Source organism: Cupressus sempervirens, chromosome 3 (assembly GCF_028749045.1).
Source record: "Cupressus sempervirens isolate cs-2001-9-10 chromosome 3, ASM2874904v1, whole genome shotgun sequence".
NCBI classification, from domain to species: Eukaryota; Viridiplantae; Streptophyta; class Pinopsida; order Cupressales; family Cupressaceae; genus Cupressus; species Cupressus sempervirens.
In genome coordinates this window covers 71,526,701-71,670,879 of record NC_143120.1, presented here as the reverse complement: position 1 = coordinate 71,670,879, position 144,179 = coordinate 71,526,701, and the positions used below count along the sequence as shown (strand labels likewise).

At 34.6% G+C, this 144,179-nt stretch overlaps 2 protein-coding genes and 1 pseudogene across 2 annotated transcripts in view; all 3 read right to left on the bottom strand.

The window, feature by feature from the left end:
• Positions 1 to 45,532: 45,532 nt before the first annotated feature.
• LOC149564842 (protein NRT1/ PTR FAMILY 6.4-like) lies at positions 45,533 to 100,038 on the bottom strand. The gene is given in 8 exon segments (XM_089816235.1): positions 45,533 to 45,635; positions 45,637 to 45,937; positions 46,106 to 46,512; positions 47,258 to 47,531; positions 48,037 to 48,148; positions 98,679 to 98,761; positions 98,870 to 99,019; positions 99,621 to 100,038. Coding segments are annotated over 8 exon segments (1,848 nt in total).
• A 34,212-nt stretch (positions 100,039 to 134,250) lies between these two features.
• Positions 134,251 to 138,138, bottom strand: LOC149564841 (photosystem I reaction center subunit XI, chloroplastic pseudogene; annotated as a pseudogene).
• Positions 138,139 to 143,232: 5,094 nt separating this feature from the next.
• The window catches only part of LOC149564840 (photosystem I reaction center subunit XI, chloroplastic-like), a 1,644-nt gene continuing 697 nt past the window's right edge, over positions 143,233 to 144,179 (bottom strand). The window contains exon 2 of the mRNA XM_089818413.1: positions 143,233 to 143,896. Coding sequence (XP_089674539.1) covers positions 143,405 to 143,896 — 492 coding nt within the window. The 3' untranslated portion in view covers positions 143,233 to 143,404. The remainder of the gene's footprint in view (positions 143,897 to 144,179) is intronic.

Below are 144,179 nucleotides of genomic sequence, written 5' to 3'. Positions count from 1 at the left end.
TCTTACAAACAAGATCCCTTCGATGCATTATCCATGATACCACTACAAGTTTTGATGATACAAGATGTTAGAAATTGTTATACATGCAAAACTAGAAGTATAGTTGATATGGGAATCAAGGAGACATATGGAAAATTATGTGAGAATGGAGCATTGAAGGAAGAATCTAAAATTGTTGAGAAGAAATGGTCAACCTGTGCCATTGATTTCCCCAACATATTCAAAATAGAGTGGATAAAAATTGTTTTGAGTAGAATTCATGACATCTCTGTATGGCTATAGAACTAACCGATGAAAATCACCAAGAATATTGTATATAGAGTCACAAGGTATCCAACCCTAGATTGGCCCAAGAAAATGAGAAGTGGAGATAAGGAAATAATTGAAAGAAGCATAGGGGCTATGTGGAATAAACGAGGGATGACAATTGATACAATCATAGATCCCCTAATAGCTTTCGTAATAAGGATTATAGCACATAAGTTATATCAATCCAATAGATTAAAAAATATACCTTGAATTTTAGTTGATGTGGATTAAAAAATAGTGAAGAAGGATCATACTTATGATCTTTCTGAGTTGTAGTTGCAACAATTGATTGAGAATTTGGGAGCTATAGGGAAAACAAAAAGTGCACAATGTAAATTTGGATCTATTCTTGTATGCATTTTCTTTTATGTACAAAATACATTTCTCATGTTTGGTAAAGTTGCATGGAAAGTAAATAGATCTACTACAGTTCAAATAGGTGAATTTTTAAGCAACTAGGTGATAACTTTGAATCTTTCATGACTAGTGGAAAAACATTTTGATGATGTTTGCTTTCTAGTTGACATTGACTTCACATATGTTCAAGGAAAAATTCCCAAAGTGAGATGGTTAAGGCCATTAGGATATGAAATAAATGTTGATGAGGCCTCTGTAATAATCACATCATTATTTGCAAAAGTAGTGGACAAAGAAGCCACAAAACTATGACATGGGCAAATCAAAGATTATAATGGAATTGAAGACTGCCTCAATGACCAGGAAGAAGAATAAACTAGTTAAGAAGCTGAAAGAAAGATGTGGTGAAGGGAAAAATGAAGTGGAAGAAAAAGATGATGAAGAAGAAGAGGAAACACAAGCTGAAGCACCATTATCATTAACACAAGGTCAAGGATAAAGCCAACAAGAAGAAGAAATAGAAATTGTAGAATGTGTTGAGGAAGAAGAAGGAAATGAAGCACCTAAAACTACTAAGAATAAAAAGAGAAAAGAAAAGACATGAGTAGTAAAAAAGCCAAAGAAAGTTTCAAAACTTACTTAGCCTAAGCCTACAACACCTACCACAAGGGCTAGCACTAGAGTCACTACACAAAAGGCTAAAGAAGTAGCCAAGCCTAAGGAGAATAAAGTTGAAGCTTAGACAAGAATGAAGAGGAAATATGTTGCTCAAGTTGAATCTGATGAAGAGAAGATAGATTTAGATGAAAACAACCAATTTCAAGTGGTAAGTCATAGTCTCTCTTCATATTTAGACAATCTATGTGAGAATATTAGGAACAATACTGATTTATAAGGATTCTCTCATATTAAGTTTGACAACCTTGGGAAGATTGAAAAGAACCAAGTTGAAGAGGTAGTATATGCTATGATGGAAATGTTCAAAAAGACTCCTCTAGAACTTCCAACTCTATACCTAAAAGCTTGTATGATAGAGTTTAGAAAAAGTGGCATTATTGTTTATACACTAAGAAAAAAATTAGGGAGACAACTCTAGCCCAAGTTATGCAAGAACTTAGTAACATTGACATGGCTAAAGCCATTAAGAAGTATGCTACAATATTTGTGTCAAAATATAAGGCATTCAACATACTACAAAACAAAATTGCAGATGTTTTACAGAAGTCCAAGAAAATGTGCAAAATAACATATGGACTATCAACATCTGGGGAAGCTAAGTAGACACCTATTAAGGTAGGTGTGGATGAATAAGAGGACACTAAATAAGGAATATTTGAGGGAGGCATATATATGAGGCACCAACCAAAGAAGAGTAGCAAATAGGATAGAGTGTACAAGATACACAAGTGTCAACTGCTAGCCCTCCATAGGAGACAAGTGCAAAGATTGAAATTATCAAATTTAAGGATGTCTCTAAGACTATTTCTTAGAATGTCAATCCCCTCATACATAATGGTTTGAAAAAGATACTTGTTGAAACCATTCTCTAGGCCAAACTATGTGACAACCCTAAACTAGTGAGTGTAGATGAAATTTAGAAGATAGATACAATAACTACAAGGGAGGAAGTGCAAATACTAGACACATCTATTGTCACTCCTCAAGTCACAAGTATACAACCTTCACTACTTATAGTTGTATATCAAAGGAAGGAGACATCAAGTTCCACTGTCAATACACTTATACAAGACACTCCAGTCTCAGTGAATATGCAAGAAACTAAAAATGATAAGGATGAGGCAATTAGAGAAGACAAATTAGAGACACAAGAGAATGAAGGCACTCAAGGAAAAATAGGTCAGGTAGATACATTTGGACCTCCTGCACAAGATCAAGGTGCAACTAGAACTATAGAGAAAGGGAAGGACAAGACTGAAGAATTAGGTTTGACATCCAAGCCAGAGGAGCAACTAGAAATTCAAATAATGGTGACATTACCACAATTTGCTACTCCTTATAGTAAATTTCTTCAAAAGCTAAGCATAGATGCTACACCATTGCAATTTTTAAGGTTAAGTCCTAGCTTAGCTAAGGTAGAAAAGGTAACTACATATGGTGATGTTAGCCTAGATGAAGAGATTGTATTGCTTATATTTTATTTGACAACAATCACAATTAAGTAGATGGGTATATTACAAGAGATCCTAGAAGAAAAATCAAGAACTGCTCAGAAGGGAGTATAGGTAGAAGCAAGCTTTGATTGGTATCAAATAGATTTTCCTAGATGCATCTAGTATGCTGGCTTCGAATGAAAACAAGCCCATCATTGAACAATTAACCAATATAGTGGAAAGGGTTAATGACACAAACATGGATACAAATATAAAACTACTTGAATAGTCTGAAAGGAAGTTGCAAAATAAAGTAAATGAGAAGATATCAAGTGTTATTGTACTAACATAGGTTGAGCTAGCAACCAAGATAGAGAGTGTGAAGAAGGTAATAGAGAATATTTTCTCTTGGTACACAAAATAATGTAATCCTACACTCTTCACACAAGAAATAAGGAATTACATCCTAGGTTTGGAGAGCCATATACAATCATCTAGTGCTACTTTGCACAAGTCTCCACCTCAAAGTGAGAAACACTTCAGGTACATCTTTCAATCCCAAAGTCAGTTAGCATCTTTACAAGTAGATGAAGCCAACATCAAGATAAATTGATCAACACTAAGTCAACATTGACTCCACATATGGAGATATTTCATAAGGAACTAGGATATGTTGAAAATATTATGAGGAAAGATCCTCAACTTTCTACACTAGAAGGTTTAGTCTACCTTGTTGCCAAGCTGGCCAACCAAATCAAGTCCTTGGAGGTAGCTTGTGATAATTGGGATGCAACTCTAATCATCATACTTGGGGTCCATAAATCATTTTTGGAAAAATACACTATTAGTGTATAACCCATTGACATAAGTGTCAAAAAGGGGGAGTAAGAGCAATGGGAGAGCAAGTAGAACAAAGAGGGAGAAAAACCCAAGGGGGTAGGTGAACAAAGAAACAAAATTGAACAATATTAGCTCAAACAAAATAACCATTGAGTATGCACAAAACAATCAACTCTAAGGGAGTTATGAAATTTTGAGTTATGATTGATAAGTCATGCATTGAAATTTTTTGATATTCTAAAATTTTGTATAGAAGCCAAATAGATATCTATGTTATGCTCATAAGGATAAGATCATTAATGTATGACCAAGTGTTTTTGACACTCATATCAAAGGGGGAGATTGTTAATCTCATATTGGTTTTCATAAGTGAGTGTTTATACACTTAATTCATTTACTTAGTTCATGTTGAAAAAGTAACATATGTTGAGCACAACATATAAGATAGAGCATGCTAAGTAAACAATGAGTGTCGAGCCACTCAAGTGCTAAGTCACTCAGATTCTAAGCAGATAGTATGTGTCAAGTGATTTAGGTGTCAAGCAAGTAGTGCATGTTGAGTCATTCAAATTTTGAGTGACAACATTGAAGTTATATTTAGTTTCAAGGACTAGAGACTTCAGATGCTGAGTAACACAGTTTTGACATAGTTGTTTGTATTGGCACAAACTACTATGTAAACCATTTTAAAGCCAACTTAACGATTGATTCATGATCTTTTGTTGATAAGGAAAAATCTTAAGTGTGAATCCCTTTGTATTACATGCATCCAAATAGTAAAAGGGGAGGTTTAAGTAGAAATATGGGTGAATCACAACTATTGATTCATACCTAATCCTAAGTCACTAATGCAGGAGTATCCTAGATTGACATGTTATCCTACTCATTTGTGTTCATTCTAGAAATTGTTATCAAGTTACAGTCATTGCCAAGTTGCATAAATTGTTGAGTGCCAGTAATTTTGTACTTTAAGCCAAGTAGACGTTATCCCACATTGTGTTAATAGTTGGGTTAGCATGTTATCCCATCTCTCTCTACAGTGTGCATTGAGTTCCATAGTGTGTGTCAAGTGACTCTTCATGTGTCAAGTGCTTCTTCATGTGTCATGTGTCAACATTTTGGATGTGTTTTTTTCATTTTTGGTGCAAGCTAACTTGCAAGATTTATTTTGACCATGATGTTTATCATAAGATCTTGCCTTGGGATGTATCCAAATCATTGTTGGCTTGACCTTCCTATTTTGTAATGTTCTAGAATGTTCTATAAGCTATTTTGGCAAGTATAAATAGGGGGTCTTGTGAAGTCTTTTGGGGATTCATTTTAAGGGAATGATATTCCATCTTGGGAAGGGAATGAAGGGTAGATGTGAAGTTTGAACAGCTAGGGATGCATCTTAGAAACTAGAGGATTTCTTGGTGGACATGACAGTGCAAGTGTTGATTCTTCTTGGTGTTCTTATCTAGTTGTGTATCTAGACTAGCTAGGACTGGGTTTGTAAGTTGGATCTTGTTGAATCTTGCAGAACTAATTTCATAATTGTTGTTGTATTTGGCCCTAACCCAAAAGACCTTACAATTGAGTGTATTGCATGTAATTAGTTATATCTATGAATAAAGAGTTGTGACTTAGTATTGGATTTTGCATTATTACTTCCTGCCATTATGTTTCTAGTGTGTGGTTATTTATTGGGGGCTAAGACATCTCCTTTGGGGATTCTCCTACTCTGCACTACATTAGGTGGTATCAGAGCTTAGTTTTCCCTAAGTGTGTGGATAGATCATCGAAGCTAAGGTAGTTTGCACTAGGGTCATGGGATAGAGAAGGTTGATTTGGTGGAGCTGATTGATCTTCTAGATTTGTGGATTTGTTGCTTGGGGTTTGTGAAAACCTTGGAAGATGCCTCCAAGAATATTGGACCCTAGAGTGATTGATGATCTTAGTGATGCTATGGAAGAATGGATCTCAAAGAAGGTTAAAGAAGATTTTAGATCTAAGATGAAGGAGGTAAAAGCTAGTTTTAGATCTCAGATAGCATTGATGAATAGTGACATGATTGTTGAGATTCTGAGTGCTTTAGGTGGCATACCTAGGCATGTGGGTACTAAAGGTAGTTATGAGGAAGTTTCCAAAGACTTTGAAGTTACGGGATCAAGTGGTGATGACAAAATTGATTGTTTGGAGAGACCTATTGGAATTAGGGCTGATCAATTTGCTTGACATAGATCTCAGTTGAAGTTGAAGCATAAGATGGAGGTTTCTAATATTTTAGGTACTTTGAATCCTGAAAACCTAATTGATTAGATTGTTGAATTGGAAGACTACTTTGAGCTTGAGGATATTGAGGATCCACTTAGAGTGAGGCTAGCAAAAACTAAGTTGAAGGGACATGCTTCTCTTTAGTGGAGGGAACTAGAAAGAGATAAAGAGGAGGAAGGTGAAATGAAGATCTCTAGATGGAGATTGATGGTGACTAAGTTGAAAGTTAAGTTCATTCCTGCAGATTATGAACTTGATTTGTTTAAGAGGTTATAGAATCTAAAATAGAAGGATATGACTATGAAGGATTATATCGAGGAGTTCTACCAATTGACTATTTAGTCTCAGCATACAGAATTATCAAAGGAAAAGGTAGCTCAATACATTAATGGTTTAAGATTCAATATTCAAGATGAGATTGGTATGCTGAATATTCTTTCTATTAAGGATTCTTATCAATATTCTTTGAGAGAAAAAGAGAAGATGAAGAGGAAACATCAAGGAAATCCTCGAGAAAAGGAGAAGTATGATAGCTTAGCACAAGCTAAATCGAGTGTTGAGGGTAAACCAAAACATGTTGATTAGAAAAGGAGGATAGGCGAAGATGTGTTCAGTGGTAATTGTTTCAAATGTGGCAAAGAAGGGCATAGATATTTTCAATTTCTTGTTTGTAGGACAATTGCTATTGTGAATGAGGTTGAAGTCTAGGATAGTTAGCCTAAGAAAGGAGACAATTTTTTGGCTCAACAAGCACTAGTAGGTTAGAGAACATTGGATTCTTGTCAAAGAACTAGTTTGTTTAGGACTTGTTGTATGATTGGTGGCAAATTTTGAAAGGTGATTGTGGATGGTGGTAGTATTGATAAACTTTTTGTTGAAGAGATGGTTCAAAAACCTAGTTTGAAGAGAGTGAGACATCCTTATCCTTATTGGATTGGCTGGTTGCAAGGTTGGCATGCTTTGGAAATAAGGGAGCAATGCCTTGTTGATTTCCAGATTGGGCAATATAAGGATCAAGTATTGTGTGATATTGTGGATATGAAAATTTTTCATGTGTCACTTGGTAAACCTTGGTAGTATGATTGCTGGGCTATGCATGATTGTGTCAAGAATGTGTTTATTCTTGAGAAAGGTGGTAGGAAGCTTTCCCTGATTTCTTTGCAGAATGAAGAGCTCAGAAGGAGGAACCTAAGTATTGGTAGGCAAGTTGAGTTGGTAGATATTGAAAAGGTTGAGGATCAACACGGAAATCAAACCTATGGAACACCTATGGTGGATGTAAAGAAGAAGAAGAAAAATCAAGGGAACGAGTGTGCAAGTTGATGATTTGGAGGACATGTATGTGAAGAACTAGTTTGGGATTAATGTGTTGAATGCTAGAAGATGTTCTTCTAGCTTCTAGAACATCTTTTCAAACCTAGGGTGTCTGATGTAGGAGCACCCTGGGTTAACATGTTATCCTACTCAATTGTTTTCATTCTAGTAGTTGTAGTCGAGTTATAGTCATTACCAAGTTGTAAAAATTGTCAACTGATAGTAATTTTACAATTTAAGCTAAGTTGAGGTTATCGCACATCATGTTAACACTCAAGTTGGCATGTTATCCCATCTCTCTGTACAGTGTGAGTTGAGTTCCATAGTGTGTTCCAAGTGACTCTTCATGTGTTGAGTGGTTCTTTATGTGTTGAGTTTTCTTGTTGATGTCGAGTGTTAGCATTTTGGACATATTGTACTTTTGGTGCAAGTCAACTTGCAAGATTTATTTTGACCACAAAATTTATGATAAGATCTTGCCTTTGGATGTGTCCAAATCATTTTTGGGTCAGCCTTCCTATTTTTTAATGTTCTAGAATGTTCTGTAATCCTTTTTGGAAAGTATAAATAAGGTGTCTTGTGAAGACTTTTAAGTATTCATTTTGAGGGAATGATATTCTATCTTGGGAAGGGAATGAAGGGTAAATGTGAAGTTTAAAGAGCTAGGGCTACAACTTAGAAACTAGAGGATTTCTTGGTGGACTTGAGGGTACAAGTGTGGATTCTTCTTGGTGTTCTTATCTAGTTGTGTATTTGGACTAGTTGGGATTGGGTTTTTAATTTGGATCTCAATGAATCTTGCAAAACTAATTTTGTAATTGTTTTTGTATTTGGTCCTAACTTGAAAGTCCTTACAGCCAGGCATATTGCATGTAATTAATTATATCTATGAATAAAGAGTTGTGATTTGGTATTAGATCTTGCATTATTGCTTTTCTCTATTGTGTTTCCACTATGTGGTTATTTGTTAGGGGCTAGGACATTTCCTTTTGGGATTTTCCTACCCTACACTACATCAATCACCTAGGCCTTCTTAAGGAGAAAAAACCCTAAATGTTCTAAGCATAGAGAAGGAGAGTTTTGTATGCACAAATAGGTCATTCATGGTGACCAAGGTATTATGATTTGAGTCTCATTGTAGAATCAGTTAAGGGAGAACAAAGGAAGGGAAACAATGGAAAACAAAGAGACATCTAAGCATAAAGGATCAAGTACACATTAGTATAGAAGTGATTTGACACCAAGCAACAGAGTGTTAATCACAGGATCATTGCTAAGACATGCTAATAGGTGAATTAGTTAAATCTCTTAACAAAGTAGTCCTTACATGCTATATTGAAATCCTCTAACAAGGTGCTCACTTAATTGTGAGTTAAAGTCCTTTAATCAGGAACACTTCTAACAGGGTGTTGAAATCCTTTAATAGGGTGAGATCTAATAGTCTTTGTAAGCTTTTAACAAGGAAAACCTTTCATAGGGTAGATTATATTTCATGATCAAATATTGTAACCTTCATTGGATACACTTTATTACTGCAATAATGAAGATTTGTGGGTGACATCCCCTCCCTAGTTTTACCTTCTCATTGGAGGGTTTTTGGGTAATCATATCTTGTGCCATACATGTGTCAATGCTTACTTGTTTTCATTTTTTAGATGTATATTCATTATATGGTATTTTAGTTCACTTGTTGAATTGTGAGATGGATGTATGTTCACACCCCCTCCCTTAGAATTTACCTTTCCTATTGTAATTCTAACACACGCGCGTGCACGCGCGCGCACGCACGCACACACACACACACACACACACACACACACACACACACAAACCTTTTTTTATCCTTACTCCAAGGATCTCTAGGTGGCGAATTACAAACATAACAATATTGTACATTTAAGTGTATTATTTTTTGATAGCTCAAAATAGTTGGTATTGTTTCTTTTTATTTTAAATATGTATATATATTTTACATCAACTTTTCATATCACTCTCCAAGGTCCATCATCAACAAAATCAAATATTCATGTTGATGAAAGAAGAAAGTGTTTTTCAATTTTTCTTTATAATTTTTATTTGACCTTGTTCGTTATTGTTGGTTTAAATAAGTATTTTCTATTTACACTTTACTTAAGTTTACTTAGGTTAATGCATTTTCATATTAGTTGTCATATAGATAGCTAGGAGATTGCATATTCATATGAGTTATCATGTAGACAACACAATAGTTTGCACTCCAATTGAGAACATGTTATCTACTACATCTCTTTATGAGCTACAAGTTTACATTCTTATCCTCTCATTTTTGCACATATATTAATGCACAATGGAGGATAATCCACTCTTGGTGGACATGTGCTTAGTTGTTTCTTATTTCTTTGCCCGACTCCTAGACATATAAATTATCTTTATAAACAAGGCTCTTCTATGATGTATTCATTCAATTATCTAATATCTATTATCAATTTGATCATTATTGAGGTTCCCATTTAATCACTATTTGTCTCTCTTGTGCTATCTATTGAGCTTCTTGATCTTGGCATTGAACTATTGCCTTAGGCAAATTCTTACAGTTGTGCAAAATTTGGTTTTCCCCTTTATGACCTTCAAAAATTTGAATTTGTCATCATTTATCTCCATGAGAGTTCCATCATCTCAATGATGGATTATAGTGTGATCCAAAATTTTGATGCACAAAATATATACAAAATCAAAATGATAAGAAACAACACCAAATATTCATTGTTATCATCAAAATCTAGTATTTCAAAGTTTTACTTGTCATTATTTATACATTTTTGTAAATATTTTTTAAGTATTACATAAATTTGCACTATTAGTCCATAGAGCCCTCAAAATACACACACACACACACACTCAACAAAATTAAACATTTTCTTTATAAAAGATTACTACTAGGAAGAGTGCAATACCCCTCTAACCTTGACATCTATAAGTAGAGTTTGGAGATAGTATGAGTACACCTGAACTATGTTAGGAGCTAAGGTTACTTTTTGTACTCTTTGATTTCACAACATAAAAAATTTATACATAGATAAAAATATAAGATAATATCCAACATTCTTAACAAAAAAATGGTACCTATCTACTCAGAAATTGGTAATTAACTAGGTGCTTATGTTATAATATTTTTAGAAAAAATTATATAATTACCATACACATCCTTAATTCTTATGATATTAGATATTTCTTTGCATTAGAAACTTGATCATGTTCTATATAATGTCTTTAGGAGATTAGGTATATGGTTGATTTGTATCATGCTTTATATACTACTTTAAATTCATTAGTATGCTTTCAATACCTTGTTTATAAAGTTCTTATTATTATTTTTTCTTATGGTAACCTAGCTAACCCATAATTCCTTATAAATATGAATGTTTACTCTACCTAACACATCTTTAGGATGGGGGAGGTAGTTGTAGTCACTTCTTTAGGAGATCTACATGATGTCACACTCCTCCTTTCTAGCCTATCATTGTTTGTCTATATATATCCACACACATACATGTGAGTGTGTGTACATGTATTGTATCTTTTTGGTTGTTAATACATGTACCAAGCATCTACTCCACCTAGTTACAAATGTATGAGTGTGCCTTAAAATTCTTGAACAGGTTGTTGTTAAAATGAAATGGAACCATGATCCATTTATGCACCCTAAGCTTAAAATCCTTGACTAGAGAATCTACCACTAATTGGGGCATCTTTTGGGATTTTACCTTTAATTTGGTATTGATACATTTGATTTTACACTAATCATTTCATGTATGGCTATGATCTTTAATTGATACTTTGATACATTAATATTTTTTATGTGATTTATGTGCTCTTAACTTCATAATGTATGTATGTGTTAATTAGGAAAATTTATCTTAGTATATATCGATGCACACATATATACCCAAAAAATATACATTTACTATTATTTTCATGTGTGTCTTTAACTAAGATACATTGTGAGTCTTAGTTTAATTTTGTGGTTTTGTGATTAAATAAAGTAAAATAAAATAGATAAAATAATAATAAGGATTGAAAGAAAATAAAAGATGAATTATATAAAGAGAACACTATAATTACTCTAAAAAAATTCTTGAGGATTGGACACTTGGCCTCACCTACTAACCCACTATCCACTATCTCACCACTCATAATCTAGTTTGAGAACCTTAGTAAGAGAAATTAGTTATGAGATATAGAATAAGTGATAAGATGACACATAAGTAATAAAAGAGCATGAGAGTTGAACCCTTGTGTTTGAAATATATATGATAGGCTAACTTACTTATAGGGCAGGGGTGAATTAGTAACTAAAAAAACTTAATCCTTATTTACTAATTAATCCTTCATGTGTATTTTGATCTAATTATATGCATGAATAACTAAAAACATCAAAAAATTCATAACACTTTGATACACAATTTGGTGACTCATAAACCTTCCAAATAGAAAGTAAAATTGGGGTGGGGATGATACCCACAAGCTTTAGTACTACAATATAAGTTGGCATGTTAAGGCTTACAATGATCACTTTTGATGATCTACCCTGTTAGGAGCAATAAGGACTGCTAGATCCACCTTGCAAAAGGATTTACAAACATACAATAAAGTATGCAATTAGTAAAGAGATTTACAAAAGACTATTAAGTCTACCTTGTGAAAGCATTTAACTAATCCACCTATTAGGATAAAATAATGGGTCATCTCTGATTTGCAACTTGGTTTTCTGAATGAGATTCCTTTGAGTTTAATGATCACCTTGCTATGATAGTTAAATCTTTGCTACTCCTTATACTATTGTATCCTTGTATTTCACACTTTTGATCTTCTCTTCTTGATGTCTTACTTCATATCTATATTTTGGATGTGATACAATAAATTACATATATACCAATCCAATTTACAAATCAACAAAGGCAACTACAATACAAGTTTACACAAAATATAAAAAGTTAGCCCAAACTATAGGAACTCAGGTCCTGAAGACTAGCTTGGTGAGGTTCTGATACTCAACATCCATAATCAATGCTTGACATCATCATGCATTCAATAGATGTAGAAGCTTAGTCCATATTGATCACTTCCAAGTAGTCTTAAACTCAATCTACACTGGTGACTCAGTGAATACTATGAAACTTGACATATAAACTGAATCACTTGATTCATACTACATAGCTCGGTAAATTCTATCACTATGAGTTTGATATAAATTGAATCACTTAGTTAACACTAAGTGGCTCGATCAACACTATATTCACATCACTTTAACTGTGAACTCAGTTTGCACTAAGGAACTTGGTAAACTTTATCAAGCTCAATTTACATTGTTGATCAGCATTATGGTAAAAACTACTTGATGCAAACTACATAATGTTCCTTGGATTTGGTAGCAACTATAGAAGTCAGTAGAGACTGAAATGCTTGGTTAACTCTATTAACTATACAATACACTTAGTAGATACTTACAATCTAAATAAGTGTATGTCACTAATAACAAACATGACTATAATGTCAACACCTTGACCCTTATGTGAGATTGTAGAGTCTTGACCATTGAACCATGGAAATTATTTGAATAGGAGGTTCATGAAAACATAGAAAACCTATAAACTAGTTGTCCATTTAAATATTAAAAAAAATTAGAGTGGGGATTCCATTGCACCAAAAGGTTGATCTATCAATTCTCGATACAACCACTTAACTTGTAGTACATAGGAGGTGGTTAAACCCTTGTCATGAATCCTGAGGGGAGTGCTGAATTTTTTTCGAATAATCTCCCCCTCAACATTTCCTGTGAGTCTAAGGATTTGAACCTATGACCAAGCTCTAATACCACTTGTTAAAATGAGGTTGTTGTTCACCAAAATAATGATCTGTCAATGCCCAATCCAACCACTCAACTTATAGTACAAAGGAGGTGGTTAAGCCCTTGCCATGAATCTTGAGTGGAGTGCTGGAAAAATTTCCAAGTTTAATTAATCAATTCTTGGGGGTTTTCCAATTACAAACAACTACAACCATTTACAATGGATCTCTACTCCCTATAAATTAGGAGCCTTCCTATGAATGAAGAACAAAAAAAATACTTTGACAAAAGTTATAGAATTTTTTTGAAAAAATAAGGGAGCTTTAGCAATTTGATAATTGCTTAAAAGTGAAGGGAGAGGAGCATAGTTTGAAGTTCCAAAAGAATCCTTGAAGGAAAATCAAAGGATTTTGGAAAACCTTTAGGTCTCTTAAATCTCATAGACTCATTCCAATTAGGCAATGTTCATCTCCTTTTTAAATGAAATACAATTAGTGAATTTAAATCAAATATTATAGCAATGTTGTGGCTCCTATTTGTCTATGTGAATTATATATCTTTGATGGTATCTCCATGAATACTTGTGGATTCAATTTTTCACTTGGTATGATATGTTGTGAATGAATGAATTTTCAATGAATTAAAAATTTGGATGGATATAGGTAGGGATTCTGATCTGGGATCAACCCTAGAAATGATAAAGAACCCTTCCCTTATCCTAACACCATAAAAGCTAAGTTCTTAGCATTTTATATTTTTTTTAATGAGTTCTCTAGAATAAAAGTGTAGGTATACTTCACATATGCACATAAATACAATCTCGTGTATACACAAGCTTGTGAATCCTCAATTTGTTGGCCTTTTTGTACAAATTATCATATATACAACATAGAAGCACAACTATAGAACAAAAAAGAGAAATTATATTAAGATGTGTAGATATTCTTAATAGATGCATACATCTGCTGAAATTAACAAATGCACAGTTCTACATAACAAATTTGCACATATATTAGATGGAAGCTTTGACCACTAGAGTTAGTTTCTAGTGTTAGGGTATAACATAAAATGAACATTGTGATATTGTTATCATGGTTTAACTATGTAGTTTTAAGTCAAACTCATTGACCCATGTTTTATGAGTAGTGATACACACATGAATCCATATTTCATGAGAATAAGTGGAATACTTAGCACTCATTGGATCTAGGTGATGCTCATAGAGGTGAAGCACCAAGACTTCCTAGGAGGTCACCCATCCTAGTACTACTCCAAATTGACCACACTTAACTACATAGTTCTCTTCATGGTTAAACCCACTCTATTTGTAACCCTATTTGCAAAACCTTCACCAAAAATGGTGCCTTATGAAACATTCATTATAAATCCACTTAAGCTCATCAAGTGATAAGTAGGAGATATTTCCATAGCAATTCAAATTGTGATATTGCTATCAAGATTTAAATATGTAGTTTTGAGTCAAACTCATTAACCCATGTTTCATGAGTAGTGATTCATACATGAATCTATATCTCATGAGAATAAATGGAAAACTTAGCACTCATTAGATCTAGGTGATGCTCACAAAGGTGAAGCACCAAAGTTGTAAGCAGAGTGAGTTTAACTATGGAGGAAACTCTTTAGTTAAGTGCATTTGAGATGGACTAGTACTAGTATGGGTGACCTCTTGGGAAGCCCCAATGGTTTACCTCTATGAGCCTCACCTAGATCCAATGAGTGCTAAGATTTTAATTTATTCTCATGAGATATAGATTCGTGTGTGAATCACTACTCATGAAACATGGTTCAGTAAGTTTGACTAAAAAATACATAGTTAAATCTTGATAGCAATATCACAATTTGATTTATTGTGAAAATATCTCCTACTTATCACTTGATTATCTTAAGGGGGTTTATAATGAATGGTTGATAAGGCACAACACTTGGTGAAGGTTTTGCAAATTAGGTTGCAAGAAGAGTGGATTTAACCATGGAGGAAACCTTGTAGTTAAGCACACTCAAGCTTGACTAGTACTGGGATGGATGACCTCCCAAGAAGTCTTGTGCTTCACCTCTGTGAGCATCACCTAGATCCAATGAGTGCTAAGTCTTCTATTTATTCTCATGAGATATGGATTCATGTGTGAATCACTACTCATGAAACATGGATCAATGAGTTTGACTCAAAACTACATAGTTAAATCATGATAGGAATATCACAATTTTACTTGCTATCAAGTATCTCCTACTTATCATAAAATGAGCATATAAGTATTAGTGACTTTAAGTTAAATTTTATGTTATACATCCTAAACCTTTTGAGATAGATTTCAACCTCATAGGAGTTAAAATAAAGAGTTCAAAATTGTCCCTTTATATTTTGTGACCTTGAACCTGCATCTCAAGAATTTTATTTTTTAGAGATGTGATATTAATTTTTACAAAAATTTTGATATATGTTTATTATATTGTATTTATTAAGGGATTAGTTAGGAGTTAATGGATCGACCTAGGGGTATGTGACCCTAGAAATGTGCCCTAAACAAAAATTCCCTTCTTCTAATTATTTTGGAATTTGAATTGAATTTTTCATGAGGGGATTATAGATTTTGTAGCTTGTTAGAACAGAAATTTTCTTACATTATTGTAATTTTATGATGTTTTCATATGTGAATATGGGATGATGTATGAGTTGGGCTTTGGAGACTAGAGGGATGGGACCCTTGGTTATTTTTCCCTAAAACTCTATGTTTTTGGATTATTTTTGTTGATTAGGGTAGAGACCCGAGGTTAGTGGCTCATCATATGTGATGGGGCTCGGAAGTGGATTCTAGGGGATCCTATGCATTAGAGACCAAAGAACTATGTAGGTTGGTTTTACATGTGAGTTGGTTAATAACTGATAACATTAATTAAACTTACATGTTTTATGGGGGTTTGGGAATTCATATAAACTAAGATAATAAGAATGTATTGTTGGAGTACTTAGAGAAAATATGTTCTATGTAGTAGAACATACTTTGACTCAAGGAAATGATCCCAACACTACATGACCATACATATCTTTTTCAAGTACTCAGGAAGAAGATGTTGTATGTAGCAAGACAATCTTTGGCTCAAAGAAAGAATCCCAACACTATAGGAATGTACAATGACACTCACCTAGATGTGTTAATCCCTCATTCTTTTTTGCCTCTATTTTTCTATTTTCTTTATGATTTCACTATGGGCATTATTCTTAGTGTCGATTTATGTTTACCCTTATACTTTGATTTTGGGGTATAAGCCTTAGATTACATTAGAACTTGTGTGGATCATGGTCGTATCTCCTAGCTTGGGGGAGTGGAAAAATTATAGCTTCACATGGTTGGGAGGTAAAATATTTTTGAGGTACTATTAGAGTGTTCACGGATGGCTTAATATGGATCCTTATTAGGTAGTGATTGAAGATTATCTCTTGAAGACTAGTTTTCGCATTTCCTTGGAAAAATCTATTTAATATTGGAATGTAAAATCGTGAAGAAAGTACATGTCATATGTATGTGTATCATGAAATTAAAATCTATGTAAAAGGGTAAAGGGTATCTCTAGCAGAAATAAAAGAAAATGTGAACATATTATATTCTTTACAAAAGATGGATGAAGTTATGATGATACCATGACATTGCATATTTCCTTGTATTTAGATAAAAGTGTGATGAATAAAAGAGCCACATGCTCTTCATAATGTTATCAAATGAACAATCTCGAAGATGATTTAGTTTACATGTATGATCAATGGTTTAAATATAATTCATGTATCTTTATTTCAAGTTAAGTAGATGCATTTGATTATATGGATTAGGATGTTAGTTCCTAATTTTGAAATGGATATTAGGATGGATAATGTATAAAATCGAATATAGATGTATACCTAATAGATCTATTAACTTATGTAGTAAGGATAAAATGTTAAAAAGGAAATTATGTAAGAAATGAATAAGGAATACATATTAAGTCGATTGGATGATAAAAGCCAACTTTTGACCTTGGAAAATTAATTAATTTTTTTAAGGGTGACATTAGGGAACCTATTAAGACTCTTACACCTATGATGAAAGTAAACTTATTAAGAAAAAGTTATTCAAAAAAATATATTCCCCAAGCTTAGTAACATTTAGAATTATCCTTTAAGGTTCTTGGTGAAGTGTTACAAAGAGCACTTGTAGTTGAACAAATTCCATTAGTTGCATACACCATTTCACAAATTGAAAATCCACTAGAAAATCATGTAGGGGAAGAGATCTAGTAGCCACTATGGGCTCCAATCATAGATATATCATCATTATAGATCTCTCCTAATCATCATTTTTAAAAATCCCCCAAAAATGATAACACGTGTACTAATAGTAGGTAACACATGAACTAATTTCCAATCACACATGTACTAATAGTTGATCACTTTTTAGCTTTCTTGGTTACTCATTGGTCAATTTGTGCAAAAAGTATATTTTTTTGGTGAGTGGCTATTAGGGGAGAACATAATAGATTTTGGAAAAATGTTTTGAAATGACAATTTTTAACCCCTTTGCACTCTATGACTTCTAAAAAGAGGTTTGTAACTATGGAAATGTGTAAACCTTATCTATAAGCTTTTCAATCACCTACAAAGGCTCACCTTGAAAAAATTGATGAATTTTCAAGTATGGATTATGAGTTCTAGGTGCATGAATTTAGCCTGGGAAGCTACTAAGTCTCTTCCCTTAGGAATCAATAATAACCCATCTTTTGGGAAAGATAACTTAGCAATTATATCAATTATGTAATTTTATTGGTACCAATAGTGCACCATTATTGTGACATTTGTGCAAAACTTGCATAATTATTGGGTTATTTGTGTGAAAGTGTTGCATCAGTTGTGCAAAATTTTGGGTTGTCTATGAAAACATACGGTCACACAAAATGGGTTGGACATCAAACAACACTTTAACATGACCACTTTTTGAACCTTTGGCATTTAATAGATTCTAGAGGGAGAAAAATTGCTATATAGGAGCCAAGAACATGTTCTTAAGTAGTGAAGATACAAATGAAAACAACCAAAAAATGTGTCAAAATCCAATGTATAGTTTAAAGTATGTGTGTAGAGTTGGAGTTGGCTACACCAACTACTTGTATGTTTCTTGGTAAAAACAATAAACCCATGAATTTCAAAATAAACCACCAACATACTCACATAAATAGAATATAAAGAGTAAATTCTTGTATAAATTGTAATAATAAAATAATATTAAGCATTTTTCAAAATTTAATTGCATATATAGTATCATAGCACTATGAGTAGAAATGATAAATAAACATTTCAGTTGGAGCACCATTCTTAAATAACTATGTACCTTTGTTTAGTTTGCAATCAATTACTACAAACAAAATATATAACTTTTTATCTAACTTTTTATGATTCAACAATGATAGAAAAATAGAACACGCAAATTGATGGGGACACAACCCAAGCATAGAATGGACACAACAGGAAAAGGGAAATTGAATTAACTGTGAAAATAATCTAGTACATTTAGTATAGAGAAAATAGACTTCAAAACATGCCCTAATGGCTTACAATAGCACAAAACTAGAGATAATTTCTCCTTTTGGTACCTCCTCTCAAATTCCACTCCGAACTACCTTTTACAATGCCAAAAATGTCCTTAAATAGACCCCGAAGGGTTAAGGACTAGGAGTACATTCTAGAAAGTGCTAGTAAGCATCCACCAACCAAGTAGAAGGCTCCAAAAGCCACGTTAGAAGTTGGTGCAAATCTAGAAGAATCCAAAAATGGTAACCGAACTTTCGAGAGGCATAACTTTTGAACCATAGCTCTGATTGACGAATTGTTTACATTTTTGAAAAGCTCTCAAAGCGCTCTATAGCCCTATGGACAACTTTGCTCGTCCCCCATTTTTTGGCCCTTTTTGAGGTCATTTAATGCCCCTAACCTGACTTTGAAGCATTCTTAGGAGGTCTCCAAAAACCAAAAAACTGCGATAACTTTCAAACCGTGGGGCTTTTTGACCTGATTCTTCTTCTGGAATGCTCTAAATTGCAATTACATTCATCTAGCCAATTTACACCTCCTAGTTCACCAAAATTATGGCTTAATTACGTACTCCTATTTTTTTGACATTTACACGTATCCCAAGGTGTTCAAATACTCTATCCTAGAACAGTGATAGTGGAACTGTGAGAGTTGGGACCTTTATTTGACCCAAATGGGTATCCAGAAATGAAAACACATGAAATAGAAACTAAGTCTAAGTACATTTTTTTGGGTGACACAGGATTTCCTTTATACCTCTGGATGCTCCTGCATCACAAATTTATTTACTCAAAATTTAATTTGTGTTTTATTTTTTCAGGGATTATGCATAATATACTATTTTCTATAGATTTTAGTCAAGTTAGCATGTTTGTAGAGTTTTTTAATGTGTTAAGTACCCATCTAGCTAGAAATCTCAACAACAAAAGTGATGCATTTAACTTCATATAACAAGCTCATGAAAGACATGACAAGAGAGCTCATTATCCCTAATGAGAGAGAAAAATCACAAATCAAATTATCATAAAGGTGACAAAACATAGCTAATTGCACAAGGCACAACCCATCTTGGATAATATTCTTCTCACTTGGTAACATTGATAACAAATTTGTTGCCTTGTCAATATGAAATTAAGTCATTTAAATGTTCAAAATATTCACCTCTCAATAAAATACTATAGGTCTTGAATTTATATTTGATGTTATATTAGCTTTGCATAGTGTGTTTCCATAGTTATGGTCCATTTGCTAAATGATAAGTTTTTACTTTTTTAAATGAATTAAATGAGGAGGAAAAAATCATTCAAATACAAGAATAAGAATAGAGTGTCTAGAAGAAAGAGCACTTCAAAATATTGCCACTATCTCCGAATTGATCCAACATATGAGATATATTAGAAAGTAATTGCCCCATATCCCCTATAGTCCAAGCCTACACTCCCTAGAAAATTATCTAACTAGCACTTGCACCTATAAGAGGTTCAAGGGATAAGTTGATAGAATATTTTATGAATATTATCATGGTCTAAAATTGCATAGATCACTAAAGGGTTCAACATATTTTTCTTATGATATAAGGCATTTTTGGTCATGAAACAATAATGGCCAGGGTGATCTGAAAGTTCTTCACAAAAAAAAGGTATTTTTCAACTCCTCAAGTTATCTCTACCTATAAGATTTTTCAAAACACTTATATTTTTAACTTCCCAAGTTATCATTTTCAAAAACCGTGTATTGTTGATTTGATTAACTTTTGCATTTTAGGTGAGTTTTTGACATTTTTTTGAAGTGGTGTAAAGCCCATTATATTTTTCTTGATTAAGCTATGGATGTGATTATGTAAAATGAATTTATTAGTGATATTTTTCATTATCATAATATTAATTAACTTATGGATATGATTGTGCAAAATAGTTTTATTAGCAATATTTATAAATATATTTCATATTCATCATCAATGTGAAAAATTTCAAAGTTTAGGGTTACTTTTTTAACTTTTTCATCCTATGATGAATTACTAGGTGTGATTCCAAATCATTTATTATAATAAAAATAACAAAAGATAAACAAGTAAATGGTGTGCTAATGACTTGCATAATGTTTGTCTATGTAGCCTCAAAGGCCTTCAAATAAGCTTGTTGGCGTGTTGAGATAGGTCCACAATGGGGCAACAGCAAAAACCCTACAAGGGATGCTACGTTACCTTCCATTGAGTAGAAAGTTAGAACCACCATTGAGTTTGGTAAATCTTGTAACTATATTGTTGAATATTTTTCCAATAGAACATGTTTTTAAAGGACACAATTATTTATTCGATGAATGAAACTATATCATTTTATTAATTTTCCAATTCTCTAAAATATTTTTATTATATAATATTTATTCTTTCTTATAAAGTATTAAGAGTGAACTTTTGGTTGATAGTATTTGTTATGAACTTTTATAATAAATTTGTTTTGTATTTGTCCAAACATAGACTTGAGTAATGAAATATTTCAAATGATTTTCTAAATAAATCACCTTAAATCATTAATATATTAAATTAATTTAAATTTGTATGTAAAACCTTATTGGAGATTCATCATTAAAAAAAATGATTGAAATAAAAAATGGCAAGTAGAGCAGTTAGTAATTATGTGAATAACTTCAAGAATGCAACAAAAGATAAACACTCTTATGGAAAACACTAGATAGTTAAGAAGTTCAAAATTTTTGAGAAGAAAGCTAAACCTAGTATATGTGCATTGTCATATCTTAATCCATAATTTCATAACCCTAGCAAGGAGAGGAATAAGCCCAGGAGAATTCGTCATTCTACTTCTCCTCTCAAACCTCCTGCAAAAACCAATTATATGGTAGAAACTTTAAACCCATTTGTAGTCCTAAGTGTGAAAATATTTGGAACATCTACACATGAAGTAGGTGATCCAAAAATAGTCAGGGGATACTCCAACAAAAATCGTAGCTATCTTGGCAAACAATTCAGAGAGGATAGGAGGCAAAATTGTGTCAAATGTGGTTGGGAATGTCATAAATCAAGGAACGACAGTCCCAAACTAGGTAACTTTGTTCCATTCCCACCAAGAGGAAATTAGTAATCCTTGAATAAATTTCCAATCTGATAATTATGAATCCTTTAACTTTTTCAATTCTCTAGGATATCATAGTATTCGCCCTATCATTTTTTCCAAGGTAAGTCTAGATAATCATATTAGGTTTTTTAATCTCACTAAATATTCAAAAAACAATAAAAATGAGTTGTTTTCTTGGTGGATAGGTTTTCTTTCTAACATTACTGTGGATCCTCTACACATTTATAAGAGTCAACCTAGGAAGAATGAGAGCACAAGCCTTACTTCTTCATGTGCTTCACCCAATTCATATGTTTTTCCTCATTGTAGAAACCCTATTTACAATCTCCCCAATTCCACTAACATTCAACCCATATCAAATCCTGAACCCTATCCCTACAACTCAAAGGATAAATTCCTTATCAATAGTAATCATGACAATGAAGACTGCTAGCAAGAGTGCCAAAATGTTGGCTTATTTGCATTCTGGAATGGTCTAAAGTGTGAAATGTTCAACCTCATAAATTGGTTACAAGAATTTTGAAAAAACCAAGTAAGTATCTCTCACCACTCTGATAGATTAGTATACATATGCTATAGTGGTGAATTTGTCAAAAAATATTTCCTTTATGTTTTTTATTGTTTTTTTTAAAGGTTATGCTTTGAATTTTTTTGAATGGATACTGGATTGTAAGGAAGAGATGTTAAACTTCTTGATCCCAACTTGGATCATCCTTCAATCCCTTCCTCCAAAACTTTTACATGTAGAATTTATTAGGAAAATAGGGCTCTCTATTGGTGATTTGATTGGCATGGATGCATCTTTTAGTTACTACAACAATATGAAACTTTTGATCAATTGCAAGTCTAATAAATTGGAATCTAAACCTACTAAAGTGATAACAAACAGAGCTATATATAAACTAAACTTCCATAGATGAGAAGGTAAGATCTCAGAAATAGTTCGACTGGACAATAATAGGAAATCTTATTCAAAAATTTGCAATTAACTACGGATCTTAAGAGCACTTTCCCTATGATGAACATAAGGAATCAAAAAGAGTACCAAAGGGATTATTTACATAAGAAAGATCTACAGAAGATTCTCCAGGATACAATAAGGAAATTAGAGCCAATTCTTGAGAGGGGGATAGTCAGTACAGATAAGACAATAAGGGAAAACCCATTGACAAATATCAAAAATATCCTATATCTAATTCCTAAGGAAGTAAAGAAGAAAGCAGCAGAGACAATACAAGAAGATAAAAATAAAAGAAATTCAAAGCACAAAGGAGGAAAACAATCATTATCAAAAATTAGCAAAGAAAATATTGATGTACCAGATATGGAGGAATGTAAAGGAATCAGTCCTATTTCAAAAATAAAGACTTCTTATGTAAATCAAAGTGTCAAGGTCTTAGTAGGAATAAATGAAAAAATAATCAAGATATGGATAATATAACAAAAAAAGGATTAGTCACCAACAAAAAAAAAGTCAAAAAGAACAAGATTATAAGTATAATAAATGAAGAGGAAAAGTCATCAGAGAAAATGGAGAAACAACAAGACAAGAAGTCATTGGATAATGTGGTTAGTAGCTCAAAAGAAAAAGAAAATAACCTCCTATTTGTGGGTGAAGATCCAAAACATGGGGAAGTCAAGTATAAAGAAGAGGAAATGGGAACCTTGCAGAAATAGATAGAAGATCCTATGAAGGAAACTAGAATCACCAACAAAGAGACAATCAATAGGTTTATCAAATTTTGTCAGATGCCACCAACTAGTTCAGAATTCTTTGATCCTTTTGGCAATGATCACAAGGTAAAGAGAAGTGAACAGAGAAAAAGAAAATGATCGCTAACACAAGATTTTTAATCATTTCTAAATAGGGATATGATATGGGATGAAGACTTGGAAAGGCCAAATCTAGACAAGACTGAAGTAGACAACTTGGAATCATTGACTGAGGAATTGATCTAAGTATTTAGCTATGAGAATATAGATAAGAGTAGTGAAGCACAAAAAGAGAATCTCATACAATGAGTGTTAAAATTAGGAGACAACTATACTTGTGAAGACTTAAAAAGAGATTTGCTAAATATATAAGGTGATGATAAAAACAAGAAAGTCTTGCAAATAGTCAAAGATGCACCAATAATAGCACAAGACAAGGACTTTGAGGAGAGTGATCTTAGGAAGTTACCATCAATAGATGATAGATTTATAAAAAATCAGTTAAGCATTGCATAGAAAATATTACAAGAACTAGAATATAAAGATAAAGAAAAAAAAGAAGGTAAATAATCTGAAATCACTTTAAATGTGCAACAGAATATAGAATAGTTAGAAATCTAGATGAATCGGGAAGGAATAAACTCTCCTAAGTATGGAAAAGTGAAAACTAAAAGATGTAGGAAATCCCTTAAGGAACTCAAAGAAGTAGATGGGCAAGAAAAAGAGCAGAAAAAGATTAATTGGTTATTTAACCCAAGGAAGGGGAAGATCCTTCCCAAGGAAGCATGAAGATCACTACTTGGAATGCTAGGGGCTTAAACACAACTAGAAAGAAATGACTACTTAAAAAAAACTTAAAACTATTTGAATATGAAATGATTATACTACAAGAAACAAAGTTAAATAAGGAAGAAGGAACCAAGCTAGAAAAGAAGATAAGCAATTGGAATATTAACTTGCATGAATCTAGAGGAACATCAGGAGGTTTAGGCATCATATGGAATTGTAGGAAAGTGTCTCTAGATATTTTAAATACAAACAAATATTGGTTAAGTAGTAGAGTCAAAAGGATTAAAACTAACCTTTAGTTCATTTTAGTAAACATATATGGCCCAATCTATAACATAGATAAAATACTTTTATGGGACGAAATTAGCTTATTTATCAACAATCATAAAAATGAACTCATCCTTTTAGGTGGTGACTTTAACACTATCTTAAACATAAATTAAAAAATTGGAGGTATCTAGTAGTCTTCCCAAGCCTCTAAAGATTTTAAAAACTAGTGTGATCCTAACAGCCTTATTGACATTATGCTTAGTAATGGGAAATATACATGGAATAATAAAAGGAAGGATTTCTCTTATATAGCTGAGAAATTGGATAGGTTTTTCCTCAAAGGAGAACTAAGTGATTTTAACTATAACATCCAAACCTCTATTCTTCCTATAGTAGGATCTGACCACTATCCTATTAGGATTGAATTTTCTAAACCTTTTAAACCAATTAGAAACCTTTTCAAGTGCAAAAAAATGTGGTTTTTAGACTTAAACTTTCTAGAACATATTAAAGAATGGTGGAACCAAAGTAATTTTAAAGGATCTAGAATTTATATTTTTGTCTCAAAAATGAAAATACTTAAAGAAAACATACTTAAATGGAACAAAGAACACATCAATAATATATTCAAAGAAAAATTAGAAATTGAGGAAAGACTAAAGGAACTAAATTTATAAGTAATCAAGAAGGGTATGAATAATGATAGATTTTATCTAGAAAAAGAATTACTCACTAAACAAGAAAGCATATTAGCAAAAGAAGAAGTCTTTTGGAGAAAAAAGTCAAGAGAAAAATGGCTAGATGAAGGAGATCAGAACACAAAATTCTTCCATAACTCCACCTTCCATAATAGAGCCAAAAGTAAAATAGTTAAAATTAAAGATCCTCTGGGTACTACCAATGAAAATATAGATAAAATAGCCAAGATTTTTGTGAGTTACTTTCAAGATACATTAAACAACTATGATAGTTTGAATAGGGCAGCTCAATAAAAAATGCTCAAATCCATACCTAAAGTAGTCTCATTAGAAGATAATAATTTTTTTTTTAAAAACTATCACCTTGGAAGAAGTTAGATTGGTGTTATTCAACATGAATCCTAACAAATCTCCAAGTCTAGATGGATTCCAAACATTTTCTATCAAAAATGTTGGGACATTATTGGTGTAGATCTTTGGAAAGCTATTGAAGCTTCAAGAAATGGTGGATCATTGATATCTAAAATTAATTACACCTTTCTTACTTTGATCACTAAAAAGGAGGATCCTAAAAATTCCAAGGATTTTAGACCTATAGCTTTATGTAACACTATCTATAAAATCTTATCTAAAATTTTAGCAAATAGACTTAAATTGATTCTCCCTAAAATTATATATGAAGAACAAACTAGTTTCGTTCTAGGTAGATCAATCCTAGATAGAATACTAATTTTCCAAGAAATGCTACATTTAGCTAATAAGAATAAAGGGGCAAGCATGTTCATGAAATTAGACATCCAAAAAGCATATGACATGGTTGACTGGAGGTTCTTATGTAAAACCTTAGAAGTCTTTGATTTTTCACACCAATAGATTAACTTCATATATCAATGTATCTCTACCACAAAAGTTTTAGTCCTTATTAATGATACCCTTGAGGGTTTCTTTGAAACATCTAGAGGCATTAGACAAGGAGATCCCTTATCTCCATTACTATATATTATCATGGAAAAATCCTTTGGGAGAGCACTTACCAAAGCTCACAGTAAAAGGAAAACAAAGGGTATAACTGCAAAAATATATATATTCAACATTACCCATCAACAATATGCAGATGACACCATTCTACCAAGTGAAAGTACAATGAAATAGGCTTTAAACATTAGGTCTATCATCCAACAATAAATGGTAGCATCGGGTCAAAAATTAAATGCATCAAAATCCAAAATATATTTTATTAACACTAAACCTAAAATGGAAATGCAGATATGTGGTATCATGGAGTATAAAAGGGGTACATTTCCATGTAAATACCTATGTATTGAGTTAAAAAAAGGTAGTAAATCCAATAAGGCATGATAAAGTATTCTAGATAGACTAGAAGCTAGGATAGTTAGCTGGAAAGATAAATGGCTTACAAAATCTTGTAAAATCACCAAGATTAGATCAATGTTGTCTGTTATCCCAATGTATCTGCTTTCCTACCTTCCTCTGTCTAAACATATCAATAAGAAGCTCAAGGAAAAACTTAGAAGCTTCCTTTGGAATGATTGTGAGGACTCTAAAAAATTGGCCCTCATAAGATGGGAAAATATTTTCAAACCAAAGGAGTTTGGAGGATTAGGTATAAAAAACTTATATTGGCAAAATGAAGGGCTAAATTGACTTGGCGCTTCTTTGTTGAAAGGGATAGAAAATTGGCTAAAATTATGTATAACAAGTACCTTAATGTTGTTGATCCCTTTTCCATGTTTAGAATAAAGACCCTTCCCAAAGGATCTAAAAGTTAGAATTTTATTGTTAAAAGTCGAGCTCTCATTAGTAAATATCTCACTTGGGATATTGGAAATGGTGATGAAGCCTTATTCTGGGAAGATTCATGGGATGGGCATCCCCTAGTAGATAACTTGGAGATCCTATAATCATAAAAGAGAAATTACTCAAATTATGGGGAAGCAAGGTTAGTGATTATAAAATCAAAAAAAATTTGAATGGAATCACAAGTTGGGTAGGGAAATATGTGGATAGTATAGATTTGGAACTAGCAATAAAAAATGTATACAAAAAGATAATCCAGAGTAGAAAAATTAAGCAATTAGAAAGGAATGACAGTCTCATTTGGGAAGCATCAAAAGATGGTAAGTATAGTGTAAAAAATGGATATAAAGCTCTCATTCACTCCCAAAGATGGGAAGAAGTAGAAATCTCACTTAAACAGTATTGGGATTCATCATGTCTACCAAAGGCATTTTTTTTTATGGCTGCCACTTCAAAATAGGATCCTTACAACCAACAGAATCCACAAATTGGGTATTGAGGGCCCATCTAGATGTGTGTTATGTAGACCAAATAGTGAAGACACTTATCACATCTTATATAGTTGTCCTTATACTCAACATTGTTGGGAATGGCTTAGACACATGTTGGGCTAGAACACCCCCATGCCAAATTCCTTAGTTGATTTTCTCAAAGGTTGGCCTACAAACATCAGTAAAGGTATCTATAGTAGAATTTGGAATATTTTCTCATCTATCCTCATGTGGGAGGTTTGGAAAGAAAGGAATAGAAGAATATTCTATGACTAGGATTTGGAGCTAGATGAGATTGTCAAAAAATTAGAAGCATGTATAGTTGAGACTTTAAATTCTCACCATAGGAACTTCGAGAAAGAACAAGAATCATTCTCAACCTAGGATGATGTTAGTACCCAATATGGACATGGTTTTAAAACTTTTAATTAGTGTTTTTTAATGAATTTGAACCTTAGTTCAAAGTAGTTCAAAATGGTTTAGTGGTTTAGATGATCCATCCTGCAAGTTCAATACAAGCAAAATTCAAACTCATGGTTCAAAGCGTAGAATGGTTGACTCAAAAAAGTTCACAATTCATTATTAGTTTTTGTCTGTTCAAGTGTTGCAAGGGTTTAGTGAGTTTGATGTTTTAAAGGTTCAACAACTTGAACTTCAAGTGCAGAGTTTTGAACCACATCGAATTGAAGTTCGAAGCAGTTCAAACTAGTTCAAAATAGTTCAATTTGTACATGCAGGTTTAATGATCTGTTCTAAGAGGTTCACATGTATGATTTAGTGGCTTGGTTTCAACGATTCCTTTCCTAGGTTAGAATTCCAGTTTGTTATCCCACAAAATTGGAGGGTCCATGATAGAAAGTTCATATTAAGGTCAAGTTCAAAGGTTCAACAATTAGTTCATAGGTTTAGTGTTTCTTTGTTTCAAAAGGGTCTATCTCGAAGGTTCATTTGGTTATCAATGTTGAAGTTCAGCTTCTAGTTTCCAATTTGAGTTCAAGTTCAATGGTCTAAAGACTCAACTTCTACAGATTTAATTTGTAGATTCAAAGGATCAATAGCTCGAAGTTCAAAACTAATTTAGTTCAAAGCCACATTCATTGTTTTAGAAATGCGGGTCTTGAATATGCCATACAAAATAATGATGAAGAGCCTAGTGATTTGAAGATGGTTGGACTACATTATAAATATACCAAATTGATACAAACAAAGATGAAAAATATAAGACTCTTCCTATCAACTTTATAATTCTAATTTTCTAGCAGTCATATAAACCTTGAAACAGTGACCTATAACTTTTGACTAAGATATTATTTTCAAAATCACTTCAGTGAGAATGTGGAAAACTAGGATTGTGACAACATATCCAAAATTCAGCAAGATGCAATGGTGCAATAATTAGTTATGCCCCCTATAATCAGACCTATTTTACTATCAGAATCATTTCCAATCCGCCCAACATCATGAATATCTTGTTTAAAATCAGATCATTCAAATGCCAAGTGGCATATGTAAACCCTCTCACATAATGCAGATATATGACAGGTGTCTAAGTAAAAATTTGGAAAGGAGAAAATAAAATTATAATGTTTTATTAAACATTATAATCATCAGGATTATTAAAAATTTAGAGTTACAAACATATCTCCTACATAATCTTTCCAGGTGTCCTTAGACCTCTATTTAGAATATGAAAGATTGTGTATTATACTATAACTTTAATGATATATGTAATTAGAAATTGCTATCCAATATTCAATTGGGAACTAAGTATTACAACTATGGGAGATTGGAAATATTAAAAAGGTAAAGGAAGATCAACCACCATCCAAGAATCAGTTATTTAAATTGACAGATGTCATCAGAAAAGGAAGATTACAGAAATTGAAAGAAGATTTCTAGAATTCTATAAAAGGAGAAAGACAAAACATAAGAGGGGTTTTTTCACTCTATTTTTCTACTAGGTTGAGACTGTAGACTAAGTGTTGGAACAGTGTAACAAAAAATATTGAGACTGTGGGAGAGTCAATCTTTATTTTCCTTTCTAAAACTTTGTGTTAGTAGGGATAGGGAATTTTGATTTTAAGTATGACGAAGGAAGATCCTATTTGTTTTCAAATAATGATACTGATGCAATATGTATTGAAATCTATGTATTTTTATACATGTTAGGGAAGGGAGGTTTGAGAGAAAATTGTTTACTAAAACTTTGAGTTTGTGCAAAGTTCTCTCGACTTACTGTTATCTTGTTATAACTTTTAGTTTTCCTTAAATTCATTTGGTCTCATTATTTCCTGAACATATTTGATTTTAAGATCCCTTTTAATTTTTGATTCTTCACTTTCTCAAGATTTTTATTCATTATGTAATACAACAAGTTGACCTTGTGTTGTTTTCTATTATTTTCTTTTCAATTATTTTGGTTTTCCGCATCTACACTATATTTATGGATAGATGTTTGAAATCCTTTTGTGCTTTTTTATCAAAAGCATCCATACTTAATTCACTGAATATCTCACACAGGAAGGTGTACCCAATAAAATTTAGAGGAAGGTTATCAATCCAATTATAACTTGTCCAATTGTTTGTACTAGTTAGTCCTCTCACTTGGGCATTCAGGGTTGTATTTGCATGCACTTTCTTGGAGGACAATCTATTCACTAATAGATTTTTGGCTACTCTCTTGGGGAAAGAAATGAAGATCATTGCCTAGTATTGGTTTCCTCAGTTTTGGTGAATATCTTTGTGTGTAGGAGATTGGCAACTCTGTGTTTTGAACCTGTTGAATCTTTGATTTTGGAGTTTTAGTCTTTTTTATGGCGATGGTTGCAACTCACCCATGGCGGGCTCAGATCAGACCATTTTTCCTAGCCCAATATTTAGCCTTACCTAAAAGGTCATGGGAATACCTTCCCAAGTTTCATGGAGACAAAACACAAGATCTAGTTGATCATGTCAAAGTAGTTACTATTGCATGTGGGATCCTTGGTGTGCAGGAAGAAGATGTGTTCATCAGGCTATTTGTTCAAAGCCTCATGGGAAAAGCTACAAAATGGTTTCAAAATCTACAAGATGGATGTATCACAAATTGGGATGATCTTAAGTGGAGATTCCTTGAGAGATTTCAACCCACAGTTGATTCCTACCAATTATTGGTAAATCTTAGTCAAATTTAGATGAAAGAAGATGAATTTGTACGGGATTTTATTGATAGATTTAACCAGAGTGTTGGTAAAATTCCTCTAGTCCACCAACCTACTGAAACTAATTAGGTATGCTTATTTATTGCTGCTATGGATGCTGAAGTCAAGTTTTGGTTACAATGCCTTGGAGTGAAAAATTTGGTGGACCCACAAAGGGAAGCAATTAGGTTGGATGATGCCTTGATTCTTAGTGGTATGAAAGCTATAAAGACTCCACCAATGAAAGAATACATTTATGGACAGAAAATCTACATTGGTGAGGAAGCTACAAAGAAGAAGCATGTTCTAGAAGAAACCAAATCCACTCCCAATTTTTTTCTTTTTCAGAATATAAATGTTTTTAATGATGAATATTTTCAAGAACCTTTGTTGGCTAAAGATAATGCTTTAAAGATGACAGAGTTTTGCTACCCACATATTGAAAATAATGAGGAGTATGTTGCTCAATTAGTTAAACTAATGACCAACTCGAATGTACTAGTTGCAAGTGAAGGACTTGTTCTAGAATGTCAAGGCTTTGATTCTAAATTTGCCAATGCCCTCTCTATTATTTATTCAGATCAACATGATATGGTCTATCAGCAAGAGAAAAAATTGATGGATAGTGAAGAAGGGTATGACACTTCTCTCTCTGAATCTTTCTCATATGTACCACAACAAGAGGAATGCTTACAATCTAAAGTAGTGATGAAACAAGGAGATCTGTTGAAGAATGTGGTGGGTCAAACCATGCAATCTTTGATTTTCTCAACAAGCACTAATGATAAAAGGCCTTCACAAGTTAAAACATCCATGAGTTTTGATGAAGAAGAATTGCATACTATGGTACAACATTTCATTCCTACCATATTGTAGCAAACACAAGTGGAATCTAACCCTGTGAATTTGGAAGATCAATTAGAAGAGTGCTATGATGAGTCATGGATGTTCAAAAAAGAGAGTTGGATGATAATATGCATGTTTTTTTTCAGTTTGAAGATTGGCATTGAAAGATCGTCAACAAGAAATGGTATGGAGCCATTCTATTGGGACATGGTTTGCTGATGTGGAAAAGATCCTACTTCTCCCAACTAGTAAATGGATTTACATGAATCTTTTCTTTCTTTTGGTTCTCATGGTAGGTTCTCTTCCTACCTTTGTAAATAGTGTAAATATGTCTTTTGGCGTGCGTAGTGGTAGTTTGAATAATGTGCAAGCTTTGTGCTTGCTGGTAGTGTAGGTGTTTTGTCTTGATTGTTTTGCCCTACTCCCCTCCACCCTCTCTACAATAGCTTCTGATTTTCTTGATGACTCTATCTGCCCAATGGACAAGGCATTTGTCTTTTACCACATATTGCTAGAGTCCTCTATTTTTGCATCAAAAATAGTCCCACATTTAGAGCCCCTATTAGTACCCAATATGGACATGGTTTTAAAACTTGTAATTACTATTTTCAAACTTCTTTGAACCTTAGGTCAAAGTAGTTCAAAATGGTTTAGTGGTTCAGATGATCCATCCTGTAGGTTCAATGCAAGAAAAATTCAAACTCATGGTTCAAAGTGCAGAATGGTTGACTCAGAAAAGTTCACAACTTATTATCAATTTTTGTCAATTCATTAGTTGCAAAGGCTCAGTGAGTTTGATGTTTCAAAGGTTCAATAGCTCAAACTTCAAGTGCAGAGTTTTGAATCACTTCAAACTGAAGTTCAAAGCAATTCAAACTAGTTCAAAATAGTTCAATTTGTTCATGCAAGTTTCATGATCTATTTTGAGAGGTTGACATGTACGATTCAGTGGCTTGGTTTCAATGATTCATTTCCTAGGTTAGAATTGCAATTTGTTATCCCACAAAATTGGAGGCTCCATGATAAAAAGTTCATATTAAGGTCAAGTTCAAAGGCTCAACATTTAGTTCATAGGTTTAGTCTTTCTTTGCTCAAAGGTTCATTTGGTTATCAATGTTGAAGTTTGGCTTCTAGTTTCCAATACGAGTTCAAGTTCAATGGTCTGAAGACTCAGCTTCTACAGATTTAATTTGTAGATTTAGAGGATCAGCAACTTGAAGTTCAAAACTAATTTAGTTCAAAGCCACATTCATTGTATCAGAAGTGTAGGTCTTGAATATGACATACAAAATAATGATGAAGAGCCTAGTGATTTGAAGATGATTGGAATGCATTATAAATCTACCAAAATTGATACAAACAAAGATGAAAAATATAAGACTCTTCCTATCAACTTTATAATTCTGATTTTCTGACAGTCATATAGACCCTGAAATAGTGAACTGTAACTTTTTACTGAGACATTATTTTCAAAATTGCTTCAGTAAGAATGTGGAAAACTAGGATTGTGACAACATATCCAAAATTCAGCAAGATCAAATGGTGAAATAATTAGTTATACCCCCCATAATCAGACCTATTTTTGCTGTCAAAATCATTTCCAATCCACCAAGCATCATGAATATCTTGTTTAAAATTAGATCATTCAAATGATAGGTGGCATATGTAAACTCTCTCACATAATGTAGATTTATGACAAGTGTCTAAGTAAAAATTTGGAAAGGAGCAAATACTATTAATGTTTTATTAAACATTATAATCATTAGGATTATTAAAAATTCAAAGTTACAAACATATCTCCTGCATAATCTTTCCAGGTGTCCTTAGACCTCTATTTAGAATATGAAAGATTATGTATTATACTATAACTTTAATGACATATGTCATTAGAAATTGCTATCCAATATTCAATTGGGAACCGAGCATTACAACTATGGGAGATTGGAAATATTAAAAAGGTAAAGGAAGATCAACCACCATCCAAGAATCAGTTATTTGAATTGACAGATGTCATTGGAAAAGGAAGATTACAAAAATTGAAAGAAGATTTCCCGAATTCTATAAAAGGAGAAAGGAAAAACATAAGAGGGGTTTTTTCATTCTATTTTCCTGCTAGGCTGAGAGTATAGACTAATTGCTGCAGCAGTGTAACAATAAATGCCAAGACTATGGGAGAGTCTATCTTTATTTTCCTTTCTAAAACTTTGTGTCAGTAGGGATAGGGAATTTTGATTTTAAGTATGATGAAGGAATATCTTGTTTGTTTTCAAATAATTATACTGATGTAATATGTATTGAAATCTGTGTATTTTTATACATGTTAGGGGAGGGAGGTTTGAGAGAAAATTGTTTACTAAAACTTTGAGTTTGTGCAAATTTCTCTCCACTTACTGTTATCTTTGTATAACTTTTAGTTTTCCTTAAATGCATTTGGTCTCATTGTTTCCTGAACATATTTGATTTTAAGATCCCTTTTAAGTTTTGATTCTCTACTTTCTGAAGATTTTTATTTGTTATGTAATACAACAAGTAGACCTTGTGTTGTTTGCTATTATTTTCTTTTCAATTATTTTGGTTTTCCGCATCTACGTTGTATTTATGGATAGATGTTTGAAATCCTTTTGTGCTTTTTGGTCAAAAGAATCCATACTTAATTCACTAAATATCTCACATAGGAAGTTGTACCCGATAAAATTCAAAGGAAGGTTATCAATCTAATGATAACCTATCCAACTATTGGTGTCAGTTAGTCCTCTCACTTGGGCATTCAGGGTTGTATTTGCACACACTTTCTTGGAGGACAATATGTTCACTAACAAATAAATATATTAAAAAGAAATGGACAAACCTTATTAATCCCCTTCTTACCTATAAAAAGAAGAATAGAGAGTTGAGGGAAAATTGTAGATGGGCCCCCCACCGATGGGATGGGCCAAGCTAAACTTTAAAAGAGAATCAAGAGGCAATCTGGGTTTAGCAAGTATCGGATGTATAATTACTAATGAGTCAGGCAAATGGATTGCTAAAAGGCTAAATCTATAGATCCAACAACTAATAGTTTGGCTAAGCTAGAAGCCTTGTAAGAAGGGCTCTATCTTTGCCAAAACATAGGCTTATCCAAGATTATCATTGAAGGTGACTCTCAAATTGTACTAAATGCAATTAGGAAAAGAGAAACACCCAATTGGGTCTTAAACTCAAAGTTAGAAGAAGCTCTTAATATTTTGGATCATTTCACAGATACTTAGATTTGTCATATTTTTCGGGAAGGCAATAGGAAGGTAGATCAGATGGAAAATAAGGGTGTTGATGGTAAAAATTCTCTAGTCATCAATGATCAGTAGTCTTAATAGGAGCCACTAGCTCTCATAACATTTATCAATATTTAAACATAAGCATTCTATTAGACCCTATTAAGTAGTCATCTATTACTAGACTATGATCTAGACCAACCTTTAGAACTTCTTCGTTCCTTGGATACTATTTTAACAATATCCCCAAATCTAGTGAATCTTTTTAGTGTTCTAATATAACCAAACTTTACCCCAAACTAATATGATTATATCCAAGCATATTCATATATTATCACTTATACAATAAATATAGGGGCAGACAGAGATTAAGTATGGATATATCAAATTGACAAAATCATAAAATAGAGTATTAAAGGGTCTTTCAATTTAGATGACCTATTCTTTAAGAGTGTAGTGGTGAAAATCATTATAAGTTTTCCATTTTACTATCAATCAATTAATCATCACTAGTTCTAAACCTAAATTACACGGTCTTTTTGTTAGAATCCGAAAAGATTAATAACCCATAAAACTAGTGCAAAGAGTAAATATCTAAACTATGAATGCAAATGATACAAAATAAAAATAGCATCATAGAGTTAGTCTCCAAGAGAGTAATGCAAATGCTAGAAGCAAAATAACATTAAGAGGATGCAAAAATAAGAGATACAAATACAAGCCAGGTAGCATGCTTATATAGGCTAGGAAGAGGGAGGAGGTGGCAACACCAACCAATGAAGAGCAACCATCTATTGGACTAAAGATAGAAAAGTATCTTCCCAAGATAGCTAATGGATGCTCACATGTAGGAAGGTGACACCTCACAACCATTCACCTAATAAGACATGCTTTATTAACCTAAGCGATATTATTAAAAGTGTAGGAAAAACCTAGCAAAATAGGAAAAATAAAAAACTACACTAACACCCCCCCATAAGCAAAGCTTAGGTGGATGTAGAAATGGGTCCCGGCAAGTCAAGCCTGATGAGGTACCCATGTACATAAAATTCCCCCAAAAGAGAAAGAAAAGAGACTCCCCAAAGAAAATTAGGACTCCAAGTGAGAGGAAGAGGCCCCCCCAAAAGATGAAGCATCCTGCATCTCCAGCAAAGCTTGTAAATTTTGTCTGGTTAATCCACTTACATCGAACAAGTTTTCTTCCCTTAGGAAAAGAGACAAGATCCCAAGTGTGGTTCCTCATCAAGGAACTATACTCTTCCTGCATAGCTGTATCCCACTCAGAAATACCAGAAGCCTCATGAAAGGACTGTGGATTTGAGGCAGTAGCAATGAAGATATGTAGAGCATCTTGGAATTGTAAACGAGTCTGCTTGGTGTCTGATGGATCTCCAACCCAATCACATGCAAACTACAAGGTCTGTCTAGCCCAAAGTGGACCAGAAGATGGAGAATCTAGAGGAGAATCATCAACCTGTGAATGATGACTAGGAGAGGAAGGAGGTGAGTCCTCTAAATCACTCTCTGCATCAAAAGTGGAGGTAGAAGACTGCTCAAGTGAATCTAACCCATTAGAAGATCTATCATGTATTTCAAGTGACTCCAATGTCAAAGTAGAAGGCAACCCTGTGACCATGCTCTGTTGGTTAAGCTGATGCAAGTAGTGGAAGTTAAGATGGCCAAACCGCTCATGCCATAATCTGCTCACATCATTAGAGTGAATGAGTGAAACAGTCAAAGGAGGATCAGGAACAAAGTGAGAAAACATATAGAGTTGTGACTGATGATCTGCTCTCCCAACTGCAACTGTAGAATCATTGTGCAACTCACATATCTCCACTAAACTAGGAGTGAACTCAACCCGCTTGCCTAAACCTGTGTGATTGATCTGGTGTACCGATTGGAGATTAGTTGACAATGAGGGTACATAAGGAACATCATGGAATGTACCATCCCCCACATCAACAAACCCTCTCCCACACACCTCAACAAGAGTGTTATCACCCATCAAAATAGAAGGCATAGTACACGCCTCCAAGGATGGAAGTTCTTCATTAAATGAAGCCATTTTGTGTGAAGCACCCGAATCAAGAACCCAAGTGGATGGTGAGGAACCAACTGCAAAAAGGGCCTTGCCCTTTCCTTTCCCCTTGCTATTTTATTTTTCTTTGTTAGACCCTTCATTAGAACTTTGTTTGATAGACTCAGGAACACTAATATTATTCTTCTCAAGAATGTATGTCAAGTGATCAAGTTGTTTCTGCAAACATTTATGTTCATCATGACCAGGTCTTTTACAATAGGCACATTTGACCTTTTCTTTCTTAGGCTTATCGCCCTTGGAAGATGGTGTATCAGTAGTTGCTTTTGAAGAAACCTGCATCTGATCCTTCTTCTCCTCGCTATTCTTTTGTTTCTTGTCCTTACTATTATTGTTACTACTTTGTCCTTGTTGTTCTTTTGTGCCTTGGTTGGCAGCCAAGGCATGTGACTTAAAGGACTTAAGAATGCCCATCTGGATTAGCTTGTCTTGTTCTCGAGTGAGATTGACAGCAAAATCATCTAAAGATGACATGGTGAATTGAGTACCAAGTGCACCCTTAGTAGCATAGAAGGTAGAAACAAACATAGAATATTCTGAACCTAGCTTAGAGAGAATACTAAGAATCAGTTGTTCATCTTTCTTTTCAATTCCACATTGTTTTAACTGCACCCTTAGTGATTTCAATTTGGTGAAGAAATCTTGGATTGTGCTGAAATTGCCTGGACTCAAACTAATTAATTCATTTTCCAACATATGACCCCTCATTGAATCTTGTGTGCCAAATAGTGTTTCTAGCTTTGTCCATACTTCATTTGGTGTATCCAAAGAATCAATGTGAAATAGCAAGTCAGGAGAAACAGACAAACACAATGTTCCAAATGCCTCATCACATTTGTTAAACCACTTGGGCTTATCTTCATCTTTAGCAGGTTCAGTTTCAAGTCCCATAGTTATCCTATTTAATCCAGCTTTCCTTAAGTGAATTTTCATGCGTGATTTCCACTCAAAGTAATTGTATGGAGTTAGGATGGGCATATTTGTTTGATCCATGATGAAGAAATGCAAAGAAATGCTAAAAAGAAGAGAACCCAGCCACGACAATGCCCCCCCCTTTTTACTCAATCAAATAACACACACCCCCCCCCCCCCCCCCCCAAAGAAATATGATTTGGAACTTTATTTTAGTGCATTTACAACTACCACTAGAAAGAGATACTTAGTGGTCTTGATTTCAATGCATTACAAACCCTCATGAAGAGCATATGCTAAAAGTAAAACTTGGGCACAATAATCAAAGAAACAAATAGCATCACTGTGATCTACTCAAAAAATATGCACTTTCAAAAAAAAAATCGCCCCGATACGAGGTCGTATGAGAAAGTTATGATCCTCTGAAGTTTCCAAAACGAGAACTGTGCACAGTCACGGCTGAGAATCTGCAATTTATGAAGAATTCATGCATGAAAATCAAAAAACAACTCCACTGGTGGATAGAACACAAAAAAATAGCCAAGTTCATAACAAGAATCATCAAAATCGAAGTCCGTATGAGCAAGAACAAGGCATTTAAAAACTACATTCAAATCTACGACTGCCAACGGAGAGGGGTATGGCTGTAGCTTTGCATGCTCGATTCTGAAAAATATACAGCTTGCATGCAAAATCTAAAAGATACCCAGATGGTTTTTCGACGCTGCGAACAAAACTCAACAAGCGTTTTTCTTGCTGATGTACAGAAGATGTTTCTGTAGTGTAAATCAGACGCCTTTTACAGTAAAAAATGGCTCCAAAAATCAAAAAATGACATCAGCAACCAAAATATGACATGCAAATGCTGGATCAGCTTCTTAAGTCCATCAATGGCATGCTGGAACCTACAAAACTGATTGAAAACTTCAAATATGCAAGTTGGTTGTCAAATTTGAGATTGAAACCCCAGAGAAAAACTGTTTTTGTCAAAACTTTTCTGATTTTCAGGATCATCCAAAGATGCAAGAGAAGAGCATACTTCATTTTTCAAAAGAACTACAATAAAGTTTATCAGCCCCCCCCCCCCCGAATCTCTCAAATAAGGAAACTAAAATCTACTCTTGCACATAGAAAAGCTCTGATACCATGTTAGAATCTGAAAAGATTAATAACCCAGAAAACTACTGCAAAGAGTAAATATCTAAACTATGAATGCAAATGATACAAAATCAAAATAGCATCATAGAGTTAGTCTCCAAGAGAGTAATGCAAATGCTAGAAGCAAAATAACATTAAGAGGATGCAAAAATAAGAGATACAAATACAAGCCAGGTAGCATGCTTATATAGGCTAGGAATAGGGAGGAGGTGGCAACACCAACCAATGAGGAGCAACCATCTATTGGACTAAAGATAGAAAAGTATCTTCCCAAGATAGCTAATGGATGCTCATATGTAGGAAGGTGACACCTCACAACCATTCACCTAATAAGACATGCTTTATTAACCTAAGCGAGATTATTAAAAGTGTAGGAAAAACCTAGCAAAATAGGAAAAATAAAAAACTACACTAACAAAACCCCTTTTAACTTTTCTAGTTAGATAGCTTGCCCTGGTCTTTCTAATTATGGTGTTAAACTCTTTCCCATCATGAAAGTTACATAGTGATGTCAAGCAAGTGGCATCAGCCAATGTCAGCATGTATCTAGGCTCTTCTAGATCCTTTGCAATTAGAATCATGCCTTCTTAAACCCATTTCTTACCCTGTCACTTTCATCTCACACTTGCTTTTTCCTGCAATGGACACCAATATCTATGTTTTCCACATTTCAAAAGTGTATACTATGGATTTCTACGACAATGTGAAGCTGAAGAGATGGAATCAAGTGTTAAAACTAGTGGATGATATGATGAGAATTGCAATGAGTCATGCCTTAGGAGAAGGATTTTTCAAATACAATTTCACATGGAGAAAAAATAGTGATATTATAGGGGCATTCATTGGGTGTCTGGAAAGAGCTAGAGTAGACAAATGGGCTATGGTTAGACTCTGTCAAAATGTATTTGACCCTATTTGGTGTGTGGGTTTGGAAGAAACCATCAAGAGTTTAGATGAGAAACTCATAATTCCCCTCCCTGAAATTTATATGGCACATTCCCCTGGGAGTTTTGATCTAGCCATAGTACCAAGATGACCTTTGTTGGTTATTCGTGAACATGCAACTTTTAATCTAGTAGGGCCAAAGATGGAATCTAGCATTCAGTTTCTCCTTAAATGGAAATGGATGGTGGAGGATGATGGCAAGGCATGCCTCAAAAACTACTTGGGTTTGTTCAAATCTTACATTCACCTAGGTGTGCTGCTGGAGAATCTAGATGCACTGGATTTTTGCACCCCCAACATTGAAAAGTCTAGCAAGGAAGAGAGCACCTTCAAATTCCTACTACACTTCCAATCTAAAAACCCCAATGATATCTTTAAGATTGTTATGGTCTTCTAGAAATAGTAGTATGAGTTTTGTACTAAGTAAGGAATCCTAGTTTTTGTAACTGTAGCAGTCGGGCTGAGATTTTTTCCCTACTCTTCCCTCAGCCATGTGTATTGGTTTGCTCTTTTGTTTGGTCCTTTTTGTCTCTACCTGTGGTCTATAGGCTCTAGTTTTCATAAGTTTTCTAGATGGTTTAGATTAGGGTGAGTAAGGAATATATTTAATGTTTCTTTCTTTGGAAGAATAGTAAGGAAACGTGATATGTATATTGTCTACAAAGTGTATTAAGGTTAATTCTGGTAGTAGTTTGTTACAACATATACTAGCAACTTTCTCAAAGGCTGGTTAGCAAGCTACAATATAATGTAAAGTAGCTTGGAGATCCCTAAATCCAAATCTATGTAATTTATAATGATACCAATATATATAAAGTTTATATTAGTGATGCGTTTTATTTTTCCCTTTGCTTTCTTTGAATGGCATTATTTTGTATATGTTTTGATATTACTTAAGATGTATCTATATCTATCTAAAAATATTGGGGTTTCTCTTAGCTGCAACAACATAAATGTATGGTGAATTCAAAAGGATAAAATTCTAATCAAGACAGGTAGATGAAGTAAGTTTGGAATAATCTAAAGCTCCGTAGAAGGTCAATTAAGTTGGTATAAAGAGCAATACATAGAGGCAATTCCAATATTAAAACAACTCTCAATTTGATTAAGGCATTACTTAATAAGTAAGGGTAGGATCCTTATTGCATAGAGGGGAATCTCCAACCAATAAAGTACAACATTCTTAATTCAATATACTAGGACTAGTTTCAGTAGAATTTAGAGTAATTGAATTTGTCTCATGTTTCTGATAAAAAATGTTAGGATCTAATTCTCATTAGGAATAAATATGAAATCAAATTGAGAGAGTTCAACTACCAATTAAGGTTAATATTGCATTAATGTCCTAGATGGATATCTAAAGTAATTCAATAATATCCCACTAGGAATTCAAGATATCAACTATTTTTAACTAACAATTCTAACATTGCTTCAAGCTATATTTACTAAGTAGCAGGGTAGTAAGGAGAAAGCATCTTAGGAAAATAACTCAGAAGAGGTTTCTACCAAGAGTTTAAGGACTTGTTCAAACCATTCATCTCGGATAAAGGGCTATGACTAATTGATAGAAGACCGTCAAGATCACTTTTTTCAGAACAGGAGTTGTGTCCTTCTTGTAATGAAAATAAAACATTGGTAAATTACAACTGGGGTATGCCCCTTTTAACAAATGTAATAATAAAGGACTACACTCCTAGGCAAGACTGAAGGTTTTCTTATCCATTCTTTCCTACCAGTGCCCATTTGAATGGAGAGACTTTGTTATTTTTCATTAAGTAATAATATGATCCAAAGATAAAAAGAGAAACAAAAAAATATCACTACTGTGTAAATGAACAGCTTAAGAGTAAGCATTATGTAATCTTCAAAATTATTCTTATTAGAAAATGGAATAGATCATCAATTTTTGTATCATATATTGGCTATTGGCATTGGCTGAGCAAAGAAAAAAATAGATTCAAAATTGAATCTATTATGTTTCTCTTTTCTTCTTTGCTCAGAAATGAACAAGATAAATAGGAATTTGAATACTAATTAAACTATCCTAAACTTGTTTAAGATTATCACAATCACCAAAACAATAGAAACAAATACAATCTGTCTAAAATAGAAGAAAATTTGGAATAGATAAATTATCATCTTTACTCATTCTTTAAATAGAATATTGAAAGATATGTTTTTTTTCTAATTAGAGGTTGGTTAGCAAGCTAGGATATAATGTGAAGTAGCTTGGAGATCCCTAAATCCAAATCTATGTAATTTATAATGATACTAATATATATAGTTTATATTAGTGATCATTTTATTTTGCCCTTTTCTTTCTTTGAATGGCATTATTTTGTATATATTTTGATATTGCTTAAGATGTATCTATATTTGTCTAACAATATTGGGGTTCGTCTTAGTTGCAACAACATAAATGTATGGTGAATTCAAAAGGATAAAATTCTAATTGTGACAAGTGGATTAAGTAAGTTTGGAATAATCTAAAGCTCCCTAGAAGGTCAATTAAGTTGGTATAAAGAGCAATACATAGAGGTAATTCCAATATAAAAAAACTCTCAATTTGATTAAAGCATTACTTAATAAGGGTAGGATCCTTATTGCATAGAGGGGAACCTCCAACCAATAAAGTACAACATTCTTAATTCAATATACTAGAACTAGTTTCAGTAGAATTTAAAGTAATTGAATTTGTCTCGTGTTTCTAATAAAAATTGTTAGGATCTAATTCTCATTACGAATAGATATGAGATCAAATTGAGAGAGTTCAGCTACCAATTAAGATTAATATTGCTTTAATGTCTTAGATGGATAACCAAAGTAATTCAGTAACATCCCATTAGGAATTCAAGATATCAACTATTTTTAGCTAACAGTTCTAACATTGCTTCAAGTTGTATTTAATGAGTAGCAAGGCAGTAAGGAGAAAGCATCTCAAGCAAATAATTCAGAAGAGGTTTCTACCAACACTTTAAGGCCTTGTTTGAACCACTCATCTTAGATAAAGGGCTATGTCTAATTGATAGAAGACCATCAAGATCACTTTCTTCAGAATAGGACTCATGTCCTTCTTGTAATGAAAATGAAACATTGGTGTAATGAAAATAAAACATTGGTAAATTACAACCGGGGTATGCCCCCTTTAACAAATGTAATAATAAAGGACTACGGTCTTGGGCAAGACTGAAGGTTTTCTTATCCATTCTTTCCTACTAGTGCCCATTTGAATGGAGAGACTTTGTTATTTTTTATTAAGTATTAATATAATCAAGGCTTTGATTATTTACTGATTCAAAAATAAAAAGACTTTATTAGATATTGTTAGTAATTTCAATTAAATCAATTTCAATAAACTAGTTATTTATAAGTTAAAATATATATATATATATATATATTATTTTTCATTTTTTCAATTTGAATTTTATTTTTAGTCGCTTGAGAATATTTCTATTAATAATCATAAAAAATAAAAGATAAGTTACATGAGGTTTAATTTTTTTGTTACAAGCTTTTGATAGTCTGTGTGTATAAAATTTGAAATATTTTAATTTTTAGGAAAAACCATTTTGATTCAATTTAATCTTAAATAAACATTTTATTCTAGATTATTGATGAGGTTGATTGAAATTTAAAAAATTAATTTGGTATGATAATTTTATAAATTGTAAAAAACATCAGTTCAAATCTTATAATAATAAGTAGGTTGAAAATGGGATACTTTGTTTGGAATAAATTTTAAATAATGAAAACATTAAGTTATGTAAATATTATTTAAATTTTTATTAGAATAATAATAATTCTCTAGTTTAAATTAAATTATTGAAAATATTTGAATTGCTCATGTAAAAAATTAAATTAGATTATAAAATTTATTATAAAAAAAGATTAGAAAATGTTTAACATTTCCCTTGACGAATAGTTGTTATTCTTATATAATTTTTAATTTTATATTTAAAAGTTAAGATTTTTTAATTTTTTAAATTAATTTAATCAATTGTCATAAACCATCTTGAAATGTTCTACCCAAAATTTCAACAAATTTCCAAAAATATTTCGCTTAAGCTCACAAACATTTTGTCAATCTTAATCTTTCATATAAACAATTGATCAAATCTGAAGCCAAAAGAATATTAAGATCAAAGAAGCACGTAAAGGCAAAGAGAGAAGGAAGAATTATTTGGAGGACGCAAATGAAAATAGAATAACTCAAATGAAACTAAGAGAATAATAACTGCCACGTCATATGGTAGGTTAGACATGCTTTATATTGGACCAACGATTTTGTCAAATAAAAAAAGGTTAGCTAAACAAATCAAAAGAACCGGCAATTTCGCTAGGAAAAGACCGCGTGAGATTCAAAAAGTACCACTAGTTTGGACGTGAGACATGGTTTGAGCATGAGACACTAAATTGTATTTATGGTAGGAGGTTCCCACCAAAGGAGAAACCTATTGAGGCTTAACAAGAACAAAAATAAATCTCCCAATTTATTTATTACTCTCTATAACTTTCAAAATTGTGTTTGTATAAATAAAATTAAAGGAGATAATTTACAACTAAACTATTTTTCATGGTAAATAGATGATAGAGGAAGAGACCAAGTAAGGGTCCAATAACCATGTTAGTTTTGTCATAGATACACCCCAATTACCACTTTTAAAATAGCCCCCAAAAATGAAAACACTTGTACTAATAGTCGGCCACACTTACAGTAATAGCTCATCACGCATGTACTAACAATTGATCATATTTTAGCTATTTTTGTTGGTGATTGACCAATTTGTGCACCATTATTGAGACATTTCATAAAGACTATTGGGACATATAACCACAAGTACTAGGGTTTTTTGAGTGAGCAACTATTGTTGCATGCACGAACATTTTGAAATAACACTTTTGAACTACTTTGTGCTCCATGATCCTTATAGAGAGATCAATGAATACCCAAAAGTTGAAATCATATCTTTAAGCTCTTCACTGACTTATAAAGATGTGCCACACTTTATTTTAGATATACTGAAATTAAGAAATTTGTTTTTTATCATAAAACATAGTAGAAAATGGTTAAATCATTTACAATTGAATTCTTATTTAGAAATAGAAATAAACATCAATCTATTTGAGGCAGTAACACGACAATGAAGCATTTTCGATCATTTGAGGCAGTAACTGTCTAGATAGGCGGTGCTCCTTAATGGTTTTCATACAATTGGGTTGAATTGAGTGAGGCGGTAACTCCATTTTTACAAACTCTTTTGTCCACAGGCTTGTCCTCAACTCTCCCCACATAAAGTTCCAGGTTTTCTAGTTGATGTTGTGTCCGGACATCCATACGAGCTTATACCCCATTTTCCCATTCACTTTCGTTTTGCTTCGGTTGTGCAAAATGAGTTGAGACCAGACATATCCCAATTTGAGTTGAGAACAGAAATTCAGTTTCGAACTTCATTCTTATATAAGTATAGTCTCTGCCAATCTGTAGCTAATTCCTGGGAAATCTTGACAAGTACAATAAAGCAGTTAACTTCCAAAAGTAGTTCGACAAGATAGAAAACATACAGGTACCCTACCCTAGTGGCCCGGATGGGTAGCCTGCAGCGTGAAAATTCACTGCAATAACTTTTCTGCAGCTACAATTTCTCGAAACCTTATTTCAGATTAGCCAGAAAAAAAGACATTACAGTTTTGAATGACTCATTACATCTACATAAACTTGAAGCTCTTCAGTTTCTGGTTTCCCCAGGTTTGTGTTCAATTCCTTCATTTTGGGTTAGTTCTGAATCACTTTGAAGCCAACCCCTGTTCTTCCCATGTTTGGTGACCTTATTAACCAAGGTAACCAAGAGGCTGCTCCAGTAGAATCCCAGAGAAAGTGTGCTCATAAAGAGGTCCGTACTCATTGATTTCATGGTGACCAGGGATTCCTTGATGAAGAATTCAAGCTGACCAACATAAGCAAAAGCTTCCCCTGCACCCACCAGGAAAAACTGAGGGACTAGCCAATACACACTCATTGGAACAGCGTCAGTTCGCTTTTGGGCCAATCCATATTCTTTTGCTGTGTCCAGACGTTTCTTCTCCACTGAATAACAATGAAAACAAATATATCATATCGATGTCCACAAATAAGAAACCTACAAAATTTCTTCAATAAACTTAAAATGAATGCAAAACAGTTCAACCACAACAATCAGAGAAAACCTTGTAAGATTATAACCCATTGCTCAACAATTGTATCGGAAAAGATCACCTAGAGTAGCTGCAAACATGGCGATGATTGATAAAACCAGATCCACAGAAATCCTCTGAAGGCTGGTGATTCCATGAGCCTTTCCTGTCAAGCGCCTCAAGTAGGGAACCATGACCTTTTCACTTAGAGTTGTGAAGAGCATAGTACTTCCTACCAAGAATATTTGAAAAGAAGCTGCTGGAATCTTGAAAGATCCGATGCTTCTGTCCATGCTGTTTGCTTTCTCTACTGAGAATGTTGTCATCTGGGAGTAGACTGTCCAGAACATGATGCAAGTAGACCAAATTAGTATCAGCCTGAATACCATCTCTACTTCCTCCACCCGAGCTAATGTCGCCATCTTCCAAGGGCTGCTTTTTGAACATTCGACCGTGTCTGGATCCAATATGATGGCCTTGTCTAGGCACCTGAAAATGCCAAAAAAACTAAAGCTTTTTGTTAGTGCGATTGCTTTCTTTTAGCCAGCTATTAAGGTCCATTCCATGTTTCCTCATATATTTGCCAACACTTTTGTAATTCAACAATATCAGACTTCCACAATTTTCATTTATAAATTATGAAGTACACTTCTGAATTTAATTGTGCACATCAATGTTTCGGATCATACTGCATGATTATCGCGATGAAATAGTTGATCGTCAGAATGAAAGAGTGCAGGATTTGAAATAGCAAAAGAAATTTTGAGTAGAACCCAAGCCCCCTTATAGAACTCTGCCTAAAACAGTTTACTAATTTGAAGGATGCTCTCAAGACAGTCTAAAAATGTCTATCTTTAGAGTGACATGGCCTGTAATGAGCCAATGGCATATTCATAGTAAGAGGATATTGCTATGTGATATATTTATCCTTTTACACCTAAAACTGTCAAAGACAATAGTACATTTGGTAAGTAGGTTTGAGAGAATATGTCAATGATGGGTGCATGGGCAATTATTGCTCTCTGCAAAAAACCGTTGATTGGGTTTCCAACAAGACTATTCAAGTGGCATCTGAACATGTAGCCTTAGCACCAGAAGCTAGAATACCGGTGAGAAAGCACACTTCTTTCAAAACCAATAAAAAACACTATCTATTGAAACATGATAATTTAGGACCACAAATCTATGATGAAGATAAGGCTGTTCTATGTCTATGTCAAGTCCAGATTAATACAAATCTGATGTGGATGAAATACCAATCATTTTTGCATGAAAACTTAAAAGACTTACAAGAGTTTGAATTGTGCAAAATATTGCAATTGTATAGAAACGGCCAAGAAGGGTGTCTGCTATTAATCCTCCAAGTAAGCACAACAGATACGAGGTTCCCATGACATCAGTGACAACATTGGCAGCATCTGCATTTGAAAGACGCAACTTCCCAACCAAGTATGGAACCAGGTTTGATGATATGCCTATCACACACATTCTCTCTGAAATCTCCGCTCCTGAACAGTACATTCAAAATTAATAATGGTTAGAACTAATATTCCCCTTTCAATAATATTGATCAGTGAATTATACTAGCTAACACCATAAAAAATTCCTAAAAATCTCAATGCTTTGACATCCTCTCTTATGAATTGCTGTGGCTGAACTCATTCTGGCTTTAACTCTTACATATCTAATTAAAGATAAGAGGTTTCTACAATATGTTTCTAAAATTGATTATGTAATTATAATAAAATGAAAGAGTTGAATAAACAAAACAAAATGGCCTATCTAACCGAAACATACTTTATCCATAATGTTAAGGACCTCTATACCAGCTCACACTCAATGCTTGTACAACCATGGCATTTTAAGATCCACACCATCCATGAATCTGAATATTAGAAACTCAATTACCATCCATCTGAACTCTGAATATTTTAACATCCACATTGTTCAATACTCTGTCTACCAGATCCCAATTATTTATTATAAAATGAATTAGATCTATAAACAAATTACCTAAAATAATGAGAGCTGCAGACCATCCACCAGTCTTAGACCTCTCTGCCGGTTTTACTTTCTTGTTCAGCAATCCCCCACTGGCAAACTTATATAATTCTTGTTCTTCCTCCTGCAAGATTTATTTATCTTTTTCTAATGAATAGGTACATAAAACAAACAAACAAAGGGTACAAGTTGCAATAACATTACCATTTTAAAAATCCTGTTTCGGTTATCTGGCTACTTTGGTTTTTTTCCATCTGTTGTTCTTCAGTAACAGGATTTGGGCGCTGTCAAAAATCCAGTTTATCTTTAATAAAAAAGATTGCCATGATTTTAGTGCTGTCAAAAATCCAACTTACCTCCATAAACACATTAATATTTCCAAATACTCAAAATTTGAAACAGTATGGAAGCTTAGATTTTGCAAAATAATACAAAAAGTTCAAGAAGATACCATAGACCAAGTTTGGGTAATTGAGGAGCCTATTCACCAGGCCTAGGCAGGAAAAGTTTTCAAAACACCAAAACTATTCAAGGAAAACAAAATAATGCCAAGAGGATAAGGAGTCTACTTATAAGCAGGACAAAGTTTCCTAGTATATTCCAATTGAAGAGAAAAATTGACATATATTGTTACAGTTCCGGGACAAACAGAAAACATTTATGTACTGGACTTTAGGAAATTAATGCCTGTATCTACAAAGTACCGATGTTTCTCAACATGGTACAATTTCAAAATTTTTGAAATCTCGAGGAGTTGTTTCCGGCATTTTTTCTTATCCCGTCTAGCCTATTCACATTGAAGTCTTCACATTATTATACTGGACTAAAACGTGCATGCGGAGACCTACTACCACGTGACACTCCCCAGGCTCTATTACCCCCTCTCTTTACAAGGTATCCAACTGTACAACACATGCATTCCATGTACCTATTTGAGCTTGTGAGTTGAATTTGATTTGTCCGAAGAATGCAATTTTTTTGTTTCATTCTGTCATACGCATGTTGTTAAGGTGCCTTTGGTAACGAGGCTGTCTCCGACGCAACTTTTCTGGCTTCTTGTAATAGCTATGACAATGTAAATGAGTTGCAAGAACTTTACAAAGAATTCTATAGGAACTTTATATGTTGTTATAAGAATTATAAATGTGGGAAAATTAATGGGTTATAAGAATTATGGTACAATTTGAGTTGCTTTATTGATAGAGTACTTTTATTTTTGAGGATGTGTCATTAGTTCAAACTTCCATTGTATTTACATACATCTTTTGTGAACTCATGTACATGTTGTTTTAAATAGTACTATCTTTCAATTTACATGGTGATTACAACATTACTAATGATTTTTTTTTCAATATTAATTGTTTAAAGTACACTTTATATCATGTACACAAACTAGCTTAATAATGTTAAATAGTTTGTTCATTCTATAATGAAATGCATGCATCCTGTTATCTTTTGCTTCATTGAAAAAATATGATATCGTACATATCATCACTTTTATTATTTGGTTACCTCACATACCATAACATATATTATCTTTTTGGACAATGACAAATTTTCCCCTAAATTTTAAATAGAGTTATTTGTTTAGCGTGTAAGTAGTCCACTCCATAACACGGTCACCTATATAGATATTGGAAAGTTTATTATTTCTAATGAAAGTAAATAGTAACAATTTTCTATACACTAAAATGGCTCCAAGTTGAAATTGGAGCAATGACGGGATTTCAAGTTTGAGTGATGCAGAGGAGGACTACGTGGATGAAGATGATGATCGTAGCAGATATCAGTAGGTTTGGTAGGTGGGTAAGTGCACAAAGTTGTGGTGCCAAAAGGGGGGTATAAGTGGACACCTTTTTCCTAAAATCTATAAATTTTGAACTTCAACAAGAATTTGAAGATAGTTACGCTCAAAATTTTAAGATATGAAAAAAATAAAAGTTGTAGTCCTTTAAATCTAGTTTCTAAACTACTAATTTTTTTCAAAATGGTTTAGTTTTAGGTCCTCAAAAAAGGGGGCCAGAAAAAGTGGTACTGTTTATTCCAAAAAAACATAACGCAGTACAAAGTGTGGCCCTCGTAAAATTTTAACCTTTTTTTTGAAATTCTTTAATCACTCTGCTCAAAAGTTACTTAACACTATGTAGTTTATCCCAGATTTTTCGGGTAATTTTATAATGTGTATTTTTTTTAAATGAATTTTGTAACTAGACACATCTCAAAAACGTAAAATATCTGTGTGCTCCCCCTAGAAATAATTGAAAACTAATCTAAAATCAAAACTTTTTTTTTCAAAGTGTGTAGAATGGAGTCTAGTTTCTAAAAAACTAAGTTGTTGCAAAATTTGATGAACGAGCTAAAATCTATAGCCCAATTAGTACATGGTGGTTTTTGACAAAAAATGAACATACATTCAAAAGAAATTACAGATGAAAGGTTTGAAATAGTTCGAATTAAAAATAAATTATATGGTTAGATAGCTAACACAGAGACCTATAATGCTATGTAACTTGATCTTATCGATACCCAACCAAGAGGAATCTTGAAGGGGAGCACACAAGAAAAATCAATCATTTTTGGTATGTTTGCTGTAAAACACGTCTCAAACCTATTCATAAACTCCAAACCTTTGGGTTGGATCTCCAAGGAAAAACCAAGCCTTAGGCTTGGGTTTAAATAAGCTTTCAATAGTGTGTGTGCCCTATAGCGTGCACACGTTGTAGTGCACACGCGCTATCTAAAACATAATTTTTTAGTAGCATGTGCGTACTATAGGGCGCACGCACTATTAAGACCTAAATTGCATAAGAGAACTAGGTGGGGGGGGGGATAAGGGAATGGCCATGTGTGTGTGAGAGAGAGATAGAGAGAAAGTAGGGGATGGGAGAGGGGAGAGAGAAAGTGAGAAAGAGTAGGGGTGGCAAAGAGAGTATAGGATGAGAGAGAGAGTAGGGGTGGAAAAGAGAGAGTGCGGGATGGGGGAAAGAGATTGAAAGTAGGGAATGGGAGAGAGAGGAAGTGTGAGAGAGAGATTAAGAGTAGGAGATGGGAGAGAGAGAGAGAGTAGGCGATGGGAGACGGAGTGGGAGAGGAAGAGTGAGAGAGAGGAGGATGGGAGTGCATGTGTGTGAAAAAGAGAGAGTATGGAATGGAGAGGTGAAAGACAAAGTAGCTCGAGAGAGAGAGTAGGGGATGGAAGAGAGAGTAGGCGATGGGAGAGGGAGTGGGAGAGGGAGAGAAAGGGGGGATAGAAATGTGTGTAAGAGAGAAAGGGAGAGAGAGTATGGGATAGGAAAGACAGTGAAAATGTAAGAGAGAGTAGAGAGAGAGAGAGAGAGAGAGAGAGAGAGAGAGAGTAGGTAGTGGGAGAGGGAGAGTGAGTGAGTGAAAAAGTAGGGGATGGAAGAGGAGAGAGGGGGGATGGGTGTGTGTGTTTGTGAAAGAGAGAGAGAGTAGAGAATGAGAGAAGGGAGAGAGAGATAGAGAGTAGGCAATGGCAGAGGGATGGGAGAGGGAGGGAGAGAGTGAGAGAGAGAGAGAGAGAGAGAGAGAGAGAGAGAGAGAGAGAGAGAGAGAGAGAGATAGTAGGTGGTGGGAGAGGGAGTGAGAGGGAGAGAGAGGTGGAATGGAAGCGTGTAAGAGAGATAGAGTAGGGGACAGGAGAGAGTAGGTAGTGGGACAGGGACTGCAAGAGAGAGAGGGGGGGAATGGGAATGTGTACTTATTTATAAGAGAGATAGAGTAAGGGATGGGAGAGAGTGTGAGAGTTTGAGAGAAAGTAGGAGGTGGCAGAGAGAGCTCATACGAGATGGGGGCGAGAGAGAGAGAGAGAGAGAGAGAGAGAGAGAGAGAGAGAGAGAGAGAGAGAGAGAGAGAGAGAGAGAGAGAGAGAGAAGGGGATGGGAGAGAGTGTGAGAGAGAGTAGGGGATGGAAGAGAGAGTAAGAGTAGGGGATTGGAGAGATAAAGTAGAGAGGGAGAGAGAGTACTTGAGAGAGAGAGAGAGATAGTAGGCAGTGCAAGAGGGAGTGGGAGAGGGAGAGAGAGGGGGGATGGGAGTGTGTGACAAATCTAGAGAGTAGGGAATGGGAGAGGAGAGAGGGAGGGAGGATGGGAGTGTGCATGTAAGAGAGACAGAGTAGGGGATGGGAGAGAGTGTGAGAGAGAGTAGGTGGTTGCAAAGAGAGCTCGTACAGGATGGGAGAGAGAGAATGATTACGGGATGGGAGAGCGTGAGAGAGAGTAGGGGATGGGAGAGAGAGAGTGATAGTAAGGGATGGGAGAGAGAGAGAGAGAGAGAGTAGAGAGGAAGAAAGAGAACTTGAGAGAGAGAGAGAGAGAGAGAGAGAGAGAGAGAGACATAGTAGGTGGTAGGAGAGGGAGTGGGAGAGGGAGAGGGAGAGAGATAGGGGGGATGGGAGTGTGTGTGACAAATGTAGAGAGTAGGGGATGAGAGAGAAGAAGAGTGGGGGGATAAGAGTGTGTGTATCTCTAAAAGAGAGAGAGTAGGGGATGGGAGAAGAGTGTCAGAGTAGGGGGTGGCAGAGAGAGAGTACGATGATGGGGGAGAGAAAGTAGGCAGTGGGAGAGGGAAAGAGAGAGGGGGGATGGGAGTGTGTGTGTGTGAGAGAGAGAGAGAGAGACAGAGTAGGGGATGGGAGAGAGTGTGAGTGTGAGAGAGTAGGGGATGGGAGAGGAGAGAGAGAGCAGGGGATGGGGGAGAGAAAGTAGGCGGTGGGAGAGGGAGAGAGAGAGGGGGGATGGGAGTGTGTGTGAGAGAGAGACAGAGTAGGGGATGGAAGAGAGTGTGAGTGTGAGAGAGTAGGTGATGGGAGAGGAGAGAGAGAGAGCAGGGGATGGGGGAGAAAAAGTAGGTGGTGGGAGAGGGAGAGAGAGAGGGGGAATGGGAGTGTGTGTGTAAGAGAGACAGAGTAGGGAATGGGAGAGAGTGTGAGAGTGAGTAGGTGGTGGTAGAGAGAGCTCGTACAAGATGGGAGAGAGAGAGAGAGTAGAGAGGGAGAGAGAGAGATAGTAGGCAGTAGGATAGGGAGAGGGACAGGGAGAGAGATAGGGGGAATGGGAATGTGTGTAAGAGAGACAAAGTAGGGGATGGGAGAGGAGAGAGAGAGTGGGTAGTAGGAGAGGGAGAGGGAGAGAGATAAGGGGGATAAGAGTGTGTGTGAGAGATCTAAAGAGTCGGGGATGGGAGAGGAGAGAGGATGAGAGAGTAGGTGGTGGGAGAGGGAGAGTGAGAGAGAGTAAAGGATGGGAGAGGGGAGAGAGAGTAGGGAGGATGGGGATTAGGGAGGATGGGGAGTGATGTGATTTCACATAGTGTGTACGCACTATAGTGCGTACGTGCTTTATAGTGTGTACGCGCTATAGTGTGTACGCACTATCTCAAATCACCTAAAAATGGTAAAAAACCAACCTTGGGGCCCATTTCATCCATTTCTTGCTTTTGGTCTATTATGCACTCTGTTATTCCAACAGAAATCACGGGTTTCAACATAGCAAACACCATTTCAACACTTTTGGAAGTTAGCAAACACCAAATTCAATCATTGGATACGTGATTTGAAGACTTTTTGAATATTCCTTGTATAGAAAAGGTTAGTGCAATCCATTTTAAATATTTTTTGTCAATATATAGATACAAATTTGATTATAATTTGACATGTTATTTAATATATAATGAATTCATTGAAAATTGTATGTTTGAATGAAATGTTATCTCGGAATGGTTAGAAATTTGACAAGTCATTTGATATATATTGTGTATTCATTCAAATAATTATAATTTTTATATGTAATTGAATAATTTGTAATTTACACATTTTAAGTAATTCAGATGTTTGAATGATTTGACATGTAGAAATCATCATCATGCCAAGGAAGAAACCAAAGATTAAAACAAATGAAGATAGGGAGAGAGATTTGGCAATTAAAAGAGATAAAATGAAATTAGTGCATGAAAAAAGAAAATTACAAATCAATAATGAAGAATTGACTTTCGAAGAGAATCGAGAACCACCAATACAAAGAAACAAAGAGGAAGAATTAGAAAGACAAAGAGAACGAATGAGATTGTTATGCTCAAGAAGACAATTGAATTTTGAAGCTACACCATCCTCCAATGTTGGAGTCATATCATCCACTACACCATCTTCCAATGTTGAAGGTATATCATCCTCTCATGTAGAAGAGACACTGAGTTGTAGATCCGACGATATACACACTCCATCATGCCATGTTGAAAGCACAACATCAACACATCAAGTAGGTGATATTCCATCTTTTACATCTTATTTCCAAGGCACATCATCTTCGGTTCAAGGTACGCAATACACTCAACCTTATATTGATGTTCAAAATGTTGAGAGAATTGAAGAGATTAGAACACCTTCAAGAATTCGTTTTAGAAGACCAAAATATTTGATTGATATTGATACTAACATTTTGAAATCAATGCTTGACAAGATTACCAAGTGTACTTGTCAAAGAAAAGTTAATAGTATGTGGAGATTATTTTTTGAAGAATTAAATATTACAGGTCAATGCCAATTATTTGTTGAAATGATGAGAAATTTGAAATTTAGGCCTATCATGAAGATTCTTGGGCTAAGAACGATGGACGATTCAAATGAAAGTAATATTGTAAAGAATTTAATGAGTGCTTATGACAAAGTGGGTTCTAAATCATGCACCAAAGATAGTAATATCACAAGATGAGTACTCACATCGACAATAGTAAGTAGCCAAATGAAGAAAGCTCGACTCATGAAAAAGAAAAGCAAAACATTAAAAATTGGTAGAGGTACCCTAAGGAGAGCCATGCTAAGGAATGAGAAATTAGAAGATCCAACAAAAAATGCATTATGGACATTTAGCGGTAGACTACCGCTAAAGGATAAAAAAATTAGTGAAGCCTTGAAATCATTGATTGAAGATTTTTGAAAAAATAATACACGTGTTTCTCCTAATCAAAGAGATGTTGTAAGGAGGATTGGTAACCAAAATCACGAGCCACATGCGAAACATTTTTTGGACTCAACTCAGACACAATTTTTTGCAAAATTTATTGGTATGTATCCTCAAATTTGAATAAGTCAAAGATTTTTTGAGATGGGTAAACCTTTTTATGTGAAGATAAATCACACACGCACAACTTGTTGTTGTAGGATACATATTGAATTTTCTAACCATTTTGATGTTTTTAGGCATATATGCGTAGTTTTGCATTCTTAGTTTGTTTTGTAGGATTGTGACATAAAAGAGCCACCAAGATCTTCAAGGGAATTCATATCCAACATTTTATGTGAAATAAGGGACATCCAACAATTTTACAAGACATCATGTTTGGATGGTACATGCTTATTTTGTAGTTCTTTGCAACTTTTATCAACTTTTTAACATATGGATAGTACACATGCAATTGGAAATGAAATAGTAGATTACGAAAAATTCAAGACAGTGACATATGCTCTAAAAGATGGGAAACATGGTAAAAGATGTTATCTAGTCATTGAAAATATTCTTGTGTATGAGTTCATGACGATTTTTCGTGAAAAGATTATTTACGAGTATGCAAGGCATACCCATAGAGCTCGATGGTTGGATTTGCAATTCAAGTTGTGCAAGGATACGTTTCTATTGGATACCATTGTTTCGGTTGTAGATTTTGCAGAGAACTACACACTACAACCACAAAATGAGGTGCAAGCAAAGTATTATACATCTCAATAGGTTTCCATATTTGTTCACATAACATTCATGCATTCACCTACAAGTACAAAGGATGATAGGAAGATTTTGAGGGAGTATCATTTTTACATCAGTGATGATCGATCACATTCTACAGAGTTCATACATGGTTGCTTTCAACTATTTTATGGAGAGTTGGCTAATAGGGGCATATCATATCGTCAGCACATTATTTAGTTAGATAATTGTGCATCTTAATTCAAGAATGCATGAATGTTCTATTGGTTGAGCAGGATGCACAGGTTGTGTAGAATTCAATATGTGTGAAATTTCACAGAGGCTGGTCATGGTAAGGGAGAGCACAATGGTGCAAGCGCATGCATTAAAAGAGCCTTGGCTCGTGAAGAACTAAAGTACAAAGATGGAGCAAAATTGATAGATGCAAAATCCATCATCCAGTGGTGTAACGCTACAATGGGTCCAGGTAAGGAAGGTGAGTCTACAGTTCGTAAATTTTTTTGGTTGATAGATAATACTAACATTGCACTATATCAGGATTGTTGCACACTAACAAGATCTAGTGAGTTACACTCTTTTAGAAGCTCTGATGCAGGTTCATGGAGTATTCATACATGAAAAATGGCATGATATTGTCCATCATGTACAGAGAAAAATTGGGATGATTGTGAGTCAACTGAATGGGTGGACAAATGGGATATACGAGTGTTGGATCCAATTGACACCTATCGTCCCCCACAAGCATTGGAAATGGTAGAGATGGATTCGTCTATTGACTTTGACCACTTGTCAAATCTAGTGCAACCCGATAATATATATATATATATATATATATATTTATATATTTATATATCTTTGTAATTTCAATATGTAACTTTATAACTTTTACCCAAGTATTTTTTGAATTAATGACCACATTTTGTACATTTGTCACTGCATGCCATGTTTGTGTTGTTATTGCACCTGAAGACAATGAAGAAGGGACAAATTATTATTTGTGTCATTGTGTTGAAGCCAAACAAAAATTGGATCACTCGATTATAGATGGTGAAGGTTTAGAGTACCATGTCGATGCGGTGGTTGTAATAGGCACATGGCTTAGACGATATCCTATGAAGAATCCTAACTTGTGGGTATTTGAGGATTGGCAAAAAAAGAGGAAGATTCTTCATTATTCAAACCTTGTTGTCGCATCAAATGTCCACTTGATAAAATATGGTGGAAAACCACATAATAAGATTCTTTAGAAAGTTCACGAGTCAGACCATGAGGCAATACTTGAGACATTAAAATGTCGAGAAAATTCAGTTGGCTCATTAGATTGAATAGGGAGAGAGGGAGAGAGATAAAAAGTGATCAATTGGATCCAAATACAATGTTACAACCTCTTCCCCAAGACTATCACATGACTAAGGTGGACCGTATTGTTATGATGTCTAAGTGATGAGATTTAGTTTTTATTTGTTTAGAATCTAGATACATTATTTGAATTTATATTAGATTTTTTAATAGGACCCATTTTTTTAATCTTATCTTAGATTTTTTACTGTGCTAATTCTTCATTTGTAGGTCACCAAAGAAGAGGGCTAATAAAGTTGACGCACAAGTGATAAAGGGTGAGATGCCAAAATCATCTGCAAAATGGTATTATCAATTCACATCCTCAATATTTATTAGTGTTCTTTGTTCAAGTACCATTGTAGGCTAATCATCTTATGCCTAGAATTGCAGAGGATCACAATCATCAAAAAGTAAGAAGGAAAATAGGTCTCGATTTGATGATAATGGGGTAGTGACAGATATAGTTCTCTCTAAGGATTCCAATTTGTTGGACTTTGACTCATTATTATCATAAAGTTGGAATGTTGGCAAGGGTTAATAGTTGATTATGAATATTCGTCCCATGTGTGTTAATCTTAGTGGATTAATCTTATCTTAGATTTTTTGCTATGCTAACTCTTCATTTGCAAGTCACCAAAGAAGAGGGCTAATAAAGTTGACGCACAAGTGATAAAGGGTGAGATGCCAAAATCATCTGCAAAATGGTATTATCAATTCACATCCTCAATATTTATTAGTGTGCTTTGTTCAAGTACCATTGTATGCTAATCATCTTATGCCTGAAATTGCAGAGGATCACAATCATCAAAAAGTAAGAAGGAAAATAGGTTGTTCAAGTGACATATTCAATGAGGTTGTTTGTACAACGTAATGATTGAGTTGAAGTGATTTATGAAGTAACGGTTGTTTGTACACTATAGTTTTTAGCATAGACTTCCTAGAATAATTTCTTTACTATGCTTTGAATGACAAATAGAAATTTCAATCTGCATATAATATGATCCTCTAGTTTTGTTATAGCATGTGCATACATTATCCCTCAATATCAAACATGGAAGGCTATTATCTACTATATTTAGAATTGCTCTAGCAATTCATACACATGTTAACAATAACTTATTTCCAAACCCAATTGAATTCAACCCGAAATATGGTTAAATTATGTCAATACTAAGGTTTGTAGCATTAATTGGTCACATTCCTAATATTGACACACAACTGAATTGGGACCAACAATTCCTCACAAGTTTACACCAGTAAACATATTTTAATAGAGATGTATATTAGAAGATTCAACACAATGGTGATGCATTTGGGTCATAGCTTTCATGAAGAGTTTGACATAGTTTAAAATAGTTATAAGTACATACTTCTGGGAAGTCACATTCTAATGACTTGAAATAGATTTACAATGCTTAGAACTTCCATTTGTTTAAAGTAGAGCACAATCATATAGAACTAGATTCCAATCAATTCCTACAGATGTCATTCAATTCAGGATAGTCACCTCATAGTCATCTATCTTTTATAAAAATCATCACTACTTACATGTGATGCTCTATACATCCTATTGTGTGGTGACCATTCCAAATATAAATTGTTCACCATTTCATATGAAACTAAACTATCATTGGAACCTAGATTAATTCTTGTCATTCACAACTTATCTTGACTCTTATATTGTGCTCTAAAAATTAATAGCTTTGGTTTCACTTTTTTTGTTTTCTCCTTATAAAAATCAACATTTATCCTTTAGTCTCTAAAATTAGTTAAACATAAGGATCTGAACCAAGCTATGTGCTCTAACTTCTTGACCCTCTTCTTAATGTTCCTTTCACCTTGATCATTTAATTGACACTTAATTGAATTGTTCCATACCCTTCCTGTAAACATCCATGTTCCTCTACCTAAACAAAATCTTCCTCCAACTCTATAGCCTCCTCTTTGATAAGAAAAAAAGGTTCATTACCCTTGTCATTTCTTCGTTGTCCTATTCCTATATTATTGGTTTTTCTTCCCCTTCCTTTGTTTTCATTTCCTCTACGACCTTCTTGTCTCTCTTTCTTCCTATTGACCATATCTTATGCACTTATAGCCAATTGGAAACTATCTCTAAGCATCTTAGGAAAAATCAAGGTAATCCCATTTTGCAAGTTTTATATGAGCCCATTAATCTATACCTTGCAACATTTTCATCTTTATGCTCTAATCCACCTCTTATTCTCAACTTGTGAAATTCCTCTATGTAGGTCATCAAACCCATCTCCTTTTCTTTCAATTTATTCCTTATCCTCTATTTTTGGATTGTATTATTTGATGGAAGAGGCACATCCTTCACCATTTGGTCATGTTTGTTCCACCCTTACAAAACCTCTTTTCCATTACACTACTCCACCATATCAATGTTGTCCCTCTTAGCTATGTTTTTTTATAGCTTTACCTTATTTTACTTCACTTATATCTCCATGATTATAATAGTTCTCTTGGGAATCTATCAACCCCAAAACCTCTTCACTATCTATCTTGCCATGATAGATATGGAAATCAATTATTGTCTTTCTTCTACCACATTGAAATATCTTCAAAAAACTTATCATCCATCTCTCTTCAAGATCTAAGTCCCCTCCATTCTCTACATGAGGATTCTCAAGTGCTTAAGCATCACTTTCTTGTTCTTCATGCACATCCCTCGTAGGAATCCTTTCCAAAGCTTCCAAGATTTCCAAGATGGTTGCATTTTACTTGCTTACTTGTCTCAATTTTCTTTACCTTATTGCATCTTAGTCTCTTTGTTTCCTCAACTCTCTATCCATTATTTTAGTAGCTTATATCAGCTCTTGTATCTCCTTCTATATTTTTTTTTTTGGAGGCATCTTCTCAATATAACAATCTACAACACAAGTAACTAGTTTTGCACCCCTCAATAGATCTACTAGATTTGATACCAATGATTTGAGGAGTCAAACTAGATCCCCAAGAAGTAATAAACATTCAACAAATGACTTGTTTCAAGAATAGATTCAAACCATTAAACTAAATACCTACCCTTCTCCACAAGGGTCCCTCCAAATGTTCAAATCGGGTTACCAAATTTATTGGCTTGTCCCAAGTGTTTCTAAGGTCTTCAAATATCTCAATTAGGTTGTTACAATAGTCTAAATGCATATCTTTAATAGGTTTATTCAAAACCCCTTACTTGGACATTATCTAGGCTTGATCTTAGTATCACTATGAATCAGGTAATTCCTTATTTTCACCAATTTCTCCCAAACCCCATACAAGTAAATTATAGTTACAAATACTACTATTGGAGTATGAAAACATATAGCAATCTCATTTTTAGTTCCTTTGGACCAACTATTTGATCCAACACTATGGACTCAACAAAATAGGCTTAATTACCCTTCACTTACAAAGAAACTCTCAATATTTCTAACCCAAGGCCCTATACGGGCTATGGTAATATTCTATCATGATCTAAAACAACATATTTTCACACCCATCTACCTAGCCATGGGCATTCGATAGGCTAACTACCAAACCCTCAGTCTTATGCCCTCAAAACTAGGGCTTTCTCAAAGTGCCTTCTCCAACCACTTCCAAATTCAAAAAAGGTTTACTTCATCTTACATGACATATTATAAAGGAAAATATCACCTGCAAACCAACAATTTCCATTTTGAAGAAAGAAAGAATTTCCCCTTTATCTCTAGTCATCTTAGTTTCTTGCACCAAAATCACATCCTATTTATGCTACCAAACCACATTCCACAAAATATCCTTCTTATGAGGAGCATTCAATCCTCTAATATTCTATGATATGATATTCCTTTATAACTTTTGTTACAACTCTCCTAGATGGTGAATTGTCTCCCATTTACTATATCAACTTTACTTGCCAATTCTCTTATTTCTTTATTATTCTTCCTACCCAAACAATAATTCTTACCTTCCACATTAGGTTTGTACTTTCTCTTAGTAACAATGTTGAAAAGGGGCTAGTAGTCGAGAACTTCTTCTTCCTACTATTGACTTCTACCCATTGGATTTGAGCTTTGTTGGTGCAGGAGCACCTAGGAAATATGCCAAGTTTCCTAAATTATTTTTGGCTTGTAGTGGTCTTGGTCAGACCACATGAATAAGGGCTATTTGATAAAGCCCCAAGTGTGTGAGTTGTGTTTGTAAATAGGTTTTTTTTTGTGTTTGAGTTTCCAAGTTGCTTCTATGTTGGCAAAATTGCTTAAATTGCTTGTTAGAGCCTAGAATGGTCAAACATTGACCAAGACCCCAGGAGGATGGGAAAGATGAAAAAAATGTTAAAAGTTGTAATTACATGGAAATAGGTTCATTTAACCATGTTTGAGGTCATGGAGCTATTAAATGCACAATAGTGCAAAAGTTGCACTTTGACAACATTAACAAAAAGTGCTAAATCTTTATAAGGGCTTCAAGAATCAGTTGGAAACCTATGATATCTATTGATTCACATGGGTAAGAGGTATTTAAGACCAATCCAAGTCAGTTTGAGGGTTGGAACATGCTTTTGTACAAATTTTGGCATTGGAATGAAGAGCAAACTAAGCATTTTGATGATAGTTTTCTGATTTCATCCTTCATCCACACCTTTAATGGATTGATAGGGTTGTTGTTTTCATGTGGTTTGATAGTGTATGGAATGTAGATGCTTTGGTAAAGATTAGGAGTTTTTTTATCAGTTTCTTTACTAGTTTGAAAAATCTTTTTAAAGTTGCCAATTCGCTGGTCTGTACAAAGCAATCAGCAAAGAAACCTCTATAACTTGAATTCCAATGTGGAACCATGATGGCCTTTTGGAATCAAGTAATAGACTATATAAACAATGTAAATATGTATTTTGATCTTGTTTTGCAGAGGTTTGTTTTTTTTTTTTTTTTCCAAGAGGCCCTAGGCGAGTTTGCATACCCAGCTAGGCAATGAAATCAACAAATAAGTGTTTGAAAGGAGCATAGAATATAGCCAAGAATGCACTCTTGGAAGCTAGTTGTGAAGAACAGTGCAATGAGAACACTAGGGAGAGCCCATGGTGAAATAGAGTTTTGAGTTGATTGGTGAGGATTAGTGTAATAAGGGAATAGAGAGAAGATTCCCTTGGAATAGGGTATAGGAGAAATACCCTAAGAGGCTAGGGGAAAGCTTGGAGTGAGTTCTAGTAGTTGAGGCTAGAACCTTGTTCAAGATCATTTGTCCTCTAACTCCAAACTATTTCCAATACCAAACTGAAACTGATTTTCTAGAACAATCAAAACTAACAACACCAGAAGGCTAGATTACCATGCACCATGCACCTAGTACATACCAACTATTATAAAGACTCAAAATTGGCTATTTCAGTCTGCCAACTAGGCCTAGTTTAAGGCGATTTACAAAGAAACTCACAATCCCTTGACTTTTGGAACTCCGATGACCCCAAACAATCTTAAGAGATGACTCAAATGCAAGGATTCTTTTATTTTTTTGGTCTCATGATCAACTTTACAATGGTTTTTATAAAACCCTCCTTTCTAGCCCCTTTACCCTAGGGCTTTCTAGAAATCTTACTTTTCAACATCTCTAGAATCCCAAAATGGTTCAAACACCTTCACTTTGGTTATATTAGATGACTTCCAATGTAAAATGAAACTCTTGTTTAGAGAAAACACTAAATCCACCTTTGGAGCAATCAATTTCAACTACCCAAACTTGTCTCCCACATGTGGGAATGAGGTTTTAAACTCATTTAGACTCTCAAAACCAAATGAAACCTCCCTTTGGACCCTTTACATGACTTGATTAAGCCCATTTTGGCTTATATTGCCAATGCTGGCAATTTTACAAAATATTGCACTTTTAGTGACTTTTACATGTTTTAGAGGCTTCGATAGCCTTATTACATTATTTAATACCTTTATAGGTCTTTTTTATCCACCCCTAACCTAGGATAAATCCTGATGTAGAGGATAGGGTGATGGACCCAAGTAACAACCCAAAATGAGCAAATTTGTAACAATGTGCCAAGTGACCCTTCTAGGTCTTGATGGGCAAATCTTACAAACAGTCAACTCTAAGATGTTTTTAGGATTTAATAGATTTTTTCTACACTATCTAGCATGTTCCCATCAACACCTTTTAGTTTCCATACCCTCCAAGCCAAAATGCATAATTCACCCAAATGTTGTCAATGCAAAAATTGCAAAGTTGCATTAGCAAATTTTGCAACAATTTAGCAACTTTTAGGAAATAATCATAAAACTACTTATATTCCTATATTCCTTTGAGGTTTTACTTTTTCCAAACCTTTTCTAAGTCATAGAATTGGAATCAAGTGAAAAATGTAAAAATTGCACTTTTTGTGCAAAGTTGCATTGTTGAAAGTTGTAAAAGTTGCTCAAATTTACAAATTAGTGGAAAAAAGTTCATGGGATCGAACTATCTAATTTGTTATCTTTGGGTGGCTGAGTAAACCCTATCCTCAACCTCATCATGTCCCCTTTAGTGCTCAAACATTCTTGGGCACGCCGAACTAGAATGTCCCCAAGGGTCACTAAATCCCACAGGGTTGCGATCTTTGACAGGGTATTTCTTGGAGCTTGTGTGAGGTATGGATGCGATTCCAATTCCTACAGGACCATGTTGCAGAGACCTACAATAACCTCTCTCTCTTTTTGGAGATCACATTCCATTTTCATTTTATAATGCCATCTCGGGTGATGCTGAAACTTGTAGTGTTGGCTAGTACAAAGTTGTCAACTGCCAAATCTCTCTCACCTTTCATCGTGGGATTGAACTGTCTACTTTGTTAGCTCTGAGTGGCTGGGTAAACCCTATCCTCAACCTCATCATGTCCCCTTCAGTGCTCAAACATTCTTAGGCACGCCAAACCAAAATGTCCCCAAGGGTCACTAAATCCCATAGGGTTGTGATCTTTGACGAGGCATATCTCAGAGCTCATGTGAGGTATGGATGCAATTCTAGTTCCTATAGGACCATGTTGTAGAGACCTAAAATAACATCTCTCACTTTTTGGAGATCACATTATGTTTTCATTTTACAATGCCATCTTAGGTGATGCTGAAACTTGCAGTGTTGGCTAGTACAAAGTTGCCAACTGCCAAATCTCTCTCACCTTTCATCGTGGGATCAAACTGTCTACTCTGTTAGCTCCAAGTGGCTAGGTAAACCTTATTCTCAACCTCGTCATGTCCCCTTCAGCACTTGAACATTCTCAGTCACGCTGAACTGGAATGTCCCCAAGGGTCACTAAATTCCATAAGGTTGCGATCTTTGATGGGGTATATCTCAGAGCTCGTGTGAGGTATGGATGTGATTCTAGTTCCTACAAGACCATGTTGCAGAGACCTACAACAACCTCTCTCACTTTTTGGAGGTCACATTTTTTTTTCATTTTACAATGCCATCTCGGGTGATGCTGAAACTTGCAGTGTTGGCTAGTACAAAGTTGCCAACTGCCAAATCTCTCTCACCTTTCATCGTCGGATCAAACTGTCTACTCTGTTAGCTCCGAGTGGCTAGGTAAAACCTATCCTCAACCTCATCGTGTCCCCTTCAGTGCTCGAACATTCTCAGGCACACTGAAATGGAATGTCCCCAAGGGTCGCTAAATCCCATAGGGATGCAATCTTTGACGGGGCATATCTTGGAGCTCATGTGAAGTATGGATGTGATTCTAGTTCCTACAGGACCATGTTGTAGAGACCTACAATGACTTCTCTCACTTTTCAGAGATCGCATTCCATTTTCATTTTACAACGCCATCTTGGGTGATGCTGAAACTTGCAGTGTTGGCTAGTACAAAGTTGCCAACTGCCAAATCTCTCTCAGCTTTCATCATGGGATCGAACTATCTACTCTGTTAGCTTCGAGTAGCTGGGTAAACCTTATCCTCAACCTCTTCATGTCCCCTTTAGCGCTCGAACATTCTTGGGCATGCTGAACCAAAATGTCCCCAAGGGTCACTAGATCCCACAGGGCTACGATCTTTGACAGGGCATATCTCGGAGCTCGTGTGAGGTATGGATGTGATTCTAGTTCCTACAAGACCATGTTGCAAAGACCTAAAAATAACCTCTCTCAATTTTTAGAGATCACATTCCATTTTCATTTTACAATGCCATCTCGCGTGATGCTGAAACTTGCAGTGTTGGCTAGTACAAAGTTGCCAACTGCCAAATCTCTCTCACCTTTCATCGTGGGATCAAACTGTCTGCTCCATTTTCTCTGGTTGGCTAGGTAAAACCTATCCTCAACCTCATCATTTCCCCTTTAGCACTCAAACATTCTTGGGCACGCCAAACCAAAATGTCCCCAAGGGTCACTAAATCCCATAGGGCTGTGATCTTTGACGGGGCATATCTCAGAGCTTGTGTGAGGTATGGATGAGATTCAAGTTCCTACAGGATCATGTTGTAGAGACCTACAATAACCTCTCTCTCTTTTTGGAGATCACATTCCATTTTCATTTTACAACGCCATCTCGGGTGATTCTGAAACTTGCAGCGTTGGCTAGTACAAAGTTGCCAACTGCCAATTCTCTCTCACCTTTCATCGTGGGATCGAATTGTCTACTCCTTTAACTCTGGGTGGCCAAGTAAACCCTATCCTCAACCTATTAAACAAATATTTTTAGACCACTATTAAGTCTATCTCTCTAATGACTTGTCGAATGTCTTTTGTTGCATGCAAATGATCACCAATTGAACCATTGATAATTACAAAAAATCTTGCACCCTCTAAAAAAGACATATTCCATTTACATCATGTCTTAATGAAACCAAATTTTATCATAACTTTGTGCAAGAAATCCCTTTGATGCCTATCATAAGCTTTTTATCATAGTCAGGTTAATGACACATGAGGGAAGGGAGTTTTTTTTAATGGAATGCAATACTTCATGAAAAACTAATGCACCATCCATAGTTTCTCTTCCAAAAATAAACCCCCTTCTATTTAGAAACAATCAAAGGGGGAATATATCTTCAATTTTCTCATCCCGAGATAGAATGCCATTGAAATCCCCAAGCACAATAAATTTATCATCTTCAATGTTGGAAATAGCCCAAGAACAGGAATCCAAAAGTTCTATCTTATCATCACATGTAGAAGTATGGCCATATATATTGAGCACTGTGAATGACATACCAAAATTAGTAACAACTACTTGCCACTAGTTAGTAAAAGACTGAATATATAGTAGTGCAAGATTTATGGTTCCAAAGAATACATGAACCACCTGAAGCACGTGCAACATGAACATGAAATGAGTTCCACTTAGTCAACTTTGCAATAATAGAAGAATGTGATTATTGAGACAATTTTGTTTTTTGAAGCAAAATTACATCAGTAGCACCCGCATCAAGTTAGATTAGAGAGCAGATCTTTTGTTCTGACATTTCATGAAAGGTCCCTCATTCTTCTAAGGAGTGCCTTTTGCACTCCTTTTCCTTTTTCTATCTATCAAATTTTTATCCAGAGTAGCTTGAATACCAAGGTCAATTTTCTCCTTAATCTTTTAAGCATTAGGTTTTCTTTGTTGTCTCTTACAAGTAGACACTTGAATTGAATTAGGCATGGGAGTTTGATGTGGATAATAGCTTTGCAAAGGATCAAAATTCTTATTAGAGCCCTTATTCGCAAAATATGACTTACTAATAGGCACCTTATGCACAACCAAGTCAGAATTAGTTAAATCCTTATAGAAATTATCAACTATTATAGGACTATAATTAATAAAAGGAAACATTATTGTGGTTACATGGATTAGTAACTATCACTATTCCCTTAAATAATAATGAACACTATTGTATACGCATAGCCAAAACTAAACAAAATTGTTGTTTCAAATGTTGTTATAGGGACACTAGCTAAATAGCCTAATATTTGCACAACAAAAAGTGGGTAAAGTAAGACAAACCTTTAATTGATGAGAAAAATAAGAAATATAAGGAGGAGATGGCTTTAGTGCAACCAATTATATCACCAAGTAGAAGATCAATCACATTACAAGACAAGAAAAAGATGAAAAGGAGTAGAAGAGATCAGGTAATATTAGATGAAGCTATCATACTTTCAATCTATGATCATACAAAATTGGATTCTGATGTTATGATAAATTATGGAGAATTGTGAAGGGGAAATATGAAAAAGAGAAAGATAGGAAGTGAAGTAAAAACAAGTATTATAAGATGTAAAGGACATCTTATTACAAATTATTCTAGATGCACTAGCCAATGACAAACCTCCAATGATTGATCAATTAAGTTTACTTGTAAAATAGGCAAATGCACCTGATGTTGATGTTAATGAAAATTTGATACAATTAGAAGAGAAAAGAATAGAGAAGAATATTATGGAGAAACTAAATGAGTCCATTACTGCTCAACAAGTTGAACTTGGTGGTATTACAACCGAGCTAGAAAATATTCTTAAGGAGATAATCCACCTACTCCAATAGTTATGTGATGTTCTACATTTGACACAATATATTTTAAAGAAAGTTAAAAAATATTGATGAGGATTTAAAGAATATTATTTCTAAGTTAACAGAGGTACCTTAGTTAATCTAGGTTGATTTAAGTAAAGACATGGACAAGATGAGAAGACAAAGTTTTGAATTTCAAGCACTCTTGATACCTTACTTGGAACTCATACAAAAGAATGTTAATAAGGTTAGATAACTTATTCTTATTCCTAAAATGTCTATTATTTAACATGTGATTGAACTTTGAATGGAGATACATCCACAACACTTGGCATTGGATGGCCACTTGGTAAATATTAAGTCTATCTCTCTAATATTTGTAGACCACTATTTTGTTGGATAGAGTAATTTAAAAATATTGATTTCTTTAATGGAGTTCCTAATAAATCTCAAGGTTCTCATTTAGGTGACCAATTGCAAGGAGGTCCACGAATATTGCCTGATAAAGTCTATTGCCAATCAATATTGTATCAAAAATTCAAACTAATTAGGTATTGAATTAAACTTGATAAACAAATGATAGAGAAGGAAAACTTTAAACATGAACACGATCATAAATCATATGACGATGACATATTGCAAATGATTAACCTATGCTTAAACAATGATAAAGTTTATTGTTAATCAATATTCTATCAAAGTTTTTAATAGATTAGGTATTGAATTCAATTTCATACATGCACATATCTAATTTAATGTCATACACAAACATATCTAATTTAATGTCATACATGAACAAACATGAACAAACATATCATATCATATGTTGTATATGAACAAACATATCATATATTAACCAATAATGTCATAAGTTGAATAATGTCATACATCAAATATAGAATGTCATATACATCAAATGTGTATCGAATATGTCCACTGATGCCTATATATGTACATGTCTAGATCAACTACATCTTTTCCTTCCCATGAGGGCAAGGAAACAAGTCTCTTAGCGTCCTTTGCCATTATGTGGAGGGAGGCGATGGAGATGACACGACCCTCCTGACAAGCTCACTTGACCTCTTGTTGAGGCTCTTCTCCAACTCCAACTAATACAAAGAAAGTAGATATGAATCAATATTTATTATACGTTGAAATCAAATATATGTACACACAAAATCAATTATTTTCTTACCGCCAACAAATAGTCACTCTGTAAGTTCACCTCAAATGCTCATGGATGATCAGATGTGATGAGACCCTACAACAATTCAATAAATATAATCACTTATAAATACACATATCACCAACAAAAATATTGTACCCAAGTAAATATCACCAAAGTCATCTTATACCCACCAATTCCAACCAAAGTTTTGATTGTGGGTCCAAGATATTTAGAGCATGTGAAATTTGATCTAACAACTTATTTTTGGGTTTAGAGAGAAAATACATGTCATAAATGGTAAGATAAGGTCCAATAAATTAAAGGAATTATTTGATTGAATTTGAAATAGAGAAGAACACTTATAGATAAGGGTAACCTTGAGTTTTTAAAGAAAATGAATCAATATAGGACTTAAATAATAATTTGAAGGTCCAATGAGTGTTAGGAGAGTGTGAAATCAATGTAGGAACCCATAATGTATATTAAAATGGTGCTAAAATTAATACCAAATAAGTGTTCTTACTTTTTCAAATGATACATGTAGTCCCCACTTTATTGGAAGCATATGTCCACCTCATGCACACAATAAAGTAGAAGAAAAAAAGAGAAAGAGATAAAGATTTTGGGAAAACTATAAGGAGATTAAATATCACCAAGCTGAAGAAAAAAATCTCCCAAACCAAGAATATTAACTATTACATTCATTTGCAATGATACATAAAAGAACAACAAAATCCTAAAGCTTACTAAGATTCCAAGTCAACTAGTTGAAGATACCTCACTCAAGAAAATGTCTCAATCTCAAGCATCATGTTGAAAAAGCTATAGCAAAAGCTCAAGTGGTCACTTGAGAAAAGAAAGAGCAAAAATAAAAGAAAAGAAAATACTCAATGATTTATCCCACTAGCATAGCTATAAGAGTATGAAAAGAAGAGAGAAGGGCCATGAATCCAAAAGTCTAGTAAGTTATCTTATCCAAGTTTATTTTTTATGAGCAGAAGAGGAGGATGAGAATGAAAGAATGTAGAATTTTGTTATGCTAGTTCCATTCATCCCAAAAAAATAGTGAAGGAGAGTTGATGGTGTTGATTACAAAAACTATAGTTTCTTTGAATCCTAAGGATATGCCTAGTTCTATTATCAAGTTCAACATTTGACTTTGGCCTATGAATAATATTAGTTTAAAACACAAATTCTCCTACACTTATGACTCTACTAGACCAAGGTGAGTATATCTAATCACCAATTATATCTTTAAACTTGACTATTATTTATAGAAAACATATAACTTCCATCTTGTAGGTCCTACTCCTAGTTGCAATAAACTTGGAATACAACTAATCTTCTATTCCAATCTTTATTTTTAATTTCATTATCTCCTACTCTTAGTCCTCATACCTTTATTTGATTTTCCTACTTCTTCTCTACTTCTAACTTCAATATGTGCTCCTAGTTCTTCTTTATCTAATTCTTTCACTGCCACTTCTACCTTCACTCCTAGTTTTTGAATTAAAAGTAGCCAAAACTAGGGGGTTGACCCTTTAACAAAAAACTAACCTACTATCAGCAGATAACCATTAAACAAAACTACCCCTTACCACTTAGTAAAACAAAAACAAGGTTTCGATCCATAATTAAAAGAGTATAGTAGGCCTAACATACATACTGCTTGTGTAAAAACCATAAAAGCTATAGTAATATATAAACAAAGGTTAACATTAGAAATTTTGAGATTAACTATTATAAACAACAACTAAAACAAAGAAAATTCTTTCATACCTCCATTAGTGGTTGTGAGCTAGCCACAGTTGCAACCACTCCACTATCAACAGACTGTCACAGATGAGGAGGTGTGTCCGACATCATGAGTTGCATGTCATACAATACACGTTACATCTAACATGAAACATAAAATAAATATAATCAAATGAATTAAATTAACATGAAATAATTGTACCTATGTGAAGCTCGTATGATGTCTATGCTCTGACTCTGTGGTAAAGGTTGAGGGTCCTATGGAGAACTGATGCACATGCATAATTTTTTTGTCAATCCTTAATATGATTATGTAATAAAAATATGTATTAATTAAAATTATTAAATCGATACATACCTCAGGACTTGTGGAAGGGACAAAAAATGGGCCTGGAGGATCGCTGCTAGGCCCAACAACACTCTGACTGTGAATTTTGAACAATGTTAATAGATGCTAATTAATTAATCATTCACTATACATATGAAATATGATCAAAATAGTAAATTATAATTTTAATTTACCTGTGTGTCAATGCCAAATGTGTCGTTCAGGAATTGATCAGTGACAAGCCCATCATCTGCACCATCTCCAGCATGAGTGCCAAATGTGCATAGGGATCCGCATGAAGTGCACATGTGACCACGATGCACAGAAGGCTTCCCCTCAACTAATGGGCTCGTGGAATGGATGAGGGTCTATGTCAAAGCATTAATGGTCCCTAGAGTGCTGGCCTCTACATTTTCCTTCACAATTGAAGGAATAGTCACATGCTTGTGCTGTGGCTTAACCATAGGTGCCCTAACTACATTAGGGTCACGACGTGCTCCCAACCTCTCAAATGATGAACCCCCACCTCTACCCTAGGAGTCTAATATATCAAAATAATTGGGGATCTCCCCAAGGACAAACTCACAATATAATTTCTTCAAAAAATACATGGGGACCTCGTGATTGTTGCAAGGAGGGGCATCAAAAACCATCCACCATCTATCCCAAAAATTATTTCTAATAGCATCGTGTATGCACCAATGGATGGAGAATCATTTAGTACCCTCTCTAACAATATTTTGCTCACCAGGTTTTCTAAATAATGCACATATACTACCTTTTGGTATTTCTTTTTTTTCTAGCATCTTCATATGACAATTTATTTGCATAAAATCTTTTTTGTTCATCCCTCTTAACCCGCCAAATACCTAACTGACCACTAACTAAGGCTATCTAGGTGTTAATGGATTCGAGGGATGATGCCAATTGAGCCCTCATTGGATTGGTTTGTCTGGATTCTTTCAACCAAGCAATGAGTCTTTCGAATTCAATTTTGCCTCTCACTATTTCATTTATTATATTTTCTTGTGTGCCTAGCGGAGGTCTTGCAATTGGTTCAGGTTCTGGAATTTTTTGTTCTTCTTGAGGAGGGTTTTGGTTTTGAGATTCTTGAGGGTTTTGACGTTCTTGTGAATTTTTCGGTTGATTATGGACATTTCCTAATAAAAAATCAATTGAAATCCAAATAAATAAACAAATCTAAATAAAATTTGTAAAAACCTACAAAACAATATTAAAAACCTACAAAACAATATGAAAAACATATCAAACAATGCAAAGTTAGGTTTGTATCACTTACGACATTGTCGTGGGTGCGCTTGTGGTCTTGGATTTCGACGAGGAGGAGGCATTTTGGCAAATGGTGGTGAAAATGCTATGTTTCCAACTCATGTACGCGCTGCTCACTGTAGGAGTAGAACAAAATATTGATGAAATGATGGGTTGTGGGTCTGCAGCCCATCATATACACTTTTTTTGTTTTGGTAATAGTGCGTATGCACTATAGTGTGCACGCGCTATTTAAAATAGGAAAAAAAACTACTTGTCACCTTTTTGGCACCACAAGTCGGTGCATTGACCCAGGTGTTGGTTATGTTTTCTTCTATGGTATTCCTTTTTTTGAGGCCTTTGATTGTTTTTACAAGATTATGGGTTCCTATTTCACTTAGACTCCTATGTTGGTTCTAGGGCTATGTCATGTGTATTCTAAGAATCATTCCACATAGATGCAACTTTGTTGGACCTCTCTTTCTTGTGTAAAGATTGTGACTATGTGTATGTGTATGTTTTCATGTCAAACATAAGTTCACAAAGTTGTGGTACCAAAAGGGGGGCTATAAGATGTCCCCTTTTCTTTTAAATCAATAGTTTCTAAACTTTGAGGAGAGTTTGAAGATAGCTACACTCAAAAATTCAAGATATGACAAAAAATGGTCATAGTCCTTTGAATCTAATTTCTAAACTAGTTTTTTTGAGAAATCATTTAATCACTCTGCTCATAAGTTACCTAATACCATGTAGATTATCCCATATTTTTGGGGTAAATTTTTAGTGTTTTTTTTTTAATGAATTTTTTAAGTGGACACATCCCAAAAATGTGAAATATATGTGTGCTTCCACTAGAAATAATTGAAAACTAATAAAAAAATATTGTTTTATTTTTAAGTGTGTAGAATGGAGTCTAGTTTCTAAAAATCTAACCTTTTACAAAATCTGATGATCAAGCCAAAATCTAACCCCCCAATACTACATAGTGGTTTTTGACAAAAAAATGGGCACACAATCAAAAGAAATTATAGTTGAAAGGCTTAAACTAGTCTAAATTAAAAATAAATGACATGGTTAGATAGTTAGCACAAAGATCTATAATATCATGTAACCTGATTTTATCAATATTCAACCACGAGGAAACCTAATGGAGAGCACAAAAAAAAAGTTAAGAATTTTTTTGTATGTTGTTTGCAAGATATGTCTTAGACCTATTTGAGTCCACCAAGCCTTTATATTGGATATCCAAGGAAAATCCAAACCTTTGGCTTAGTAAATCCCAATACATTAAAAAGTGTGCTCACCCTAAAGTGTGAGCATACTATAGGATGAACACACTATAGAATAAGTTGCATACTCTTCCTTTCTTATACTTAAGTTACATTTTATGTATATGCTTCCAGGATGTTTGAGAGTGGCTTAAGCTTCATAGGAGTTGAGATAAAGATTCGAGATTTTGAGAGTTTCTAAGATATTTCAAACTTAGTTAAATTTTAGAAATAAACGTATTATCTTTAGTATTATTTCTAGTGGACTATTGTATATAACCTTAAGCTCTTGACTTATGCACAATCATTTTAGGTTTGTTTCTCATTGTATTGTTTACTAGCTCTCTCTCTCTCTCTCTCTCTCTCTCTCTCTCTCTCTCTCTCTCTCTCTCTCTCTCTCTCTCTCTCTCTCTCTCTCTGTGGGTGTGTGCACTAAGTTGGTGTACAAAAAAGTGGACCCCCCCCCCCCCCCCCCCCCCCCCCTAAAAAAAAAAAAATTTGAATAACTCGATCGGGTTATTTAAAAGTGAAATGTTGGCCAAGCTTGGTATCCAAGCTTGGCCATTATACTTAAAAAAATCCAATTGGGTTTTTTTAATTATATTATTTAATAACCCGATCAGGTTTTGCAAACTATATATTGTGACTATTGTTCACATTTGAGGGCATTTTTATACCCTTAGATGACAAAAACAATGTGGATTGCGGAGGAGAACACCAAAACCCAGTCAGGTTTAGCATTAAAAAGTAATTTTTGATTGCATTTCCATCCATGGTGCCCCACAAATAGGGTAAGTCTTCATTCTATTCATCATTTATGTTTTTATTAATCAAATTTTGTAATGTGGTTTTGTAATTTATAATTTTTGTAATTTAAGAAAAAAATTAATATAGATACATCAAAGAATCCAAGAAAACAAGGGAGAGAAGAAAGACCAGCTCCTACACAATCAAACCCTCCACCCGTCATGACACAACCACAAAACACTCCACCCATTATGACACAACCACAAAACCCTCCAGCGATAGTGACAACTACAAAACCCTCTATTCAATGTTCTCATTCAACAACCACCACCTCCTATAAACACTCTATGCATACAATTACATCATTTTACTACTACACAAGAGGACCTCATAAACCACCTCTCACAAAATAATGCTAACATTACCCAAATGGCCAATAGGTTGTGGTTATTTACACTTTCTTGCCACTCAACCCTAGCAAATACACTTGAACAAATGACCCAAAATACAAATGAGGTGTCTAGGGAGGTTATGAAATGGGGTACATGGAGGGATAGGCATTGTGAACTTTATGCTGATGGGTTATCATATCAACAAGTGAAAGATAAAGACATAAAGAAAGGTACAATATGTCCTCTTTTCACCAATCCTATATCCTAGAACTCCCTTTTACACGCAACCAAAACTTTTCCTATTCATTGGTGCACTCATGCTAGGATGAGATCATCTTTTTAAGATAGGTGGTATATGGTATTTGACCTATCACCATGTAGCAATTATGAGGTGCCTCTATATTTTTTGAGAAAGCTATATTGTGAATTCATCCTCGGCAAGAAACTAAATTATTTTGACATCCTTTAGTTCTAAGGTAGAGGGAGAGGCTCTGTGTAGGATAGACCTGGGGCTCATAGGGTGGTACCACAACATGAGAGGAGACATACAACAAAAAAAGCCATGCCTCATGTTGTGCTCCCATCAATTGTAAAACAGTCTATTGATTTATAGACTCTTCATGCGGTTGCATCATTGAACATGACTCATAGTTAGGTGGTTTCCCTTCACCTATGACACCCAAACCATTATCAGATGCACCTTTAAGGTCATCACAACATGCAACAGTTCCATCATCATTGCCTATAGCACAAGGGTCATCACAACATGTGACAACTCCATCATCATCACCTATGGCACCTGAATCATCACAACCTATGATAGCTCCATCACCATCACCTGCACCACCAGTTTCATCTCCACTTGTGTCACCTACACCACTAGTGTCATCTCATCTTGTGTCACCTACACCACCAATGTCATCCTTACTTGTGCCACCTGCATCGTCATCACGTGCATCATTGTAGTCTTTAGGGCCTAATCAACATTTTTGTTTTAGATGTCAGCACATGTATGATGGGATAGACATGGAGGCATCTGAGGATGGAGTGTCATCTCATTCATGTGTACATTGTGGGCATACTTTTTATTCATATGTAGGTGGGGATTTCACACTCACATATGGGTGATCCCACAATAATGGGTTCCACTTTTTGAACAATTTTGACATTGAAATCAATATTTTTGCAACAAATGTCACACTCAAGTGAGTATATCTCCAAAACAATAAATAATTTCAAGATGACATAAACTAGTGATTTTGAGTACTTTGTTCCTACTTTGTAACCATATTTTTTAATCTAAAGAAAAAACTTATTTTTGTCAAATTTGCTTATCTCCTCCGAAAAGTGGTATATAATAAAATTCAATATTTTAAAGAGTGACAGTCTGTTTGACACACATAACTTTTTTTTTAGAAATGATAATGAAGTAATTCTTTCAGCGTTAGATTTGTAACATCAATATCCAGAGGATGCATTTGGTTTGATTTATTTTTGTTGAATATTGTATAGTTTATGAAGTTTTGAAATGACATGAACTGTAATTCAGACATACATTTCGTTTGACGCAGATAATTTGAAGTCAATTTATCATAAAACTTCTTTTTTTTTTTAATAGAAAGGTATCTCAATAAGCTAGTTCCTACATATTTTTCAAAAAAAAATTGACCTAATTTACTAATTTTTCTGAGGAGTCAAAGTCGGTTGATGTTCAATCAGTAATGAACCTATAATGAGTTAAACTCATATTTGAAAGTCTTAATGTTTAAAATATGTATTAAAATTATAGTCGTTGGTGTATATGAGCAATGTTAGTATGCTAATAGAAACCAAATTTAAATAAAGCTTCTACAAACTAAAAAAAAATCATAAACTTCAAGATAGACTAAGATGAGCTCTCAATTGAGAATATGAGCCATTAATGGGCTCTCTTAATGAGAAGCTCTCTTGTTGAGTGGCTTTGTCTAAATAGATAGGATGTATGCTCAAGCTTATGCTTCAAAAAGGGCTTCAAATGGAGTTGGAATTTGGGTGTGAGTGTATGGTTTTGATGTAAAATGGCTTCTTAAAATGGCATTATGAATTTACTTCATGGATTGTGTTTTTTTGCAAAGGGGAAGGATCCAATTTATAGGCAAGAGGCTTGAGGGATTAAGGGCTAAGATGTAAGGATGGGGAAAAGCTCATGGAGGGCTCAAATTGGATGAGAGGAGAGCAGATGGATTGTGCTTCCTTACAGCCAATCAGGGAGTGACACATGTCACAGGGTGAGGATGGAGGAAAGGGGAAGGATGAGTCAACAAAAGAGGCTTAAGGGATAAAATCTTCATAAAGACCCTCATAATGGCTTGTAAGAGCAATGAAAGGGCTTGGAAGAGTCATTTATGGCCTAGTGGGCTTCATAAAGTTTTATGGTTGGGATATTTTGAGGGAGATGAGAGGAATTTCAATTTGGGCTTGATTAGGAAGGTTTTAAGCTTGCTTAGGATTGTGAAAATGATTAGAGGATGGATTATGATGGTTTAGGATTAGCTTAGGGATAGGCAAGTGGATGACATTTAATGAGGGTGGGTGAAGGAGGAGATATTTGTTAATTTTGGCTTTGGTTAGTAAGTCTTAACCCATGTTTAGGGAATGTGACAAGGTTAGGAGGGGATTAGGATTAGGTTTAAAGACATCTTCTAGAATAGTCTAGACTTTGGATGAGGATAAAGACTTTCTAGAATAGTCTAGAACTTCCTAGGATGAGGATGAAGACTTTCTAGAAGAGTCTAGAACTTCTTAGGATGAGGATAAATTAGATTTTTAGGAAATAAATAAAGTTTTATTTATTTCAAGGGTTTGGGTTGAGGAGATATTTATTAAAACTTTTTTAATAAACATGAGGATTAATATTTAATCTTAATTAAATATTTTGAGTTGGGATTAGGGGTAGGAAATGATGGGATTAGCCTTTAATCAAAATTAAAAAAGGATTAGAAGATTTTGGAAGAGGTTAGTGATCTTAAGGAAATTGGCCAAGTTTTGGGTAAAAAAATAATTTTTTTATTTATTTTAGATTTTTTGGTCAATTTATTAATTAAATAACTAATAAATAAAGAAATAATGTTTAAATAAGATTTAAACATTTTTGGGAGGGATTCCTTAGCTAAATATTTTTAATTAAGAAAAAGGGATTTAATGGCATAAAAATTAATTAATAAATGATGATGTCATCAGGATTTTTTTCAGAAAATAAAAATACTTTATTTTCTAAAGGATTTAGGTGTCTATAGTTGGAAAGCTTGCTCCGAGCAGCACATTTTGACATTTTTAATTTTATAGTAGGAGATCATTCTCCTGTAATTATGGAAGTCAAAAGAGCAAAAAAAAACAATGAAAAAAGGTTAAAAATTTTTTAATTTTGAATGTTTGCGTGAACATGACGTTTGCTTGAACATACCCTCCAAAATTTCGCGGTCGCTGGAAAAATTTAGGCATATGTTCGGGCAAACGCGTCTATAGTCAACATGTTTGTGTGAACAGTCTAAAAAACTCAAAAAATTTGCCATTTGTAAAGCTATTTTCCATCAACCTGACCAGTGGTGCATTGTCTATCTTTGCCATGAATTTAGTTTGCAAAATTGAAGGCATCAATTTGGTAAAAAAATTGTACATCTAAATTATTTATTTATTTCTTTCATTAGTGAAGTTGTTTAACGAATGCATTGAAGTTAAATTAAAAATTAGTAACACATTAATGATGTTAAGAAATGTATATTCTTATTGTGTTACTAATGGTCTCCTTGCAGCATGTGGCAATCGTGGGATAAAGACATGATCATAACAAACTACTAATGCTTGCTTTGCAAGATGTTGTCGAAGACCATTGTGTGTTTGTCAAAACCATGTGTGTGGATTTATTAGATTAAATAACACTTTGTTTGGTGCTTAAAATGAACTTTTTATTTTCTATCTGGTGTGTCTATAGTGTTTAAATCCCTAAGAGTTGCATTAGATGTATCCTCTCCCCTCGCCATTCGTGGATCTTGGGTGTAAGATAAATCCATGTAACTTCTATAAGAGGCCTGCCTTGGACCAAGATACTTGATATTGGGTATGCTAGGGGATGACCTCAGAGTGGTAATGGGTCAAAAGCCAGGTTGATTACGGTGAAAGTCGTGTTGGCAGTATTGCTGAGTGATAGCTCTCCTCTAGTACCCTTATGGTGCATCAAACCCTAGTTCTCGAGGCTAGGAGACCTTATGAGGAAGTTTATCACTCACTTGTTGAACAAAATGCCCTTACTAAAAACCATGTTTTAGTGGCCAAAATCCTTTCTATCCACTAGCTCAAGGGGTCACCCATGCTCGTGAAGACATCTTACATTCTCCTAGTCCTTAGTAGAGACAACCGTCCCTTGGGAAGTCATGCCCCTTAAGACGTGGATCTTGGTAGCCTCAAGAAGTGAGTGCGCTGTAAGGGGGAGCCTATGGTGCCAAGGTCCTAAGTTGTCTACTCTAGATAAGTGCAGTTGAAATTTGGTTCAAGTAGGAATTCAGTGGATACAGTCCTAAAGCCTAGGTTGTGGTATGATTGTTCACTTTTAACAATAGCTATTATTGTCTTAATGTGTCTTGATTGTGTGTAAAACATAATCAAGATAAAAGACAACATTCAAATTTACACCTTGGAAACTTGCAAAACCTTGTCAAAACATCAAACATTGTCAAAACCTTGTCAAGATTTCACCTAAGTTCAAAAAACCTTACGTATACCTCTATCATTAGCATAATCATATTCCTAAATGTCATTTTTGACTTAGAACTTAAATGTATCCCACATCGATGAAGAGCAACTTCTGCTCCACCAATACCAGAAAATAGAGAAAGTACTCTGACGCCATCAGGATATAATGCTTTCAAGACTGATAAATGATATGCAACTATATCTATTTGGAATGAATTACCCAAACAATGCAACCAATCAGTCAGACAAGAAGTTCCACAAGTGTGATCTCTATCAAATCCTAATATAAGCTCTATCTCATGAAGCTCTAGAGGGACGAGGTCACCTAGCCCTACCCATACCAAATTCCACTCTTCACACTTTTGAAGTATATATTTCTGCACACTATCTTGCAGTTGCCCTCATGAATTCTGAATCATAACTCTCAGTTAATCAATAAGGATAGTGCCACATTGTCTTGAGTCTATGGAATTCAATTTTGTCCTCTAATCCCATGAAGGCCAATACTTTTTTATTTGTGGAAGTGCTTCCTGAATAGTCATGGGGGGGAGAGGTTCTGCTTGAAATTGCTCTTCTATTGGAAGGTTATGCACATACCCTCTTGCTCTTTTGGAAGCTAAAAAGAACATTGAGTCCACCAACTCTGGTTCAACACTATTAAATTGTTCGGATATTGTCTTCCAAATATCTTTCAATGCAAAAGCATCATTCTCATAGTAGAAGAAAGGTGGCCCTTGCATGAAAGCATTGATTTCCTTTGAATGCTGGCCAATAGGTTTCCCAGGAACCCCAAACCCAATTAGTTCCTTGGGACACAAATTAGGGACTGCATCATATACTTCAAACATTGCTTGCTTGTCTTGCATAGCCTCTATGTATTTTTCATACTTCAACAATTTCATTATCTATGTTACAATTTCGAACTTACACAATTTCATTATCTATGTTACAATTCTTAAATATCAACTTCTTTTCAAACTATTGAATTTCATCTTGAATTAAATGTGTTTAAATTAATTGTACGATTATAAGTTCTTGATTTTCATTAGTTTATGAAAAAATTATATAATTTAAATTAATTGTACCATGGATGAATTTAATAATTTAAATTTATTTATCAAATTTTTTTTCAAAATAGATTGAATTTCATAAGTGATAATTTTTTTTTTTTTACTTAATTAGATTTAGGGTTAGGTTCAATTGTACTCATTGTTAAAAATGAAATTCAATTAGCTTTATAGTTATGGTTTAACAAGATTAGCATATAAAAAGTAAGAACATAATTTTAAAAAGAATTAAAAATTGATTAAATAAAGTGATTTTTTATTAAAATTATGTAGTACAAGTTTACAAGTTATTATTAAATTGGGTAAGTGCACAAAGTTGTGGTGCCAAAAGGGGGTATAAGTGGACACCTTTTTCCTGAAATTAGCAAATTCTAGACTTCAACAAGAATTTGAAGATAGTTACACTCAAAATTTTAAGATATGACAAAAACAAAAGTCATAGTCATTTGAATCTAGTTTTTAAACTATTTTTTTTTTCAAAATGGTTTAGTTTTAGGTCCTCAAAAAAGGGGGCCACAGAAAGTGGTACTGTTTATTTCAAAAAAACATAACATAGTACAAAGTGTGGCCGCCCTAAAATTTTAACTTTTTTTTTGAAATTCTTTAATCACTCCAGTCAAAAGTTACCTAACACTATGTAGTTTATCCTAGATTTTTCGGGTAATTTTATAATGTGTAATTTTTTTTAAATGAATTTTTTAATTAGACCTATCCCAAAAACGTGAAATATCTGTGTGCTCCTCCTAGAAATGATTGAAAACTGATCTAAAATCAAAGCTTCTTTTTTTCAAAGTGTGTAGAATGGAGTCTAGTTTCTAAAAAACTAAGTTGTTACAAAATTTGATGAATGAGCTAAAATCTACAGCCCAATTAGTACATGGTGGTTTTTGACAAAAAATGAACATACATTCAAAAGAAATTATAGATGAAAGACTTAAAATAGTTCAAATTAAAAATAAAGTATATGGTTAGATAGCTAACACAGAGACCTATAATGTTATGTAACCTGATCTTATCGATACCCAACCATGAGGAATCTTGAAGGGGAGCACACAAGAAAAATCAATCATTTTTTGTATGTTTGCTGGAAAACACGTCTCAGACTTGTTTATAAACTCCAAACCTTTGGTTTGGATCTCCAAGGCAAAACCAAGCCTTAGGCTTGGTTTTAATGCAAAACTTTGAATAGCGCGTGCACCCTGTAGCATGCACGTGCTATTAAAATGCTATTGAATTCGAGGTAGTGCGCACGCACTATTGAGACCTAAATTGAAAACCAAAACTAAGAGAGAGATAGGGGGGTGGGGCGAGGGAATGGCTATTTGTGTGTGTGAGAGAGATAGAGAGAAAGTAGGTGATGGGAGAGGGGAGAGAGGAAGTGAGAAAGAGTAGGGGTGGTAGAGAGAGTATAGGATGGGAGATAGAGGAAATGTGAGAGAGTAGGGGTGGAAAAGAGAGTACAAGATGCAAGAGAGAGGAAGTGTGAGAGAGAGAGTAGAGGTGGAAAAGAGAGAGTATGGGATGGGGGAGAGAGATTGAAAGTAGGGGATGGGAGAGAGAGGAAGTGTGAGAGAGAGTACAAGTTCGAAGAGAGAGATTGAGAGTAGGGGATGGGGGAGAGAGAGAGTAGGTGGTGGGAGAAGGAGTGGGAGAGGAAGAGCGAGAGAGAGGAGGATGGGAGTGCATGTGTGTGAAAGAGAGAGAGTAGGGAATGGGAGAGGGCAAAGATATAGTAGCTTGAGAGAGAGTAGGGGATGGAAGAGAGAGTAGGGGATGGAAGAGAGAGTAGGCGATGGGAGAGGGAGTGGGAGAGGGAGAGAGAGAGGGGGGATGGAAATGTGTGTAAGAGAGAAAGAGAGAGAGTGTGAAAATGTGAGAGAGGGTAGGGGGGTAGTAGAGAGAGAGTAGAGAGGGAGAGAGTGAGAGAGAGAGAGAGTGAGAGAGAGTGCGAGTAGGCAGTGGGAGAGGGAGAGCGAGTGAGAGAAAAAGTAGAGGATGGGAGAGGAGAGAGGGGGATGGGTGTGTGTGAAAGAGAGAGAGTAGGGAATGAGAGAGGGGAGAGAGAGATAGAGAGAGTAGGGGATGGGATAGAAAGAGAGTAGGCAATGGCAGAGGGAGTGGGAGAGGGAGAGAGAGGGTGGATGGAAGAGAAAGAGATTAGGCAATGGCAGAGGGAGTGGGAGAGGGAGAGAGAGGGGGGATGGAAGTGTGTGTAAGAGAGAAAGTAGGGGATGGGAGAGAGTGTGAGAGTGTGAGAGAGAGTAGGGGTGGAAAAGACAGAGAGTGAGAGTAGGGGATGGGAGAGAGAGGGAGAGAGTGAGAGTGAGAGAGAGATAGTAGGCGATGGGAGAGGGAGTGGGAGGGAGAGAGAGATGGGGAATGGAAGTGTGTAAGAGAGATAGAGTTGGGGATGGGAGAGAGTAGGCAATGGGAGAGGGAGTGAGAGAGAGAGAGAGAGAGGGGGGGGAATGGGAATGCGTATAAGAGAGATAGAGTAGGGGATGGGAGAGAGTGTGAGAGTTTGAGAGAGAGTAGGGGGTGGTAGAGAGAGCTTTTACAGGATGGGGGTGAGAGAGAGAGAGAGAGAGAGAGAGAGAGAGAGAGAGAGAGAGAGAGAGAGAGAGAGAGAGAGAGAGTGAGAGAGAGAGAGAGAGAGTAGGGGATGGGAGAGAGTGTGAGAGAGAGTAGGGGATGGAAGAGAGAGAGTGAGAGTAGGGGATGGGAGAGAGAAAGTAAAGAGGGAAAGAGAGTACTTGAGAGAGAGAGAGATAGTAGGTGGTGCAAGAGGGAGTGGGAGAGGGAGAGAGAGGGGGGATGGGAGTGTGTGTGAAAAATCTAGAGAGTAGGGGATGGGAGAGGAGAGAGAGAGGGGGGGATGGTAGTGTGTGTCTATGAAAGAGAGAGAGTAGGGGATGGGGGAGAGAAAGTAGGTAGTGGGAGAGGGAGAGAGAGAGGGGGGGAATGGGAATGTATGTAAGAGAGACAGAGTAGGGGATGGGAGAGAGTGTGAGAGTGTGAGAGAGAGTAGGTGGTGGTAGAGAGAGCTCATACGGGATGGGAGAGAGAGAGTGAGATTAGGGGATGGGAGTGTGAGAGAGAGTAGGGGATGGGAGAGAGAGAGAGAGAGTGAGAGTAAGGGATGGGATGGGAGAGAGAGAGAGAGAGAGTAGAGAGGGAGAGAGAGAACTTGAGAGAGAGAGATCTAGTAGGTGGTAGGAGAGGGAGAGGGAGAGAGATAGGGGGGATGGGAGTGTGCGTGACAGATGTAGAGGGTAGGGGATGGGAGAGAAGAGAGTGGGGGGAATAAGAGTGTATGTGTATATGAAAGAGAGAGAGTAGGGGATGGGAGAGAGTTTGAGAGTGTGAGAGAGAGTAGGGGGTGGCAAAGAGAGAGTACAAGATGGGAGAGACAGAGTGAAAGGATGGAAGAGATAGAGTGAAAGGATGGGAGAGAGTGAGAAAGAGAGTAGGGGGCGGTAGAGAGAGAGAGAGAGTACGGGATGGGAGAGACAGAGTGAAAGGATGGGAGAGAGTGTGAGAGAGAGTAGGAGATGGGAGAGAGTGTGAGAGAGAGTTAGGAATGGGAGAGAGAGAGAGTAAGAGTAGGGGATGGGAGAGAGAGAGTAGAGAGGGAGAGAGAGAAATTGAGAGAGAGAGATAGTAGGTGACCTAGGAGAGGGAGTGGGAGAGGAGGAGAGAGAGGGATGGGAGTGCGTGTGACAAATCTAGAGAGTAGGGGATGGGAGAGAAGAGAGAGGGGGGATGGGAGTGTGAGTGTGTGTGTGTGTGTGTGTGTGTGTGTCTGTGTCTATGAAAGAGAGAGAGTAGGGGATAGGAGAGAGTGTGAGAGTGTGAGAGAGAGTAGGGGGTGGCAAAGAGAGAGTGGGAGATGGGAGAGACAGAGTGAAAGGATGGGAAAGAGTGTTAGAGAGAGTAGGAGGTGGCAGAGAGAGAGTATGAGATGAGAGAGATAGAGTGAAAGAATGAGAGAGAGTGTCAAAGAGAGTAGGGGATGGGAGAGAGTGTGAGAGAGATTTGGGGATTGGAGAGAGAGAGAGAGAGTAAGAGTAGGGGATGGGAGAGAGAGTAGAGAGGGAGAGAGAGAACTTGAGAGAGAGAGATAGTAGGTGGTGGGAGAGGGAGTGGGAGAGGAGGAGAGAGAGGGATGGGAGTGCATGTGAGCGATCTAGAGAGTAAGGGATGGGAGAGGGGAGAGAGAGAGGGGGATGGGAGTGTGTATCTGCAAAAGAGAGAGTTTAGGGGATGGGAGAGGGGAGAGAGAGAGTAGCCCAAGAGAGAGAGAGAGAGAGTAGTGGATGGGAGAGAGGGGTGGATGGGAGTGTGTGTAAGAGAGAGTAGGGGATGGGAGAAAGTGTGAGAGAGAGTAGGAGGTGGCAGAGAGAGAGAGAGTGAGAGTAGGGGATGGGAGAGAGTGAGAGAGAGAGAGTAGGGGATGGGAGAGAGTGTGAGAGAGTAGGGAGAGGGAGATAGAGAGAGGGGGATAGGAGTGCATGTGACAAATCTAGAGAGTAGGGGATGGGAGAGAAGAGAGAGGGGGGATGGGAGTGTGTGTGTGTGTGTGTGTGTGTCTATGAAAGAGAGAGAGTAGGGGATGGGAGAGAGTGTGAGTGTGAGAGAGAGTAGGAGGTGGCAAAGAGAGAGTACGAGATGGGAAAGAGTGTGAGAGAGAGTAGGAGGTGGCAGAGAGAGAGAGAGAGTACAAGATGAGAGAGACAAAGTGAAAGGATGAGAGAGAGTGTGAGAGAGAGTTGGGGATGGGAGAGAGTGTGAGAGAGAGTTGGGGATTGGAGAGAGAGGGAGTAAGAGTAGGGGATGGGAGAGAGAGAGTAGAGAGGGAGAGAGAGTGAGATAGTAGGTGGTGGGAGAGGGGAGAGAGAGAGAGAGCAGCCCAAGAGAGAGAGAGTAGCGGATGGGAGAGAGGGGATGATGGGAGTGTGTGTAAGAGAGAGTAGGGGATGGGAGAGAGTAGGAGGTGGCAGAGAGAGAGAATGGGATGGTAGAGAGAGAGAGAGTGAGAGTAGGGGATGGGAGAGAGTGTGTGAGAGAGAGTAGGGGATGGGAGAGAGAGAGTAGAGAGTAGGGTATGGGAGAGGAGAGAGAGAGGGGGATGGGAGTGTGTATCTATAAAAGAGAGAGTTTAGGGGATGGGAGAGAGAGAGTAGCAGATGTGAGAGTGTGAGAGAGAGTAGGGAAATGGGGGAGAGAGAGAGAGAGTAAGAAGTGGGAGAGGGAGGATGGGAGTGTGTGTGAGAGATCTAAAGAGTAGGGGATGGGAGAGGAGAGAGGGTGAGAGAGATAGAGAGAGTAGGCGGTGGGAGAGGGAGAGCGAGAGAGAGTAAAGGATGGGAGAGGGGAGAGAGAGTGTGTGTAGGGGATGGGAGAGGGGAGAGAGTAGGAAGAGAGACAGAGTAGGGAGAGAGAGAGAGAGTAGGGAGGGTGGAGAGTGATGTGTTCTCACATAGTGCGTACGCGCTATAGTGCCTACGCGCTATATGTGAAATCACCTAAAAATGGTCAAAAAGCAACTTTGGGGCCCGTTTCATTCATTCTCTACTTTTGTTCTGTTCAGCACTCTGTTATCCCGACAGAAATCGTGGGTTTCAACACAACAAACACTCTTTCAAGGTGGCAAACACTATTTCAAGCTAACAAACACTATTTCAAGGTGGCAAACACTTTTGGAAACTAGAAAACACCAAATTCAATCATTGGATACACGATTTGAAGACTTTTTGAATATTCCTTGTATAGAAAAGGTTAGTGCAATCTATTTTAAATATTGTTTGTTGATATATAGATACAAATTTGATTATAATTTGACATGTTGTTTAATATATAGTGAATTCATTAAAATTTGTATGTTTCAATGAAATGTTATTTTGAAATGGTTAGAAATTTGACAAGTCATTTTATATATATATATATATATTGTGTATTCATTCAAATAATTATAATTTTTATATGTATTTGAATAATTTGTAATTTACACATTTTAAGTAATTCAAATGTTTCAATAATTTGACATGTAGAAATCACCATCATGCCAAGGAAGAAACCAAAAAATCAAACAAATGAAGATAGGGAGAGAGATTTGGCAATTAAAAGAGATAAAATGAAATTACTACGTGAGCAAAGAAAATTGCAAAGCAATAATGAAGAATTGACTTTTGAAGAGGATCAAGAACCACCGGTACCAAGAAACAAAGAGGAAGAATTGGAAAGACAAAGAGAACGAATGAGACTATTATGCTCAAGAAGACAATTGAATTGTGAAGCTACACCATCTTCTAATGTTGGAGTCATATCATCCGCTACACCATCTTCCAATGTTGAAGTCATATCGTCCTCTCATGTTGAAGAGACACCAATTTGTAGATCCGACGATATACACACTCCATCATGTCATGATGAAGGCACAACATCAACACATCAAGTAGGTGATATTCCATCTTTTGCATCTTATTGCCAAGGCACATCATCTTCGGTTCAAGGTACGCAATACACTCAACCTTATGTTGATGTTCAAAATGTTGAGAGAATTGAAGAGATTATAACACCTTCTAGAATTCGTTTTAGAAGACCAAAATATTTAATTGATATTGATAGTAACATTTTGAAATCAATGCCTAACAATATTAGCAAGCATACTTGTCAAAGAAAAGTTAATTGTATGTGGAGATTATTTTTTGATGAATTAAATATTACAGGTCAATGCCAATTATTTGTTGAAATGATGAGGAATTTAAAATTTAGGCCTATCATGAAGATTCTTGGGCTAAGAACGATGGATGATTCAAATGAAAAAAACATTGTAAAGAATCTAATGAATGCTTATGACAAAGTGGGTTCTAAATCATGCACCAAAAATAGTAATATCACAAGATAAGTACTTACATTGACAATAGTAAGTAGCCAAATGAAGAAAGCTCGACTCATGAGAAAGACAAGAAAAACATTAAAAATTGGTAGAGGTACTCTAAGGAGAGCCATGCTAAGGCGTGAGAGATTGGAAGATCCAACAAAAAATGAGTTATGGACATTTAGCGGTAGACTACCACGAAAGGATAAAGAAATTAGTGAAGCCTTAAAATCATTGATTGAAATTTTTTGGAAAAATAACACACGTGTTTCCGCTAATCAAAGAGATGTTGTAAGAAGGAGGATTGGTAGTCAAAATCGCGAGCCACATGCGAAACATTTTTTGGACACAACTCAGACACAATTTTTTGCAAAATTTATTGGTATGTATCCTCAAATTCGAATAAGTCAAAGATTTTTTGAGATGGGTAAACCTTTTTATGTGAAGATAAATCACACATGCACAACTTGTTGTTGTAGGATACATATTGAATTTTCTAACCATTTTGATGTTTTTAGGCATATATGCATAATTTTGCATTCTCAGTTTGTTTTGCAGGATTGTGACATAAATGAGCCACCAAGATCTTCAAGGGAATTCATATCCAACATTTTATGTGAAATAAGGGACGACCAACAATTTTACAAGACATCATGCTTGGATGGTATGTGCTTATTTTGTGGTTCTTTGCAACTTTTATCAACTTGTCAACATATGGATAGTACACATACAATTGGAAATGAAATAGTAGATTACAAAAAATTTAAGACAGTGACATATGCTCTAAAAGATGAGAAATATGGTAAAAGATGTGATTTAGTCATTGAAAAGATTCCAATGTATGAGTTCATGAAGATTTTTTGTGAAAACATTATTTATGAGTATGCAAGGCATACCCATAGAGCTCAATGGCTAGATTTGCAATTCAAGTTGTGCAAGGATACATTTCCACTGGATACCATTGTTTTGGTTGTAGATTTCGCAAAGAACTACACACTACAACCACAAAATGAGGTGCAAGCAAAGTATTATACTTCTCAACAGGTTCCCATATTTGTTCACATAACATTCATGCATTCACCTACAAGTACAGAGGATGACAGGAAGATTTTGAGGGAGTACCATTTTTACATCATCGATGATTGATCACATTCTATGGAGTTCGTACATGGTTGTTTTCAACTATTTTATGGAGATTTGGCTAACAGGGGCATCACATATCGTCAGCACATTATTTGGTCAGACAATTGTGCATCTCAATTCAAGAATGCACGGATGTTCTATTGGTTGAGCAGGATGCACAAGTTGTGTAGAATTCAATACATGTGGAATTTCACAGAGGCTGGTCATGGAAAGGGAGAGCACAATGGTGCAGGTGCATGCATCAAAAGAGCTTTAGCTCGTGAAGAACTAAAGTACAAAGATGGAGAAATATTGACAGATGCAAAATCCATCGTCCATATTTTTCTTTCATTGCATGTTCTCTTGGATGACAGGAGGGAGAGAAGAAAAATAAGTAGATTTCCGAACAACCAGCCACCCTTCTTCATATAATTTATTCATTTAAGGTAAAAGTCTCATTTCCTTTGTTTGGCTTTGGTATTTGGTTATTTAAAGTTATTATTCTAGTTGGACCTTCATTTGTTTGAATTTGGGATTGTTTAGTGTCTATTTGTTATGATTATACTGAATTATTAATTCTATGATGTTTCTATTATTTAATTATTTAAAATAAATTAAAACTTTTTGTATAAAATTATTATTTTTTATTTCTATCTATTTGTTATGATTATTTCTATTATTTAAAATAAATTAATTCTATAATATCTCTATGATGAACTATTTATATTTCTAAACTTTACATATTTTAAATTAGATATCTCTCGACTTAATTTACCAAAAAAATAAATTAAAATTTTAGGTATGCTAGTAGTACACCATGACCAACAATCAAACTATTATAACAATACAAATACATTTAAATAGTAATGTAAGAATGGTTTCGTTCACATAAAAAATAAGTCTATCTTAGATATTCTAAATACATCACAAAACTTTATCGCTTCAAAAAAATTGGAATTTCTCCCATCTACTTGAGTTCCCATCAATTGTCCATAAAACTGGGAAAGGGAATAGGTGCTATGCTCCCAATCCCAACATCCTCCTGTCCACTACTAGGAGATGTGTGTAATGTAGGATTCAGCTCCATCAACTTAGTCATTTTTTTCACTAGTTGATTAGGACTCTCACCATTTTTTGCCAACTATGGTGACAATGCTTGGGGTTACACTTATTAAGTAAGAATATTTCCTAATCTAGGGATTAGAGCATTGAACATATCAGAATGTGATTTATGCTATGGGAGAAGAGGTATGTTGGGCATACTAATTGATTCTAGGGCTAGTGCAATTACATCTCCTTCCACTAGTGTTCTAAATATAATTTCTATAGTTTTTGAAGGTGCACCTCCAATATTTGGTCTATATCTCTTTCAAACATTTAGATTATCCTCTCTTTCTTTCCTCTTCTATTCTTTTAGTGCAACCTTCTCCGCAACTCATTTTCCCCTCTCTATAGCATCTAAGATCTCATTTCTTGCAATCTTTTCCTCTCTCCCATCTTTCCTATCCCTGATCTTCTCCTTCATGTAAAGTGCATTAGCCTCAAATAAATTCTTAGTCTCTCTTGTTCCTTAGAATTTTGTATCCTTTTCTTTGGTAGCTATAGGAATCTACTGGGTAAACCACTATGTTGTTTTCTGTCTAGTGGCATGTAACGTATAAAATCAGCATCTCCATCATAGTGATTTTGGGCCTGGGTATCAAAAAATTGTTAACTATTTATTTCATCATGGTTGCCACCATTTGCAAAGCATTAGATGACGTCCTTGGGGTCAACATGTGGTGGGGATGGAATTAAAAGGGAAACATTTTCATCCCCACAAGTATTTAGTTACCCAAGTTTTGTGACAACCTCCTACAACCAATCTGGTTGTGAATCTTGCATTAGCAAGCTTAATCTAATATCAATGTTTGTTGTATGCTCAAGGTTTTATCTCCTATAATAGTCCATTGGCTGGTTCAGGTTTTCTAGTTGGGTATTTTTAGGTGCAATTGTACCTAGTCCCTTCATATTTTGTCCATAACTCCTTAACAAAGTGTTAATTGGTTCATCTAATAAGCCATTGATTTTTAGGAAGGATTCAATAGTGATTTCCTCCCCCTTGCTTTAGAACTCATCAATATTTGCATCATCTATAGTAGTTGTTTCTTCTGATCCACTACTTGTGGGTTGTGGTTTAGATCCCTATTTTCCATCCTCATCAACAATGAAGCACTTTCTTGGGCCTATATCATTCACTAAAACCTCCCTATTCAAATACCATATCCCTATCCTATGGAAACCACTCATTATATTATCGAGTGTAAGTGCCAAATTGGAGGCTTTGCTGGATAACATTCCTAACTCCTCACGACCAATATTGATTTGAGGGTTCCTAGCCAACCACACATTCCAAATATGTTTTAAGTAAGATTTTAATGGTGAGAAAAAACTAACATCCAATGATTGATGCCTATAGATGGTATACGCTACAAGTGACACACAATCTATGCCCAACTTCTTTGCTTTATCAATTATTTTCCATGTCATATGGATTCCATGATCATCAAATACTAGAAGACACCTTTTTGAGAGAAACACCCCACATGGAATTATTCTTACAAAGTGGTCTAGCCAATTCAAGAATAATTATTTCATCATCCATCCATGTACTTGGACTACCATGTAGGCCTTGAGATCATAATTGAAAATGTAGTTTTTTATATGTCTCTTAGCCTTGAACAAATGAAAATTAGAATTCTCCAACGAACAGTAATGTAAGGAGACCCACCCTGCTAGTTTAGGCCACTATACCCAAACTAACCAATGACTTCTTCTGATCCTATAGCATTTCTTCCTGACCCTATTCCCAAGAGGATATCTCCCAACTATCCCCTTCCCTAGGATCTATGCACACCAATTGACTATGTCAACTTCAATCACCCCAATATTCAAATGAAGGCATTTTCTCTCTACTAGGAAAAATTGGGCACAAACCCTAATGCAATATCTAGGGTTATTATATGGTCCTCAACTTGATATTTCCAAACTCTCCTAATCATCACAAGACTCCACTCACCAACCCAAATCATAGATGTCCTTTTCTTTCTTACTTGACCTACTAGGTCTAGAGCCCCAATTAGGCCAAAATTTTCAAACTCACTAGGTGCTCTTGCACCATTCTCCCCATGTGACAAAGAACTCATGGTGGATAAATCTAAAGGAATTTCATAGGAATACCTTTCTTTCTAAAATCACTCTCATCTATCCATGTTACTTCAGATTCCGGTTGATCCTTCCATTTGATAAGATGCTCCATATAGGTGCCATGACAAGTCTTCTTCTTGATTCTTGAATCCATAACCTTTTTAGCTTTTGGCTGAGATTATAATGGGATAGTGACTTCTTCAACCTTTGATTTTGTTTGTCCTTCTATGAATGTAGGCCCTTTATATTGAACTTAGTCCTTGAAATTAAAGATAAGGTAAATTTCCAAGTTTGGTGGGAGTTCTATTTTGTCAGCATTAGAACCATAATTTGCAAGTACCTTACAAGGTCCTATCCTATGCATTGGTAGCTTGGTTGGAACACCCTATGCAAGTACCAAAACTTTTCCTTGGCATAATATCATGGCCTCAACACCTTGGATCATCTCAAAACATATCATCTAACATGTTCCAACTCCTTGCACGCTCTCAGCAACTCATCTCTTACACTTTCTCAATTTTGCCTCTTCTAGGCTTGTTCCAACTAGCCCTTGCCAGTCACTAATTTGTTGTTTTCTCCAAAATTTTCCATAGAACTTCCTACACTATTGGGTGATTAAAATGCCTTTTTCCTCATTCTAAAATATACTCCAAAACCAACTACACTTGTTTTGTAAAATATCACTCAAAACTGGCTATTTCAGTCTGCCAACTAGGCCTAGTTTGAGGCCATTTACAAAGAAACTCACAATCCCTTGACTTTTGGAACTCCCATGACCCAAAAAAGTCTTAAGAAATGACTCAAATGCAAGGATTCTTCTATTTTTTTGGTCTCATGATCAACTTTACAATGGTTTTTACAAAACCCTCCTTTCTAGCCCCTTTACCCTAAAGCTTTCTACAACTCTTACTTTGCAACGTCTCTCAAACCCCAAAATGGTTCAAAAACCTTCAATTTGGTTATATTAGATGACTTCAAACATAAAATGCAACTCTTTTTTTGAGAAAACACTAAATCCACCTTGGGAGCAATCACATACCCCTTTTTATGCACTCAAATTTTAGGGAAAACAATGCAAATACTTCTTAAATGGTTTCAACACTCAACTTTTCAGATGGAAATGGTTATTATAGACTCAAACCAACAAGAAAAATCCCAAACTTGAGGTTTCTCAACACTCAACAATCAAATTTCAAAACTGTTACCGACACTTACTACTAGGACAATTTCTAGTTTTAACGGTCAAACTCCCAAACCATACAAAGGACCCCCCGCTGTTTTTGCATTTTTAAACACTCTTTTTGGAGACCTACAATAACCTCTCTCACTTTTTGGACATCACACTCCGTTTTCATTTTACGATGCCATCTCGGGTGATGCTAAAACTTGCAATGTCGGCTAGTACAAAGTTGCCAACTGCCAAATCTCTCTCACCTTTCCTCATGGGATTGAACTGTCTGCTTTGTTAGCTCTGCATGGCCGGGTAAACCCTATCACCAACCTTGTCCTATCCCCTTTAGTGCTCGAACGTTCTCAGGCATGCCAATCCAGAATGCCCCCAAGGGTCACTAAATGCCATAGGGCTGCGATCTTTGATGGGGCATATCTCAGAGCTCATGCGAGGTATGGATGTGATTCTAGTTCCTACAGGACCATGTTGCAAAGACCTACAATAACCTCTCTCTCACTTTTTGGAGATCACACTCCATTTTTGTTTTACAATGCCATCTTGGGTGATGTTGAAACTTGCAATGTGGGCCAGTACAAAGTTGCCAACTGCCAAATCTCTCTCACCTTTCGTTGTGGGATCGAACTGTCTACTTCGTTAGCTCCGAGTGGTCAGGTAAACCCTATCCCCAACCTCATCCTATCCCCTTCAGTGCTCAAACGTTCTCAGGTATGCCAATCTGGAATGTCCCCAAGGGTCACTAAATGCCATAGGGCTTCGATCTTTGACGGGGCATATCTCGAAGCTCGTGCAAGGTATGGATGCGATTCTAGTTCCTATAGGACCATGTTGTGGAGACCTACAATAATCTCTCTCACTTTTTGGAGATCACATTCTATTTTCATTTTACAATGCCATCTCGGGTGATGCTGAAACTTAGTATTGGCCAGTACAAAGTTGCCAAGTGCCAAATCTCTCTCATCTTTCGTCGTGGGATCAAACTGTCTGCTCCATTAGCTCCAGGTGGTCGGGTAAACCTTATCCCCAACCTTTTCTTGTCCCCTTCAATGCTTGAACATTCTCAGGCATGCCAAACCCGAATGTCCCTAAGGGTCACTAAATGCCACAGGGCTGCGATCTTTGATGGGGCATATCTCGGAGCTCGTACAAGATATGGATGAGATTCCAATTCCTACAGGACCGTGTTACAGAGACCTACAATAACCTCTCTCACTTTTTGGAGATCACATTCTATTTTTATTCTACAATTCCATCTCGGGTGATGCTGAAACTTGTAGTGTTGGCCAGTACAAAGTTGCCAACTGCCAAATCTCTCTCATCTTTCGTCGTGGGATCAAACTGTCTGCTCCATTAGCTCTAGGTGGCCGGGTAAACCCTATCCCCAACCTCACTACAAAAAAATAATATATAAAAAAGGTAGTGAATAACGTCATGTCTAGACCCAAATCAACCAATGAAAGTCAAATTAGCATAATGTGGAACAACAATATATGCATTGAGTGGGTTTTCATAAAAACTCTTCATAATAAAATTCATGTCTAGAATTAAAAGACCTTAAAGAACATTTATTCTTGTAACACAAATGGCCATTCAAAACTGAATATGATTACAATATGTGAAATAGCATTACAAGAACTTGTAATGCTCTTGTGAACATCGTGTTAATTCTTGTAAGAATCCCTAAGATGCTTGTTATACTCAAACTTTTGTTGAAATTGAATTAATTTTTATCCTGTCGATTAATTGGCTTAGGGTGATATATGCTTCTTGGATGGAATAATGAGTTCATGATTAACTCTGTTTTAAGATTCATAGCATCTTCTAGTTATTTACAAAGGAAATTTATAAATTACTTGCTAATGTCATATGGCTTGCTTGAGAAAGATGTCTGTGTTCTTATTGATGGGTACTAATGACTATCCACATTTAGTTCTTCAATATCCTATTTGACAAGCTTTCCATAGACATTTCTTTGCCATACTAAGTATTTTTGAAAACATATTTGAGTAGAAGGACTACAGTAGATACTACATGATGTTTTAACAAATAAAGTAATGGGTTAAAGACTATTATTTCCAAGGTATTATGTCATAGTATTTTAATTGTAATGATCTTAGACTAATGATATTCTTGAAGGTAACTTCAACATGCAGCAAGAAAGACAACCTACAGCCAAGGCTATATTGTGCCTACAACCAAAGCCATAAATGCTCACAGCCAAAGCCACTAGTGCACATAACCAAAGCCATGGATGCTTATAGCCAAAGTTACAAGTGTTTGTAGCCAAAGCCATGAGTACATGAAGTCAATGATCACAATTGTTTACAACTATTCACCAGAAATAGCTTCTTTGTAGTTTTTGAGAAATACTAATAAAGCAAAAAAGAACATCTACTAGTTGGTAGACATAATGGCAACTCTCTAGCAATTGAAATTAATTTCATACATGCACATATCTAATTTAATGTCATACACGAACATATCTAATTTAACATCATACATGAAAAAACATATAATATAAAATGATAACCAATAATGTCATATACATTAACAAACACATAATATATTATGATAACCAATAATGTCGTATATGAAAAAACATATCATATATTAACCAATAATGTCATACATCAAATATAGAATGTCATATGTACATCAAATGTGTATCAAATATGTCTCTCAGATGCCTATATATATACATGGGGAAGGAAACAAGTCTCTCGACATCCTCTGCCATTGTGTGGAGGGAGACAGTGGAGATGACGGGGCCCTCCTGACACGCTCACTTGACCTCTTGTTGAGGCTCTTCTCCAGGTCCAACTGATACAAAGAAAGTAGATATGAATCAATATTTATTATACGTTGAAATCAAATATATGTACTCACAAAATCAATTATTTTCTTACCGCCAACAAATAGTCACTCTGTAAGTCCACCTCAAATGCTCGTGGACGATCAGGCGTGACAAGACCCTACAACAATTCAATAAATATAATCCCTTATAAATAACATTAGAAATTTTGAGATTAACTATTATAAACAACAACTAAAATGAAGAAAATTCTTTCATACCTCCGTCAGTGGCTATGAGCTAGCCACAACTACGGCCACTCCACTATCAACAGATTGTCGCAGATGAGGAGGTGTGTTTGACATCATGAGCTGCATGTCATACAATACACTTTATATCTAACATTAAACATGGAATAAATATAATCAAATGAATTAAATTAACATGAAACAACTGTACCTATGTGAAGCTCGTATGATGTCTCTGCTCTGTGTCTGTGGTAAAGGTTGAGGGTCCTGTGGAGAACTGATGCACATGCATATTTTTTTGGTCAATCCTTAATATGATTACGTAATAAATATATGTATTAATTAAAATTATTAAATTGATACATACCTCAGGACTCGTCGAAGGGACAAAAAATGGGCCTAGAGGATCGCTGCTAGGCCCAAGAACACTTTGACCCTAAATTTTGAACAATGTCAATAAATCCTAATTAATTAATCATTCACTATACGTATGAAATGTGATCAAATTATTAATTTACTTGTGTGTCAATGCCAAATGTCTCGTTCAGGAACTGATCAGTGACAAGCCCATCATCTGCACCATCTCCGACATGAGTGCCAAATGTGCATAGGGATCTGCATGAAGTGCACATGTGACCACGATGTATAGAAGGCTCCCCCTCAACTAATGGGCTCATGGAATGGATGAGGGTATGCGTCAAAGCATTAATGGTCCCTAGAGTGCTGGCCTCTACATGTTCCTTCATAACTGAAGGAATAATCACATGCTCGCGTTGTGGATGGACCACAGCTGCCCTAACTACATTAGGGTCACGATGTGCTCCTGGCCTCTCAAATGATGACCCCCCACCTCTAACCTGGGAGTCTAACATATCAAAATAATTGGGGATCTCCCCAAGGACAAACTCACAATATAATTTCTTCAAAAAATACATGGGGACCTCGTGATTTTTGCAAGGAGGGGCATCAAAAACCATCCACCATCTATCCCAAAAATTATTTCTAATAGCATCATGTATGCACCAATGGATGGGGAATCATTTAGTACCCTCTCTAATAGTATTTTGCTCACTGAGTTTTCTAAATGCACATATACTACCTTTTGGTATTTCCTTTTTTCTAACATCTTCATATGACAATTTATTTGCATAAAATCTTTTTTGTTCATCCGTCTTAGCCTGCCAAATATCTAACTAACCACTAACTGAGGCTATCTGAGTGTTAATGGATTCGAGGGATGATGCCAATTGAGCCCTCATTGGATTGGTTTGTTTGGATTCTTTCAACCGAGCAATGATTCCTTCTAATTCAGTTTTGCCTCTCTCTATTTCATTTCTTATATTTTCTTGTGTAATTGGTTCGGGTTGTGGAATTTGTTCTTCTTCTTGAGGAGGGTTTTGGTTTTGGGGTTCTTGAGGGTTTTTATGTTCTTGTGGATTTTCTGGTTGATTATGAACATTTTCTGATAAAAAATCAATTGAAATTTAAATAAATAAACAAATCTAAATGAAATTTGTAAAAACCCTACAAGAGAATATAAAAAACTTACAAAAATATATGAAAAATATATCAAACAATGCAAAGTTAGGTTTATATCACTTATGGCGTTGTCGTGGGTGCGCTTGTGGTCTTGGATTTCGTCAACGAGGAGGCATTTTGGCAAATGGTGGTGCAAATGTTGAGTCTTCAACTCGCGTATGTGCTGCTCACTATAGGAGTAGAAGAAAATGTTGATGAAAATGATGGGCTATGGGTTTGCAGCCCATCATATATACTTTTTAAAATAGGAAAAAAAAAATTCCTTGTCACCTTTTTGGCACTACAACTCGGTGCATATGCCCAATTATGATTACAATTTTATACATTAGTCAGAGTTACATGATAAATATTATAGAATAAACATCTACAAATTCAATATATCTCTATGTAATTGAAATACAAACTGTAAATCTCAAATAAATACATGTACGTGGAAAAATATAAAAAGTCATATATATGTACATGTGATGGTATCTAACTACTGAAGTACTGAATAATCAATTAAATAGTGAAAGTACATGTATGGACCATCAAGGTACTGAAATACACATATGTGTACATGTAAGCTATCTCCAATATATAAATGCATCATATATATATATATATATCATCTACTACTAGAGGGGATGCATACGAATAGAATGACCCTCTAATTGAGTCTCTTGTGCATCCTCTCGCCAAGGCACATCAACTGAGCCCTAGAAATATATATGCATGTACATGTTAAAGTTATATCTTTAAAGCATATATATACATACACATGTACATGTACATTCAAATTAAATACAAACTTGCATATATATAGATATATATCTAGTTTTCAAAACATTTAAATAATTTTAAACAAACTATTTCAAACTTAAGTTCCTGAGCACTACCAAGTGCCTCAATAGAATCATCTGTCTCATGTACATGATGCCCTGAACCAACAGTATGTGTAACCATGTGCTCAGCAACCTGTGCCTGCATGATTTATTATGAGTTGAAGGTCAAATTAAATATTCTAGATATATATTTGAACTGAATTTTTTAATAAACGAACATATTTTTTAATTTCATATATATTTAAAATTAAAAATAAATTATATATATGTACCTGGGTCTCCGGAGGTGGAGGATGATCAGTAGACTCCATCATATCATCTACCGATGCACCTAAGCCTAAAACTTTTACACCTACTGAACCTCCGTCAACACTGTGTCCAAATGCTGGTAAATTTGAGTGAAGTGGATTGTGTAACTGGGTGGGTAATGGTGTAGAATCAGTGCTGCCATGTTTGAACAATAGGTCCATGTATGATGAAATACCTAGGTTCAAACTAGCATCAATCGCAAATAGGCCTCACAACTACTCACCAAACTCATCAAGACCCTCAGCTATGATCTGGACATCTGCAACTCGTATGCTTGAGTCCTTTGTAGAGTGTCATGAGCCTTGTGTTGAATGTTGTGGGCTATGCACAGGTGTATCATCTGGCACTAGTGTGGTGACTTGTATTTGTGGAACCATGTCAGGGCTTTGATGCTGTCTAACAACATCCGTCACTGCGTGTAGTGAAATCCCCTATGTATCAGAAATATATCTGACAATATGCAACATATTTGCAAAAAAATATAATGCCACATCCATATGTCTCTACTATCCTAAAATACCATGAATATCACATGGCAGTGGTAGCCCAACAACTCTATATACATCATCAAAGGAGGCGCCTAAAGTGCTACTAGATGCTTGTGAAGATGGTCGACGAGAATGCCAACTATGAAGATAATGATCAATAGAATCTGATGTGATACTAGCCGCTGCAAATACAATGTGCCCAATAGTGTCAATTGCTCCCCTTTGGGAAGCAATGATGACTCTATCTGCAATAGGAGCATGCACAAGTCATAGGAGGCATCCTCTATCCAACAAACTGTCTAATATCTACAAGTGGTAGATGATGTGCACTGCGGTACTAGTCACGGTCTACGATCCGACCATGCCCTTGTCTAAAATAATCAAGAATATCCAAGTAGTTGATGTTGAGCCCTATACAGAACTCAGCGTACAACTGCTATGCAAAATAAAGGGGTATTTGGTCATTATTAGGATAACAACCATATGTTGCTAAAAATCATGGATAGATCATGCTAGCAATAATAGGGTCTCTGCATCATGTGACTCTGTAACCTCTCACCCTACCCTATGTACCCTCATACTCTGGAAAGAGCTCTCTCTTGATGACATCTTTGGGGGCTGCCCTCTTGACATCATCAAAAGATGCATCTCCTAGAACCTCAGCCCTAAGCTCGCTATATATGGAAGCTAATATGGTAGGAGTAAATGAATGGTGAGCTCGAAACCTAGCTGTCAAATCCTGTAAACTCCTACATATCGTAGTACATATGTCTCTATAAAGACCATCATTAGAGGTTGATATAGAGTGCTGTAATCTAGCAATCTCATACTCTGAAAATGTAAATAGAGCATCAATATCGATGCGTTGAGGTGGTACAGCAAGACCTCTAGTAGGAGTTGTAGGTGTAGCCTGACCTAGAATAGGAGCCACATTAGGAGCCATGGTAGGACCTCCACCACCTAGAGCTACACCAAGAGCTAAAACATGAGCTGTAAGATGAGCCCTACATTGAGGTACACCACAAGCTACAACATGAACCCCACCATGAGCAACACAAGGAGTTGCATGAGGAGCCACAATAGGTGCCGTAGCAGGAGCTACATCACGTGCCGCACCAACCTCTACTGTAGCAGGAGCCGCAGCAAGAACTACATCAGGTGCCACACCAGGAGCTACATCAAATTGATCTTGTGAAGCCATAGATCTGTAGAAATGTATGAAGCTAACTGAACTGCCTATTGTTGATGCAGGAGCATCCAGAGGTATAAGGGCAATCTTGTGTCACCCAAAAAAATGTACTTAGACTTAGTTTCTATTTTATGTCTTTGCATTTTTGGATACCCATTTGGCTCAAATAAAGGTTCCAACTCTCATAGTTCAACTATCAGTGCATTTAAAAATCTCGAAAAAAATAGGAGCATGCAATTTGACCATCATTTTGGTGACCTAGAAGGTGTGACTTGGCCAGATGAATGTAATCAAGATTTAGAGCATTCCAGAAAAAGAATCAGGTCAAAAGGCCCCATGGTTTGAAAGTTATTGCAGTTTTTCGGGTTTTGGAGACCCCCTAAGAATGCTTCAGAGTCAGGTTTGGGGCATTAAATGACCTCAAAAAGGGTCAAAAAATGGGGGATGAGCAAAGCTGGTCCATAGGGCTATAGAGCGCTTCGAGAGCTTTCTGAAAATGTAAACGATTCGTCAATCGGAGTTACGGTTCAAAAGTTATGCCTCCCGGAAGTTCAGCTACCGTTTCTGGATTCTTCTAGAATTGCACCGACTTCTAACGCAGCTTTCGGAACCTTCTATTTTTTCGGTGGATGCCTACTAGCACTTTCTAGAATTTACTCCTAGTCCTTAACCCTCCGGGGTCTATTTAAGGAGATTTCTGGCATTGTAAAGGCAGTTCGGATTGGAGCTTGAGAGGAGGTGCTAAAAGGAGAAATATTCTCCAGATTTATGCTATTGTAAGCCCGCAGGGCATGTTTTGAGTTTATTTTCTCTGCACTGTTTGTACCAGCTTATTTTCTCAGTTAATATATTCCCCCTTCTATTGTGTCTATTCTGGTTGTTGGGTTGTGTCCCCATCAAGTGGTATCAGAGCGGGTTTTCCTGAGTGTGTAGACAGAGCGCCGACTGTGAGGCAGTTTGCACCAGGACTGTGTGGTTGTGGGTTTGAGTTAGAAGATGCCTCCATGAAGAGAGCGTGGTGGAAGGGCCAGAGCTGTTGATCCTGAGGAGGTTAGAGCCCTCTAGAGACAGGTACAAGCATTGCAAGAGGAGCTTCGTAGAGGAGCAAATATTGCCGCAGATGACAATAGTGAGGATGACAATGAAGAGGAAGTAATGGAAGTTGATGGGGAAGTTCTAAATCCTGTAGAGGAAAGGCTTTTTAGGGCCATTTCTAGGTTTGGGAAAAGACCTACAATTGAAGTGGGTATATTTTCGGGAAATTTGAAACCAGATGAGTTGATCGATTGGATCAATGAACTGGACGAATACTTTGAGTATGAGGATATAAGGGACCCAGATAGGGTTAAGTTTGCAAAGGCAAAACTAAAAGGCCATGCCAAAATCTGGTGGCAAGAGATTCAATTGGAAAGACTTAGAAGAGGAAAGGAGAAGATCACAAGATGGGATCACATGGTGGACAAATTGAAGAAGCAGTTCATTCCTGTGGACTACGAGCTTGATCTGTTTAAGAAGATGCATGGGTTAAAGCAAGCAGGAAGATCAGTCCAAGAATATACAGAGGAGTTTTACCGACTCCTGATTAGAGTGGGGCATGCAGAAGCAAATAAGGAGAAGGTTGCTCGTTATATCAGTGGGTTACGACCTAGCATCCACGAGGAATTAAGTCTGGTAAGAATGACCAGCGTTGAAGAAGCATACCAGTTTGCCCTACGAGTTGAAGAGAAGCTGAGTAAAAGGTTTGAAGGAAGACAAAGAGGGCGAGGTCAAGGAGGAAGGGGAAGCGGTAGATCATCTGGAGGCTGCAATGAAACTCAAAAGAAAAATGAAGATGAGGGTACTAGCAGGAACCAGAGGAATGAGGGTTTCAACCGCTCCCGTGATCAAGATTTTGGAAATCAAAGAGGAAGAGGTAGAGGACGTGGGCAAGGAAGAGGAGGCTTCCGTGGTACCTGTTTCCATTTCAATGAAGAAGGTCATCGTGCCTTTGAATGCCCTCAATGACAAGGAAGGAAAGATAGGAGAGCTGAGGGCCAAGCTAGGGTTGCTCATGTGGATGAGGATGCACAATCATCACATTCAGAGGATGCAAAAAGAGGAGAGACCTTGGTAAATGAAAGAGTCCTACTAAGTGGTGAAAATGAACCAGGACAACGGAGGAGTTTGTTCCGTACCAGATGCAAGTGTGAGGATAAATGTTGTGATGTGATCATTGATGGTGGTAGCACTGATAACTTGGTATCTGAAGAGATGGTCTCTAAGCTGAAGCTCAAGAGGGAGAAACATCCCCAGCCCTATCGGATTTCTTGGGTAAAAGATGATCATAAGGTCCTGGTAAATGAACAATGTTTAGTAAAATTCAAAATTGGGAGTTACCATGATGAAGTTCTTTGTGATGTTATTTCGATGGATGTTTGCCATCTATTGTTGGGTAGACCATGGCAGTTTGATAGACATGCAATACATGATGGACATGCAAACACATACTCTCTGATAAAGGATGGAGTTCACCACAAATTGAAGCCCATGAAAAAGGAAGGTGAAAAGGTATGTAGCAGTGCTAGGATTTGTCTTGTTGATGGAAGGAAATTTTTAGATGGCATGAAACATCAGCGCATGTGCTATGCTTTGATTCCTAGAAAAGATAAAGAAGGCAGTAGTGAAATACCATTTGAAGTTTCAGATTTACTAGGAGAATTTGGAGATATTATCTCTGATAATGTTCCAGATGGATTGCCACCAGTAAGGCAAATCAGTCATCAAATAGATCTGATTCCAGGAGCTAGTTTGCCTAACAAGGCTGCTCACAGGATGACTCCTACTGAAATAGAGGAGCTAAATAGACAGGTTTAGGAGCTGTTGAGGAAGGGCTTGATTCGAGAGAGCCTGAGTCCATGTGCAGTACCTGCAGTACTTGCACCAAAGAAGGATGGAGAGTGGAGGATGTGTACAGATTCTCGAGCTATAAATAGGATAACCATCAAGTACCGGTTTCCTTTACCAAGGATGGATGATCTTATGGACTGCTTGAGTGGAGCTCAGTACTTCACAAAGATAGATCTAAAGAGTGGCTATCATCAGATACGGATTTGAGAAGGAGATGAGTGGAAAACAGCCTTCAAGACCAAGGAGGGTCTTTATGAGTGGTTAGTCATGCCCTTTGGATTGACGAACACCCCAAGCACCTTCATGCGGCTCATGAATGAGGTACTTAAGAAGTTCTTGGGAAAATTTGTTATTGTCTATTTGGATGATATTTTAATTTTCAGCAAGACTTTGGAAGAACATTTATTGCATATTCGTAGTGTCTTTGAAAGGCTAAGGGAAGAGAAATTGTTAATTAATCTAAAGAAGTGTGTCTTTGCAAAAAGGGAGTTAGTCTATTTGGGATTTGTTATATCACCTGAAGGTCTCAAAATGGATCCAGAAAAGGTAAAAGCCATCTTGGAATGGCCTACTCCAAGGTCTGCTACTGAGGTAAGATCATTTCATGGTCTGGTTAGTTTTTACAAAAAATTTATTAAGAATTTCAGTGGCATATGTGCACCTCTAACTGATACAATAAGAGGGGATAGAAAAGAGTTCAAATGGGCTGCAGCAACCGCGAGAAGTTTTGAATTGCTAAAGAAGAAGGTGACTGAACAGCCTGTGTTAGCACTTCCATATTTTAGAAAAGTATTCCAGGTGGATTGTGATGCTAGTGGTAGCACTATTGGGGCTTTATTAAGCCAAGAAGGTAAGCCTATTGCATATTTTAGTGAAAAATTGAATGATGCAAAGAAGAAGTATTCTGTTTATGATCAAGAGTTCTATGCAATAGTTCAGGCCTTAAAGAAATGGAGGCATTATTTATTGCCAAAGGAATTTTTTTTGTATACTGATCATCAGGCATTACAGTACCTAAATAGCCAAGGTAAATTGAATCAGAGGCATATGAAGTGGGTAGAATTCTTGCAGAGTTATACATTTGTGTTAAAGCATAGGAGTGGAAAATCTAACAAGGTTGCAGATGCATTAAGTAGGAGACAATTGTTGCTTACAACAATGCAGGTTGAAGTAGTTGGGTTTGATGAACTCAAGAATTTGTACCCTGAGGATCCTGATTTTGCTGAAGCATGGAAAGCTTGTAAAGAACCTGTTGTTGTAGATAGAACCAAGTGGTTAGACTATTTGATTCAGGATGGCATGTTGTTCAAAGGTAGTCAATTGTGCATTCCAAGGAGTTCCATGAGGGAAAATTTGATTAAGGAGAAACATAGTGGAGGGATGGCAGGACATTTTGGTCGGGATAAGACCATTGCCATTCTTAGAGAACATTATTTTTGGCCTCAAATTACACAGGATGTGAAGAAGTTTGTACAGAGTTGCCAGGTTTGTCAAGTGGCCAAGGGGTTTAGTCAAAATACTGGCCTATATCAGCCATTGCCTGTTCCATCAAGGCCATGGGAGGACATAAGTATGGATTTTGCTCTTGGATTGCCAAGGACCCAAAGGGGTAATGACTCAGTATTCATGGTGGTTGATAGGTTCTCCAAAATGGCACATTTCATTCCATGCCACAAAACTCATGATGTTGTCCATATTGCAGACTTGTTTTTCAAAGAGGTGGTAAGACTACATGGTCTTCCAAGAAGTATAGTTTCTGACCGAGATACTAAATTTGTGGGGTATTTCTGGAGGACATTGTGGAAGAAGTTGAGAACAGACTTGAAATTCAGTTCCACGCATCACCCACAGACTGATGGCCAAACAGAAGTGGTAAATAGAAGTCTGGGCAATTTGCTGAGATGTTTAGTTGGAGATAAGCCCAAGGGATGGGATTTGATTCTACCACAGGCAGAGTTTGCTTATAATAACTCTGTAAATAGGAGTACTGGAAAATCACCATTTCAAATTGTATATGGAAATAGCCCAAGGACTGCACCAGAATTGAGGAAGATAGAACAAGGGGAGAGAACAAGTGCTGAAGCTGAGGATTTTGCTGAACACATCAAGCGTCTACATGAGGAGGTCCAAGCACACATTATCAAGATGAATCAAGAGTATAAAGCTAGGGTTGATCAAAGGAGAAGACATAAGGAATTCCAAGTAGGGGATCTTGTCATGGTGCACTTACAAAAAGAAAGATTTCCAGTTGGTACTTACAACAAGCTGAAAATGAAGAAATTTGGTCCCTGCAAAATTTTGAAGAAACATAACTCAGGAAATGCATATGAGGTTGAGCTGCCAGATGGTATTCACATTTCTCCCATTTTCAACATTGCAGATTTGACAGAGTATCATGATGATGGTACTGATGAGGAGCTGGTTTTAGAGCCATGTCCAATTCCTGCTTCTAAGAAGGAGGAGATAGAAGACATTCTAGATCATCGTGTGGGTAGGAGTACCAGAAACAGGCAGTATGAAGAGTATTTGGTCAAATGGAAAGGACGACCGATCGAAGACTCAACTTGGATTTCAGTAGCTGAGGTTTCCCATTTGGGATTTCCTCTACCATCCATAAGGTGACAGGGTCACTTTTCAATCTACCCTGGGTGTCTGATGCAAGAGCATCCAGAGGTATAAGGGCAATCTTGTGTCACCCAAAAAAATGTACTTAGACTTAGTTTCTATTTTATGTCTTTGCATTTTTGGATACCCATTTGGCTCAAATAAAGGTTCCAACTCTCATAGTTCAACTATCAGTGCATTTAAAAATCTCGAAAAAAATAGGAGCATGCAATTTGACCATCATTTTGGTGACCTAGAAGGTGTGACTTGGCCAGATGAATGTAATCGAGATTTAGAGCATTCCAGAAAAAGAATCAGGTCAAAAGGCCCCACGGTTTGAAAGTTATTGCAGTTTTTCGGGTTTTGGAGACCCCCTAAGAATGCTTCAGAGTCAGGTTTGGGGCATTAAATGACCTCAAAAAGGGTCAAAAAATGGGGGACGAGCAAAGCTGGTCCATAGGGCTATAGAGCGCTTTGAGAGCTTTCTGAAAATGTAAACAGTTCGTCAATCGGAGTTACGGTTCAAAAGTTATGCCTCCCGAAAGTTCGGCTACCGTTTCTGGATTCTTCTAGAATTGCACCGACTTCTAACGCAGCTTCCGGAACCTTCTATTTTGTCGGTGGATGCCTACTAGCACTTTCTAGAATGTACTCCTAGTCCTTAACCCTCCGGGGTCTATTTAAGGAGATTTCTGGCATTGTAAAGGCAGTTCGGATTGGAGCTTGAGAGGAGGTGCTAAAAGGAGAAATATTCTCCAGATTTATGCTATTGTAAGCCCGCAGGGCATGTTTTGAGTTTATTTTCTCTGCACTGTTTGTACCAGCTTATTTTCTCAGTTAATATATTCCCCTTTCTATTGTGTCTATTCTGGTTGTTGGGTTGTGTCCCCATCAATTGTACACACAATTTTTTATTTTTAAAATTAAAAATTATACACATGTATGTAATTGAACATACATCACACATCATGGACCTAAATAATCTGTAACACATGGACTTAGATTAATTTTCATATAGGTAAGAATATAACATACATGTATGTACATATATAAGAATATATAACTTAGAACACATGTATGACCTAACTTAGAATACATGTTACAATGTTTAATTAATAAAAGTTAATTATATTCTTTAACATAACTTATTATAATATATACAAACATAAAGAATGTACATCATGTATATTTGAACATGTAAAGAACTTATATATCTTAGGAGAGTCAAGATATTTAATATCTCTTTTTGTTCATGATCAATCTGGCCTACTTGAGAAATTTCAAGTTCATTTGGGAATATGCAAAATGAAATGGGTTCTCCTTTTTCACTCCTTGGAAAAAATTTCATGTAATAGGAGTTATCAACGTTCAAGGATATTCTCGTGGTGATCATGTCTTCAGAGAATAAGGAGTCACAAACAAGGAAGAGCTATTGTCCATTGCATTGTTATTTAAGTTTGATCGCATTAGCCTTCAGGAGGATTTAGGGTTTTGAAGTTTCTTTTGTGTTTTTTAAATTGGGTGTAAATGATTTTTTATTGAAGTCATCGATTCAAGTTATGATTTGGGGAGGTCAGTTGATATCTAGGAGTTCAGTCCAATAATAGGAGTTTGATCACATTAGCCTTTTTGAAGTTTTACATTTTGGAAGATATTTGTTAAATTTTTCAAATGGAATTTGAATGATTTTGATTGGGGTTATTGAGTCAAGTGTGCATTTGAAATCGTACCATTGCCACAATTTAAAGACGTATCCTGCTTGGGAAAAGGTTTCTCAAAATCATAAATATTTTTAAGGTAGCGATGTTGTAATAATAATAATATGGTTATGATTGTATTAATTGGTTCAAATCAATTAATTGAAATGTTGGCCAAATTAAATTAACCTCCTCTATTCCTTAACATTTTTATTTGATTTTATTTTGGCAAATTTGATTAAATTATATTTTAAGAGTATAACCTTATAAAATGAACTTAATGGTTGCTTAATATTTTACATTTAAACTAATTTTTATTTTATGAAAAACTAAACAATTTATAAATTATAATGTGTCATGTAATTTTTTTAAAAAAAAGCAAATTTATATAAAATGTTAGATTTAAATATTTTGAAGCTAATATTATATATTTATTATTTGTGAAAATTATATATTATTAATTATTAAATTTAATATAGCAAAAGATAATATACTATATAATGAAAATTTAAAAATTAAATTAAAAAAATTAATTTGATATAAAACAAGAATAATGAAATTAATTTTGTTAGCATTATTTATTTTGTATTATAGATATGTCTAAAAGATATATGATCTACTTTTTAATGAAATTGTGAAACTAATAAAATAGCACATAGACTATTTAGTTATATTGTTTAATTCTAAATTTAGTTCATTCAAAATTTCTATTATTATATTTAATTTAAATAATGTAATATTTTGTTTATTTATTAATATTATGTGATCCTGGGTATTATAATTAGAACAAAAGTTTTTATCAAGATTATTATCAAGCTAAGATTACAATTATTTTTTAGACTATAGGATTAGAATTATAGTTACTATTATGATTAGGGCTAAGATTTATATCATAGTTCATATTCTTGTTGGGATTTGGATTTGGGTTTAAAATTATGATTATGGTTCTCTTGAAAGTTTATATTGTGGTTGTAATTATGATGAAGGTTAGGGATTTCATTTAGATTCATAATTAGGGTTAGTGGTAGGATAATGATTTAGGTTTATGTCACAATTATGGTTAAGATTAGGTTTAGAGTTTGGGCTATAATCATGTTTTGTGTTAGGTTTTAATGTTTGGGTTAGGATTAGAGTTAAGATTAGGAAAATGTTACAATTATGGTTAGTATAAGGGATTACAACATACATATTATCATGGATTAGGATTAGGGGTAAGGTTAGAATTAGAGTTAGACTTTGGAACACATTTAATTTTATGGTTAAGCATAAGGTTATGGTTAGGATAATGGTTTAGGTTTATGTAATAATCAAGATTAGGGTTGTGTTTATAATCTAGGTTATGATCTTTTCCATAATTGACCTTCAAAATTTATTTGACGTACCTATTGGACTCTAAGGTTTTGATAATGGTTAGGGTTATAGTTTGGATGTACATGTATGTTATATATTCATGTACCACGTAGATATGCAAATTAATATACATTCTTGTATATGTATAATTTATGATCTCCCCTTAAGACATGTTAGTGAATTATATTATACAATTAATTATATGTACTTAGATTAAGACATTAAAGTCTAAGTATTCTTTTAGAATTACAATTTAGCATTTAAATCTAACATTTTAAGATAGATTAGTGTACAAAGATTAGGGTTTACTATTTAGGGTCATGGTTTAACTTTTATGGTTTAAATGATTATTATTAAAAGGTTCGATGTAGAGGTTAAACATGGGTTTGTATCATTGTTAGAAGTATGGTTTAAAGAGGGTTAGGGTATGGGTTTACATCATTGTTAGTTCAACATGGCTAGAGGGTTAGGATTTGTAATAGAGATCATCTAAGATTAGGGGTTCTAATTTATGAAATTTATGGTTTTAGGGTTAGGATTTGTATTAGGGATCATCCAAGATTTGAAATTTAGGAGTTATGTTTAATCATCTAAGATTAGGGGTTATAATTTATGAAATTTATGGTTTTGTAGTTGGGATTATGACCATGTTTAGTATTTAGCGGCCTATTGTTTAACATTAAGGTTTAAGAGTTAAAATTTAAGTAATATATAAGATCTTTACATGTTCAAATATACATGATGAACATTCTTTATGTTTGTATATATTCTAATTAGGTTATGTTAGATTATAATTAAAACTTTTATTAATTAAATATTCTAACATGTATTCTTTACGTCATCCATGTTCTAAATTATATGTTCTTATGTATCTACACATGTATGTTATATTCAAACCTATATGCAAATTAATTGACATTCTTATATATGTATAATTTAGGATCTCCCCTTAAGACATGGACATTGAAAATTATATAACTAATTATATACTCTGATTATTAAGACATTAAAAATAATTACAAATTTAAACATGAATATTGAACACATACATGTATGCACGTCTATGTTAACATGAACATATTTACATGTACATTTATGAAATAAAATATACATTTTAATCTACATTCTTATACATATATAATTTAGGATCTCCCAGGTTAAGACATGTGTCATTAAATATAGTTAATTGTACACTTAGTTATAAGATAAATTAAGATCAATAGTTAACATACATATATACCCAAATTATACATATAAAAATATGAATTTATTAAAAACATGTACATACACTTACTTTTAACCATGAACAAATATACATGTACATCTATGTTCAAAATAAAAAATTATACATTCTAATCTATATTGTTACATGTACAATTTAGGATCTAGAACCTTAAGATATGTCATTTAATTAAACTTCTAAGATTAAGATATTAAGGTGAATTTGACATATATATATATATATATTTGTAATGGTTTTCTAATATTTTTCTAACATTTTTTTAAATTTTTTTTCTAAAATTTATATTATTATAAATTTTTAAATGTTTTTGTAATGTTTCTTCTAAATTTGTTTTCTAAAATTTATATTAAATTATAAATTTTCTAATGTATTTGTAATGTTTTTTCTAAATTTGTTTTCTAAATTTTTATATTAAATTCTAAATTTTTTAATGTTTTTGTAATATTTTTTTTTCTAAATTTTATACTAAATTATAAATTTTTTAATATTTGTTTAATATTTTTTCTAATGTTTTTCTAAATTTTCTAATATTTGTAAAATATTTTTTCTAAATTTTCTAAATTTTTATTAAATTATAAATTTTCTAATTTTTTTTAAATTTTCTAATATTTTTGTAATATTTTTTTTCTAAATTTGCTAATTTTTTAAATAAATTTTCTAATTTGTGTTTATTATTATTTTTTTCTAAATTTTATATTCAATTATAAATTCTCTAATATTTTTGTAATATTTTTTGTAAATTTGTTTTCTAAATTTTCTAATTTTTTGTAATGTTTTTTCAGAATTTGTTCTCTAATGTTTTTGTAATATTTTTTCTAATGTTTCTAATATTTTTCTTGAATTTTATATTATAATTTTTCTACTATTTTCCCTAATGTTTTCTAATATTTTCTATATAAGATTTTACTGTTTTCTAAATTAATATAAATAAATGATACAATTTTTAAATTAACATTTAGATATGCTTTCAAAATTGTTGAAAACATAAATAATATTCAAATATGCTTAAAAAACATTAAAAAAATGCATTGAAAACATTAAAAAATGCTTTAAAAATGTTCAAAACATTGAATTAATAATATTTCGACATACCTGAAGATGAAGAATCTAAATGAAAGTGACAGTCGATGCTGGTGGTGGTAGTAAAAATCATATGTTCGCCCGAACCCGTGAGTCAATAGTAGTCACCGTGAAAATGAAATGGAAAAAGTTTAAAACGCGATTTTAAGCATAAAAAATGCTCCTTTCATATGTTTGCGCAAACATATTATCTAGATATGTTCGCACAAACATAGCAATTTGGGTGTCAATATGTTCGCATGAACATATGTAGATAATATGTTTGCACGGTCATGCCATACCAAATGCAACAAGCCAAAATCATGATTCGGAAATTTTTTTGAAGTTTCTTGGTTCCACTAAAGTGGAACCCATTAGTGTGGGTTCACCCATATGCTTTGATGGCAATGATCTTCGATGGACAAGATACATAGGTTTGTTTGTTTGAGTTTTGACATGATATTATTTAATCACCTAAATATTATAAAAGTAAAAATAAATAAAAAATTATAGATTACTCTAGATTGATATGTAAACAATATGCAATGCAAGGTGCAACAAGCAGTACAAGAACACCACAAAGTACTCATTTTGCTAGAAGTGTGAGGCTAAGAGCAAGAACAAATGAGGTAAAGTTTTTTAAATATTCTTAAAAGTACAATAATACATTAGCTTTAAAATATTGTTTCTTAATTGGTATGACACTAATAACCCACTTATAGATCCTCTTCTATCTCCTACCATCATTGAAACCCTCCCATTCATCGAATCCATCCAATTCCCATCCACATCTCTTACTCCTAGCATTACCCAAACCCCATTTAATGAACCTCATGAGTTTTGACATGATATTATTTAATCACCTAAATATTATAAAAGTAAATTTTAAAAATAATAATTTATAAAGCACTTTAGATTGATATATTCAAATAATATGCAATGTAGGGTGTAGCAAGTGGTACGAGGACACCACATAGTACTCATTTTGCTAGAGGTGTGAGGATAGGAGCAAGAACACCTGAGGTAAAGTTTTTTAAATATTCTTAAAAGTATAACAATACATTGGCTTTGAAATATTATTTCTTAATTGGTATTCTTAAAATTACAATAATACCTTTCCATCTCCTATCATCATTGAAACCCTCCCAAATTTATCAAATCCATCCAATTCCCATCCACATATCTTTCTCCTAGCATACTCGAACTCCATCTAATGAACCTCATAGTTCATCCTCCATATACCCATCCACATCGAAGAACCTCCATATCACATAGGGTGTCTTGTAGGAGTGCGGAGATCATGAATCTCCACTTTTATTTCTTGACCAAGTGTCAAAAGTTCATTCACATCTCCCTTTTCCTTCTCAATCTCTTTGTTTTCAATTTAGGTTTTGTAGTCTTTTTGAGCCCCAATTTTTCCTATCTTTCAACTATGCTTCCAATATCATCCTTCAATTCCTTCTTTTGTCTTCTTGCCCTCCTATGATCTTATTCTTGTTATTGTGACTTCTTTCCATTTACAACATTATCTCATAGTTATAACAATACCCTTTACTATTTTATAGGGCTTGTTGGGGGCTAAAAATTTTCAAATTATTGATGTCACACTTTCTACTATTAACTTTGGCCTTGAGAGCTATGCGATATCATAGCCTGCACACCTATCAAGTTTACAATTTGAGTTGGACTCATGATGTGTTTGATTGATTCCTCTTATGTTATATTTGTTTCTTCTTTAGGGTACTCCACATAGCTTGAGGTCTGGAGGAAATGGAAGGAAATCAACAAGAACACTAAAACAAAAAAGGTATTAAATACAAGTCAAGCTTATATTTTGAAATTTATTATGAATGAATGTATATAGATGTACTCAATATTGATGAATGCATGTTGACTTGTTTCTTTTATATATGTAGAAACAATTTAGTTTTGTAGAGTTGATGAATGCACCTAAGATTGTCGATGTTAAGGCAATGGAAGAGGTAAAATTTAATATTTTCCTTCTCATAAATTTTAGGTTATAGTATGGATTTTTTCTATATACATATTAAATGTTTGTATTTACAAACAAGTACATGTTTTTTTTTTTCAATTTTATAGTAGTTATCAACAATTTGTCTTATTAACATGTGTTATTTATCTTTGAACTATTACAACACTCTTTGATGCTTCCTATAAACCCTTTCCCATTTCATTTTGATAGGAGTCTCGAGTGTCAAAGATGGGGTCAAACATAATAGAGGCTAGAGGTATGTATGTAGAGTCTTAGTTTAACCCTCTTGTGATCTCAATTTGGATTGCTTGTGTGTGTGATAGAAACCCCTAACACCTACTCTATAATTCTAACATTTTATCGCTTACCATATAGGTTGTGCCTCATACTAGAATTGATTCATCAGTGGTTGTGCCTCCTGCTAGCACAAGAGATCCATCTCAAGTTGCAGTATGTTTTTTTTTAACTCTATTTGGAATCACTAATGCCACTCTATAATGCTAACATTTTATCATTTACCATGTAGGTTGTGCCTCATACCAACATTGATTCATCAGTGGTTGTATCTCCCACTAGTATGAGAGATCTAGCTCAGGCTCCAGTACATTTTTTTTGTTTTTCACTCCAATTGGAATCCCTAATGCCTATACAATTCTAACATTGTATCGCTTACCATATATGTTGTGCCTCATACCAACATTGATTCATTAGTGGTTGTACCTCCTTCTGGCACGTGACATCTAGCTTAGGCTGTAGTACTTTTTTTTTTTTTAACTCTACTTGGAATCCCTAATACCACTCTATAATGCTAGCATTTAATCATTTACCATACAGATTGTGCCTCATACCAACATTGCTTCATCATTGGTTGTACCTCCTACTAGCACTAGAGATCTAGCTTAGGCTGTAGTACATTTTTTTAATTTTTTACTCTATTTGGAATCCCTAATACCACTCTATAACGGTAAGTCTAAGAAGTTGGGTCTCACTTTTGGGCAAAAAGTGGAAGTGTTTTTCCTATTTGTGAAATTTCTTGTCAATTGATGTCAAAATTTGACAAATTTAGAGATTTGTACTATAAAAAAACTTCACAAATAAAAATTGTAATGTTCAGAATCTACTTTTTGAATATGTAATTTATTTGTGTACCCATATGACAATTTTTTTTTGGAATGGATCTTTAAGAACCACTTTTTCAAAATACCTATTTCAAGACCATACCACACTCATGTATGGACACCATAATTTGACACAAATAAATAAATTTATGTAAATCCTTTTAAACAAAGTTACCTAACACACCAAAGATTGATGATAATTTTTTTCCTTAATTTTTTTTAAAATTAATTTTTAATTGTTCATAAAGGTAGATTTTAAAACCTCTCGTGTACAGACACCATAATTTGATCAAAATTTCACTTCTTTTGAAAAAAAAATTATTTTAACTTCAAAAGAATTGAACATAGATTGATGACATATAAATTAATTTAAGAAAAATCATAAAATAAAAAAAAGTTATTAAAGTTTTAGTGAATGTCACTATTTTACATTTGGGTACCACCTTTAATTAAAAAATAATACAAAAATATTAAATAAAATCATAATACTATAAAATTTATATTTCTCAAATCAAGACACTGAGAGCTTTAATGGATTTTTGTTTCGTAAAATTTTTTGATTGGGAAGACCCTTTAAAATTATGGTAAGGCATGAATTTGTCAGTTTAGTGCCTTAGCCAAATCTTAAGAGGTCAAGGCATAGGCTTGGTCTCACCAAGCGTATCCCGAACCAAAATCCAAGGTAGGAAAAAAAATTCTGCCTCATGTTTTAAGAAATGGGCACCCGTTATTTGAAATTCAAAAAATAGGTACCCATTTTGAAAAATTAAAAGTGACATTTAAAATCTCCCCAAAAATTTAAAAAATTGAAATTTTTAGAAATGGGTAATGCATTTTTAAAAATTAAAAATAGGTACCCAATTTTTAAAAAATAGGTACCCATTTTTTACTCTTAAAAAATGGGTACCTGTTTCTAAAAAATTCATTTTTTTTTTTCAAAAATGGGTACACATTTTTTTAAAATTAAAAATTGGTACCTTATTTTAAAAAAATAGGTGCCTATTTTTTAAATTTAGGTTTGGGTACCCAAGCCGAATATGGGTGCCTATTTTTTAAAATCGGGTACTTCTTTTTGAAGAGGTCTCATTCTGTGGAATTGACTTCTGCAGAATTGTGATCCAATTTTGTGCATTTACCATGCTAACATTTTATTATTTACCATACAGGTTGTGCCTCATACAAGCATTGATTCATCAGCGGTTGTGCCTCCCATGAGCATTGATTCATTAGTAGTTGTGTCTCCCATCGTCACTCTACCTCATCATTTTGTTAGGAGTCCCACCCATCAACAAAGGAGCTCATTACTGCTATCATTCAGTCTAATTGTAGGACAAAGGGATGAGGTAATGAACAACTCAACTATCCCTAGTTTAGAACCCAATTTCTAGTTATTTTCATATTACTTATAGATAAGATATTTGATAGTTTATTTTAGTTTTTCTTCTATAGACACCTGGCGAGCCACAAACTGCATCAAAGAGGCTCAATTTTCATGATCTTGTATAGATAGTGATTTACATATGGAGTTGTGATCATCACACAACATTGATATATATATTCAACTTTTGTATTGTATATATTTGAAATTTGTATTGTGCACATTCGACATTTATATTGTACACATTCAACATTTGTCGAGTATTCGACTTTTGTATTGTATGTATTCGAGATTTGTACTATGCACATTCGATATTTCTATTGTACACAATCAACATTTGTTGGGTATTCAACTTTTGTATTGTATCGATGAGACATAAAATCTTTTTTGTAACTATATGATTGATATGACATAATATATTGTTCATTTTGATATACATTAAACTTGGATTTCTATCCAACTTGTTCAATGTGTGCATACAAACTTGTATTTCAACTTACTTTCTTGAAATTAATCAAACACATGAACGTTCATTTTTTTATATAGAAAAATGCAACATGTTTATCAAATTCATTATAACATATAATCATATGTCACTTATTTTGATGTAATAAGACATGAAAAGTAAAAATATGTCATGATTTTTGTGTGTCAAAGATTGCAACTTGATAGTGCTTAGAGATTCAATGTGGTCGATACCGTCAGAGGGATGTTGTGTTGAAAATTGGATAATGAAGATGTGTAATTGTTATCATTTATGGCAACACATGATGTACATGCTTATAGTAAACCTCAGAAATAAAGATACTTAGCTTTTGGTACACAAAAAATTGTCTAACTATGAATTTGGTATAAAATAGTGTATTGTTTTGTATGTAACTTATTGCCGACGTCATATTATGACTAGCGAAGTTAGATGGAGATTGTATACATGCTAATGATGACGTGTATAACCTTGAAAGTTAGTACAGACTGTATGGAAAAGAGATATTCATCTTTTAGCAATGAAACAAGACAATGTAATTAAAGGAAAGGAATTATTTTGTTTACAAAATAATTACTTGACCAATTAGGGCCGACATCCTAAATGTTTACTCTAAGTTGGAAAAGTGTATTATGGTCTTCGTTGACCTTGCAAAAATTTGTGTAAAGGCATGATATTTATGCAAAGGACATCTTGCAAATTCAATTTTGTTGTTTTGCTATCTTGGATAAGTTATGTTGAGCAATTTTATGCAAACTTTTATGAAAGTAATATATACAAAGTTTGTGAAGCTATTTTGTGATCCATGATCAAATTGAGAAAGAATTTATAGTTTAGAAATCTGATTACTTGTTTGGGCAGTGAGCTCCTCTTGTAATTCAAAGTGCATGTTTGGGGAGTGGGCTCATCTTGCATCTACTATACTACAACTCCTAAAAGGGTTGGAATCTCCTAACAGGGATTCAAAGTCTCCTAATAGGGACTCTATACTAATTTTTTTCATGGATTCCTAATAGGGTCCATCCTCTAACAAGGAACTTATATATCAGTATATTATCTAGTGGGTATCATCCCCACTGAGGTTTTTCCTTAGCTAGGGTATCCCTAGTTAACAAAATATGGCATTATGAGTTATCTTTGTGCATGGTGATTGTTATTGTTCAGCATTACTTTATTACTTTGTTATGTATGATTTAAAGTAACAAATAATATCTAGTTGGTGACTACAGTTTGTAAATTACTGATTCACCACCCCCCTCCCCCCCGCCTTTCAGTAATTCCTATTTCTAACAATTGGTATTAGAGCACAGTTACTCAGAAGAGGCTTAATAGCTTGAGTAAGATTCTTATAGATATGAAACAATTGATGAAGAAACTTGAAGAGGCACTTGAACAAATTGATATCCTTACTAAAGAAAGAGATAAGCTAAACGACTGATATGAAGACTCCAAAGTATATATTGGACAATTGAAGGATAATATTGAACATTTCAAATCCAAGCCTGAACCTACTGAATCTGAAATTAGTGATGATGACTATTCAAAGTTGAAGACAGAGTACAAGATCTTGAAGCATGAATTGAAGATTACGAATCTGAAATTAACTTTGAGGAGTGATCCTAGAAAAGTTGAATTTGATTTAAAAACTAAGAATGTAGATCTTAGAGAAATTCTGGGAAAGAAGACATCTAAGTTTGAAACATTGAAAGAAGATCATGAAGAACTTTAGAAATTCAAAACTATTGTGAAAGGTGAATTAACTTAGTTCAAGCAACAACTTGAGAAGCTTAATTCTAGTAGAGAAGAGCTTGATGATTCAATGTCAATATAGAGACCAACTTACGATAATACTGGTCTTAGTTGTCTATTTAACATCATTCAGCAGTCATGGATCAACTTCCTAAAGGGAGGAACATTATTCAGTAGTCATGGATCAGCTTCTATATTCATCTTGGAGAAACTATCACTGATTGACATTCTACATTTGGCAGGGACTACCTTGTCTCCTTTCTTCTTCTTCTTCTTCTCTGTTATTGGGGGGGGCATTATTTTATTATTTATTAGTTAGACACCTAGGAGTATGCATACTCATATGAGTTGTCTTGTTGACAACACAGGAGTTCGCATCTCTAATTTAGCACATGACATCTACAACATAGGAGTTTGCATATTTATCTGAGTTGTCATGTAGACAACACAATTGTTTGTACTCTAATTAAGTACATGGTGTCTACAACATCTTTTTATGTGACATGCCTATGTAGGCTTATCCTCTCATCATCGCACTAACTTTTGTTCTCAATGGAGGATAATCCACTCTTGTTGGACATGTGCTTAGTTGTGAGTCTTATCATTTTGCTGACTCCTAGTCATTCTAGAGGCCTTTATATACAGACATTCCTAGTGTGTGTGTGTGTGTGTGTGTGTGTACATCAATTCAATTTCATATTTTTATTCTGATCATACTTTAGTGGTCCATATTGTGCTAGTGCTTAAGCTTCTTGATCTTGGGTGATTTTTCCCTAAGGCAAATTCTTACACTAAGTTTGATGGTAATAATGCAAATAGTCAAATGTCTAGGAATACTAACCCTATAGTTAAGGAAAGAAGGAGATCATAGGGTAGATCCAATAATGGAGAGACGTCTCGTGGAGAAAAGAACCAGTTCATGTGTTACAAGTGTAACAACCATGGACACATTGCAAGGAATTGCAGAGCACCTGAGAATTAGAATGGAACCAATCAAAGGAGGAATGCACCTATATATATTAGTTATGCAATAACTTTGGACACACAACAAAATTCTATACAATAGATAGAAGGAACCTTAAAATGAATCCTAATCACAGAAGGAACAACAAAGATAATAGAAGGAATGAGAACAGAAGTGATAACAGTCAAATATAAGTAGTTAAGGAACATGTTGAATAGTCTTTGATGCATTTGATGGAAAGTTGAAGTCATAGATTGTTTTTGGCTCATCCTACTTGAATTGAGTAGTTCTAGTAGAGATAGAGGATCTTTTGGTCAGAACTGATGTTAGAGAGTGAGTTAGAGGTTGTGCAGTTGACAGAAGGTAGAAGACATAGAGTAAAAGCAATGGTCAAGTGTGGAAGTCTTGATATGATCATAGTAAGTAGAAATTATTAAAAAAATGTTACTAGTAGACAAAGATAGTATTTTGAATTTGTGGTAGATACACATTTAATGCAAAGTATTATTTGAAATGCTTTAAGGATCATAAGAAAGATTGAGTGTACCATTTGTTCATGTGAAGTGTCTTCAATGAATTGAAGAGTGATTTGACAACGAATTGAAGTGTGAAGCAAGTTTGAGGAGTTGTAAGTTGTAGAAGCCTTAAATTGTGAATTTGAGGTATTTTACAAAATATTGCATCCAATTTACTCTAGTATTTATAGATTATAGAGCTATGGATGGTTAGAGAGTATATGATGTTAGTAATAGAAAAAGGTACGAGTTCAAGAAACACTATTTTATTTCTTTTTTGGATGATCCATTAGGCACATTTTTGTAAGCTCATAAAAATGTGTTACACATATAAGATATCAGAAGTTATACACACTATAAGATTGAGAGAATTGGTGATGATGAGATTCATAGAGATTTAGGTGATATGTGTAACAATGATTTATCCTTGAAATCTGAGTATGTGCACTTGGAAGAGTAAAGTATATGATTTTTACAGAATTCAATAATCATGTATGGACCCAAATCATATTAATTAGGGTACATGATGATGTGTTTTGGTTAGATGATGCATTGGTTGTCATTGACAATGACCTAATTCACAAGGTCACATGATTAAGTAATGAAGGTTGTAATCCTATTAGTGAGAAGAATGTTAGAAAAATGGTTGAGACAAACTTGAAAATGAAGTTTGACAGAAGGAATGTGAAGGTTGAACCTATTCAAAACAAAGGAGTTAAGTTGTTAACCAAAATATTAGGGTACAAGTTAAACCATGGATCAAGGTTAACTTTGTGCTAGCTGGATTTCTTCATGTGGCATATGTGATATTATCAAATTGTAATTATTGGACAACATTGCAAAGATCAAGAGAACAAAGAGCACAATGTTTAGATTTGAGTCCCTATTGACTCAGCTACTCTTATTTGTTACAAAGAAGTTTCTTAGATTAATCAATTGGGATAGTAGCGAGTGTACAATGAAGTTAGTGACCCAATGCTATAGATTGAAGCCTAGAAATGTCAGAGATAATGATATAGACAGAATGATGAATAATTTCTAATCTATGATGAAACTGAGGTATAGGATAACTCCTTCTATGGTGGAGAAGTATAAGGATGATTTGTGCTTCATGGTGGAGACTGATAACACCTGCATGGAAGCAGTCATTCCTAGAGTGAAATTCATTAAGCCTATGGGATATGAGATGAGTGCAGAATTGATTGAAGGGTATGCGCAAATCATACTCGAACCTGAGTAGGATACAGAATATCCCAGATGGGGAACCTATGATCAGAGATCAAGAATAGTCTAGTCTGAACTATATAGTAAAGAGAGAAAGAAAAAGGTTGAAAAGAAGATAGATTCCATTCTCAAGGAATCTGGTATTACAATGGAAGAGTTTATTGAGGTTAAAGGAATTGTGTTAGAGATGAAGGTTAGTGGTCAAAAGTAAGCATTAGTGGTAACTCCCATTACTATGATAGGACCTTCAGAAGAAGTTATTGTGACACAACCTTGTGCACAAGCTCCTATTGCACCTTATGTAGTAGTTGGGAAAGTGCAACTAGTAAGAGCTAGACATGAACATACAAGGAGTTAGCCAAAGGTGGATGCACCTTTTGCACAAAGGAAGTTTGGTAGATTGGTGAAGGTTAAGCATGAACTTGCACCAAAAGTGAAGAAAATGGTCAAGTAGAGTACTAGCAGACCAACAAAAAGGAGAAAGACCATGCAAATAAGTAGTTCTAAGAATTCAAAGGATGATGTTGAAGATAAACCCATTGAACAAGATGCATAGGAAGCAAGGACAACAACAAGCAAGAAGGCATCGAAACCTAAGGTAAAAAATCTGAATATGCAAATTATTAATAATGATAATTTTTTTCAGTTAAATAACTTTTATAGTATGTACATTAATATGGATAGAAGATAGTTAGAGAATGTTACTATAAGAAATACGATTTTGAAGAACAAAAGGTTTGAGAGTATACAAAATAAGATTCATGAAGACCTATACAATAGGTTGTTAAATAGGAAGAAAAGAGTATTAGAGGAAGATCTAAACATGAGGATCACATCTATAAATAATTATGTGATGTTGGATCAAAAGAAGAATCAAACAAAGTTTTGAAGGGTATTGAGCCCCTACTGAGGAACAAAAGAAGAGAAATTCTTTTGATGGGAGGCAATTATGAGGATGATAGGCAAGAGACAAAGGAGGCTATAGTAAAATATATGTCTTTAATACCTAAGGTTAGTGTACAGACCAAAGTTGATACTTCGGTATAGGTATAGACAAAAGAAGATGAAGAGGAGACACAACAAGCACTTTCATAGTCTTACATTTTTATGGGCTCTAAATTTATGCAAGTGGATAGTACACACATAATAGTAGATGCCAATGAAAACCCCTTTGCAACATTTATCCAATCTATTATTGGAAATATCATTGCATATAGTAGCTCAAATGATGAGGAAGAAGAAAAGAAGAAGGAAGAACAAGATAAGAGGAAAGAAGAATTAGAAGAAAGGAAAAGAAAAGAAAATGAACAAAAGAAGAAAGAAGAAGGGGAGAAGAAGAGAAAAGTAGAAGAAGAAAAGGAAAGGAAAGAAGAAGAGGAGGAGAAAAAGAAAGCAAAAGAGAAGAAGAAGGAAGAAGAGGAAGAATGGAAGAAGAAATAAGTAGATGAAAAGAGGAAGAAACAAGAGGAAAGAGGAAAGTGGATGAGGAAAAGAAGAAAATAGAGGAAAGAAAAGCTACTATACCTTCAATAGTATTAGTAGTTGAAACATCAACATCAATAAATATTCCTTCTGGTGATGAAGATCAAAAAGAAGTGATGGGCACCTTGAGCAAGCTATTTGAGGGAAAAAATAGGTTAAGTCTTTGAAGAAGACTCTTGTTGAAGTCTTGGAGCAAATGCAAAAGATAGTTTCCATAGTTGTAGAAACTCCAAACTTGTAGGTTAAGACAAAAGTGTTGATGAAAACCTTCGATAAGGAGCTCACAACTTTAGCTAAAGTAGCAGCAGTGCAAGCACAGACACGATATGATGCATCACTATTTGACACAATATGCAAAAATGTCAGAAACAACATAAAAATCTTAGATGTATGTAAAGGGAGCCAAGGAAGAGCTTATTTGATGGTAAGAAGTTGTATGGACAATGCATAGTGTCTTTCAATTACATATCAAATTTTGATGCAAAGATCAAAGGCCATATGAGTGAGCTTTATACACTTACTACTAGATTGTAGAAACAAAGGTTAGAATTGAAGATTCTGAAATCAAAATTGAGAAGATTCACAATGCTATTAGAGGCATTGTTTTTGACAAGGAAAAGGTAATAAGGAGATTCTCTATTCTTAGAGAGTATTTGACACCCAAAGGTTTCATTTTGCAGAGGCAGTTGGAGGAATGTCTTACAACGAAGACATCCTATGACAAATTTGCTTATACTTACTTGAATGCAATTGAAGTGGCATCTTATGCACTTTGCACACTCATTGATCTAATAGATACAGACTGAGACAACTAGAAGAAGGCCTTAGGTAGGCTGAAGCTTAATTTTGTAGATTGTATATCTATAATGACAAGCTGATCATCAACATGCAACAAGTTTTGTGATATAGTTTTGACACCTTTGTCATTGATGTCAAAGGGGGAGATTTATGTAGAGAAAATTGTATAGATGTCAATATATATGTAATGGGGAGCTTATGTATGTATCAATGTAAAGGAGTGATAATAAATGTATGATCCACCAAAACATGAACAATATTGTTATCTTTTGGAGGCATTTTTCATAGTTACTTTATTTTTTTGTTTTTGTTATGTATGACATCATTTTGGGACTTACCCAATTTTCCAAAATGTTGTCGTCAATGCCAAAGGGGGAGATTGTTCGCAATATGGTCAAATAGATGTATTGATGGTTGTCATTTATGACAACATGTATTCAGTATTTCATTTATGCATTTAGAGATAAAAAGTTGTCTAAGCATTAGATAATTTTGTAGCAATATAGAGAATAGATCTTAAGAGTAAAAATAACTTGTTGAGAGTTAGCTTATGCACAATTAAGGAAAGCTTCATGACATAGTCATGATGATGTGGTTAAGTGCACAGATGTGTATGGATAGTATGATGTAAGATATGATTAAAATACTAGTGTGGGTATTTAACAGAGCATATCAGTATATAGAGCTGTACGGCTTGAAGAATTATTTTGGTTACAAAATAATTACTAAGTTATGATGATCTGACTATGTGGACATTAATCCATAAGTTATTTTATATTATATCAAGTGTATGAACACATGAAGGCTGACTGAGAAGACTTCTATGAATGTGCAAGGTATACGTAAAGGTCTTATATTGCACAACAAGTGTGATGGATGCAAAGTATTGTGAAATCATGAGATGTTATGCAAACTAATATGAAAGCCTTATGTGATGCAAGATCTAATGTTTAATTATATAAAGTGTGAGTTTTAGTAGGAAAGCAAGTATTGTATGTATACCTATCTTGTGAGACACTAAATTATATTATTGCATGTTAGGGTAGTGGACTCTTCTTGTTGTTGGAAATGGTTGAAAAAGATCATAAGGGAGATTGTTGGAAATGACTGAAGAGATTATACATAAAAAGTAATGGAACTGGAAAAGAATTTTCTCAATCATTGTTTTGTCATTGATGTCAAACTTGCTACTTGCAGGAATGACAATTGCTTTAGTGATCCAAATATTATCAATTGGTTGATTGACAAGGAGGAGGCAATCAATAAGATGTAACTAGAGTACCTAGAGAAAGGTTGAAGTTATGATGTTGAAATGAAATACAAGGATCAGCTAAGCCATTGATGAAAAAGTGTATTGATGACATACTCTAAGACACAGAGAATGGGCACACTGAAACATATCAAAGATGTAAGGTTTTAGCTAAGTCATTTGTAAAGACTAACTAAGTTCATTAGAGAGAGAGAGAGAGCCGACCAAGCAAGTCAGTGCCGAACAAATTCTTAGTTGAAGCTGAGAAAGTTCACTTTTAGAATGTGTCGAGCATGAAACAGGTGTCGAGTAAAGATATAGATGCTGAGTAGAAAAAAAGTGCCGAGTAAACAAAAAGTGCCTAGCATGAAATAGGTGTCGAGTAAAGATATAGATGCCGAGAAGAAAACAAGTGCTGAGTAAACAACAAGTGTTGAGCATAAAACAGATGCTGAGTAAAGATATAGATGTCGAGCAGGATACAAGTGCCGAGTAACATAGAACAAGCTGAGTATCAATAAACCAATAATGCTGAGTTGCTGCATTATTTTGAAATTGAAGATTCGCTAGATCTGATCTGACAAGGTTGTTACCTAGAAGTTTGTAAACCAGATAGAAGATAAGAGTGATGAGCTGGTGGCATAGAACACCATGTAAAAAGGTTTTTAGCGAATACAACTAGATGCTAGACAAGGTTTCTAGATGAAGAAGAAATATGGGGTAGATACATTGTATCCTACCTAATCCATTGAAACCCTAAAATTGGAGAGGTAGAATTGAGCAAAAAAGATATTTTGAATTTCTATTTAAGAAGTCATAAGGTCGTGAAGCAGTAGAGTGGTGGTGAGAAAGTATAAAATTATGAGTTGTTGAAGAAAAGTGCTAAGGAGTAAGAGAACAAAGAATAATCTATTTCATTGGATGACAATAGATATGATTGCATTGGTTTGATGAGTAAAGAAGGCTTAGGGAAACAAAGCTTGAGAGGAAGACAAGCTAACAGAACTGAAGTGATTAAAAGCCAAGCAAAGGATTGAACTGAAGTGTGATCTATAATCTGCAAGTTATGTTGTAAGTTGAATCAAATCAAAGCTATTGTTGTTACTTTCTAGTAATTGTAACATTTAAGATAAAACCTATGGACTTAGGTTGGTTTAATAGCCATGTTGTAAATCTTTTAATAGGGTGACATTCCAAGTGAATGTTCCAAAGTCCTTTAACCACGCCCATTCCTAACAGTTTGGTGAAATCCTCTAATAAGGTCACATTTAACAATGTGTTGTAGCCTTTAACAAGGCAGGCTTTTCACAGGGTAGATCATCAGAAGTGGTTAAAATCAATTGCGCAATTATTTTGTGGGTATCATCCCCACCCCTGTTTTACCTTCTTATTCCTAGAGGGTTTCTGGGTTATCAAATTCTTAGTATTATTGTGTGATGCATGTTTACTTTTTTTAGTTGTTTCAATATTTAAATTGCATGCATAATAAGTTTAGTTATGCACCATTAAGGATTTGTAGAGAAAACAAAAAAAGTTTTATTATGGCATTTGGACCTTGAATAACTGATTCACATCCCCCTCTTAGTTATTCTAAAGAATTATAACAATTGGTATTAGAGCTTCAGCTGTTGATTTAGTTTAAAAGACCAGAAGCAAAAAAGATCAAAATGCCTAAGAGAGAAGCTCCCAAGCTCAACAAAGACAACTTTGTTGCTTGGCAAAGCTTGATGAAGCTACATCTTGGATCCATAGGAGATTATGCCTGAAACTCAATTGATACTAAACATATTGATCCAATTGGTGCTCCTACTATAGAAGATTTTAAAAACAAATAGGAACACAATCAAACAATGCTGGAAATTGCTTCTACACTCAACTATGCTAAATTTGATGATATCAAAGGATGTGACACTGCATTCAAAATGTGGAAAGCCTTGTCTGACATTTATGGAGGAGATCAGAATGTCCAAAGAGCAAAAAGAGAAAGTCTCAGAGGAAAGTTTGATGATATGAAAATGGAAGAAGGTGAGAATGTTGTTCAGTATGCTGCTAGAATAAAGGAAGTGGTAAGTGCAATAAGGTGCTTGAATGGTCAATTAGATGATGATATTGTTAATAGTAAGTTTTTAAGAACCTTGCTCCCTATCTATGCTATTAGAGTATCAGTTATACAAGAGCTAAGATTTGTGCCAGGAAACAATCTAAGTTTTGAAGGCATAGTAGGTAGACTCACTGCATTTGAGCTATCTAACTTTTATAACTACAGACCTGAGAATGTTGAATCTGCTTTCAAAGCCAAGCTATCATTAAAAGATGCTAATCAGGTGAAATCAAAGAAAAAAAGAAGAAAGATGAAATATGTATCCAGTGATAGTAGCACTGATGAGGAAGATGTGGAACAATTGGAAGCACTACTAGCTAGAAGATTTCATAAAGACAAAGGAAGATTCAAAGGTAAGATGCCTATCATTTGTTTTAATTGCAATGAAGTAGGACATATTGCTGCAAGGTGTACACAGAAAAGGAATACAAGGAAGGAAACAAGTACAAAAATATAAGAGAAGATGATAATAGAGATTACAAAGACAAAGGCAAGAAGTGTTATATTGCTGAAGAGGATTCTGATGATAATGATGATGAAGTTGTTTATGTGGCCATAAAGGACCAATCTGATGAAGAAGAGACAACAACGCTGGTAACATGCATAAACATTAATGATAAATGGATCATAGATAACGGATGCTCACATCACATGACAGAAGACAAAAGTAAGTTTGTTAACTTTACTTAGTATGATGGAAATTGTGTTAGATTTGGTAATGATGCTCCATGTCAAGTCAAAGGAAAAGGTACCATTAAGCTTACTAAAAAAAATTTAATGTGATAATGCATATTATGTTGAAGGACTAAACTACAATTTGCTAAGTGTCTCACAGTTAGGCAATGTAGGTTACAAAGTAGAATTTGGAAATAAAACTGCAAAAATCTATGATACTGATGATAGAATGATAGGAAAAGGAGATCAAACAAGAAGTAATCTATTTTATCTTGATCTGGAAAATACCTCTTCTCTTGTTGTAAAATTTGATGATGTGTGTTTATGGCATAGAAGGCTATGTCATGTCAACTTTGATAATCTGGTCAATATCAGTAAAATGAAAAAAGTTAGAGGTTAACCTAAACTGAAGAAACCTAACAATATCATGTGCAAACAATGTCAGCTAGGAAAGATGACCAAGTCAAGTTTTAAAAGTAAAAACTATACATCTAAAGAAGTACTTGAGTTAGTCCATACTGACTTATGTGGTCCAATGGAAGTACAAAGCTACAAAGAAGACAAATATATAATGTTGTTTGTTGATGATTATTCTAGGATGATGATTGTTATGTTTTTAAAGCAAAAATCTAATGCTTTTCAAATGTTTAAGTGGTATGTGGCTAGAGTTGAAAAGAAAACAGGAAAAAGTTTGAAATGCTTGAGATTGGACAGAGGTGGTGAATTTACATCAAATGAATTCGAGATATTCTACAATGACAAAAGAATCAAGAGACAAACATAAGCTCCAAGAATTCCCCCACAAAATGGAATTGCTGAAAGAAGAAATAGATCTGTGATTGATTGTGCCAAAACATTAATGACGAAAAAGGCTATTGCTCTAAAGTATTGGAGAGAAGTTGTAAGTGTGGTTGTTCATACACTGAACCGAGTACAAGTCAAGAAAGGTACAAATGCAACACCTTTTGAATTATGGTATGGTCATTCACCCAATGTAAAGCATTTCAAAGTATTTGGCTGTAAATGTTTTATCTTTAAAGATGCTAGAAATGGAAAATTTGATGCAAAAAGTGATGAAGGCATATTTCTTGGTTACTCCACTAGAAGTAAAGAATACAAGTGTTTAAATACTAACATTGACAAAATTGTGGAAAGTGCAAATGTAAACTTTGATGAGCATGCAGATGTCCAAGTTGAAAAACCAAAGAAAATGGATGACTATAGAACCTTCATGTATTCTTATAAAGGAATGCCCATTGACAAAGATACCATCAATCAAACTGGGATTCAACAACAAGTTTCAGTGTTAGCCAACTCACAACTAGTGAATGTTGAGTTGCATTCAGAAGCCGAGTTGCAAAATGCAAAAAATGCTCATTCTGACTCTGAAGTCAGTACACATGATAGAGATGTAGAGCTACCTGAAAATGAAGTGCATAGTGATCCTGAATCTGAAAGATAAAATATGGAAACAAGGACAGAACCAAGATTGTCCAAATATGTGAAGAGGCATCACCCTGCCGAACAGATAATTGGTGACAAAGATGCAAGACCAATGACAAGGAATAGACTAAGAAATGAATCATGTCTACTAAGCAAAATTGAACCTAAGACAGTGTATGATGCATTACAAGATGGTGACTGGTATAAAGCTATGGAAGAAAAAATTGATCATATTAAGAAGAACAAAACTTGGAATTTAGTTCCTAGACCAGTTGACAAAAATGTGATTGGTACCAAATGGGTATTCAAAAACAAGCTAGATGAAAATGGAAAAATTACCAGAAATAAAGCCAGAATAGTATGTAAAGGTTATGCTCAAGAAGAAGGATTAGACTATGGGGAAACATTTGCCCCTATTGCAAGAATGGAAGGAGTAAGAACTTTACTTGCATATGCTGCATATAAAGGTTTTAAAGTCTATTAGATGGATGTAAAGTCTACTTTTTTGAATGGTATATTGGAAGAGGAAGTCTATATTGAAAAACCAAATGGTTTTGTCGATGAAAACAACAAAGATATGGTTTGTAAACTACATAAAGCACTCTATGGTCTAAAACAAGCACCTAGAGCATGGCATGAGAGACTTCACAAGTATTTAGTGCAAATCAGATTTGAAAGAACCGATGACAACAACAACATGTACATCAAATCAAAAGAAGGTAAGGACATTATTGTATCTGAAATCTTTGTAGATGACATACTGTTTGGAGGAAAGAAAGTACTTTGCAAAAGTTTTGCTGAAAAAATGAAACATGAATTTGAAATGTCTATGTTTGGAGAAATCAAATTCTTTGTTGGATTGCAAGTACATCAACTAAAACATGGTATATTTATGACACAATCAAAGTACATCAAAGAGATACTTAAAATATTTGGATTAGAAGATTCCAAACTTGTCAGCACACCAATGGCAACAAGAAATAAGCTATCCAAAAATGATTTATCAGCTGAAGTTAATAAAAAAATGTACAGATCCATGATTGGAAAACTACAATATGTTGTACATAGCAGACCAGACATAGCATTAGCAGTTGGAATAGTGGCTAAATTCTCTAATAATCCCAAAGAAAATCATCTCATAGCAATAAAAAGAATAATGAGGTATCTCAAAGGAACTGATAACTTTGGTCTATATTGTAAAAAGAATGAAAAGGTTGAGCTCAATGCATATAGAAATGTAGATTGGGGAGGTAACATTGATGATAGAAAAAGCACAAGTGGAGGAGCACTATTTTTAGGAAAAAGATTAGTTACTTGGACCAGCAAGAAGCAAACATGCATGTCTCAGTCCACTGCAGAATCAAAATACATGGCAACAACAGTCAATTGCACAAACATTGTGTGGCTCACACAATTATTGAAAGGAATGAAAGAAGAGGTAACCAAACTTGTGACATTGTATTGTGATAACACAAGTGCTATAAACAAGTAAAGATGGAGTATATTCACACAAAGGAACAACTGCAGATATCTTCACCAAACCATTGCCCAAGGATGCCTATGAATATCTTAGAGGCAAGTTGGGGGTAATACCCCTAACTCAAGCAGTATAAAAACAATAAGGAAGCTACCCTGCATCAATAGGAATAAATCATTGAAATATCAGAAGAATGATACAGAGATGATAGCAGGAGCAGAAACTCCAAATCAGTTACAAGCATGGTGATAGAGGGAGAAAATATGAGATGCAAAGCCTATATTTAACATGTTAAAGATACTACATCTTTGGCATTTATGTCAAAGAGGGAGATATGAAGAAACTGATCAAAATAAACAAAATAAGAGAAAGATATTCATGAGGGAAATATATATGAAAGAGGGAGACTTATGAGAAACTTAAAAGTAAAGATATATGATCAGTTTGGTTTGCCATCAATGCAAAAGAGGGAGATTGTTGGAAATGATTCAAAAAGATCATAAGGGATATTTTTGGAAATGATTCAAAAAGATCATAAGGGAGATTTTTGGAAATGACTGAAGAGATTATACATAAAAAGTAATGGAACTGGTAAAGAATTTTCTCAATCATTGTTTTGTCATTGATGTCAAACTTGCTACTTGCAAGAATGACAATTGCTTTAGTGATCCAAATACTATCAGTTGGTTGATTGACAAGGAGGAGGCAATCAATAAGATGTAACTAGAGTACCTAGAGAAAGGTTGAAGTTATGATGTTGAAATGAAATACAAGGTTCAACTAAATCATTGATGAAAAAGTGTATTGATGACATACTCTAAGACACAGAGAATGGGCACACTGAAATATATCAAAGATGTAAGGTTTTAACTAAGTCATTTGTAAAGACTAACTAAGTTCATTAGAGAGAGAGATCCAACCAAGAAAGTCAGTGTTGAACAGATTCTTAGTTCAAGCCGAACAAGTTCACTTTTAGAATGTGTCGAGCATGAAACAGGTGCCGAGTAAAGATATAGATGCCGAGTAAAAAGTAAGTGCCGAGTAAACAACAAGTGTCGAGCATGAAATAGGTGTCGAGTAAAGATATCGATGTTGAGCAGAAAACAAGTGCTGAGTAAACAACAAGTGTCGAGCATGAAATATATGCCGAGTAAAGATATAGATGTCGAGCAGGATACAAGTGTCGAGTAACACAGAACAAGCTGAGTATCAGTAAATCAATAATGCCGAGTTGCTGCATTATTTTGAAATTGAAGATTCGCTAGATCTGATCTGACAAGGTTTTTACCTAGAAGTTTGTAAACCAGATAGAAGATAAGAGTGATGAGCTAGTGGCATAGAACACCATGTAAAAAGGTTTTTAGTGAATACAACTGGATGCTAGACAAGGTTTCTAGATGAAGAAGAAATATGGGGTAGATACATTGTATCCTACCTAATCTATTGAAACCCTAAAATTGGAGAGGGAGAATTGAGCGGGAAAGATATTTCAAATTTCTATTTAAGAAGTCATAAGGTCATAAAGCAGTAGAGTGGTGGTGAGAAAGTATGAAATCATGAGCTGCTGAAGAAAAGTGCTAAGGAGTAAGAGAACAAAGAATACTCTATTTCACCAGATGACCACAGATATGATTGCATTGGTTTGATGAGTAAAGAAGACTCAAGGAAACAAAGCTTGAGAGAAAGACAAGCTAATAAAATTGAAGTGATTAAAAGCCAAGCAAAGGATTGAACTAAAGTGTGATCTATAATCTGCAAGTTATGTTGTACGTTGAATCAAATCAAAGCTATTGTTGTTACTTTCTAGTAATTGTAACAGTTAAGATAAAACCTATGAACTTAGGTTGGTTTAATAGCCATGTTGTAAATCCTTTAATAGGGTGACATTCCAAGTGAATGTTCCAAAGTCCTTTAACCACGCCCATTCTTAACAGTTTGGTGAAATCCTCTAACAAGGTCACATTTAACAATGTGTTGTAGCCTTTAACAGGGCAGGATTTTCACAGGGTAGACCATCAAAAGTGGTTAAAATCAATTGCGTAGTTATTTTGTGGGTATCATCTCCACCCCAGTTTTACCTTCTTATTCTTGGAGGGTTTCTGGGTTATCAAATTCTTAGTGTTATGGTGTGATGCATGTTTACTTTTCTTAGTTGTTTCAATGTTTAAATTGCATGCATAATAAGTTCAGTTATGCACCATTAAGGATTTGTAGAGAGAACAAAAAAAGTTTTATTATGGCATTTGGACCTTGAATAACTAATTCACCCCCACCCCCCCCCCCCCCCCCACCCCCCTCTCAGTTATTCTAAAGAATTATAACACTTGTATACATTATATTTGTTCTACCAACTCCTATCAAGGTTGAGGCTTCTAACAAGGCCTAGTCTCCTAACAGAGTCAATATCCTTAATAGGATCCCACTGTTTAGTGAATCATCCCCACTATGGTTTTCCCTTGGCCATGGTTTCCTTAGTTAACAAATAATGGTGTTATGAGTTAACTATGTGCATGGTTATATTTACTATTCAACATTGTTAGTTTACTTTCATATGTGAGTTATAAAGTAATTAACAATATACAGTTGTGGGAAAAAGTTTGTAGAATACTGATTCACCCCCCCTCTCAGTATTATCTATTTCTAACATATATAATGTATGGAAGATGAGCCCACTACTAAAACATGTAATATGTAACAATATTATTCAGTATACAAAAGTACAAATACAAAAACATATTTACAATTGTTGATATTTTCAATATTTGATATAATCTTTGTAGATCGCTATACCAACTTCGCATATACTACCTCTACTACTCTGGTCACAAAGTTTGCATCAAAAAACAATAGCATAAATATTGCAATAACCACACATTACATTACACAACATTGTGTTTCCAAAACTGTCCTTTATATCATAATATTTCATAGTATCCTACACTGTTAGTCTTCATGCTTCCACATGTGTCCCAAAATATAAAATTATACTTTTTCCACTTAGGGTTGACATCTTACAATGTCTTCCCTAATTAGTTAAGTAATTATTTTGGTAAAAAAAATAATTTCTTAACATAAAATATATCATTCCTTAATTATATCATGTTTAGTCAGCTCACAACTGCAACAAGTAAAACTATTATTACTACCTTGTGCTCTCAGATGTGGAATCCTCATACTCTATTTGATCTAGCCTCAATTATGCATGTGCCAATAATGTCTCTATGAAGCTTTCCAATCAAAATTTTACCTATGTTGATAGATGGTCTTCATGATGCTTAGACATTTTTCTAAGTCTTACTACCAAAAAATTACCTAAATACTTTGCTCGCTTCACACTAAGTGTATGTTTCCATAAATGACAACTCCATACTATCTGCCCTAGCCAAATTAGCAACATGAAGTCCTAGATTCAGCCTCAAAGTATGCTTTGTTAATGTATTGATTCTTTTGTTGAATCTCCTTGAGTTGAGGGATTCGTTAAGTAGGGTGCCATAAGGATCTATTTGTAGCATATTGCATCATAGAAGAGTAATAGATCTAAGAGACAATATATCTTAGAAGGTAAATGAAGTCTTCCAAAGAAATTTATATGATACATGAAAGTAATGTACAATAAGGTCAACGAGTGCTAGGAGATAATAGATAATAAAGAAATGAAGATACATGACATAAAATAATTCGTATTTGAGTAATCTGTTCTAGTATAGATAACTAAAATAAATATTTCTAGTAGGCACATATAATAAGTAAAGATGAAGACTTTTGGTGTGTCTAAGATTCTTAAACATGTCTAATTAAGGATTTTTCATCAGCTTGAGTAATAGAAGCACATGTATATTAACTATATTCTTAATTATAGATTGTATTCATATCATAATGGTCAATAAATGAAGTATCTTTTAGCATACAAATTCAAATCATGAATATCTATGGATAACTCTATTATATATTCATAATTAAAACCTCAAAACATCTTTTAGACAAAAATATTTATTGATTTTTGAGACAAGACATGCAAATTTCAAAGAAAAATGGTAGCTTCAAGTCTAGTGTATAATCTAATACCTAATGAGAAGCCTAAGTAGAAACTTTAAGGTGCACCACCTTCTTGTATGCATAGTCAATGTAATAATATCTCTTAACATTATCAAGCTCTTAGTTTTTAAAAGAGATTGAACCACTTCTCCCTTTCTTCATAGTATGTACGATTTTATTTCTTACAAACAATTATATCTTCTCTCAATAGCAACACAAATTACTTGATACATTGAAAGAAATAATCTTTATCTTTAATATAGTATGGTTATCTATATCATGGAGCTCATTTATACATGGAAAAATAATACTTCTTTATGGGTAGTTAACTTTTAGAAATGAAAAATTGTTTGTACTACTTTTTAATATTTCCTTGATGATATAATAAAATATAAAAAGATCTCAAAAATTAATAAATTATGTAGAAAATCTTGACATTATCTGCACAACTTTAAACAAAAATACTAATTCTAATATTTTAATATTTTTTCCAACTTTAATTTTATATTATATAATCTTTTTAAAAAATTATCCTATTAAATTTTTTTGACAACATTATGATATTGAGAATCCAAAAATCGAATTTCTTAAAGATAAATTTCCATAAGAAAATTCATTATCTTTGAATAAATGCTAATAGAGAAGGAAAATCCTTCCCTAATTTTAACAATGTCATTACACACTAAAAATTTACAGAGTATTTCATAAAAAATATGGTTTAAACATTGAGAATAATGGGATAAGAAAGCATTCCTCTTACTTAACAAAGTAAGGCAAGTTCAAAACATACAAGAAAATGTAAGCCCAAGTAACCCCAGAGATCCCTCCAAAAAAGAACCCACCTACAAAAGCAGACCAACCTTCAGGAATTTGCAGCTTATTGGCATGTTTCTTCCTTCTTTTCAATGTAAGACTAGGAGACAATGGGGCCTCCCCTGGCTTGAATGAAGCCACACCATACATTATCAAATAGATAGATAATATCACCACTAGCCCTCAGCTACCAAGGAACCAACTACTCCAGCATATTTAGTGTTTCTCAATGGCGCAACTTTCACAAAGGGCCCCACAAGGAAGAACCCATGAACCAATCCCACCTCTATCCCACGTAGAAGGGGTCTTACTAAGGTCATGTGAGTAGGTAGATTAGACAGGTACCATGCAACCAAGGGGTTAGAAGTCACTAGTGTTTCCAAACTCCCTATGAATGGGTCACTATTCAGGGGCTCTATCACTTGAAATGTCGGCTTTACAACACAAAAGTAAGAGTGTCAATATAAAAAACAACAATATTAATTGAATTTATCTAGCTTGAAATCTATATCAGGGCAATATGCACAATTCTTCTAATGTGTTACAAGAGTTTTTACATATATTTATGCATTAGTAATGTTGATAAATCATATTCATTTGATAGCATCACATTAATAACTTGTGACTTGTATTTGTTAACGGGGAGCTTACAATGAAGTAAGCACCCTTTTAAAGGATTTACAACATCCTATTAAGAGTACTTTGTTAAGAGATTTAACTAATTCACCTGGTAGAATGTCTCAACAATGATCCTACGGTTAGCACTCTGCTACTAGATAACATATCACCTCTCGTCTAACTCCTTTCCTCTATTGTCCTCTAATTGATTCTATAATGTATCTCAATTCAAAACTCCTTAGCCACCATAAATGCTCTATTTACACATGCAAAACTCTCTCTTCACTCATGCTATGTTATAGGGTTTGTCCTCCTTAATAAGACCTAGGTGACTTAGAGTTAGGTATGAATCAATAATTTTAATTCATCCATCTAGTCACTTAATTTATCCCTTTAACTGATTGGTTACATTAATTGCATAGGGATTCTCAATTAAGATTCATTCTTATCATCTAGGATCCCAAAATAATCCTTAATTTGGCTCCAAAATGGTTTACATGGTAGTTTGTGCCATTAAAAACAACTATGTCAAAAAATTCCTTGATGCTTGGCATCAATTGCAACTTCAATGTTGTCACTCAACATCTAAATTACTCGGCACATACTGACTACTAGGCACTTGAGTGACTTGGCACTAACTATTTACTTAGCATGCACTATTTGACATGTTATGCTTGGCATGCATTACTTGTTTAGTATGAACTAAGTTCTAACTTATAAATGACTTAAGTGTATAGACCCTCATATCTCAAAACCAATCTGAGATCAACAATATATGAATTATAGAAAGATAAATGTATTATTCTTTGAACATTTTGCAAATAGAGTATGTCAAACTCATGTATATACATTTTATATATATTGAAGTCTTTATGAAGGCCAAGTAATAGTCTAAGGGGGAGTACTATTTTTTAGTTTTGAGATGTAATGTTGAATCATGACAAAATGTTTTTGGCACTAATGTCAAAGGAGTTTTGTTATCCCTACAAATTTTTTTCTATTAGTGTCAAAAAATCAGCCATTTATTTTAGTAGAGTTTGTCAGTCATCACTATGATTGAGCCACCCTACTAAGGCTGAACAATGTATTTAGAATTGTTCATATTTCACTTAAGAATGAGAAATTGTTATTGTCGAGTAATTCTATTGTCACTAGGTGCTCCTATACATGCCAAGTAAGAGAGAAGTCATTTGTGCTGAGAAACACTGAGTCAGTTCATGTCAAGCATTCAGAAGATGAGGAATGACATGAAGATTAGTCATGACTGAGAATCCAAGTGTTCATGTGTCGAGTGAACTAATTTTAACATATTTGTTTGGAATTGCGCAAACACTAAGGTAAACAGTTTGGCCAACTTATTGCATGTTTTAATGATCAAGGAGTAATTTAAGAAGTTGATTATGCATTTTGAGATGTATCATTGATCCCTATGGAAGTGTTTAACTAATTAGAAAATGGAATGTTTAAGTACTAAACAGGAGAAATATGGATCGTTGATCTTGATCTAGAACCTTCTCCAGTTGATTATATAAGGAGGATCTAAACCCTAATTTTAGTATGGCTAGAGTGTATGCACGAGAAGCAAAGTTTGGATGCTTGAAGAAATGTTTGAAGGTGATATAAGGAATAGTGACCAACTAGAGCAATGAAGTGTTGAACAAAGTTATATCAAATCAGAGAAGGATTAGATAGTGGAAAGAGGAGATCCACAATCAAGCATTACAATGCTAACTAAAGGATCAAGTATTGATACATCTTTTAGCATATTGAATTAGGGTAAATCTCTTAATAGAGTGTTTACTTTGTTGTAAGTTTTATATCCTTTAATCAAGGTAGATTGTATAATCCTTATGGCTCTTAACAGGGTAGGTCCCTCATAATGTAGATCATCATAAGTGATCAATATTATAGCCTTAACAGGCAAAATAGACTACTGCAGTAGTGAAGATTTGTGGGTGTCATCCCCACCCTAGTTTGACCTTTTCCTTCAAGGGTTTCTAGGTTACCTAATCTTTTTGTTATGTGTTGATCATTAATTTTCATGTTTATGGTTGTAATTAGTAGATTAGATCTTATACATCATTGCAATGTATGTTTATATGATTTGTGGTATTGATGAGATAAGGGTTAGTGGTGAAAGATATTAGCTTGATAATTACTTAGAAGGTTAAAGTTTTATAGATCCTGATTCACCCCCCCTCTCACTATCTCACCTTCCTAATAGACTTCCAACAATAACTATGTTCTCCAATAGAAATTGATCAATGATTCTATACAAATCAATAATATTTGTTCAACCATACAAAATTGCCATCAGAAATAATTGTGCAATTCAACTACTCAATCTTAGGCTTCAATTGTTCCCTTTCTTTTGGTGTCTTTTTTTTAATCCATTTCCCACTCGTCTTCTTCTCTTGAAACTCAGGTGCAACAACCCAACCTCTAATCTTCTTACTTTATAGGTGACTACAACTTTCTGCTTCTTACCTGATCTAGTAGCCATCTACTTAATTCTCTTAGGTCAAGGGGCCTCTTTTGGTGTTTCTCTACTTAGATGCTAATCTCACATACTTTCTTTTAATTTTAACTATACTCACCTCTTCTTCTTTTTCTTTTTTGTGTTGCACTGCTAGAGGTGGAATAAATTATAGTTGCATTTGTGCAATTGTTGCATTTGTGAATATGATGATTTGGTTGATGGTTTAGCAACTGTAACTCCATCTACTAATGATGCTTCTATCTCAAATGGTGCTACTGCCAATGGTGGCACATACACGATATTTTCCTATCCGATTTTCTTCATATCAAAAATAATATGTTATACTATTTGTGGAATCATCTGTGCTTCCTCCATAACCTTCTTCAATGTACTGTCAATTTTCCTCTTAACAAACTTCTCAAGACTAACTTGATAAGTCATATGCATGTTCTCTTGAAATGTCCCAAATTCATCAAACTCTTTAGCCTTTTCTAACTTAAGAATAACCTTAACATATCCTTCAACTTCTTCCTCATTCACTTCATAACGAAGAGGGTCTACATACAACATCCTAGGCTTAGCTTCCTCAATATAAGTGAAATTTGTGCCAACCATGAAACAAATGTCTTCCTTATACTTGCTCATAATTGATGGTGGAATTTTGAACCTCTGTTGCATCTTAGTCTTAAAAAACTTAATGGTTAACTCTACACTTCTTTCAATCTTGTAAATTTGGTGCCTTTTATACAAATATGTTATTTTCTCCATTGTGCATCTATCACTATTATTTAGTTGAGAAAGTGGCATGAAAGGGAATCTTCTCAACAAGTGGAAAAACATGTAAGTCAACAAGGTTTGAAATATAAATTGTCTATTTCTGATTTTCTTAATTCTCTTTAGGTTCTCTATTTACTACACTATCAATATTTCACACAAATTTACCTTAGTTTCTCAATACACATTAGGTGTGTTGCATGAATGAATTTTTCTACCATTTCTTCATCTTTGGAAATAGAACAAATCTTGGTTTCCATGATTTTACTAACAAATATCACATCATCTTATCTTATCTCACTCAAGACTATGCCTTTGCCATTATACTTTGACTTGGTGTTCTCAAGAAAAAACTTTCTTAACATTCTTCTCATTTAAAGGGATGGAGCCTTCATTTATCAAACTAGTAACCTCATGTATCAAATTAGTTTAAATTTCATGTATCACTACATTGTCTTCCATCTAGAACTTTCTATCATGAATTTTTCTTAGGATTATCTTAGTCCATTCTTCCTTGTCAAACTCATAGTAAAATAGATATTTTACTAAGTTACACTAACCTAAATGTTCATACATATCCTTGAATTTCATATCCTTCTTCTACACTTTGTCAAACTCTTTTGAGATATTTCCTTATATAGATTCAAATTTGCACCTAGTGTAGCTAACAACGTCTTATAAATATAGAACTTCATCTAGGGTTTTTGAAAATGTAGTTGTAGGGTCATCTTCTAAAGGTTGTATAAGGTTTATCTTCATCTTAGGTCTAGGGATATCCTCTAAATTATGAATCATATTTCCTTGCATTTTAATAGATAAATGAGTCAATTCAACTAGGCAAGATCACAAAATACCTTGAAATCATAGAATTAGGGCACATTGTTGTCACTTTATAATTTTCTTTAAACCACTTCAATTCTCTCTTAGATTTTCCTTCAATTTCTCCTTGACTCTTCACATGATCAAATGGTACACTAAAATCTTATTTCAATCCTTAAATCCTTCAAAATATGCTTCTACATTAATTGTGCAAGTACACGAGCATCAAAAAGTTATTTCTGTCAACTAGAGAACTTCTCTCTCTTCACACACACACACACACACACACACACACACACACACACACACACACATGAACTCAAAAAATCATGCGCTCTTAACCATAGCTTCCTTGCCTCCTTTTCTACCTCATATTAACTATGCAACTCTCAATTCTTCTCCTAAGCGTAGGAATAATTTTTTGATGATAATTCCTTTGTTTAAAAATATGAAATAAGTTACTCAAATATATAAGGATTAGTTAGCTACATTACTGACATCATCCTATTCTTAGGTAGTTCACTCAAGACTGATTTTCTAACACAACATGTGAACTTGTTGGGTCCTTAGCTCTAAACAAATGTCTCGTTAAGATCTTCTACATGCTCTTTCACATTTTCTTTTTGATAGTTATCAAGTTATTATCATTTCCTTCTAACATTTGGATTTCTCGTGTTGTTCCTCATATTATTTGGCATTTTGACATTGTTTATCCTACAAAATAATGTTGTCTATCCCAAGTTGTTCTAAATCTGACACATTGTCACATTGTTTCCATATATAGGTCCTAACAAATCGATCTATAATTTGAAATCTTTAGAAATATATCCAAAGTTGCACTTATAACAAGTGATTCCATTTCTTACAACATTGGTTCCTCCAATAAGTCTATTATCTACAAATTTAGTATCTCTAAACATTCTACCATTATTATTGTTAAATCTAGATTTCCTATATTCACTAACATTATGTCCAAAACCACAACAACTATAACAATAACCAAAAATAGGTTTAGTATACTTACCTCTATAGCCCTTTCTATGGCCAACTTAGTTACATGCATAAAATTTTCTATTACATTGCCTTCTTACTTATTTAGGTGGTTCATCTTATTTAGGTCCATCTTCAGATTGACTCCACTCAACCTTGTTTTGATCTTCTTGTTGTGGTTTAGGATGTTGGATTGTAAGATCTGGTTCCTTAGTAACTTCATATTTCTTAGACAATTCTCCTAAAAAGTATCTAGGACCAGTCTTATCATAGAGATGTCTCTGCATATAGATCTACTTATCAAGCTTTTCACTACTTGAATTGAAATTCTCAAGATGCTTCTTAGATTATGCAAGTTATCCTTCACAATCACATTCTTCTTCTCAAGTTTACCATATTGTAACTTCAAAGATTCAAGTTAAGATGTCATCTTTGTAAGTTTTCAATCTTGATTTAAAATGTGCATTCTCTAATCTCAAATCTGATTCAGTTTCTTTGTCATTATCCTTCAAACTCAACTTCAGATTTGTAATCTCTAGATTAGGCTTTAGGATCTCATTCTCTTTCTTAAGCCTTGAAACTTCATTACAATCCTTGTTCTAATCTTTAATCTCTTTCTTGGATCTGATATGTTTCATCTTGTCCTTCATCTTCTCAATGTAATCTTTTGCATCTTCATACTTATCCTTTAGAGTATCTCTTTCTTTTGTAAGTACATCAAGTTGCTAAAGAGCTTATTCTAGGTTCTTCTGTAACTGATCCATATCCATAGAGATCTTACTCAAGTTATTAGGTCTCTTTTGAGTAACTATCCTCTAATACCAATTTTTAGAAATAAGAAATACTGAGGGGAGGGGTGGTGAATTAGTATTCCACAAAATTTTTCCCAACTATGGATATCAATCACAATCTTACAACTCGCATAAATGAATAAACTAATTAAGATGAATAGAAAATACAACTACAAAGAACTATAATTCACGTAACATGATATTTTGTTAATTAGGGAAACCTTGGCCAAGGGAAAACCCTAGTGGAGATGGTGCCCACAAAATGATCCACTAATCAAAAGTATCTTGTGAAAGATATTGACCCTGTTAGGAGTCTATTACATCTATATAGTGTCTCGGTCCTTGTTAGAGGACTAGGCCTTGTTAGAAGCCTCAACCTTGCTAGGAGTTGTCATTACAATTACATAATGTATGGAAGATGAGGCCACTGTTGAAACATACAATATACAATGATATTTAGTATACAAAAGTACAGATACAAAAACCTCTTTACAATTGTTGATATCTTTAATATTTGATATGATTTTTTTAGATTGCTATTCCAACTTCGCATATACTGCCTCTACTCCTCTGGTCACAAAGTTTGCATCACAAAGCAATGGCATAAATATTGGAATAACCACACATTACATTATAGAACATCACATTTACAAAACTATCTTTTTTATTGTAATATTTAATAGTACCTTGCATTGTTGGTATTCATGCTTCCACGCATGTCACAAAATATAAAATATTACCTTTCCCACTTAGCGTTAACATCTTACGATGTCGTCCCTAATTAGTTAAGTAATTATTTTGGTAAATAAAATAATTCCTTAACTTAAAATATATCATTCCTTAATTATATCATGTTCAGCCGGCTCACAACTGCAATAGGTAAAACTGTTATAACTCTATTTGTACTGCCTTGTGCTCTCAGATGTGGAATCCTTATAATCTATTCTATCTAGCCTCAATTTTACATGTGCCAATAATGTCACTATGAAGCTCACCAAACAAAATTGTACCTATGTTGATAAATGATCTTCATGATACTTAGACAATTTTCTAAGTCTTACTGCCAAAACTTTACCTAAATACCTTTCTCACTTCATATTGAATATATGTTGCCATAAATGACAACTCCATACTACCTACCCTAGCCAAATTGGCAATAGGAAGCCCTATATTTAGTGCCAAAGTATACTTTGTTAATGTATTTGTTCTGTTGTTGAATCTCGTTGAGTTGAAGGATCCCTTAAGTATGGTGCCATAAGGATCTCTTTGCATCATATTGCATCATACAAGAGTAATAGATCTAAGAGACACTATAGTTTAGAAGGTAAATGAAGCCTTGCAAAGAAATTAATATGATACATGAAAGTAATGTACAATTAGGTCAAGGAGCACTTGGAGACAATGAATAAAAAATATTATTGTTAAGGAAATGAAGAGACATGACATAAATAATTTCTATTTGAGTATTTTGTTCTAGTATAGATAACTAAAAGAAATATTTCTAGTAGGCACATATAATAAGTAAAGATGAAGACTTTTGGTGTGTGTAAGATTCTTAAACATGTCTAATTAAGAATTTTTCATGACCCTGAGTAATAGAAGCTCTTGGTATATTAACTATATTCTTAATTATAGATTGAATTCATACCATAAAGGCCAATCAATGAAGTATCTTTTAGCATATAAATTTCAAATCATAAATATCTATTAATAGCTTTATTATATATTCATAACTTGAAACCTCAAAACATCTTTTGGACAAAAATATTTATTGATTTTTGAGACAAGACATACAAATTTCAAAGAAAAATGATAGCTTCAAGTCTAGTGTATAATGTAATACCTAATGAGAAGTCTAAGTAGAAACTTCAAGGTGCACCACCTTCTTGCATGCATAGTCAATGTAATAATATCTCTTAACATTATCAATCTCTTAGTTTTTAAAAGAGATCGAACCACCTCCCCCTTTCTTCATAGTATGTATGATTTTATTTCTTACAAACAATTAGGTTAACAAATATATCTAAATTACTTGATACATTGAAAGAAATAATCTTTATCTTTAATATAGTATGGTTATCTATATCATGGAACTCATTTATACATGGAAAAATAATACTTCTTTATGGATAGTTAACTATTAGAAATGAAAAATTGTTTGTAATTTTACTACGTTTTAATAGTGTCTTGATGATATAATAAAACGTAAAAAGATCTCAAAAGTTTATAAAATATGTAGAAAATCTTGACATTATCTGCATAGCTTTAAACAAAAATACTAATTATACTATTTTAATATTTTTTCCAACTTTAATTTAATATTATATAGACTATTTCAAAAAATTATCCTATTAAAAAATTTAGACAACATTATGATATTGAGAATCCAAAAACCAAATTTCTTAAAGATAAATTTCCATAAGAAAATTCATTATCTTTGAATAAATGCTAAAGACAATGAAAATCCTTCCCTAATTTTAACAATGTCATTATGCACTACAAATTTACAGAGTATTTCATAAAAATTATGGTTTAAACATTGGGAATAATGGGATAAGAAAGCATTCCTCTTACTTGACAAAGTAAGGCAAGTTCAAAACATACAAGAGGATGTAAGCCCAAGTAACCCCAGAGATCCCTCCAAAAAAGAACCCACCTGCAAAAGCAGACCAGCCTTCAGCAGTTTGCAGCTTATCGGCCTGTTTCTTCCTTCCTGTCAATGTAAGACTAGGAGACAATGGGGCCTCCCCTGGCTTGAATGAAGCCACACCATACATTGACAAACAAATAGATAATATCACCACTAGCCCTCCAGCAGCCAGGGAACCAGCCGCTCCAGCATATTCAGTGTCTCTCAATGGCCCAGCTTTCACAAAGGGCCCCACAAGGAAGAACCCATGAGCCAATCCCACCTCTATCCCACGTAGAAGGGGGCTTACTGAGGTCCTGTAAGCAGGTAGATTAGACAGGTACCATGCGACCAGGGGGCTCGAAGTCACTGGTGTTTCCAAGCTCCCTATGAATGGGTCACCATTCAGGGGCTCTATCACTTGAAATGTCGGCTTTACAACACAAAAGTTAAAGAGTGTCAATGTAAACAACAACAACAATCATTGAATTTATCAAGCTTGAGATCTATATCAGGGCAATATGCACAATTCTTCTAATGTGTTGCAAGAGTTTTTACATATATCTATGCGGTAGTAATGTTGATAAATCATATTCATTTGATAGCATCACATGTATAACAGTTTGTGACTTGCATTTGTTAACTTGGATTAAATTTAGAAGAATAGTCCGAATGAAATTCCTTCCACAAAAGATATTTCATAAACAACTTGGCAT